The sequence below is a fragment of the Protopterus annectens genome, chromosome 9.part0, assembly GCF_019279795.1.
Source record: "Protopterus annectens isolate FY-2018-M chromosome 9.part0, PAN1.0, whole genome shotgun sequence".
NCBI classification, from domain to species: Eukaryota; Metazoa; Chordata; order Ceratodontiformes; family Protopteridae; genus Protopterus; species Protopterus annectens.
The window spans coordinates 1,969,827,430-1,969,953,867 of NC_056743.1; the positions used below are offsets into that span (position 1 = coordinate 1,969,827,430).

Here is a 126,438-nt window from a genome sequence, read left to right on the forward strand (position 1 = left end):
TTATATTGATTGACACCATGAAACTGGAATCATACTCTTCCTGATAATTTAAATACAATGTATTAAGATCATTATACTCTTCCTGATAATTTGAATACAATGTATTAAAATCATTATACTCTTCCTGATAATTTAAATACAATGTATTAAGATCATTATACTCTTCCTGATAATTTGAATACAATGTATTAAAATCATTATACTCTTCCTGATAATTCAAATACAATGTATTAAGATCATTATACTCTTCCTGATAATTTAAATACAATGTATTAAGATCATTATCTTTACATAGACCCATTGTTATCTTAATCTATTTATCAGGCTAATTGTAAATATCTGATGGTCAATAAAGGCCTCCAAGGACACAATGCTGCACAGAAAACTGGAACAAAAATACCATAAAATCCATGTTTAATTGTTTTATTGATGAGGGGTTGGGAAATGTATAAAATAATGTATTTTATGGTATTTTTGTTTCAGTTTTCTGATAGAGTCTGCTTAGATGAAAGTGGAGAAATTATTTTTTTGTACGCTAACGATTGTGTTGTGCAGTATTGTGTCCTTTGAGGCCTTTATTGACCATCGAATACTGGTGTGTTTTAGTTTATTGGTTTTTTGTACACTAGGTCTACGTATTTTTGCTGTTTTTAATTGTAAATATTGTATATAGTTAAGTATTTTATTTAATGTAAGCAATCATTATGTCATATCTTCAAAATATAAAATTATTTGAGTAAAAAAAAAGAAATATAAGTATTGGCTACTGCTGTACCTACATGTCTATTTTTTCTTCTTTATAATACACATTTAATGGGAATGGCAATAATTTATTTACATGGATAACTTAGTGGTATCTTAAAAAAGCTTGCATAACTTGCATAGCTTATAGCTGTAGTTACTTTGACAATGAACTGGCAGGCAAGCCCTATACAAACATTTTAAAATTGTTTCATTATTGATGCATGTATAATATACACATATTATGTTATGTACATATTATTGGAAGTCATTTAATTTATTAACTACATGTAGATACACGTACAGTTCTGCGAACTAACCTACTAATCAGATAGAATTGGAGCTGTATTAGCATTAAGTCTTACTTAGTAATAAGTATAAATTATTGCTGTTAAAATACTATGTATGTAAGACATTCACTGTTAATTTGTAAAACATGTCTTTTTATGCCTGTAACTGCCTTTCAACTCAGTTTATGACTTAAAACAGTCCAAGGAACAGTCCACCTACCTGTATAACAAATTAAATAGGTAAATAAACATATATTGCATTCTGCAGTACGATCTGCATCTTCTTGTTCCATTTATTAGAATTTAGTTACATTATAGTTAATACTCAACAATAACACTTTGACTCTCTGATGATGTTCATTTGGATGTGTATATGTAATCTGTATGAAGTTTATTTATTTATTTATTTGTCTTTGTTTATCAGGAAAGTCCAACTGGGCAATACCCATTTTCAGACTAAGTCCGGGGACTCCACTCAACAAAGTATGTAAATAAGTATATAACATTACAAATAAAACAAATATACTGAAGATCAAAGATTTCACAAGGACACTTGATATGCTGCTTAGGCACATTTTATTATCTGAATGCTGCACTCTTGTGCAGATGTGTTTTATGCTCCAGCACATTTTTATGGATTCTCATTACTGCCACGTTACTAAATAGCAAAGTTCAGTATATACCCCTTCACCTTTCATTTTCAAAGATATAATTTACACTTCAATTCATGGTAAAATGTCATTTTGAGTCAATTGCTTTGAGCATTCAAATGTCCATTTACTAAAATAGAATTGCCCAGTGAGACTATGGACTCTTGTGATGTCTCCAGTTCTCATTAGATAGTTTTCAAAGGTGTAGCATTCTAGTCCAATTAATCCATGCTTCCTGTACCTGGACTTATTTCTTCAGGATTATGAGCATTCCCAGTCACTCTGGTTCACAGCTGATTACTATGCCTTCTTTAAGTGATACCTGCGTCTGTTGCTTTAACCAGAGCCAACTTGTATACTTCATGACACAAGGAACAATTGTACAAGTACAGACACTTCTCTGGGCTCAAATAAACACGCACATCCTCTAAGAGTCTCTAATGCTGTTAGCTCACATTGCAAGCCAGTCATTAGTACAGACACAGGCACAGCTCACAGCATGATTCCTGATGTGATTCCAGATGCAGCATGAAATACATTAAGAAAACCATGCTGTACTTCAGCTGATGACGTTCCAAGTAAGTGCCTTGAAATATCTGCCAATAGCGGTGCCTATCTTGTCTTAATCAGTATAAACAGGTCAATCCAAGAATCCCACATTCCTTCTCTCTGGAAAAAGTTCATTATCCCTCTGCACAAAGGAGGAAATTCAACAGATATCACTAACTTTAGACCTATAGCAACCCCACCTTACAAAATGCTTGAAAAATGTGTTCAAAAACCATTGCTAAACTATCTCCTGCAGGAAGAACTTCTATCCCCTACACAACATGGCATCTGTCCTTCCCATAGTACAAACCATGCACTTCTAACCTATATAGATACTGTCAATAAAGCTAGAAATAATGACAGACTAGTCTCCTCCTTATTTCTGGACTTGTCTAAAGCCTTTGACACAGTCTGTCACAGCAAACTTCTACTTCAAATGTCCTCATTAGGTCACTCTCAGCCCACCATTCTGTGGTGCAAAGCTACCTGTCTAATAGGTATCAGTCAGTAAAATGGCACTCCACCATCTCTCCATACCTCCCAGTTACCACTGGTGTACTACATGGCTCTATCCTTGGTTCCCTCATCTTTAACATTCCAACACCCTCCACACATCCACACAACAGACCTCCCTAATACAGTATGCAGATGACTCCACACTAATTTGCATATCTGACAACATGGTACATCCTTAAAAAATACTCAGAATGTCACTGAAATGTGACCTTGTGACTCATAACTCATGCTCAACCCTAAAAAAAACAAGCTACTACTTTCTTTCCCCAAATCCATCTCTCATGAAAAACAAAATTTAAAGTCCTCTCTCTTGATAATACAATGATTGAAGCCATTTCTCATAGGAAATTATTATGGATATTAGTGGATGATAATCCTGAATTTGACCTGCATGTACAAAATTGTATAAGAAAAACTCATCAAAAACTAGGTATGCTTTATAGAGCTAAAAGCTTTTCCACTGATGTAACTAAAGCTACATTACTTATCTTTTCCATACATTTCTGTATGGTGCCACCATCCTTACTAACCTTCAGGCATCACAAAAATCAAAACTTGAACAATGTTACAACAAAGTTGCTATATTTGCAACAAGTGTCCCTTTCAGAACACGTTACTGTATAGCACTAAAAAGCCTAAATTGGTTAGAACTTCCCCATCAACTTGAACAATGTTACAACAAAGTTGTTATATTTGCAACAAGTGTCCCTTTCAGAACACGTTACTGTATAGCACTAAAACGCCTAAATTGGTTAGAACTACCCCATCAACTTGAACAATGTTACAACAAAGTTGCTATATTTGCAACAAGTGTCCCTTTCAGAACACGTTACTGTATAGCACTAAAAAGCCTAAATTGGTTAGAACTACCCCATCAACTAACATATGCACAGCTTATTACCACATATACAATTATCCAGAATCTATCTGGTTTTCCAACACTAAATAACATTCTGTAGAAATATATACCCAGTAGGGCATTACAGTCCAATGATCAAAACCTCCTGTCTGTCCACAAACCTATCAAATCTGCTGGGCATTGCCCATACTTGTACCATTTTGCTAAGGCCTGGAACTCCTTATCTCTCTCCATCAGGTCAATACCCTCCTCCCTATCCTTTAAATCCATTCTGAAAGACTTTCCAGTCAAAAGCTGGCTCTGTTCTTGTTCAACACAAGGATAAACTATATCCTTAAGTGTGAACAAATACCTATTCATTCCTTATAGGTTCATATGTGTTTACTGGGCTGATGAATACAAGGGACTTTTTAAGCCTAGCCATGTATCCCAAATCGCTGACAAGTTTTGATACCCTTGATAAGTGCAAGCATGGGCCTGGAAGATGAATCATTTACAGGTCACCTGTTTGCATCAGAGACATAGGTGCCAAACCAGGAATGAATTTCTGTTTTCCCATGCAGTTGTCCAAGTTCAGGGAGGAACTCTGCTTCACATGGATGGGGAGCCTGTTCCATAGACGGGGTAGTCTCTGGGATACATACCTATTTCTCCAGCAGGTCCTATTTATATCACAGGCAAGGTTTAAGACTTTAGAGTGGGTAATTCTGGTACTGTTTGCTTTGTGGATATGCAGGAAGTCTGTCAGAGTGGGGTCTGACAATGCCCTGTATGCCAGGCATAGATAGCTTAGCGAGTGTAAAGTATTGACTTGCTCACTCTCACTTTCACTGACATGCGCCCATACACTCACACAAAGGCATAAATACACACACACACACACACACACACACACACACACACACACACACACACACACACACACACACACACACACACACACACTTTTTTGTTGTTGTCTTCTTTTTTTATATTTTACACTTGCTAAACATCAAAAATGCTGCTTAGCGAGCATAAAATAATGGTGGCCATTCCATTTTCTCAGTCTGAGCTCCACAGCGGCTTGTTATGCTGCCGTGAAGCAGCGGACATATTTTTCATTGGACATTACTTGTACATTAATACCCGGCTGGAGAATGTTGTCTAAACAATGATAAACAAAAGTATTACATGCAATTAGCTTTTCTATGAAAATTTTATTTTTACACTCTGGTGATATGGCTTCTCAGGGTTTTTTCCTAGAGGATTATGATCAGTTCTCTGATGACAACCAGATTGTTATGTGTTTGACAAGTGGATATCAAGAAATTTGCTCAACAAGTGACTTTCTTGGCATCCACTTGAAGAGCACAAAAAGTAGTTGTGATTGGAAACCAAGTCAAAATGTTTTGTAATTCTTGTGCAGTTCTTGGAGTTTAAGCTGATTTTTATGCAGCAGCATGACAAAGGAATACAGGAACATACTAGGCAAGCACCCATGGGAACTATAAAATGAATAGTTATATACACCTTTAAGTAGATAAAGTTAAAAGTTCTTGATGCGTTACACCTTCAAAAGACTGTGTGTAATGCTGCAATCCTACAGGAACATGAGCCACTCCAAATACCTTGACTCTTTGACACAATCCCCCACTCGGGCATCATCGAAAAGCTAACACAACTTTGCATAAATCCCTCTCATCATGTGGGTGTCCAACTGGCTCACCGACATGATCCTCAAGGTCAAAATAGGCACCTCCACCACCGATAGCAGACCTGTCATTAGTGGAGTTCCCCAAGGATCTGTCTTGGGACCCCTACTGTTTGACATGCTACTTCTCAGAGGTCTAGACAAAGACAAAAGGCCTGTGGCTGACCAAGTTTGTGGATGACTGTAAGTTGGGTGCTGTCATTGGCTCCCCAAATAATGTTAGCAGACTGCAAGAGGGTCTCACTGCAACTAATGACTGGTGCCAAAGTCATGGCCTCAAGCTAAATGAAAAAAAAAATATCATCATACCATTCAGCAGAGACATGGCCCCTGATGATTACCACATCAGTGCAACCCCCCAAACACACAACCTGTAGTGAGAGACCTGGGTACACAGATTAATAACAATCTCACATTCAACCATCATGTAGTGGCAGTGGTCAGAAAAGCCTTTTACTAGGTTCATCTCATAAGTAAAGAGATTGCATCTAGAAAAAAGGAGGTTATTGCCACTTTATATTCCTCCTTCATTAGACCAGTAATTGAGTATAATGCCCCATTTGGCATGTACCTCTCCAAACATCTGCACCAACTGGAAAGGCCACAAAAATACCTCACAAAGAAAATCCATGGCCTCCAACACCTGTCCTATGCAGACAGGTTCAAATCACTATCAGTCCACTTTGTTTTATACAGATTGCTCAGAGGTGATCTGATCTGTGTCTAACCTACAAGGCAATCTTGGACCATGCCCTACTATAAATGGTCCATAGCCATAAGTCTAACTCCTCGGGCATTACCTGCTTGAAAGGTCTGAATCTAATATGCAACATCAACAAAACGTGCTGGAGAGACACGTTTGTCTCCCAGAAGCTGCCCTGTCTCTGGAATAGACTTCCCAGAGCTAAGGATGTTATAACTCCCCTGTACTCATCCCTCATCAGACAACTAATAGAGTACAACTGTCCCTTCTGTATGTACCTCACTAGATACTTGCAGCAGCTCGAGAGACTTCAGAAAATTCAGGGCCTTCAACACTTGACCTACATGGACAGATTGAAGGCCCTGTTACTGTACTCTGTATATTATTGGCTGCTGAGACGTGACTTGTGCCAGGCCTACAGAGCAGTCTCGGCCCCTACCCTAATGGAAATGCTGCAACACATCCGCAAGTCAAATGGGACAAGATTCGCTCGCTCTACGGATCTTAACCTAGCCTGCAACATTAACAGGAAATACTGGAGAGACAGATATTTCTCCCAGAGATTGCCACTCCTCTCGAACAAATTCCCAATTCACATAAAACAGAGCTTCTCAATGACCCTATTTAAGTGCAACTTAGACAACTAGATGGGAGACCGTAAATTTACCCCAGGGGTATTGTCTGTATCCATCTTGAATAAGGCAGTTTATAGACTCGCACTGCAAAAATAGACCATACAACTTGGTCAATAAGGGAAAAAGAGTATAACATGGCTAAGCTTATAAAGGCCCTAGGGCCAATAGCCTAGTAACCTTCTATGAACCTATGAATTGATGTAAGTCTTTTTTATACTTGCTTATGTTTAATCAGAGCAGCAGAGCAATCTGTCTATCTCAAAAACGATTAAAGCCATACTGTAAATACATACCCCATAGTTAACAAGTCAGTCAATAAAACTGTTTCTTTACCTCAAAAAGTGTTTTTAGTTTAATTCTTTATTTATTCTTTCCAGGTATAATACACCAAATTTCACTGTACAAAATCATTTCAGCCTTTCCAATTTTTTTTCAATTATTTTTTCAATTATTGAGTAATATATATATATATACTTTTTTCCCACATTAATGCACATACAAATCATTTTTACTGGCTCCCATGTTCAGTTTTTAAATACAGTACTGGTACATTTTTAATATCTTAAATGCTTCTAAATTTGGAGTCTTACTTCTCTCTTGGTTTCCCCCACATAGCATTTAATATCAAATCTTTGGCTTTAAGGGATACAGCCTATAACCCAGGCAACTAGAGTTTGGTTGGTGGTCCCAACAATGGAAAAGCAAACTGGTTTGGGAGATTAATGAAGGTATGAACCCAATCGCCTCTCATATGGGAGGACAGTGTGAGGTGTACAAATTTGGGGATGCATTTGCAGGCATGACTACCTCAGTGTAGACCAAAGAAACTGTCTCTGGTCCAGAGTAGGGGTTGTGGTTGGTCTGCTGGCTTATGTCTCTAGCTAAAGTGTGAACAACACAGCACTGGCATGCCCATTGAATGCCCAAACCATGGGATACATACTGAGCATGTGCAGGGGACCTAGGACTTACAGAGAAATATACTGAGCATGTGCAGGGGACATAGAGCTTACAGAGCAATAAATAACAGATCCTAAGACTGGCTCTCAACAATTAGTTTGCAAGGGACAATCTGAGAAGAGAACTTTCCAGCAGGCAGCAGGTAAAAAAAAAACAATATAACACTTATTATGCTTATCCTTCTTCCTATATATTACGTTGTTACTTCTATTAGAAAATACATTTCTACTGTATAGCATTGTTAGTGTAAATTTAGTCCCTACATAGTTGTAATGTTCACAAACCAGCTTTCCTGTCTTTCATCTTTCTACAGAAGCTTTTGATCCTCCTTCATCATATTCCCTAGGATAGGGTGGCTGGACTTTGACTCCTTCATCATACTTCCTAGGATAGGGTAGCTGGCCATCGAATCCTTCATCCTATGACCTAGGGAAGAGTAACTGGTCTTTGACTACTCCATCATATTCCCTAGTATAGCATAGCTGGCCATCGACCCCTCATCATATTACCTAGGATAGGGTAGCCGGCCATCAACCCCTTTTATCATATTCCCTAAGATAGGGTAGCTGGCCATTGACCCCTTCATCATATTCTCTAGGATGGGGTAGCTGGCCATCAACCCCTTCATCATATTCCCTAGGATAGGGTAGCTGGCCATTGACCCCTTCATCGTATTCTCTAGGATGGGGTAGCTGGCCATCAACCCCTTCATCATACTCCAAAGGATAAAGTAGCTGGCCATCACCCACTTCATCATATTCCCTATGATAAGGGAGGTGGCTATCGACCACTTCATCCTATTCTCTAGGATATGATAGCTGGCCATCAAACCCTTCATCGTATTCCCTAGGGCAGGGTTGCTGGTCATTGACCACTTCACTGTATAGCCTAGGATAGGGTACTTGGCCATCAACTCCTTCATCGTATTCCTCAGATAGGGTAGCTGGCCATTGACCACTTCATCCTATTTACTAGGATAGGGTAGCTGGCCATCAATCCCTTAATCATATTCCCTAGGATAGGGTAGCTGGTTGTCAACCACTTCATGATATTCCCTAGGATAGGTTAGCTGGCCATCAACCCCTTCATCATATTCCCTAGGATAGGGTAGCTCACTATTGACCCCTTCATTATATTCCCTAGGATAGGGTAGCTGGCCATCAAGTCCTTCATCATATTACCTATGCTAGGATAGCTGGGCATCGACCCCTTCATCATATTCCCTAGGATAAGGTAGCTGGTTGTCAACCACTTCATCATATTCCCTAGGATAGGGTAGCTGGCTATTGACCCCTTCATCATATTCCCTAGGATAGGGTAGCTGGCCATTGACCACTTCATCATATTCCCTAGTACAGAGTAGCTGGCCATCGACCCATCATATTATCTAGGATAGGGTAGCTGGCCATCAACCCTGGCGTCATATCCCTAGGATAAGGTAGCTGGCCATCGACCCCTTCATCATATTCCCTAGCCTAGGGTAGATGGCCAATGACCCCTTCATCATATACCCTAGGGTAGAGTAGCTGGCCATTGACCATGTGACGCCCGTGCCCTGGCCCAGCAATCAAAGAGATTCAATCCTCACCATTAACACCAGAGAGGGCATCACATATACGAAGAAAGGATAACAAATGCACACAGTAAAGTGAAATTTCCCTTAAGAGCATGCAGAAATCATGGTCAGTTTGGGGTTGGTCGCTCCCTTGCTCTCCAGGTCCCCAATAAGACTCCCCACTGCACAACTATAGGGTCCAGATCTCAGCCTAGCTGGGCAAGCTAAAACCTCCAGCTCCCTCTCTGTCCAACCAGTGCTTTGTGTCCCTGGCCAAGTAGCTGACACACACACTTTGAGATAAGAGTTTATACAACCACACAGACACTCCTGGGAAAGGCTGCCACAGGTTCTCCAGCTGTGCCCCTGTTACCCAGACTGTACGGTAGTATCACCTGCCACCACTCAGCTAATATTTATCAGCTACTCAAAGGCCCTTAAAAGGGTGTCGAATTATTACTGTGTAATATTATTATCCAATTGGTAGTATAACTAAACAGTCAAGGCTTATTAGAGTGACTTGGTACAGCAATCAGTATAAATATGCAATGTACTCTAGAGCTTTAATTATCTCTACACAAAACAGCCAGAGTTGAAAGGTTTTAAAATATTTAATAATAAATAATAAAAACACAAGACAATACTTCTTACTGCACAGTGCTAGTCAAGAGTTAAGAGATCACAGAGAAATACTTAAAATAATTCAGTAGTACAGTTCTGACATCACAGAAAAACACTTAGTCTAATATTTCTAGTTCCTAGCTATTTCTAAAAGGAAACACAAGTCTAAGTTAACTTGCATATAGAAAACAGGCAGAGTGCTGATGATTTGGATGGTCAAGACAAAAATGCTTAATCCTGTCCGGTTCTCTCTGTTTAAATTGAAATTGCAGTTCTGATTCACATTACATCATTCTTCACATTTTTCTGGAGTTTCCAGGCTACACATTGCATTATTCTTTACACTTCCCTGGGTTCCCAGACTATAGAAACTGCATTTACATTCTTAACATCTCCTTGTGTTATCTTGCAGCTGGTCATGAGGAAGAGCAATAAAAATACATTTGTATGTTTAAATCTAGCAATTTAACTCTTGGATAAAACAATAGAAAGAATGTCTTCATCTAGATGGGCTGGAGCCGACTTTAGTTCAAAGGGTCACAGCATGCTTTTACTGGGTCAGTAGAGAGCACTGTTACCACATTTTTGTAACAGCATTTTTTCCATTTAAGACAACAAGCCTGTGATTCACATTAATATTTACAGATGACAGAATTATCTATAAAATTCTATCTGGCTACACTGGCAGCCTTCACCTATCTTCTCCCAATCTTCACATATCCCCCCCCCCTCCCCGGAGAACTCAAGCTAGTTTTTCAAGTGACCCTTGGGAAATGCAGCTTGAGAGAGTTAGGTCTATCTGAGTATACCTTACCCCATTTCCTGTCTTGAAAACCCATCTGCAATGGCATTGCTAATCCCACTGCAGTGCTGCACTGACATATCATATGCTTGCAACCCCAGGCTCCATCTTAGCAACTTGGCATTTTGCTGGCTGGCTCTGTTTAACCATGTTAGGGGGTTGTGACCTGTCATAACACTGATTTTTCTTACAGATAAGGCTGAAGTTTCTGCAGTGCCCACACTATGGCTAGACATTCCTTTTCTACAGCTGCATAGCATTCCTCCCCAGGTTGGAGCCTACAACTGAGATAAACCACTGGGTGCTTTTCTCCCTCTGAAGAAATCTGGCTAAGTACAGCCCCCATACCATGGTTTGAAGCAGCCACCTGCACAACAAATTCTTTGCTGTAATCTGGACTGGCTAACACGGGGGTCCCCCCAAAGCTTCTTTAAGTCTTTGGAATACCTGCACACATGCTGGGATCCACACTACCTTATATGGCCTGTTTTTCCTTGTCGGGTCTGTGAGGGGAGCAGCTATGGTACTATAACTGGGGATGAACTTTCTGTAGTACCCTGCTCTCCCTAGGAATGCCCTCACCTGCTTTTTAGTAACAGGTGCAGGTCATGCCTGAATAGCTTCCACTTTGGCAGGTTCTGGCCTTATCTTACCACTCCCCACTCAATGTCCTAGGAGACCTCTGCCATACCTACCTGACATTTGCTGGGTTTAATGGTCAACCCAGCCCTCTGTAGTCTGCCCAGCACCTCCCTGACATGCTAAAGGTGCTCTGGCCAGGAATGGCTGTAGATGGCAATATCATCTAGGTAAGCAAGGGCAAACTGTCCTGCTTCTGCTAGGATATGATCTACCAGCCTCTGGAAAGTTCATGGGACATTCTTCATCCCAAAGGGGATCTTTGTGAACTCATACAAGCCAAAAGGAGTCACAAAGGATGACTTCTCTCTAGCACTGGGGAGTCAAGGGCACCTGCTAGTAACCCTTGTTAAGATCGATAGTTGTAAGATACTTAGCCCCACCCAGCTGCTCTAGGGGCTCATCTGCCCTAGGCATGGGGTGAGCATCTGACTCTGTGTGACTATTTAATTTCCTGTAGTCTACATAGAACCTGGTGCTGCCATCCTTCTTTGGTACCAGCACCACTGGGGAAGCCCAGGGACTGTTGGACTCTTGAATCACCCCTAGTTCCAACATCTCCTGTACCTCCTCCCTCAGAGTCTGTTTGACTCTCTCAGGCACTCTATAAGGGGCCTGCCTAATAGGCCTTTGGGGTCCTGTATCCATCTGGTGCTGCCCCAGGTGGGTGCACCCTGGTTTCCCAGTGAACATGTCCCCAGATTCCTGCAAAACTGTTCAGATTTTTTGAACCTGGGTAGGAGATAGCTGCTGAAACATTGCTACCCCTTCCACTGAGGTGTCAGTTAGTCCAAGCCTCACTGAAGAGATCAGTCCCCAGATCTCCCTCAGCCTCCTCCTGCAATTCACTGCAAATGCTCAGCACAAGGGCCTCCCTATCATGGTAAGGTTTAATCATGTTAACATGGTACAATTTGTGCTCCTGACTTCTGCCTAGCAGTTCCACCATGTAGTTAACATCACTTACCTTTCTTACCACCTTGTAGGGTCCCTCCAAAGCTGCTTGCAGTTTATTGTGTCTGACAGGAATGAGAACCATTGCCTGCTGCCCCACAGCATACTCTCTAGCTCGAGCATTCCTGTCATACCACTCCTTTTTCTGTTGTTGAGCTTCTGACATGTTCTCCTGGGCCAAGCCCATGAGTTCCCTAAGCCTTTTCCTGAGGTTTAGGATGTATGCCACAACAGACTCCTTGTGAGACTCACACTCACCTTCCCACTCAGCTCAAATTAAATCGAAAGGTCCCCATCACCCTATGCCCATACAGCAACTCAAAGGGTGAAAAACCTGTGGACTACTGGGGAACTCCTCTGTAAGCAAACAATAGATGGGGCAAATATTTGTTCCACTCCCTCTTAAACTGATCTGCAAATGGACTTGATTGTAGAGTTTAACCTCTCAACAAGACCATTAGTCTGGGGATGGTAAGGGATGGTCTTCATGTGCTTCACCCCACAGGACTTCCACAGACAAGTCAGCAAGTCTGACATGAATTCTGCACCTCTGTCAGTCAGTATTTCTTTTGGGAAACCTACCCTGCTGAAAATCTCTAGCAAAGTATTTGCCACCTTCTCTGCCACAATGGAGGACAAAGCCACCGCCTCAGGGTATTGTGTAGCGTAATTCACTGCCACTAGGATATACTTTTTCCCTGTGGAACATGGGGTACTCAGAAGACCCACAATATCCATTGCTACTCTCTGAAATGGCTCCTCAGTCACAGGCAAAGACATCAAGAGCTCTCAGCTTGTCTCCTGTCTTGCCTAGCTTTTGGCACTGCTCACAGGTCCTGCAATACCCTGTTACATCTCTGGAAATTCCAGGCCAATACAAGTTCCGCATAATATGCCTCATTGTACGTTTTACACCCATATGACCTGCAAAGGGAATATCATGGGCTGTGTCTGGAAGCGTCACATGGTAGGCTCTAGGCACTACCAACTGCTGTACTCTCTCACCTTCTAGCCTTCCCTCAGGGGTCCACTCTCTGTATTGTAACACTTTATCCCAGTATACAGATTCCCCCTTTCCTTTAGAATCAGGTGCCTCACTAGCTACCTGCCTCAGGCCTTGCATTATAGGGTCTGAGAGCTGAGCCTGTCTCAACTCTCTCCTTGTAACCCTTCCCAGCTCCCCTTCCACAGGAAGTCTGGCATCCTCTGACAGTGGTGCCTCACTGTCAGCCTGGGTACTACTACTCACCTCTACCTTTGCAGTTACTCTGTCCAAGAGACCATCAGTACCCCCAAGCAGCTGTGGCTCACGTTCAGTCTCACTGCTACAGAGTAGCTCCCTCCCTGAAGTAACCACCTCACCAGTCCTGGCTACAAGCATGCAGTCTGTCTGGGACTCCCCCAGGCTACCAAACCTACATGCTTGTCTCCTGGCCTGACTGTGTGTAACTGCATAAGCACATGGTTCTGCCTCATCCAAATCCTTCCCTCTCAGGACAAATGCAGGATGGTAGTTTAGTACCCCTGTTGTCTCAAGACAACCTACTATTGGCATTTTGTCTTCCCCACTTACTGGCTCTCACCTTTTGTTCCCCACCTTGCCTCTGTGGACACCTGTATGCCACATGGCCCCACTGGTTGCATTCAAAACATTTAACCCTAGCTCCTGGACGTGTACCTGGACTAGTGGCTTCCCCTGCTACTGGCAGATTCTGTTGGGGCAGTCTGTGCTGTCCATCATGGGTTCTGTTAGTCCCATGAGCAGTACTGGGGGTCCTCTTCCTGTGCAGGGCTGCCCTGCTTGCCAGGTATAGCTCTCCCTTTTTCCCCAAGTCACCTGAAGTAGCACATTGTCTATCAGCTAACCAGATCCTCATGTCCTCAGGAAAAGTGCTAAGGGTTTGTTCCCTCACCAAAAGGTCTGCCAGCCCTTCAAAAGTGATGACCTGACATCCACTCACCCACCTATGGAAATAAGTGCTCAGTTCAGCAACATATTCACACACACTTTCATCTGCCTTGCGTCTATGCTCACAAAACTTTTTCCTATACATTTCAGGTGTTAACTTAAAAAACTCTGATAGACAATTTTTACAGCAGTATAATCAAAACATGCAACATCAGACATTTTAGACAATATGGTTGCAGCTTTACCATGGAGTAAGGGGGTCAGGAACCGTACCCAGAGACTTTGGTCAACACTATACTGTTTGCATAACCTCTCAAACATATGAATGAAACTATCAAAATTATCCCCCTCTTTAAACTGCGGAAGAAATTTACTGACCTGTTGGGCTTCTGGGGTCCAGTTACTCCCTTCCCCATTACCTCCATGACTCTGGTGAAGAGTCAGCATTTCTCTCTCATGCTTCCTCTGCCTCTCCTTTTCCTTGGCTTCTATCTCCAAACGCCTGGCCTCCAGCTCAAGTCTCTTTAGCTCCAGATGGATTTTTAAGTCCTCAGAAGAATGGTTGAGCTGTCCATTCTCTGAGGCTATTATATCTCCACTGCCAGTCCAATTGTCCTCCTGGTTGCTGTTTTCTGATGCAGCTGTAACCAAGGCTGCAATCAGGTCTGCCTTAGTCAGGTTTCCATGCACCAGTCCCCTAGCCTGGCACATCTCCGCCAGCTGGCTCCTTGTCAGCTTTCCATACTCCTTTGCTGACATGCTACTTGCTCACTCTGACTAACTAAGCTAACAAAAGAAAAAAAACAGTTGTGATCTGAACTCTTTAGTATTCACTGCGTGGCTGATTTAGAATACAGAACACCTTTAAAGCTCACTGTACCCAAGCTACAGGAATTCAATCTACCCACACCACTGCAAGCCAATTAGTATTTGCCAACAAATTAATATGTGGTGTGAATATCCCACTGCTGCCAAACAATTAATATTTTTCTTTATTTTATTTATTTTATTTTACATTTTTTAACCAGGCTAGTCTAACTGGATATATGTCCATTTTCAGTAGAGGCCCGGGGAAAAAGCTCCACTAAACAGATAGTAACAACTTCAGAAACAGTACACCTTTCAGACTAATACAGCTGTTTACATAGCAACTTAGTAATCATGTGAGATCAAATATTTTAAAAAAGACAAAACAATAAAAGAAGAAAACATTATTTGAAGGCAGTGGCACATTCATGAAGTCCAAGCTGGGTATACATTGACATATTCTATAATAGTTCATAAGAAGGGTGGCATTTACACAGCCTTAAATTAGCTTAACTGAACAGATTCTAAGAGGTATAAGAAGAAGGTGGACTTAATGTAGCAGTAGAGAAATTAGTATATAGAGCACAGAACATAACATAACAGGAAGGGGGTTCTTAGTCTGGGCTAGTACATGGGCATAGCCAGTGAGTTATAAGGTATACTTTGAGTTTCTTTTTGAGTAGTAGTGTTGAAGAAAGAGATGTGAGTTCACAGGGAATTAGGTTCCATGTTTTTCCCACAGTGTTAGAGAACAGTCAATCCCTTGCTTTATTGTTGGGTTTATGTGTGGATACCAGTAGTTTATTTGCTGAGTGTAGTGTTGTAAGATTTTTATACGGGGTGATTAGACTCATGAGTATTGGTGTATTACTAGTATGATAAAGGGTCTTATGGGCAATAATAAGTTGGTGAAATTGAAGCTGATTATGCAGCTCAAGCCAACCTAGATGTTCTTCGTATTTCACTGTTGCAGTCATTACTTTTGGGTAATCCTGCTGCCAGGTTGCCATCAGCCGGCCTGAATTCCAAAGTCTTGGGTCCTGCGTCGGCTGCTGTCACCCCTTCTCTGACGTCAGGTCATCAGGAGTATAAAAGAAGCAGCCAACATCATTTTCTTCAGTCTTTCTTGCCGCGCGGTGCCCGAAGCAGAAGCAGTTCGCAAGTGCCGGTTGGCCGACTTCTGAGATTTTTGTGTTTGAGTTTTAGATCCGAAGTCTTCAATAAAGCTAGGTACCCCATTGGGGAAACTTTTTTCTTGCTCCAGACCAATGTCAGAAAAAGTTAATAATTGCATCTCTTGTGGAAAGCAAATACCTCATAAGGATTTTCATTCTTACTGCATTCCTTGCCTAGGCCCATCACAACATTTCTGTTTGTCGGTTTTGTGCTAGATTTAACCAATGCACTATTAAGCGCCTGTATAATTTTGCTTTAAAGTTTTTTGGTAGCCGGTTTAATTATCCAGAAATGTCATCGGATAGCCATCCGACTACCGGAGTTTACAAAAAAACGCAAAGAAAAGGATAGAGAAAAACAACCGAGGTCCAAAACTGGCGACGAAGCTTCTCCTAAGCATCACCGGTTCTCAGTGAGGCACCTTCACAGCCCCAACACCCGCTACTTTAGAGTCGCAGGCTGCTACCGACTCCCACATGGAGTCGGCCATGCCGCTGGATGCTCAAGGTTTTGGAGCCTCGGACGCTAACCCCTCAGATGGGTCCAGAGCCGCTGAGCAGGTACCGGCTTCTGAGGGTGTATTCAGACCTAAACATCTTTACATTAAAACGACTTCAGCTTCAAAGGCAAAGACTAAAGCATCTTCTAAAGCAAAGAAACAAACTCAAGATCCACGTGTGCAGGCCATTATGCCCAAAAAACAGATGATCAAAATGGCTGAAGACTTGATTACCTTGATCAGGGGTTCCCATCCCCCTCCTGATAAGAGGCCTAGGCAAGACACTGACTATGAATCTTCAGATCAGGTTTCTATTTCTTCTGATTCCTCTTCTGATCAGGGATATGCTTTACCCCCCTATGAGGATTCTGATGCTGAAGAATCTATACCTTCAGCATCTCCTCCTGAGGACTATTCCTTTGGGGAAACCTTGCATACCACGAGGGAGCATTTTCACTGGGAAAGCCAAGATTTTTCAGAATCTAAAAAGAGGCTCAGGGATTTCCTTTTAATACCACAGCACAGGCCTCTAGCCATTCCACCTGTATTAGACATTGTGGATGATGTGTTTTCCGAGTCTAGTCTGACCCCTGACTCCTGTCCTGTTAAGTCTGACAGATATTACAGGGTTCCTGACTCACACAAATTTATTTTTAAAACCCTGCTGCTGACCCAGAAACTATTTCACAGGGTCCAAAGGGAGTTAAGGCTTCCACTGCAAAAAACCCATCCCCCTCTGACAGAGATTCAAGGGCACTGGATAGATGGGGAAAAAAGGCTTACACATCTGCAACTTTGGCTATAAGGGCCTTAAACTGTCAGTTTCATATGCTCAAATATCAACAACATGTCATGGGATTGCTTAAACAGAAAAGGTTGTTAAACTCTGAATGTGCAGAAAACAAGGAAATGCAGGATTTATTGCATGCAGTTGAACAAGTTGGAAAGCATACTTTGCTATGTGATTTTGATTCCTTGGAGGCCTCTTACAGGGCCTCAGTTATGGGTTCTGTAATTAGGAGGCATGCTTGCTTAAAGGAACAAAATCTGCCTGATCATGTTAGAGTTAAATTACTAGATGCACCTTTACAGCATGATACTTTGTTTGGTGTTAAGGCAGAAGAGGTGTTAAAGAAAGTGGAGGACAAAGCAAAATCTATGCAAACTGTGAAAGATTTTTTACAAGTACAGCCACCTAGGTTTAGTAGACACTGGCCTACAAAAAATTGGTCCTTTCCTGTGTCAGACAGACCTCAAAGGGGCAGATCCAGATGCCCTAGGTGCAAATCCCAGGCGCACGATTCATACAGGACAAAGCAATGGGGTGATTCTACCTCCAAAGTTGGAGAAGATAAATCACAAACATACAGGAAACAGTCCCAATGACTTCCCCCTGCCTGCACCAAGCACTTATTTACTGGCAGCACCCTTAGGGGGAAAATTAGCACTTTTTGCTCAAAATTGGCACATTATAACCCAGGACAAGTGGGTTCAAAATATAGTGTCACAAGGCTACAAGTTCCATTTCCATACTCTGCCAAAGGCAGACGGCTGGCCAGATCTGCCAAAAAATCAATGGGCAGAGGCACAAAAACAAGTCTCATCCCTCATGGACATGGGGGCTAGTCAACAAGTACCACAGCAAGAGCAGGGACAAGGATTTTACTCAAGACTGTTCTTGGTACCCAGAAAGGACAAGGCCTGGAGGCCGATACTGGACCTATCTATTCTGAACACATTCCTGGAAATTTCAAAATTCAAAATGTTGACTTTGCAGCAGCTTCTGCCCATGCTGGGCAAGAATGCTTGGCTTGTGACTTTAGACCTAAAAGAGGCATACCTGCATGTTCCAATCAGACAGTCATGCAGAAGATACCTCAGATTCAAGGCTGGTTCAACATATTACCAATTCTCTGTACTGCCCTTTGGCTTATCTACTGCACCCAGGGTCTTTACAAAGTGCCTGGCACCAGTAATTGCATTCTGCAGACAAAGAGGAATACAACTATATCCTTAATTGGACGACTGCCTAATTCAAGCAGAGAACAAGGACATTCTTCTTCAACATCTGGCATTTGTGAAAAGACTTCTAACATGCCTAGGGTACACAGTCAACAAAAAGAAATCAAAACTAGTACCCTCTCAAGCGATAATATTCCTGGGTGCAAGCTTGAATACAACTGCCCAGATGGCTTATCTCACGCCAGATAAACAAAGGCAACTGACTACCTATTTCAAAATGTTGGCAACAAAGGCCCAGTTATCTGCAAGAAAAATTCTGCAGGCTCTGGGCTTCATGGCATCCTGCATCCTAATTCCATATGCAAGACTGCATATGAGGAAACTTCAATGGTACCTAAAAAGTGTTTGGACTCAACATTGCCACAGCCTGGAAACAGTCATTACTCTCATTCCCTGCCTGCAACAGGAGTTTCAATGGTGGGCAAAGGCTTGTCACCAGAACGAGGGACAGCCATTAACATTACCCCCAGCCAGGCAGACACTAACAACTGATGCATCAGACTATGCCTGGGGAGCCTACATGGCAGGAAGATGCATTCAGGGAACATGGTCCTCAAATCAAATGCATCTACATATCAATCAAAAAGAGATGCTAGCTGTTCAAAATGCCCTGACAGCCTTCAAGGACCTACTTCATCCAGGACAACTACTGATAAAGACAGACAATACCACGGTCATGTGGTATATAAACAAGCAGGAGGGTACACATTCTTACCCCCTTTGCAGACTAGCCGGACCTTGTGGGACACAGCATTGACTTACCAAGTACATCTGCATGCACAATTCCTGCCAAGAAAGGAAAATACTCTGGCAGACGAACTAAGCAGAAACCTCATGGATCCCCACGAGTGGAAGCTGGATCCGCAAGTCTTCAGCATGATAACAAGGAAATGGGGATGTCCGGACATAGATCTTTTTGCCTCCCCTCACAATTACCAACTAAAAAGATTCTGCACAAGGACGTATAACAGACAAGCATAGAAAGTGGACGCCCTTTCTTTCAGCTGGGAAAACCTATCAATATATGCCTTTCCCCCACTGCCTCTCCTCCCCAAGGTACTCCTAAAGGTCAGACAGGAGAAGCCAAGGATGATACTGATTGCCCCAGACTGGCCACGCCAGTACTGGTATCCAATCCTAAGGAACTTGTCTCTATACCCAGCTTGGACTTTACCTCAAATACCTCGTCTACTGTCCCAGCAAAACAATCAGATCCTGCACAGCCAACTCAGGACATTAAACTTGGCAGCATGGCGGATAATGTAGTCATACAAAAAAACACCCCTCAGTAAAGCTGTGATGGATGTCATTCTGGAAGCCAGAAGGCCTAGTACTAGAAAGTCATATGCTGGAAAATGGAAGAGATTCTGTGTTTGGAACCAGGCACAAGGAAGTGATACAACTGTTACAAATATTCCTCAGATTTTGCAATACTTAACTGAGATGCTGGACAAAGGCCTATCTTTTTCATCAATTAAATTCATGCCTCTGCCATTTTGGCTCATTACAATACAGAGCCGCCACTTTTTTCTCATCCTTTATTAAAGCAGTACCTCAGAGGAGCCAAAAATTTAAGGCATTCAAGGAGATTACCAATACCTGCATGGGACCTCAACTATGTCTTGGAAAAGCTCACCCTGCCTCCTTTTGAGCCAGCTGCTACTGCTGATATAAAGTTTTTATCTCGGAAAACAGCTCTGCTCCTAGCAATTACTTCTGTGAGACGAGTTTCAGAGCTACAGGCGCTCATGGCTGTGGAACCTTTTATCATTTTTCATCCATACAGGGTCTCCCTGAGGGCAAACCCAACATTTATGCCTAAAGTGGTGTCCAGTGTGGCTCTTAAACAAACTATTCATCTGCCAACTTTTTACCCAAAACCACAGAACAAGGGTTAGGGAATTCTGCATTCTTTGGATGTACACAGACAGCTTAGATTCTACTTGGACAGAACCAAAGCTTTCAGGAAGACAGAGCAATTACTAGTGGCATATGCTGCAGGATCACAAGGAAAGGCTATCTCAAAGCAAACTATTTCTAAGTGGTTGGGCCACTGCATTTGTTTCTGCTATTTACACCATGGCAAGCCAGTGTCTAAGGGCATTAGGCCACATTCCACCAGAGCTGCAGCCACTTCAGCAGCCATTCTCAGGGGAGTACCAACCAGGGACATTTTGGAGGCAGCTACTTGGAGTTCAGTGCACACCTTTACAAAGCATTATCATCTGCCACTCAACTCTAAATCCAGGGCAGGCTTTGCCACTGCAGTTCTGCAGGGCCTCATAGCTGCTCCTACTGCTTTCTAGCTCCAGCCTCCCAACCATAGCTTTGGGACTCTGCCCAAATGTAATGACTGCAACAGTGAAACACGAAGAACATAGTACAGTTGTGTACACTTACCATAAAGGTAGATGTTCGAGTGTATTCACTGTTGCAGTCCAGGTTACCCACCCGCCTTCCCCCTTTTTTCTTTGAATGTTATCTTTCCTTCTCTGATCGATACAACCTATGTGGTGTATTTGCTTATAGATGAAGGTAAAATTTTTATATATATATATATATATATATATATATATATATATATATATATATATATATATATATATATAAAGTTTGGCTACCCTTTTTGGGGGTACCTGACATCTGGGGCAAGAAAAACTGAAGAAAATGGCATCAGCTGCTTCTTTTATACCCCTGACGACCTGACATCAGGGAAGGGGCAACAGCAGCCAATGCAGGACCCAAGATTTTGGAATTCAGGCCGGCTGAGGGCAACCTGCCAGCAGGATTACCCAAATGTAATGACTGCAACAGTGAATACACTCGAACATCTACATTTATGGTAAGTGTACACAACTGTACTTTGTTTTGGATTATGACAGTGGTGGGTTCTAAATGGGGAGCCAGTGGCAAATCTGGAAATGTTATTGTAGGAGGTTGGCAGGTTGTTGAGGTTGTTTTTAGATAGATTAGTGTAAATAGGTGAGGCATAGAGGAGAGGAGAGGAGAGGAGAGAGAGGAGAGATGAGGTGGGTGTGGGCAATAGTAGTTATAGCTATAGGACTAAGGAAGGGTTTAATCTTATAAAGGGAGCCTAGTTTTCTGTTAACTGATTTTATTGTTGTGTTGATGTGAGTGTCAAAGTTAAGGTTGTGGTCTATTATTACTCCTAAGAGTTTAGTGGTTGTGTCAGGAGGTATGACAGTGTAGTTATTAGATCTGATAGTGAAGTCAGTTGATGTGGACTTTTGTGTGGGAGAGAAGAGCAATAATTTTGCCTTTTTGGGGTTAAGGAGGAGGCAGTGCTGTGAGAAACATTTTTCTACTATTTCAAAGACATTTTGGGTAAGGGTTTGCAGTTCAGATGAAACCGTAGTGGAGCATATTAATGTGGAATCGTCTGCATATTGTATGCAGGTAGCTTGAGGGATATTTACATTTAAATTGTTGATAACAATTGAGAATAGAAGAGGGCCCAATATAGAGCCTTGAGGTGCACCAAGGGTAACAAGAAGGTGGGTAGATAGATTATTATCCCAAAGCACTGCCTGTTGCCTATTATCTAAGTAGGATTTGAACCACTGTAATGCTTGTGTATCAAGTGAGAGGGACTTAAGTATATTCAAAAGTAGGTGGTGGTTGACCATGTCAAAGGCTTTTGAGAGATCAATAAAGAGTGCAGAGGAAAGAATGTTACTGTTACGATTTTTGTTTATGCGTTCAGAAAAGGATAAGAGGACAGTGGTGGTGCTGTGGAAAGGCCTGAAACCATGCTGACAGTTAGCTAATAGGCTATTTTGGAGAAGATGGTCTAACAGTTGACGGTGGGTGCATTTTTCCATAATTTTAGATAAAGGAGAGAGTAAGGCAATTGGATGAAAGTTTGAGAGTTCTGTTGAGTTACCGCCTTTGTGTAGGGGATTATATGGGAGATTTTCCAAATAGATGGGATGGTTCCTTATGTTATGGTTCTATTTATTAGCATAGAAATAGGATAGACTATAACTTGTTGCTATTTGCAGGTATTTAGCTGGTAATAGGTCAGCTGAGGGGGTGGTTGGTTTGAGTTTTTGAAGAAGGGTTCAGATGAGGGATGTTGGAACTGGTTGTAAATGAAATGAAGGCAGTAAGCTAGTTGAGGAGAAAGGCAGGCTATAGGATACTGGAGGTAATAAGTTAGCAAGTGATTAGATGGCTTCAGTAAAGAAGGTATTAAAGGCATCAGCAATTTGCTTGGGATTCTCATGGGCTATCTCTGATGGGGTTGGTGTCTTGGAGTGACCTGGATGTAGGAGTCTATTGATACCTGTCCAGAATATTTGTGGTTTATGTTGGTTAGTTTGTTGAAGTTGAAAGTAGAAGTTTCTCTTATCTGAAAGTATTGATGTTTTAGTAGTATTTCTGACCTGCTTAAATTTGATATGATCAGCTGGGTTTTTTTAGTACGCCATTTGGCCCAGATTTTAAGTAGAATTTTCTGCCTAGTTTCTTTTGTTAGCCATGGAGGAGTTTTAGTCCTGTTTCTGATAGTACAAGTAGGGGCATGGTAGTCCAAGATTTCTAAGAATTTGGTGTTGAAGTATGTCACTGCATCCTCTAGCCAGAAGTGTTTTAGGGGTGACCAATCACATGCACTAAGTTCAATTTGGAAGCTTTCAGGGTTAAAATGTTTATTGGTTTGAGTGGTTCTATATGTGGTTGGGTAGAGAATATTAGTTTTTTTGTCTAATTATATATGTTATGAGTGATCACTAATGTCATCTGGAAGGGTGCCTGCTTTATATGTTAGGGGATGAGTATTTGTTAGAATCCAATCTAAGGTGCTTTCTTTATGGGTGCGTTTGTGGATTCTGGTAGGAGAGGTGACTGGGAGAAACTATGTAGGTTTATGTGGGTAGTTTGATTAACAGTAGTACAGCTATTCCATTCTATATTAATGTCACCTAGCACTATGGTTTATTGTGGCTAGTTTGTGGAAAGCCAACTAAGGATATTTTCAAGGGTGGTGATGTTATTTCCCAGAGGAAGATAGGAGCATATAATGTAGATGTACTTACAGGCGTTAATCTGAAGTTTAGTGATAAGAATTTCAGTATTAGTATCTGAAGGTGGTTCGACATCTAATGAAGTAACTTGAAGTCCTGCTTTGTATAGTATGGCTACACCCCCACCCTTTTTGTTTAGGTGATCTAATCTCAAAATATTGTATCCTGGAGGGGTGATTTCATAGTCTTGGGTTGCAGGTTTTAACCATGTTTTAGACATAGGATGTCAAATGCATGTACCTCTAGGAGAGCATGAAGGTGGGTAACTTTATTGTTTATACTTCGTATGATTAGGTGAGCTATGACGAGGGAGTTAGGAGGCCTTGTAGGGGTGTGAAATGTAGAGGGATTAGGTCTATGTGGGTTAGTGGGGCGGTTGTTGTTGGGGCCTGGGTTGGGATAAATGTCACCATCCAGTAGGAGGTGTTGGTGAAGTCTATGTGTGTGAATTAAGGGTTTATAAAATATGTTTTGGGTTTTCTTGGATTGGAGATATTTATAAGTAATATGGGCAACTCTATGATACTTTGAGAGGAGATAGCTGACTGTTGATGTTATGTTAATGTGTTTGTGGGTGACTGACGTAGTTGGTAGGGATGTTTGTTTAGAGGGATGGTGGAAACTGGAATAGTTGAGATGTTCATAGGCTGCTAGGACATAGAGTAAAATAAGGAAAGGTAGAAGTGAATATAAGAGTAAGAGTTTAATGTGTCTTGACATAGGTTTTGTAGGCATTGTGATGGAAAAGTTGTAGGTCAGTGAATGGGAGGTAGTGTATGTAATGATGAGGAAGGAGTGATGTGTTACCTAGTGTATACTACTTAACGAGAAGCAGTATGGGATTGGATGTTGGGAATGGGGGTGTGGTTAGAGAGGTATAAGCATAGGAGCAGTAGGGGTGGGTGGGAATTGGTGGTAGGGTAGGGAGTGGATTAAGCCAGCAGGGCGAACGGAGCAGGTTCAGACAAGTAAGTATGGAAGTTCTGAGAGAACAATCTGTGAATTGCTAATTCCTATGAAGGTACTACCAAGTAGGTAAAGGTAGGTAGAAATCCAGTGAAAGTGATAGTAGGGGGGATACCTGGGTGCACTAGTGAGGAATGTGGTGGATAGAAAGAGAAATGTAAAAGCAATCTAATACAGCAATGATGCATTTTAAGTTATACTAGGAGATAGATGGGATAGAATGGGTGAGAAATGCACCTAGTGAAGGTTGTCATTTGCTGGGCAAAAAGTATAATGCAGCAGAAGCTACTGATAAGAAATAGTGAATATTAAAGTTGGGAAGGCTCTGATTAATAGCTACTGGAAGCTACACAAGGAGAAGAAAGGTTTGCTTGCTAGGGGTAGAGAGGGGCATGGCTGCCAGGCATCCTGGCTAGGTAGCATATTAAATACAGATATAATGTATTTTAATAAGGTCAGCTTTACTTCTACGTTTGTTAAACACGTACCTCCTTGCTCCCTTCAGTACTAGGACTCTGAAGTGGGACGACAAGTTTCCTTAGATTAAGGTTGAGTTGGCTGGTTTTATTTGAAAAGGGCCCTTATTCTCTGCACAGGAAATCTCTGAAAGTCTCAGTACAAGATAGTAGGTTGGAAAGCTAGGTATGTTAGAGAGAGAGAGAGAGGAAAAAAAAAAACAATATGACATGGTAAGAAGAAACAACTTTACAATAATTTGGGGTAAGACACAGGCATTTCAGTCAGGTGCAAAACATGCTTATCAACTTGCACTTAGTCACATTAGCAAAAACAAAGTAGAATAGGGATACTAAGGTTGATAGGGCTTAAAGCAAAGCAGTTTGGATCACATAATCAGGCACTGCTCAGAAAAAAGGTCTACAAATGGTGAGATAACAGTATCATTAGCCTACTACAAGCTGGCTAGGAGAGCATTACAATGTTAACAGCTATGTTCTGTGAAATTTATGCTGTAAGCTCTTCACAGTTCTAAAGAAGCACCCTGGTATAAAATATTTGAAGGGAGGCTGTGTGCTGATTACAGCACTGCACAGCCTTTTAATTACCAGTATTTCTCAGCCCCTGTCAGCTATACACTGCTGCTAAAGCATAGATAGTAAAACGCTACAGTTCCTTGAGATTCCATCAGGCTAAAGCAATGATTGACTGTTTCCAAGGGGCTGATGTAGTATTGGAATGCTCAGAATTACAGAGAATAACACAAATATATTAAAATTGCAGGCTAGTTCTGTACAACAATAACTCTGAAGGCTCTAACCACAGTCTATTTCATGTTAACCATTACAGTGATATTAAACGCTTAGGACTATCACAGTGCTCTGTCAAGGAAGTGGGGTAACCTACAACAGCTCCACCTGGAAAGTGCAGTTAGAAGTAGTCATTACTTGTACAATTTAAAAGACACAGATAAGATGAACCAACCTGGATGGTTTTGCTTTTAAATGGTGTTACTAAACACACCCTAAGCAATTATGACATTTAAGATACCATTCATTAATACAATAAAGAAGAGTAAGCAGGATAACAGCACTCACTCAAGGAAGCAGGTTAGCTTACAACAGCTCCACGTGGGAAGCACAAATACAAAAATCCATTACTAGTTCAATTAAGGCAAACACTAAAGTTGTAAAAACTTGGACAGTTTTTGTTGTTGAATGCAGTTTCTGAACACACCCTAAGCATCTATAACATTTGAGCAGCATTCATTAATACAGTAAAGAAAAGCAAATACATGTCACTTACAGACACTAAGACGCTAGGGCCAGGAGCACACAGCAGCCAGGGGCAATAATCCAGGTAATAAAGATGGCGCCTCACAGGGCTACACTGATTTATAGATTTGGAAAGGATGTGAAGTGTGAGGGGGAGGTGTGGGCAGGTAAGTCCAAGGAGGGGCTAAAGCTTTGGATTGGAGAGAGAAGAGAGAGTGTATGGAGGGGTATCGCACAGAGTGAAGTTAGGAGGGAGAGAGGGAGGAAAACATATATGGTGTGGATATCCCACCACTGCCAAACAATTAATATGTGATGCCCGTGCCCTGGCCCAGCAATCAAGGAGCCTCAATCCTCACCACTAACACCAGAGTGGGCATCTCATATATGAAGGAAAGGATGACAAATACACACACAGTAAAGTGCAATTTCCCTTAAGAGCACACAGAGATCACAGTCAGTCTGGGGCTGGTCGCTCCCTTGCTCTCCAGGTCACTAATAAGACTCCCCACTGGCACAGCTATAGGGTCCAGATCCCAGCCTAGCTGGGCAAGATAAAACCTCCAGCACCCTCTCTGTCCAACCAGTGCTTTGTGTCCCTGCCCAAGTAGCTGACACACACACACTTTGAGATAAGAGTTTATACAACAACACAGACACTCCTAGGAAAGGCTGGCACAGGTTCTCCAGCTGTGCCCCTATTACCCAGACTATACGGTAGCACTGCCTGCCACCACCCACCTAATATTTATCAGCTACGCAAAGGCCCTTAAAAGGGTGTCCAATTATTACTGTGCAATATTATTATCCATTGGTAGTATAACTGAACAGTCAAGGCTTATTAGAGTGACTTGGTACAACACTCACTATAAACATGTAATGTACTCTAGAGCTTAAATTATCTCTACCCAATCAGCCACAGTTAAAAGGTTTTAAAATATTTAATAATAAATAATAAAAACACAAGACAATACTTCTTACTACACAGTGCTAGTCAAGAGTTCAGAGATCACAGAGAAATACTTAAAATAATTCAATAGTACAGTTCTGACATCATATAAAATACTTAGTCTAATATTTCTAGTTCCTAGCTATTTCTAAAAGAAAACACAAGTCTAAGATAACTTACATATAGAAAACAGGCAGAGTGCAGATGAGTTGGATGGTCAAGACAAAAATGCTTAATCGTCTCTGGTTCTCTCCCTAGGATAGGGTAGCTAGCCTTGACCACTTCATCATATTATTACCCCCCACCTCCACACAGCCTAGGTGTCTTCCTAAATTCAGAGTTACTCCATTACTTCTGCTGCTTTCATTAGTAGTTCCTTATCTCTTTATTTAGCATACTTCAGCTGCTGTAGTACTTCCTACCTGCCTCTGGTTATACCTTCAAAAGGTATTAAAATGGCTTGTTATATCACTTACCTTTGTAGTGTCAGTGTTATCTCTATTATATCTGTACTTGATACAACATTACTGTCCTTCATGATAAAATATAATTTTTTACTCTAAAGAGGTACACTAGATTCTGTGACCTCATGAAATATACTGGATTGTTACTATCTGCATAAACAATTCTTGTGCTATTTGTTAACTATAGAATTTTGAAAATATGCATGTTTATTTATCTGCCAGTATGAAAACAGTTAAAAATTGATGGCTCTGCCTCAGAAGTTTCATTTTTAATATTTAGCCCATACATAATTTACTTCATGAAGTCACAAAATGACTCTACTTTTTCTTCTGTTGCATATAAAAAGTAGTCAATCAATAAATTTAATGTGCTTTCTTTGCACTTAACTGAAGACCAGTTACTTAGGTTGTCTCAGAGTAAACACAGCACACATTTTTTGGTGCTAAATATTTTCTTAGTGGGGGAAAAAATGCCAAAAAACATTTTTAAAGTTTTTTTTTTGCAGAGGTAAGTCCTTGCACCTCATGATGTGAGAGGCAATACATCAACTTCATGTTCGCACTGACTTGAAGAAGGACAAAATTACCCCCAAAAGTGCATCACTGCCAGCAGAAGTCACCAACAATGACTTTCTGTGGAGAAACTCCACTCATCGATGATTTGTACCTTGGGCAACTGAAGTTTGAGCATTCAGTCTTCATCCACCAGTAGGTTACCTGTTATCAACCCACCAGCCTTTATATGGCTACAGCTGAGATTTTGTTATGTAATTTCTAAATCTGATTTTTATGTCCTAAAAAGGGGAGGCTTCACCATCACAATTTTGATGCCTAAATGAACTGTTATTGTCATGTATCATACCATCTTAAAGAAAAGGAAAATGAAATCAATCCGTTTTCCTTGAGCTGACTCAACCTTGGAGGCATGTTTTGTTGTTGAGGTGTGGGAGCAGAGCTCTATATCAGGGATGCAAAAAGGGAACAAAATTTTAATTGCAAAGTTTCTTAATGAATTTATTAAATAGGGTTTATCATTAGTCACATTCCCAACAGTACTGTGGTCAAGTAACCTGTTGAGAGTCACACAGCTGAAATGGAGACTGAGGGAATCAAACCCGGGACTACATAAAGTAGCTTATTAACAGTTCAGTCTTCTACATAACTGCCAGATTAGATGGGCTGATATGAACATTGACATTAATGCTTTCACTTCTATGTCTTTTTTCCTTTCATGAACGGTATTATTTGCCAGTGATTACCTCAGTCTTTGGTTCTGCCACACTTAGATTATCCCACTATGATAATATTCTGTATCAAATGGTATTTTTTTGTTTCTGTTTCCTGGCAACTACACACACTAACATTCTTTGATTTGTTTCTTCCTTTAATCTCTTTCATCCTCACAGTACACTTTTCATGGAAATGTAGACTATATATTGTATAAGAAACTCCACCGTTCACTGTCACCAAGGGCATGGGTATAGCCAAGTGTAGGTTTGTAGGTTCATAGGTAAGTACTAGGCCAGCTGTCTTTACCGACCATTTGAAGCCTAGCCAGTTTCAAAATATCCTATCCCATTAGGTAATAAATTGGCCTTATCCATCCCATGATCGATAATTAAATATTACCCCAGGAGAATAACTGAGATCATACCATAGATAATTTGAGGGGGCCCATGGAAGAGATTAAGCATTTAGGAGCTACCCCTGTCCATTAGTAGTACAGAGAGCCATCTTTTTCATTAAATCTGGATACCACATCACACAGTTACCAAACAAAAAAAGAACTAATGTATTTATTTGTGCAATGGGTTACACGGCATTTTTTTTTTAAATTGTTGATGTTGTCAGTATTTTGTGAATTGCTCATTATACATGTCAGTCATTTGTGTTATTGCTCTACTTGTGTCTGTTATTTGTGTGTCAGTCATTTGTGTTTTCAACCAATAATGATGTAAATATGTATACTCTTTATATATATATATATATATATACACACACACACACACACACATATATATATATATATATATATATATATATATATATATACATACATATATATATATATATATATATATATATATATATATATATATATATATATATATATATATATATTCTTTTGCAGACTACGTATTTATCTGGTTCGCTGTTTTTTTTTAAGCTTATACTTCTTGGGGTTGGAAGGCTACAATTTAGAACCTGGCATACAGTTACAAATATCCTGCCTATGTCCCTGACTAGAGATTACATTATCTGATCCCTTTACCACCAGAAGAGAAATGAAGGTAATCAGATTTGAGTCATGCAGCAGTTTGCATTATCACCTCACAGCAAAAGGCTCTCCAGTTCAATTCTTGGTTGGGGTGCCTTCTGTGCGGAGTCTGCATGTCCTCCCTGCATTCGTGTGGGTTTCCTCCCAAGTTGCATCAATGGTTCTGCCCCAGATGTGCAGCATAATGTCATCATTTCACTAACCTGTAAACACAAATGCTTAAACATTGTGATACTTTGTGCCAAGTGAGATTTCATCCAGACTTACTTTTATGGCCATCCATCCATCCATCCATCCATCCATCCATCCATTCATCCATCCATCCTTCCTTCCATCCATCCCTCCCTCCATCCATCGGTTCATAGGTTCATAGGTTGGTACTAGGCTATTGGCCCTAGGGCCTATGCAAGCCTAGCCATAACAATTCCCTGGATATTTCTTCCCACAATATTTACTTTTCTGGGCCCTTGTCTAGCAGGGCGACTGACATGATCCCTGGGGTGAATTTCCTATCTCCCATCAAATCATCAAGGTTCCTTTTGAAGAGGGCCAATGAGGCGCTCTGCTTGACATGTATGGGCAGTCTATTCCAGAGTATGGGGAGTCTCTGGGTCAGGAACCTATCCCTCCAGCATGTTTTGTTCATTGTAATGACAAGGTTTAGATCCCTGGAGCGTATGGCTCTGAGGGATTGGGATTTCTTTAAGTGGAGCATGTCCAGCAGCTCGGGGTTTGACATGGGCTTGTATGTTAAGCAGAGATCACCTCTGAGTAGACAATATGCCACAGAGTATAGCTGGAGTTTTTTAGACGGTCAGCATATGGCATCTGCTTTAGGCCTGTGATTCTTTTAGTGAGGTATTTCTGCGGCCTTTCCAGCTGTTGCAGATATCTTGTGAGGTACATACCAAACGGGGCATTATACTCTATAATGGGTCTAATGAGGGATGAGTACAGTGGGACAATGACCTCCTTTTTTCTGGATGAAAAGCCCTTAGTGATGATGTGTGCCACATAGAAGGATTTCCTGACTGTTGTGGTGATGTGGTTATCGAAAGTGAGACCACTATCCACCTGCGTCCCTAAGTCTCTCATCACACTTTTGATGTTTACCGTCCTGCCACCTATGTGGTAATTCATGGGTACATGTTTTTTTCCAAAGGGGATAAGTATACATTTCTTGGCATTAAGCTTGAGCCCATGGCTCTGGCACCAGGCATCTGTTTCTGTAAGGCCCTTTTGTAGAATATCCACATCATTTGGGGATTCAATAATGGCTCCCAGTTTGCAGTCATCTGCAAACTTTGTTAGCCATAGTCCTTTAGTGTTGGCCTGTACTTCAGAGAAGTAGATGCCAAACAAGAGTGGCCCCAGGACTGAACCCTGAGGTACTCCACTTGTCACTTGTCTGGAGCTGGATTTGGAGTTGGCTACTTTTACAGTCTGGGTTCTGTCAGTAAGCCAGTTGGCAACCCATCGAGTGACGGAGGGATTTATGCCCAGCTTAGTAAGTCTATTTATAATTCCAGAGTGGGGGATGGTGTCGAAGGCCTGGACGAGGTCCAGATAGGCTGTGTGGACCACCTTACCCTTATCCACAGCTCTGGAGACTGATTCAAAGAAGTAAATCAGATTCAGGAGACAAGATCGGCCCTTCACAAACCCAAACTGGGTGGGGTCCAGTGTTTGAAGGTTGCCAATTTCTTTGTTTATAAGTTCCATGATAATGCATTCCATGCCCTTGTAGATCAGACTTGTCAGACTGATGGGACAGTAGTTCCTGGGATCCAAGGCGGATCCTCCCTTGTGGAGCAGGATAACTGTAGCTGTGCACCACTCAGTGGGCATGAAGCCTGAGGTGAGGCTATGATTAAACATGACACTTATGTGAGGTGCCAGTTCATTTTGTAGTTCATGTAGTACACAGCCTGGGATGTCATCTGGTCCCATGGATGCTGTATTTTTAGCTTTGGAGAGTGCAGTTTTTACCTGTTTGGCCGTGATTATCGGAATTTGGCAATCTTTTGATATTGAGATGGGCCCTTTAGGGGGTGAGAGGGGGGGGTGGAGTTGGCACTAAATCGATCTGCCAGGATATTGGCAATATCCTTGGGATCAGTATATTTAATGCCATTCTGTTGTAGCTCAGAGCAGATCTGAGCATTGCCATTTAGATTCTTGACATAACTGTAGAATGCCTTGTGGTTCTCTTTGGAATCTTTGGCAATTTTACTTTCGTAACTAGCTTTTGGGGATTTTATGAGGGATCTCAGCTTCTTACTGAGGCTGGTGAGGGAGTTTTTTGCATCCTGGGAATTTTCTCTTTTCTGCAACAGTTTCTTCCTTCTGTTGTATAGTTTGTTTATAACAGGGGGCCACCATCCATCTATCCGTCCATCCATCCATCCATCCATCCATCCATCCATCCATCCATCCATCCATCATGTCTGCCTTAGGCAAGTGAGGAAGACAGAGAGTTGAAATCTACACCAGCAAGAAGTGGTGTAAGAAAACAAAAACATCCTGTTTCAAGTGGCAGTGCGACACATACAAACTGCACATGTGCCAAGAGTCAGTCTTACGCAATGACATTTCATCTACCAGCTTGTCATTTGGACAGAAATGGAACAGGAGTAATTAGCAAATGTCTACATGAGCACAGGAAGTTGAAAAATGACAAGTACACATTTCTGACGGCCTCTGCTACTAAGAAACAACTAAAAAAGAAAAAACTATGCTTGAAGTCTGGGCTCAAACTATTGAAAACTGTAAAAGTTTTTAATATTTAATTTTTAAATAAACCTGTGTTTATAACTTCAGTAGTGATAAATATCTTGCAGCAGATTTTCAGGATAGTCCACTTAGATGCCACCTTTAATGGTGTTGCAGATTTATCCCAAAGAGTAATTCAACAGTTGTCACATCCAAATCACATTAATAAAACTGTGTAATAGCAATAGCTTTGTTCACAAAATTTTATTTACTTAATTATTTATTTACATTCTGTTTACCCTCTATGAACATGGAGGGGAAAAGGAATACAAATATATGCAAAAGACAAAAACCTCACAATATGATAACTGATAATTAAAAAAATTAAATACTGCATAGTAACCATATAATAAAAAGACAGATAATAATTAGAAAGCATAAACCTCACACCATATAGGAATACATTCAAAGTGGATATTTTGGCCACATTAAAAATTTCATCTCAAAAATGATTGTTAATAGTTATTTCTTGAAAGTCCTGTAAAATACTTCAAGGCACTAGGATGTCTCATTGGTTAAATATGCTACCTCCCAGGGTCTGTGGTTCAGTTCTGACCTCTGGATTACAGTGTGAGGTGTTCTCATGTTCTTCCTATGTCAGTCAGAGTTTCTCTACTTTCAGCCCACTTTCCAGAATATGCTGGTCAACTAATTGAAACTGTCTAAGTATTGCATTTGGTTTTACAGTTATAGTCAGGTTCATGCCTGAAAACTGCCAGTGGAAAAATAGCTTATTTACCCTATTAATAAGTCAGTGAGCTAGTATATGCCTATATTAAAAAAAAAAAATTTGGTTATGAAGTTTCACTTTTAAAAGAGTTCTGATGTGAGGGGGTCAGACAGAGTGCACAAAACTGATATATGGATTTTGTAGAGAGGAAAATATGCTGAGGGGTGCATTTCAAGAACGGACTACTTTTAGGACTATGGTCACTTCTTAAGATTAGGACAATGATACTAAGAGCTGTCTATCTCCAGTGTCATTGATGGAGTGATGGACTACAGAAATAATAATAATGGACTTTTAACTAATTCAGGGATTTAAAAAAGGACATTTTTTTTTATCTCGGTATATAACACTGGCACACCCACCAGGGTCCCCAAGATGAAGAACGACATGAGGCCATTAGGCATATTAATATCGGAGGTAAGTCAACCACGATGGAAGGACAGGGAGGGAACAAAATATTAAGGAATATACACTAGTGGATGTCATTATTACACAATGTTATTTTTTATGCTGCCTACCAGATAACAACTAGTTGTGTGCCCACCCATGCCCTGGACTCAGAATGCTGAAATTGGAAGGATAGCATACGTACAATATATGGCTTTAGTATTACTATCTATACTTTTGTGTGGAAAACAGATACAATAATTCTAACTAATAGAAAAGGTCTTTTATTCTTTCAATTTTTTGTTTTGTTTTTTTCATAAACTAAGTCATTTGTTAATTGATTAGATAGTAAAGCACTTAAAACAATTTCTCAACAGCATGTTTTCATCTTTTTTAAGTTGCTAAACAACCAAGAGCATCAAGGTCTGACACTTATATATTGGGCTTTCTGCCATGTAGTTACTGTACAAGGTTCCACACTATCATGGACTGGCATGTCTATAGGTCTGTACTACAAAAATAACAAATGTTGGTCACTGAGGCAAATTAAAATTAAAACTTTCAGTAGAGACATTTGCTGCTTGCATAAAAAGTGTATTTGTTTTGTTGACTTTGTTAAACAAATGTATCAGTGGTTTCCTGTAACAAACTTATTTGTGCTGCATACCATCATGTATTGATATTTTCGAGATGAAATGGCATTTAGAAACATCAGCGTTCTGGGGCAGCTTTAGAGAAAACACGATATTCGGACACCAACTAATGCGCAAGAAATCCGCTAGACTGCTGAGTTCTGTACAAAAAGATTTTATTCAGATAAAACGCTTGTTTACAAACGCTTTTCGTCCGACAGGCAGAAAACCAAGTGACATGACGGAGGTTATTTAAATGTGATTTGAATGGTATCAAACGTTTTTCTTTTGTCTGAAGAAGTCCAACGATTCTGTAGGACGAAAAGCGTTTTTAAACAAGCGTTTTATCTGAATAAAATCTTTTTGTACAGAGGATATCAGCGGTCTAGTGGATTTCTTGTGGATTAGCTTTAGAGAAAAGCCCTGTGATGCTTATGCGACACAGTAACATGTCATTGGTTCAGTATTCTTCTATTATTTATCATTCTACAAATTATGTTCTGTGTTTTGAGCATGTGTCACTGGCTGTCATAAAGTCTGGCCAGACTTGTTGAAGCTCATCTATTGGAAATCTGTGAACAAAGATTAGCTTCTGGAAAAGACACTTGTCATAGTTGATTTTCTCTATTCGAAACAAGTAGTGTGGCGTATTTGAAATGTTGATTCCTAATGTCTTTAGACAAAGCCCCACAAATGCATCCTCCATGTTGAATGCTCTGATAGTTTGAGCAATATTATAAATCTTCTTTGCAAGGTCTCCTGAGAATGCATACGCTTGCCCTAAGCAATATGGAGGATAATAGTCTAGTTCATAAAGCTCTAAAGGAACATAAAATTTGCGCTTCTTAATTCGAACTGGCTTTGCATTTAATACTTTGTAACCAGCAAAATAGTTAGTTTTCAGTGGCATTTCAGGATGAAGGAACTTGACTAAGTGTTTGGTATTTAGGAAAACATCACTATCGACTTTCATGACATAAGACACATTTGGGCAAAACATGCTCACCCACTGCATTGCCATCATTGTTTTGATGGTCAGATTGACATAAGTATCCACAAAGTCTTGTTGAATGATGTCATGAAATGTTGCACTTTCCTCTTCCAATTGATGTTGGTAAGAATCTGTAAGCTGTGGAGGAACCCCAACTAAAAACAACCTCGTAATGGAAACTCCTGGTACCAAGCTTTCATTTCCCCAAGTCTTTCGAATTATATATCGATTTATAACTTCACTGGGCCGCGATAAGATCAGAAGCAGTAAAAATGGAAGTTTATGTCTGCAGTTTTCTGGTTCATTGAGAATAAAAGAATAATTATAGGGGTAAACCAAACCAAGAGGGTACCTTGTAGCTGGAAATGATGAACTTAACAGGGTAGAGGTGCTTTCCACTTTATAACCATCAGGAAAGAGTAATATAACAAAGTATTCGTGTTGTCGACTTACCACGAAGATTAATGACATGAAAATACATGCGAATATGATCGCTCTTTTTCTGAATATCTCACTCTTTAATATGCCTTGAAGTTTAAAGGAGCACAGTTCCTTGTTCCACCTTTTAAGGTATTGCATATCTTTTTCTGTACCTAAAAAAGCCAGCAAGAAAATAAATAACTATGTAAACTGCATTTTGTTTCTAATTAAATTATGCAATATTCTTAACATTTTTTATGAGAAACAGCATATTTATTAATGAATATCCACTATTCTATATCCACAAGCATTACAGTACATTACACAGCATGTTCCCAGCAGATGTACCCCTCCAGACAGGATCTCATAAAGAGTATCCCTGAAGAGTGAAGCCATCAGCTGGATGGTTCATGATGCTGCCAGCTAAAGTGCAACCAACAGCAGACAGACAAGGTTACAACCCTTCAAAATTTGGATGTGCAATGGTTTCTTTCAAAGAAAGGGAGTGAAAACAGTGCTTTATAGAGGTGCCGTTCACCCTAACTGTGCAAAGGAGGAGTCCCTCAAGCAGAATACTACTTAGAATTATTTTACCCAGCGGCCAATAGTCCAGAATTCTATTTAGATAGCATTACAGAGCATTCATGGCTGGAGGGCATATCCTCTTTCATAATGCAAGTCAGTCCAAACCAAGCAGCCAATTGGTTTGTATAGCTTTAAGGTACTTCTTTAAATTAATCCATTCCCATAAGCTTATCAATAACATTAAGGGCAATATTGTGCTCAAAGAAACTTTTCTGAGTCACTAATTAGGGTCAGAGAATTCATACTGGTCGTATACATAAAAAACACACATTCCCAGCTTTCAAAAATCATAGCTGCTCAAGCTGGCCAGACTTAAGTCATGGTAATGAAAGTACAGCTTTTTTTGTTCACAGATTGTTTCTGATTAAAGCAGGATACTCCATAGTTGGTACTACCTACTCTACTCTGCCTCACTCCGCTTAAGCCTTGACTGAAAAAGGTTCGAGGACCAGTACTTCTAATCAGTTAACTTGCTCAACTTGAGTCAGTCACCAGAGCTGTGGATGAAAGCAAGGTGGTTCATACAGCCTACCCTGATCTGGCCAAGGCATTTGATACCATTCCCCATTCAGGAATCATAGAAAAACTCACTAAGCTAGGCAACAGCCCCTATACAAGCTACTACATGATAGGGCAAAATCCCAAAAAGGGAAGGCATCTCTGATCAGTACTAGCAAGAAACTACGATCCCTCATAAAATCATCAAAGGCCAGCTTCGAAAGAAAACTTGCCCAAGACGCTAAAGATAATCACAAGGCCTTCTTTAGTTATGTCAGGAATCTGGGAGGCAACTCCCAGATATGCTCTGAGTTAGTGCACAATGGCAAAAAATACACTGAACCCACAGACATTGCCAACATCATGGCAGACAGGTTTAGTGCAAACTCCCCCCTCTTCCCCCCCAAAAGAGCAAATGTCTATCCCAACAGAATGTAGCCTCCCAGACATCACAGATGCACAGGTGAAAGCTGCCCTGTCCAAAGCAAAAAACACAGCATCAATGGGACCGGACGGTGTCCCGGGCTGCGTCTTACACGAGCTCCAAGAAGAACTGAACCCTCACATAAAGTCACTGTTCATACTCAGCCTTACTACAGGATATGTACCCAAAGAATGGCGTACAGCAACAGTGGTCCTGCTCCACAAAGGTGGTGCCACAACGGACCCCGGGAACTATCGTCCTATAAGCCTGACTAGTCTGGTCTGCAAAGCTATGGAGCGTATCATTATGGAACTCATAAACAAAGACATTGGGAACCTCCAGACACTGGACCCTACCCAATTCGGCTTTGTTAAGGGCAGATCTTGCCTCTTAAACTTAGTTGACTTCTTTGAAACAGTTACCAAAGCCATAGATGAGGGGAAGGTAGTCCACACAGCCTACCTGGACCTCGAAAAGGCCTTCGACACAATACCCCACTCGGGCATCATAAGTAAGCTTACCAGCTTAAATATCAACCCCTATGTCACAAGATGGGTTGCAAACTGGCTCAGGGATAGAACCCACATGGTCAGATTTGAAGGTGCCATGTCAGACTCAAAACCAGTTACAAGTGACATCCCACAAGGCTCAGTCCTGGGACCTCTCTTGTTCGGTATATACTTCTCTGAGGTACAGACTAACACAGGAGGACTATGGCTGACCAAGTTCGCAGATGACTACAAACTGGGAGCCATAATCCACTCTCCGGCTGACACAAGCATCCTCCAAAAGGGTCTCACAGAGACAGATACCTGGTGCCAGAGCCATGGCCTCAAGCTAAATGCCAAAAAGTGCATAGTCATCCCCTTTGGGAAAAATAAAGTGCCCACAAATTACCACATAGGTGGCAATCCATTAAGTATGGAAGAAGTAATTAGGGATTTGGGGACCCAAGTAGATAGTAATCTTTCCTTTGACAATCACGTTGCCAAAGTGGTTAGAAAAACCTTCTATATAGCCCACCTTATCAGAAAAGGGTTCACATCTAGATCAAGAGAGGTCATTGTGCCCCTCTACTCATCACTCATCAGGCCCATAATTGAATACAATGCCCCATTTGGGATGTACCTTACCTGACACCTGCAGCACCTCACCAAGAGGATCACGGGCCTCAAACAGATGCCCTATGCAGTTCAACTAAAGAAACTCCAGCTCTACTCAGTTGCTTACCGCCTACTCAGAGGCGATCTATACTTGACGTACAAAGCCATGTGTAACCCAGAATAAATGGACATGCTCCACCTCAGGAAATCCAAATCCCTTAGAGCTATACACTCCAAGGACTTAAACCTCAGCATAACAATAAATAGGACGTGCTGGAGGGACAGATTCATATCCCAGAGGCTCCCCTCACTCTGGAGCAGAATCCCAATTCACGTTAGGCAGAGCCCCTCACTGACCCTCTTCAAGAGAAATCTTGACGTGTGGATGGGAGATCGTAAGTTTACCCCTGGGATCTCCTCTGTGTCCCTGCTAGACAGAGGCACAGTAAACTAACCTTAAAAGGGCTATCTTCTGTGACCTACTATACAGAGGCACAGTTAACTAATCGTAAGTTTACCCCTGGGATCTCTTCTGTGTCCCTGTTAGAGAGAGGCACAGTAAACAAACCTTAAAAGGCGACAAAGCAGCTGGACAAAAAATAAATCAAAAGAAACTGCTCAAGGCTGGAAAATACGAAACCACAGACTAGCGTAACTTCCTCTTTATTCAACGCTTTCGTAAAAAACTTCTGAAGAAGTGCTATTCTTACTTCTAGGTTGGGATCCTCATCTTCTTTCATAGCAGACTGTGTGTGGGGACGTACAGCTTCTGTATTTTTTTTTTTTTTTTGTCATTCAGAAGTGCTGGAACTATTCTTTCCGTCTATCACTGATGTAATGTGGGCTGTTGAGCAAGTTGTTGCTATAGCATCTTTTTTGAAAAACTTCATAACTATCTTTTTTTTCTTTCTGTCTTTGCCTTACATCCCAATACAGCTGCTTTGTGCAATCTATTAAATCACTTTCCAGAAGCTGGTAGAGTGCCTTTGATGCCTTGCTCTTTACTATTGCAACTGCTCATTTAGCCCTTTTGCAAGCTAACCAGTACTCCTTTTTAGTCTGGTCTGTCTTTTCTATTTCCCACTTTTCCTGCACTCCTTCTTCTTTCATTTGGTAATCCGCCTTCCTCTTTCCTTATTTACTTTATTTCCATGCGTGGCTTGGACTCATATCTGTTCTATAGTCCCCACACATGCTTTTTTGAGATGCTACCATTCATCTTCATCTTTTAGGTCTTCACTCAGATCTGCTGGAGTTTGACCATATGTACTGCCATCGAAAAACCCTAGCATTTCAGCAAGTGATGAAATCTGTGCAACTGATTAATCATGCACCACCCCATATATCTATACATGTATATATATATATATATATATATATATATATATATATATATATATATATATATATATATATATATATAGGAGCGCTACAAAATCCTGTACTTGTGCTGGAATATAGTGGTCTTAGGATTTTGGGTTTCATGGTTTTGGGCTTTCAGGATTTTGTAGCGCTCTCGTGTGTGTGTGTGTGTGTGTGTGTGTGTGTGTGTGTGTGTGTGTGTGTGTGTGTGTGTGTGAGAGAGAGAGAGAGAGACAACTGATCTAGAAAATGAATAAAAGTAAATAAAAATAACACAAACACCACACCACACGTGATCCCTGTCTTGCAGTTGGTGACATTACGGCACTTCAGAGTTGTGTCCAGTGTCCTCCTCCTATCACCATCATGCTGTTAACATCTAAAACTGTAAAAACGGTGCACTCAGAGGCACCAGATGAAAGGAGGCACAACTTCCAAAGTTATAAAGCTGTAAAAACAATCCATTATTAACACTTATGAAATCACCACGTTTTTATCCTCTAAACATCAGGACTTCATCAGATATAAAGCCATTACAAATACTGTTCTTAAATACCCTAATCGCATCACCAAAACAATTAACAAATAAAGCAATTCATTTTAAAATTCATTCTCAAGCTACCGAGGTTCTCACTATGGAGATAAAGGATGCAAATAGTCATACAAAAAATATTAATAAATTATAAAACATCTCTAATTGATGTAATAAAATCTATAAAAACAATAAATAACTCATTTGAAAAACCTGTACAAATATGTATAAATCTCATTAAATAGGTAATATGTCCTAAAAGCTAATGTTTTTATGAACTGTGGTATATTTCTACAGAAAATTTGTTCAGCACTTTTGCGCTGATTGTAAGACTTTATATAATTTATGTTTACTTCAGACCACAAGATGGTAGTGGAGTAATAGAATTTGGTTAATTGTTTTGGTGATGGGATTAGGGCATTTAAAAACATTATTTGTAATGGCTTTATATTTGAAGAAGTCCTGGTGTTTAGAGGATGAAAATTCCATGATTTCCTTAAGCATTAATAAAGGATTGCTTTTACAACTTTATAACTTCAGAAGTGGTGTCTCCTTTCATTTGGTGCCACGTTGTGCCCTTTCTCACAGTTTCAGTCATTGCCGTCTTTGGGCACTTTGTTCCTTTTGTTTTATCATGCTGTTACATGCCATGCACTGTTCCCTGATGTCCAGTGTATCTCCTCATCATCATAGTAATGTTGGTGAAGGTATGGTAGAGTGTATCCCATCACCACCCCAGTCCCTGTATTAACTGTAGTCCTGGGACAGTACTTTTCCCTGTTATTCTCCTTGGCTCCTAGGTATCAGGTGGTTCCCCCTACCTCCCATCCAGATTTTGATGATGGTGTTATTTCAGCACTTTGACAGTATGCCCCAAGGTCTAGTGATTTCCCCATCCACACCCATGTTCTCTGTTGAACATGTTTTTTGGCCATATTCACTACCGTAATATGGTGGAGATTAGCATGCTGATCTACATAGCCAAGTACTTTCTTGACTGACTTGTCTGTGTAGAAGGCTTCCTGGAGGTGGTTCTGGTGAAAGACCACATTGTAAATTAGCTTATGCCTCTCCCCTGGTTTACCTCATTAGCATTCCTCACGTTCACAGGTCCAGCCCTTTGGGGTGTTGCAGGTCTTCATGTTGGAGGACTATGCAACACCATGTAAGAGTACCTTATGAACAAATCCTACCACAATGCATACACAGTCAAGTACAAGTCACTGTGGGATATGAATCCAGCCCATTGGTCATTAGGGACAGAATCCAGGATCATCCACATTCTGTGGATATGCCCTATCAGTGGACCACCATGGAGTTTTCTGGACAGTTAGGTACCTATCTTCCCCAAGAACAGTTTCTCCTTTTAGCTAGAAAATGGCCATAATGATGATTCTTACCACACAGGCAACCAGTTCACTACAAAACATGAACCTAATATTGCATTAGTAACCAAACAGGTAACGGAAACACAAACCCAACCTCCTGTATATTCTGTATGGTTATTACCACACAGTAGACCAACTAGTGCCTAACATTTCAAACACCTTGCTTGACAGGTCTGAGTATTAATATGGAAATAGTTGGTATATTTTGTTTTGTAACTAGTTAGTATACTTTGGTTTCTAACTAGTTGGTATATTTTGGTTTGTAACCAGTTGGTATATTTTGTTTTCTAACTAGTTGGTATATTTTGGTTTGTAGCTAGTTGGTATACTTTGTTTTCTAACTAGTTAGTATATTTTGTTTTGTAACTAGTTAGTATACTTTTTCTAACTAGTTGGTATATTTTGTTTTGTAACTAGTTGGTATACTTTGTTTTCTAACTAGTTGGTATATTTTGTTTTGTAACTAGTTGGTATATTTTGGTTTGTAACTAGTTGGTATACTTTGTTGGTATATTTTGTTTTTTAACTAGTTGGTATATTTTGTTTTGTAACTAGTTGGTATACTTTGTTTTCTAACTAGTTGGCATATTTTGTTTTGTAACTAGTTGGTATATTTTGGTTTGTAAGTAATTGGTATATTTTGTTTTGTAACTAGTTGGTATACTTTGTACCTATCTTCCCCAAGAACAGTTTCTCCTTTTAGCTAGAAAATGGCCATAATGATGATTCTTACCACACAGGCAACCAGTTCACTACAAAACATGAACCTAATATTGCATTAGTAACCAAACAGGTAACGGAAACACAAACCCAACCTCCTGTATATTCTGTATGGTTATTACCACACAGTAGACCAACTAGTGCCTAACATTTCAAACACCTTGCTTGACAGGTCTGAGTATTAATATGGAAATAGTTGGTATATTTTGTTTTGTAACTAGTTAGTATACTTTGGTTTCTAACTAGTTGGTATATTTTGGTTTGTAACCAGTTGGTATATTTTGTTTTCTAACTAGTTGGTATATTTTGGTTTGTAGCTAGTTGGTACACTTTGTTTTCTAACTAGTTAGTATATTTTGTTTTGTAACTAGTTGGTATACTTTGTTTTCTAACTAGTTGGTATATTTTGTTTTGTAACTAGTTGGTATATTTTGGTTTGTAACTAGTTGGTATACTTTGTTGGTATATTTTGTTTTTTAACTAGTTGGTATATTTTGTTTTGTAACTAGTTGGTATACTTTGTTTTCTAACTAGTTGGCATATTTTGTTTTGTAACTAGTTGGTATATTTTGGTTTGTAAGTAATTGGTATATTTTGTTTTGTAACTAGTTGGTATACTTTGTTTTCTAACTAGTTGGTATATTTTGTTTTCTAACTAGTTGGTATATTTTGGTTTGTAACTAGTTGGTATACTTTGTTTTGTAACTAGTTGGTATATTTTGTTTTGTAACTAGTTGGTATACTTTGTTTTGTAACTAGTTGGTATACTTTGTTTTCTGCTTTATGCTTCATTCACTTTACTCATCAGCTTTTACTTGCAGGTATTAAGATGCACTGCAAATGTCTTTGTGTTTTCTGTCCTCATTGCTTGTCTCCATGCTTGTACCAAAACATGTTGTAAATGAATACAATAAAATAAATGTCACGCAACTAAATAAAACATAAACTGGAGTGTTACCTGTTAATAAAAAGAAATAAATGTCACACAACTAAATAAAACATAAACTGATGTGTTACCTGTTAATAAAAAGAAATAAATGTCACGCAACTAAATAAAACATAAACTGGAGCGGTACCTGTTAATAAAAAGTGCCAGCAGCTGCGGTGACCCTCCCACACACACAGACAGAAATGCAGATCATGGATTTACTTAGCAATTCTTTTTATATGTGGCACCACAGCTTACAGCTTTCTTTAAAGCATGGGAGAGTGGAATGCAGTTTGTTGTACAATTAAGTGAAAAAAAAAATATTTTATCAGATAGTAATAGAGTAGAACGCATTCTTGTGCAATAAATACACAACTACAAAGTGCACTCCTGCTACTGCTGTAGTTCACAACATCATTTTCAGTTGCAGAGCCTAAATAAAATATCATAAAATTATAAAAGACGTGCAATGACTTGTACTGTACAGTTCATAGGTTCATAGGTTGGTACTAGGCTAATCAGCCCTATGGCCTATACAAGCCTAGCCATAACAATTCCCTGGCTATTTCTTCCAACACTATTTAGGAAATTAATTGTAATAATTAATAGGGCACATTAAGAGGTGATATTTTTGTTGTCAATTTTGAAATATACAGGATTATGACTGGACTGATGCTCATAACCTAATTATTATGTGTTTGAGACATGGATGCAAATGAAATTCAGCACAAATGTGAAGCTTGAGGGCGTGAATCATGGCAGTCATATCAAGAACACATAATAAAAGGCTATAATTGGAGATCTGGTCATAAGTCATTGTAGTTGATGGAGCTTTGTGTTCCATGTACTAATACTTACAGAAAAACAAAGTGCAAAGCGTTTTTCTGGCTTTCAAAGCTGCAAAGAACTTAGTGAGCACTGTCAGAAAAACAGTGTAAAAACTGTCTCTTATGTTTGCACTCATCTTGCCATGCCTTTCAACTGCTCAGATTTTCACAGAATGTCCAGATTTTTGCCTCATATATTTGGTTTGTTCTTCCTAAAACCTGTGGTTTTCTGACAAGTCACTGAGGATTGAAGTCACTGACTAATGACACGCATTTGAGTTTCAGATTGCATGTCCTCCAGAAAATGCAGGCTAACACAAATCTTATTATTCTATCAACTGTTTAAGTTAATAAGCCAGGGACACATTACTAGCAAAGACAGCAGGCAGAAACAAATTTATTCTTATTCTACTGTTATCCTTTGCTGGTCAGTAATGGCAAATTTGAGTGCCTAGTATGAGACCTGAACTTAGCAATTAAGTAGGTGATGATTACGATTTGTTAAGGGTCTTGTGCTATAGTAGAGCTTAAATGATTTGCTTTTTTTCCAGGTAACAGAGTGTAATCATGTGATGTGTGTGTGTGTGTGTGTGTGTGTGTGTGTGTGTGTGTGTGTGTGTGTGTGTGTGTGTGTGTGTGTGTATACACGTGCGTGTGTTTATGTGTGTGTACTATGTGTATGTGTGCATGAGAGTATGTGTGTGTGTGTGTGTGTGTGTGTGTGTGTGTGTGTGTGTGTGTGTGTGTGTATGTGTGTGTGTACACGTGCGTGTGTTTATGTGTGTGTACTATGTGTATGTGTGCATGAGAGTATGTGTGTGTGTGTGTGTGTGTGTGTGTGTGTGTGTGTGTGTGTGTGTACACGTGCGTGTGTTTATGTGTGTACTATGTGTATGTGTGTGTTTGTGTGTGTGTGTGTGTGTGTGTGTGTGTATATATATATATATCTATATATATATATATATATATATATATATATATATATATATATAGATATACGCGTGCGTGTGTTTATGTATGTGTGCTATGTGCATGAGAGAGTGAGTGTGTGTGTGAGAGTGCGTGTGTGTGTGTGTGTGTGTGTGTGTGTGTGTGTGTGTGTATATATACGGATCACCTTCAGTTGACCGACACGCCGATTTGCTGGCACGCGGAAGAGGAACGCGAACGGACCGACAACGCAGTTGACCGACACGCTGGAATCCCGACAGCCGGAAGACCGACAAGGGGAATGTGTAAGCGCGACTTGGTAAGTATGCGATAGTGAGGGATTTAGGATTAGGGAGCGGACAGGTAAGTGTGCAATAGTGAGGGATGTAGGGTTAGGGTGTGTGAAAGGTGAGTGTGCGGTAGTGTCGGAGTTAGGGTTTGGGTAATGTAAGTGTGTGTTAGTGACGGGTTTATGTTTTAGAGTGGGTTAAGTGAGTTAGGGTTAGGGTGCAGGTAGGGTGAGTGTGCGGTAGTGTCGGACCTTGGGGTTAGGGGTGGGTAAGTGAGTTACGGTTAGGGTGCAGGTAGGGTAAGTGTGCGGTAGTGTCGGACCTTGGGGTTAGGGGTGGGTATGTGAGTTAGGGTTAGGGTGCAGGTAGGGTAAGTGTGCAGTAGTGTCGGACCTTAGGGTTAGGGTTTGGGTTAGGGCTAGTGGATATGTCATGTAGTGTACTGTGTTGTTTACGTGTAGTGTGTCGGTGTAATGGTGTTCAGTGTTTTGCGTTGTTGGTATTTTTGTTGTCGGTCTTTTGGTGTCGATGATTTGTGTTTCGGCGGTTTGGCGTTTCGGTAAATTGAAGGTGATCCATATATATGCGTGCGTGTGTTTATGTGTGTGTACTATGTGTATGTGTGCATGAGAGTATGTGTGTGTGTGTGTGTGTATGTGTGTGTGTGTGTGTGTGTGTGAGAGTGCGTGTATGTGTGTGTGTTCTGTCGTGTGCTTGTGCGCTAATGCCTGCACTACATTCCTGTAAAAACGTCATGCAGCCTGGAAGTGCTTCATTTGAAGGAAATGGAAATAAAGCAATACTGGAATAATTTCACTAAAAATGAGGTGCTAGAGAGTGCAATAACTTTTCATCCTTTCGTAATTACAGGCATAACACCGTACAGCAGCTGACGAAAAGGGTAACACATACAACTTTCATTTAGAAAGTTTCTTATGGCACTAGAAGGCAAAGTCTTCAATTTCTGAGACTTCCTACTAATTCTGCAGTCGATTGATTGAGGTGCCTTCTGTCAGTCTGGATAAACTTAGAGGAGAAACCCTTCCTCTGTGAAAAAATTCTTCTGTTGCTTCAGCAAACCATCACTTTCAATTTCAGGAGAGGCAAACAATATCAGTTAGAAAGATATAATGAGATCGATAAAGGCTAAATTAAAATAATCTCCACTATCTCTCTGGGCATCTCAAAAAGAATACCTTGTTTGGGTACTTCACTGGTATCTATTGCCTTCCTTTTTGGCTCCAAACAAGTAACAAGGTAGTAACCGTAACAACAAATAACACCCAGGATTGTGCACAGCTAAAGGAACTTTGGATTATGCTCAGAATCATGGCAAGGCCGTTGATTTATAGTGACAGAAAAAGTGCTAATTCTATTTTACAGTTTCTGAAATTCAGTTGTTACAGTTTTGAATAAGATGTGTCCCTTTCATTTATTTATTTTTTTATTGGTATTTAATTAAACAGTATTTATACCTATTTGTCAACTCTTGATTGTTTCTCTTTATCTAAATTGGTGTACACCTGATTTGTCATTAGAAGTTTTAAATTCCTGTCGGCAGTACTCACATATGACAATTTACCCTGTGGATACATGTACACTTGCAATATATTAAGTTAATAGAAATGAACACGCATGCAAGATACGTGGACTGAAAGAAGATGAGTCTGCTATATAACTTAAAGTTTGCGATTACATTTAATCATGTTTTTAATAATTAAACCAGCAAACACACTCATAAAATTAAGTTAATGTTTATGAAGTACAAGGTCATGTTAGAATTGTGCACAAAATATTTTCAGGAAGGACAAACACAGTAGGACTATTAGTGTTCAGTCATTTTCTTTTGACAACACAAGGTGTCAAACATCCAGGGGCGGCCCATGCTATTGGACTGCTGGACTGCAGCCTCCCCAGCTGTAAAAAAGAAAGAAAGTAAAATAAAATACAAAAGAAAGAAAATAAAAAAATGATCACAAGTAGCGGACATTTGTGCATGCGCACTAGCAGCATTTCCGATATCCAGACTGCTGCTGAGACAGTCTGGAGCATGCGCAGACTGTCTCTGGAAAGGGATAGGACTGCAATGTTGGGGAAGGACATCTCACGGGCTTTGTAGTGCTCCAACGAATGAAGCTGTGGAAGGATGTGTGTGTGTGTGTGTGTGTGTGTGTGTGTGTGTGTGTGTGTGTGTGTGTGTGTGTGTGTGTGTGTGTGTGTGTGTGTGTGTGTGTGTGTAAAATGCCCCAGGTGCTACATAGAGAATAAAGCTTGAACCCTGTACCTTGGGCCCAGGTGGCAAGAGCCTGAATTCCCTACTCACCACCATTTGTAAAAATGTTGCAGATTTTTCTCTCATACTTGTTCTGTTCCTCATAAAATCTGTGGTTTCTGTATTTTTGTGTCCTTGCAAAGCCAGTAGTGCATTTCTGCAGTGGTAGCATTGTTGCCTGACAGCTCCATGTTCTCTGGTTTGATTCTTGGCTGGGGTGCCTTACCTTCTGTGTGGAGTCTGTATGCCCTCCCTGTTTTTGTTTCCTCTAGTGTCCTCCCATCTTACAAAGACATGTGTTTGTCTGGAGTGTTTCTTCCTGGGCCTCTGCTAAAAATTAGCTATTGTTCCAAGTCAGACTTTCCTGGTTAACAAATGTTTAAAATGACACGCATTTGAATATCAGACTTCATATTCTTCAGAAAGTGCATGGTAACACAAAAGCTTTTATTCTAGCAATTTTCTAAGTGTATATTATTGTTGGCTTCATCCAGGTTTTGTGCTAAGGTTGAGATCTATGGTAAGAACTGAATTCACTGAATATGTTTGGGGGCTATATTCCCCCATTACTGGCTTTGTCCGGGTGTTTTTGCTAAGAGATTGAGAGCTATGGTGAGAACTGAATTCACTGAATGTTTGGGGGCTGTATTCACCCATTATTGGCTTTGTTCAGGTGTTTTGTGCTAAGAAGTTGACAGCTGTGCTATGGTGAGAACAGAATTCACTAAATGGTAGCCATTTAAGTTTCCGTCTTCCTCTTTTACAAAACAGCTGATTTGGCATAGTGGTATGTTGCTCTGACTGTTTTGCGCGGGGTCCTGGGTTTAAGGCTTGGCAGTGAAATGTATGGTGGTAACACAGCATTTTATTCTAGCAACTTTCCAACATTATACAAGCAATGTTTAAAATGTGTCCCTGGTTTTTGGGCTTTTGTCCCGTCCCCCCCCCACAATAAACTTTGGCTTTTTCCAGATTTCTTTGTGCTGCAAAGTTCAGAGATACAACTGAGTGAGTAGATTTTACAAGGAGCTGAGAGCTGCAGGGGAGCAAAAGTTTAGTGCTGCTTATACTGAGCCGGCTTGCATTGTTAATAGCACAACAGGTAGTATACTTGCTTTTGATGCAGAAGGCTGAGGGTTCTACTCCCACAGTAGATAGATGCATTGCTGATAGTGTACTGTGTTGAAAAGGGGTGGATGCAAAGATGCCTAGTAACTATGAACCTGTTATCAGTTTGCCATCCATTCCCTATTGCAATATTGCTAGCTTATCTTTTGTTTTAGTGTAAGATAGGCAATTTATTCCTCAAGGGTAACGGGCACTTTATTTGTAGATGAAACAATGAAATACAAAGTTGCTTGCTAGCAGTAACCTCTTCATTAGTTACAGATCTCTTTAATGTGGAATTATTTAGATGACTTTTACTTCTTTCATAGTTTCATAGATTCATAGATTTGTACTAAGCTAACTGCCCTTGCGAGCCATTTTAAGCTTAGCCAGTTATCCCTTGTGAGACTCAAACCCTGCATCTTGTGTTTGTAAGGCAAATGCCTTAACCATTAGGACACCCTCCCATCCCCTTCTTCAGAAATTGTGCATATGTACTGATACTGGTGGACTGTAGAAGTTTGAGTAGACTTCTATGATGGAAATGTTCTGAATTGGGCAGTTTTGTCATTACTGGTGCATGCATTTTGTTTCATTGTTTACTGGAAAATTTTCAAAACGATAAATTTAAAACACTCTCTAAAAATGTACTGTATTGTACAAAGAATATAATTTAATACAATCAGGAAGGTGCATGAAAGAGCATGTGTATGTTTCGTGTGCAAGGGGCCTGTGATTTGAAAACAGCCCAAACCCAAAGTTAATCTGCCACTGGCAAAATGTATTTTCTTTGAATGTGGGTTTCAATGCTGTTTCAGTGATTGTGAGTTTTCAAGGGCAGAGAAGTTTTAATGCTAAGTCTGTTCTCATTGTGAGACTGCATTGCTTTGTTTAGCAGATATGATATATATTAGTGTTTGCGCTGTAAAATGCAAAATAAAACTTTTAAATGAAGTCTAAATCATTGCAGATGTAAAGCAGTATGCACAATAGTGTTTATGGTAAATGGGGTGAAATAGCCAAGTAATGGTTCATTGGAATGGCTGTAGGGGGGGGGAAGCTCCATTCGACCATGATTATGTGAGGGGGGGAAGGGCAGCAAACACACAGACAGCCCCGGCTGAACTATACCTCTCAACTGTCCAGATTTTTGCAGAATGAATACATTTTTGCTTCTTATTTTTTGTTTGTTCCTCATAAAATTTGTGGTTTTCTGTCAAATCATTTAGGAATGAAGTCACTAAATAATGACAGACACTGAGTTTCAGACTTCATAACCTTCAGAAAAATGCATGCTAAAGCAAGACCTGTTATTCAGTAAACTGTCTCAGTTTGTACAAGAGCAATTTTTAGTACTGTTTATATGTTCCCCCCATATATTTGGCCTTGTCCAGATCTCCTGCATTAACAGGTTGAGAGGTACATGCAAATAAATTGCTTTATAGAATTAGGCATAGCCAAACCTCTCAACTGTCCCCGATTGTGGCTCAAAATGTTGCTCTTCACCTAATAATCCCTCCGCAAAATGGCAATTTTGGAAGAAAACATGGAGGATTTACAATTAATAAATAACTGTAATAATCAGTTATAGATTACTTTTATTTCAGAAATGCATGTAGATTTTTATTTTGTCAGCTGCTCAATTTAGCAGTACTAATATTAAAAAGTGTCCCTTCTTTGACAGGTTCCCAGCTGTATTGTGTGGCTATTTTATATTTTTGAATCACATTTTTGCTCCATTTTTCATTAAGTTGTGTTTTTTTTTTTTGGAAAATTAGTGGCAAATCATTAAAGACTGAAGTGAGAAAATAATGACAGACATTTCAGTTTCAGATTTCATACCCTTCAGAAAATTCATACTACTGCAAGACCTACTACTGTATTATCTTTCTAAGTTTATAAGAGCAATATTTAAAAATTGTCCTTATTTTTGGGCCTTTGTCCCACTTCTATGTATGGCTTTGTCCAGATTTCTTGCTCTGAGGTTGAGAGGTATGACAAATGTGTCAGGGCCATCGCAGTCAGCCAGAGACATTTCAAATTGTGACATACTTGTTACACCCCACTCCCCCATGTAGTGACTCTGGATGTGTCCAAGCAAGGCAAGGAGCAGTTATGCAGTGTAACATGTGTAGAGTGTCCCTCCCATCCAGGGTAGACACAAGTACTACAATGGCTTTTCATCTGTCCTTGATTTTGCAGAATGTTCTGGTTTCTGTCATATTTTTATACTGTTGATTTATGCTTATTATTATTCAGAAAGTGCCTGTTGCTCTGTATTTAAGTAGCAGTGCTTTAATGACCATCTCGTAAACTTGTCTGAGATTATAAGATGCAAGTAAGTTTTAATAAGCATACTGTTAAAGAACTGCCAACATTGAAAGCCTTTCTGTTGTTGCCATGCAGAAAATACTTACATAACTAGATAACATATAAGCCTTGTGTATTGAAATGCATATGACAGTATTTGTAATAAAGGACAGGATTACATTATTTTAACCAGCTCATTACATTTGTTGGAGACTTGCAGTCATCTTTGTAGGCTTTACCTGTAAACCAAACAGAATGTCAATCTATCATGTGTGGTCCATATCCTGTGCAGTAATCCTTTAAGCAATGTATCTTGAGCTTGTTTCTTGTTTCCTTTTCATTTTTTACTTTGATCATGTTTTCCCCATGAAACAAGTAGATAGCTGTTGTCAGGCAGCAGGTCTTTTTTGGATAAGAAACATTTTTACAAGTGGGGGTATCACAGAGATTGCTACTTTCAGTGTGTTACTTGGTACTTTAATAAAGCTGAATATAAATTATAATTAGAACTGCAGTGCAAGGAGAAGTGGTTGAGTTGAATGCTGCTTGTTTTTCTTATACTTGATTTTGACTGGCATTCCACTAATGTATTTATAAAGTAATTTATTTTTTCATGCCTCACAACTTTTTTGTTTCCATCTAGATATTAAGTAAGCTGTCATGCAGCCAATGGATTGAAATATGTTTTTTCTTCTACACTTCATTTTGTCTTGATTGGACTCTCATAATGATGGTTTGGCACCCAGAGCAGTGTATTTAATTAAAGTTACAGTTTTTGTGGTTTTGGGCATAGCTACTCCCCTTTCTAGTTGGCCACCCCACCCCCATTGACCCCACCCATTCAGCTGTCTCCTGCAGCCCCCCTTTGATTTGTAGTCACCAGCCCCCACTGCAAACATCCATTAAAAATACAGACAAAATAACAAAACAAAACTGCAAATTTACTGCACAGTCATCTGTGGATGACAAAAAAAAATGGCTTATCACCAGACTTGCTGCCAGTAAATCAAAACTAAGGTTCCATGACTACAAGAGATGCAACATTGTTTTTAATAATGCTTATTTAAAAAAATGTTCAGCAGTTATGTAAAATAAAACATGAACTGAGAACTACAAACTCTAATGCAGTGCATGGGGCATGAGCCGGATTCCTTCCTCGGCTGCTGCTGACAAAAGTGGCTTGAGTCTGGGAGCCACATACCTTATTCTGAAGATCCAGAGTGCAACAAACTAATGTTGCAACTTTGTGCTAATTTTCAACTTAGTAGTCTGTCACTATGGAAGTCTTAACTTAGAGTGTTACATGTACTAGGATCACAGAAAGCACAAATGGTTCTGTGGATTTGTAAACTAACACATAGAGCACTCTTGACCTTTTGATAATGTTATGTGGATAATAACTCTCTCTCACTGGTTCAAATCCCAGGTGAGAAATATAGATATTTTTCTATCAAACTTTGGTTCTAACAACATCTGAAACACAGTATTGATAGCACTTTGTAGGTCTGAAGGACTGCAGTGTATTTTGGGTCTCATCTGAACTGAGTCCCAGTTGAATTTAGTCAACAGTTCATTAGTGATTTACTAAACAGCAAATAAAAAAGGCTTGAGGGGTAATGTGGTATGTGTGTTGTGTAAGTGTAACACGTGTGTGTATATATGTGCGTGTGCTATATGTATGTGTGTGTGTGTGCACGCATGTGTGTGTGTGTGTGTGTGTGTATATACGCGTGTGTTTATGTGTGTGTACTATGTGTATGTGTGTGTGTGTGTGTGTGTGTGTGTGTGTGTGTGTGTGTGTGTGTGAGAGTGCATGTGTGTGTATGTTCTCTTGTGTGCACGTGTGCTAATGCCTGCACTACATTCCTGTAAAAACGTCATGCAGCCTGGAAGTGCTTCATTTGAAGGAAATGGAAATAAAGCAATACTGGAATAATTTCACTAAAAGTGAGGTGCTAGAGAGTGCAATAACTTTTCATCCTTTCGTAATTACAGGCATAACACCGTACAGCAGCTGACGAAAAGGGTAACACATACAACTTTCATTTAGAAAGTTTCTTATGGCACTAGAAGGCAAAGTCTTCAATTTCTGAGACTTCCTACTAATTCTACAGTTGATTGACTGAGGTGCCTTCTGTCAGCCTGGATAAACTTAGAGGAGAAACCCTTCCTCTGTGAAAAAATTCTTCTGGTGCTTCAGCAAACCATTACTTTCAATTTCAGGAGAGGCAAACAATATCAGTTAGAAAGATATAATGAGATCGATAAAGGCTAAATTAAAATAATCTCCACTATCTCTCTGGGAATCTCAAAAAGAATACCTTGTTTGGGTACTTCACTGGTATCTATTGCCTTCCTTTTTGGCTCCAAACAAGTAACAAGGTAGTAACCGTAACAACAAATAACACCCAGGAATGTGCACAGCTAAAGGAACTTTGGATTATGCTCGGAATATTGGCAAGGCCATTGATTTATAGTGACAGAAAAAGTGCTAATTCTATTTTGCAGTTTCTGAAATTCAGTTGTTACAGTTTTGAATAAGATGTGTCCCTTTCATTTATTTATTTTTTTATTGGTATTTAATTAAACAGTATTTATACCTATTTGTCAACTCTTGATTGTTTCTCTTTATCTAAATTGGTGTACACCTGATTTGTCATTAGAAGTTTTAAATTCCTGTCGGCAGTACTCACATATGACAATTTACCCTGTGGATACATGTACACTTGCAATATATTAAGTTAATAGAAATGAACATGCATGCAAGATACATGGACTGAAAAAAGATGCATCTGCTATATATCTTAACATTTGCTATTACAACTAATAATTTTTTAATAATTAAACCAGCACACACACTCATTAAAAATAAGTTGATGCATGAAGTACAAGGTCATGTTAGAATTGTGCACAAAATATTTTCAGGAAGGACAAACACAGTAGGACTACTAGTGTTCAGTCATTTTCTTTTGACAACACAAGGTGTCAAACATCCATTAAAAAGACAGACAAAATAACAAAACAAAACTGCAAATTTACTGCAAAGTCATCTTTGGATGACAAAAAAATTGTTTATCACTGGACTTGCAGCCAGTAAATCAAAACTAAGGTTCCATGACTATAAGAGATGCAGCATTGTTTTTAATAATGCTTATTAAAAAAAATGTGCAGCAGTTATGTAAAATAAAACATGAACTGAGAACTACAAACTCTAATGTAGTGCATAGGGGAAGCATGAGCCGGATTCCTTCCAGGGCTGTGCTGCTGGCAAAAGTGGCTTATGTCTGGGAGCCACATATCTTATTCTGAAGATCCAGAGTGCAACAAACTAATGTTGCAACTTTGTGCTAATTTTAAACTTTGTAGTAGTCACTATGGAAGTCACAGAAAGTACAAATGGTTCTGTGGATTTGTAAACTAACACATAGAGTACTCTCGACCTTTTGATAATGTTATGTGGATAATAACTGTCTCTCACTGGTTCAAATCCCAGGTGAGAAATATAGATATTTTTCTATCAAACTTCTGATTCTAACAACATCTGAAACTCAGTATTGATAGCACTTTGCAGGTCAGAAGGACTGCAGTGTATTTTGGGTCTCATCTGAACTGAGTGACTCTTGACTATAGTGAACACTTCATTGCTAAACAGCAAATAAAAAAGGCCTGAGGTGTAATGTGGTATGTATGTTATATAAGTGTAAGACGTGTGTGTATTTATATATGTGTGTGTGTGTCTATATGCGAGCGCATGTCTGTGTGTGCATGTGTGTCTCTGCGTGAGTGTGCACGCATGTATGTGTGTGTTCGTGTATATATGCATGTGTGTGTTTATGTGTGTGCTATGTGTATGTGTGCGTGAGAGTGTGTGTGTGTGTGTGTGCGTGCATGTGTGTATAATTGTGCATGTGTGTGTGTGTGCGCGCTATGTGTATGTATATGTGTGTATGTGCTATGTGTATGTGTGCATGAGTGTGTGTGTTTGTATGTGTGTGTGTGTGTGTGTGTGTGTGTGTGTGTGTGTGAGTGCATGTGTGTGTATGTTCTCTTGTGTGCACGTGTGCTAATGCCTGCACTACATTCCTGTAAAAACGTCATGCAGCCTGGAAGTGCTTCATTTGAAGGAAATGGAAATAAAGCAATACTGGAATAATTTCACTAAAAGTGAGGTGCTAGAGAGTGTGTGTGTGTGTGTGTGTGTGTGTGTGTGTGTGTGTGTGCGTGCACGTGTGTATAATTGTGCATGTGTGTGTGTGTGTGCGTGCTATGTGTATGTATATGTGTGTATGTGCTATGTGTATGTGTGCATGAGTGTGTGTGTTTGTATGTGTGTGTGTGTGTGTGTGTGTGTGTGTGTGTGTGTGTGTGCATGTGTGTGTATGTGCGCACGTGTGTATGTGTGTTTGCACTCATATGTGCATGTGCGCTTATGTAATTACTGTACAAATCAGTAACCAGATAATGAAATGTAGGAGAAACCCTTCAAAATCAAGGATAGCCAATTAGCATAACTTTGCACATCTGCCAGCTCACGGCTCCTCAGAGTTCATTATTATCCTTCTACAAGTCATTGTTTGTAATTTCTGGTGGAATAAGCATTGATTCTAGGTGATGGTCACTGCTGATGTGACATGCTGACCTCATGCACAAAAATGGAAACAAAACTATTATGATGGATGGGTTATAACAAACATATTCCACTAATATAATACACTTTTCTGTTGTTGTCTAATCTCTAACCCTCCTGGCTAGCAAGCAGGTGTTAATCCACTTTCCACCAGATTAGATTTTTGCTTTAATGGTTTATTACTAATTTTAGTTTATATAAAATTGCTATAGTAAACATTACCTTGACTACCTGAAAAAATGCTTTATTTAGACCTGAAATGAAACTGTGGACCATCTGTCCAGTCCTGCCAAGCTGGCTGCACCGAGAACCTCAGCAGATGCCTAGGAAATTACCAGTATTAAAGGGGGAAATAAATCTAGGTGATGCTGACACTGATTGGACCATTTATATTAGTCATCAATCCCATTCTTCTGTTAGCCTCTGTGCTACTGGTCTGCCTAATGATGCAACCATGAGGCAAGGTAACAGTAAAAATAACATCCTCCACTGGATTCTGTCGTTTAGGCCTGATAATATAACATATGTAATGGTGATGTCTAAAGCAACTGAACCTATACATTATATGAAAATGCAGTTTGTTATACACAAATGAAAATAAATAAATAAATAAATGCTTTGGACACAGAGTCCATTTCCACAGCGAACAAATACTCTCTGATTGAACATCTTTTAGCCCTCCTTTTTATATTACATTCCCTATCTCATAAAACAAACTGTCTCTCTCTAATACAGTTAGGTATCTTCTGGTTCTTAAAGAAAGAAATAAAACCTAACAAAAATGCTTCTCATTTATACAAACAACTCTCAGTTTACAATGAACTGTTTATGAGATGGCAACAGAGATGATTTTTACAACTTTTTATTCTTTCAAATGGTGACTACAGAAGGCATAATGTCAGACTGTACTAGTGATCTCCCATCTTATGTTTGCCATTTGGAAACATTGAAATATAAAAAAGGTTCAGTTTTATAAGTGATTTATAAACATGAATTTCAGGAGTCAAGCCTTCGCATCATGCTCCTGAAATGAGCTAAATGGTTTTCACTTAATTAATAAAATTTAGGTGATGCTGTTAAATAAGTAAAATAAAAATAAAATAATAATACATATGATGTGCTTAATGATTTCTTATAATATGTAAATATGATATAGTTAGTCTTTCGGTAAAGTGGCAATGTTATTTATGCACTCATAAAATATAACCATACTATCCTTGCATCTTCCTAGGATGTCCTGAGCACACCTGTTAGTACCAGTTTGAAAACCAACTGTTTATACCAACTGAGTTTCTATTGTGCAAAAGAATGGCCCTGAATCATTGCTAAAAACTTGTCATTTGACCTGTCCACCCACCAGGTAAACACACAAATAAAATGTTTCAGAAAAATTTTACTTAACATTCATAATTACTTAACCACAGCAAAACATAAAAAGGTTAAGGCTAAAGCTGAACCAAGGCCCTTAGCAGTCATAAATTCAGCAATGCATTACACAGATCTATGGAGAAAAAAACTACTATCAACACAAACTGATTTACTCTCTTGTCGTGTATTAAGAATTGACAAATAAGATAAAACAATCAGTCCTTTCTACTAATCAACAATAAAAGTAGGAAAACACCACAATACTTTTGTGGAGTAACAGGGCATCTATATCTTAAATTTTCTAAAGTCATTGATAAGGTTCCTCATATCACACAGATTTCATATTGGTATCAGCCAAAAAGACAATAAATTATTTTCTTGATATCTGTGCGACCATACAAAGTGTGTTTACTGGGTTGATCCACTCTATAAGTCTGAACCCATCAGCACTGATGTTCCCCACAAAGCACTGCTAAACCTTCTGCTGTTTGATATTTTTACAACAAGCACCACATGGCGTCCTACACTATGCATCCTGTCCAATGCATAGATGACTCTGCTCTTCTGCTTTCTGCTAAAACTCTAAAACAAGTTCATGCCCATTTCCCGTTATCATTCACAAGCACCTAGACGTGTTTATCAAAGTGTCTTCTAAATGCCCACAGGGCAGAAGTGATGTCATTTTTTATGTCTGTAGCCAGATCAACCTTACAAGTGATCTTCAGATTACATCAATCACAGGGACTGTGTAGCCGGCAGCTGTAAAGCTATTGATCATCATGATAAAAATGTTGTGAAAGAAAATTAAGCAGAAGTGTGGTCTGCTCTGCAGAATTAAACAGTTCTCTTATTAACCAAGGATGTGTTATTAGAAAATGCTATTTTTACTAGATAACCTTATTTATGCCTCTGATATCAACTAACTCACAAGAAACACAGATCTTCAAGTTTCAGCAGTGTTATAGCAATGTTGAAACTTCACTGCTAGTCTGAAAGACATATGATTGACCTCTAAACTTCGGCAAAGTTATCACAATGTTGAAAATGCACTGCCAATCCTTAGAAAAGTAGGCTGGCTGGATTGATTTCATCAGCTTACCTTCTCCCTAGGAAAGAATAACCCAGAACATACCATATTTACCTTTTTAAATGTCCTGCCTTTCAGCTCCTCATTTGGTAGTACATTCATTCCAATCAGAAACCAGAGGTGATAACCCCATTAGTCAACACTTTTAAATCTATGAACCACTGTGGTGATACACACTTCTCAATACACATGGCTAAATTTTGGAATAATCACCTTCTTGAAATCAGTTTGGCCCAAACAAAATCAACTTAAAAATGTACTAAAATAACATCTCTGTCCCAGCTGGAACTGTAGTTGTACTGATAGATTCAGGTAATCACAACAATTCAGCATTTCTGCATGCAGATGGGGCATAACGTTATTTCCTAGTGCTTGCACTGGTTGTGTTAAGACATCTTCCAAACTAACTTTCTTTTCTCATTTCACCTAAACATATAACCTCTTTATCCCTTCCTTGCTTATTCATCCACTCTTTGCCCACTGTCCCTGTGATGAAGGAAGATACTGCCAACACAGCTAGCTGGAATTTTATAAATAATTATATGTCATTTGTGAATATCAACATGGTTTATATAAGATGCTTGTGCTACAACTGTATTAGAACTGTATGCCATGTGTCTATCAAACTACTGTATGTTGAAAAGGGTATTTTCAAAAGGCTTGTGTTTAAACTGAATCTACAGTGTGCCCTACTGGAAAATAACAGAAATGTACATGCACTATTCTAACTGTTTAAGTGCATATATTTTAACAGTGGAAACTGGAATACAGGAGGTTAACTTCAGAAAAATAGCTGAAATTAAATTACTTTATAGCTGTACAATAAAAGATGTTATCTTTCAGTTTTAAATGAGCTACAGATACAGAGTCAGAATCTGCCATGGTGGTGCAGAGGTTAGCGTTGCCATCTCACAGCAAGAGGTTCTCCGGTTCAATCCTCGGCTGGGGTGCCTTCTGTGCGGAGTCTGCATGTCCTCCCTGTGGTCATGTGGGTTTTCTCCAGCTGCCCTGGTTTCCTCCCACATCCAAAAGACACGCTGCAGGTGGATTGGACACTAAATTGGCCCTAGGCATGAGTGCGTGCATATGTGTGCCTTCTGTGGAAAGATGGGTGCTGGGCTGGCAACACAACACCGTAAAACTCCACTGCCAATCATGAGCAGACAGTGATTCTGTGCTGAGAAGGTTTTTGTATTATCCTTACGGTGAAATAATTACTAGTCTTGAAATGTGAATGAATGTAATTGTTTTATGACTTCTAGCATCTGCCAAAGATCTGAGGTCTATGTATTTTCACAGGTAGATGCTAAATACTGCCAGATTCCAGCAGTGGGGGTTTCAACTGGGATAGAGTCAGATGACAAGAAATTATATCATTCTGCAAGCTATCCCAGCAGTAATATTTGAGATATTAATTTGAGAACTCTGTGAGAGAGACAGGGCATTCTACATTTTGTCTTGGGTTTGATAAGAACCATTCATCACACATCTCCCTTGCTCTGTAGGTAAGTTCCTAGGGTGTAGTAATGCTCTTAGATATAGTCAGGAATATAGTAAAGCTTAGTTTAGATATTTTTCTTTATTTGAGACTGTCCTGCAATGTTGATTTAAATATTTCCTGTGGTTTTGAACTCTGATGTCACTGTGAATATATACTGAGTATTTTCTTGTTGTTATTATACAATATATTATTATTTATTATACAATATATTTAAACCTTTCTTTGTGGCTGATCTGTGTACAGATATTTACGTTCTGAGAGTACTTACATATTTATTTGGCAACACTGTGTGGGCCACTGCTAATAGCCTTGCTCTTGGTCAAACCACCAGTTGTAGTAATATTAATATCACACAGTAAGATTGGACACCCTTTGTTAAGGGCCTTAAAGTAGCTGATAAGGAGTTGGTTGGTGGCAGTGATAACTACTGTATAGTCTGGGCAAAAGGGGGCATAGCTAGTAAAACTATGCCAGCCCTTCCCAGGTGTGTGTGTGTGTGTGTGTGTGTGTGTGTGTGTGTGTGTGTGTGTGTGTGTGTGTGTGTGTAAATCAAACCTCAAGGAAAGAGTGTGTTTGTCAGCTAATTGGACAGGGACATGAAGCACTGGAAGTACAGAGAGGGTGCTGGGGGCTTGGCTTGGCTACTCAGCTGAGATTTCAACTCTATAGTAGTGCTAATGGGGACTCTTATTGGGGATCTGGAGAAAGAGCGAGAAACCAGCCTCAGACTGACTATGGTCTCTGAGTGCTCTGAAGGGAAATTGCACTTGATGCAGACAGCTGCATCTGGAAATACTCTGTGTGTGTGTGTGTGTGTGTGTGTGTGTGTGTGTGTGTGTGTGTGTGTGTGTGTGTGTGTGTGTGTGTGTGTGTGTGTAGCTGTTATCCTCTCAGTGAACATCCCCCACTGTTGCCAGTGGTGAGGACTGAGGCTTCTTGATTACTGGTCCAGTGGAAGGTCATCACATCTGCTTGGCAGTAGTGGGAGATCCACATATTGAAATTCAGTGATGTGGGTAGCTCCCTCCATGAAGTAGCTACCTCACTAGTCCTGGATTCAAGTGTGCAGTCTTGCAGCCCCCCCACCCCCAGGCTACCAGACCAGCATGTTTGTCTCTAAACCTGACTGCATGTAACTGCATGCAGACAGGGTACTGCATTATCAAAATAATTCTTTATCAGGATATCTGCAGGGATATCCTCAAACACACCTATTTGCTTGCTTCCTTTTCCACCCTCCCAATCAAGGTGAACCCTAACCAAAGGTATTTGGAATGGGGTCCTTCCTAAAGCTCTGACTGGAGTAGACTGCCCAAGCAAGTAGTGGTCCTCTTTAACCACTGCAGGCTTGACAATGGTTGTGTCAGAGGCTGTGTCTCAATTAGTAGTGGTCTGTTTCCCATCTACTGAGATAGGATATAACCTCTTGTGGTAGTTTGGTACCCTTGTTGTCTCCAGACAACTTACTGCTGGCATTCTGTCATTCCCACTTACTGGCTTTCCCACCTTTTGTTACTCACCTGCCTCCATGGACATCTATATGCTACATGGCCCCACTGGTTACATTTAAAACATTTAACCCTTGATCCTGACTGTGTATCTGAAATAGTGGCTTCCTCTGTTACTGGAGGATTCTGCTGGGGCAGTTTAGGCTGCTCACCATGGGTTCCCTTAGACCCATGTGCAGCACTGGGTATCCCTTTCCTGTGCAGTGATGCCCTGCTTGCTAGGTATCAGTCTCCCTTTTTCCCCAGCTCATCTGCAGTATTGCATTCTTTATCTGCCAACCATATCTTCATGTCCTCAGGCAAAGTGCTAGGGGCTTGTTCCCTCACCAAAAGGTGTGCCATCCCTTCAAAAGTGGTAACCTGACACCCACTCACCCACCTATGAAAATAAGTGCTTAGTTCAGCAATATATTCTTGCACACTTTCATCAGCCTTGCGCCTGTGCTCACAAAACTTTTGCTATAAGATTCAGGTGTTAACTTAAACAGTCTAATAAACAATTTTTAACTGTATTATAATTTAAACAATCAATATCATACAATTTAGAAACAGCAGTTACAGCTTTATGATGGATTAAGGGGGTCAAGACATATCCAGAGCCCTTGGTCAACATTATACTGTTTACATACCCTTTCAAACATATTACTAAAACTATCAAAATTATCACCCTCTGTGAATTGTGGAAGAAATTTACTGACCTTTATTGCTTCTGGGGTTCAGTTACTCCTTTTCCCATTGCCTCCAAGACCCTGGCAAAGAGTCAGCATTTCATTTTCATGTTGCCTTTCCCCTCTCATTTTCTTCAGCTTCTGAACATCTCAGTCTCTCATTTTCTTTGACCTCCAGATGTCTCAGCCTCTCTGCTAATTCAAATGCCATATGTTTTTCCTTTACTTCAGCCTCCAAATGCCAGTTTCTCTGCGATTGTACTTCCAACCATTTGGCCTCTAGTTTTAGTCTCTGTAAATCCAGATGGATTTTTAAGTCCTCTGAGGCAAAGTTGAGCTGTCCATTTTCTGAGAGTTGTACATCAATAGTTTTCGGATTCCACCATAGCCTCTGTTTGAATATATGTCCTGTAGGGATTGAAGGTTGGAACCAATGATTTTTGTGGGATGTTTAATGATCTTATCCAGTGCCTTCTGAACAGACTGCCTCCCTTGCTTGGATTACTTTTGAATACTTAGTAATGCTCTACAATTATATATTTTCTATTATTATTTTTTGTTTTGTTTTGTTTTGACTTAAGACGAATTTAAGTTCACTACTTCTGCTACTACTGCCTGACCTGATTAATATACAGTGATTAACTAGAAATATATGGACTGAAAATCTTCCACACCGAGCAGTTTCTTACACTGTCTTGAGAGTAATTTCCATACTAGACAATGATGTTGTTTGTCAGTATGGTCTTGGTCGTGGCTCTGCAGAAGGTAAGTAGGACCTGTGGGGAGAGGTTAGCTCTACGAAGTCTCCTAAGGAAGTGGAGACATCATTGGGATTTCTTTATAAGGTAAGAAATGTTTGTGGCCCAACTTAGGTCTTGAGAGATACGTAACCCTACGATTTTGGAGCTATTTTCTCTCTCCACTGCAGCACTGTTGATGGTAATAGAGGTGTGTGGCTTATTTTCCATCCTAAAATCAGTGATGATTTCCTTGGTTTTCCCAACATTTAGTGCTAAGTTGTTGTCAGGGCACCAATGAATGAGTTGGTTCACCTCCTCCCTGTAGGCCCCATCATCTTCCTTCTTGATAAGGCCGATTACTGTGGTGTCATCTGCAAATCTGATGATTCAGTTTGAGTGATGCATAACTGTGCAGTCATGTGTTAGAACTGTTAAAAGAAGTGGACTGAGTATGCAACCTTGTGGTACCCCGGTGTTTAGGGTGATGCTGTTTGAGTGATGTTTTCCAGCTTGAGCTATTTGTGGCCTTTTAGTCAGGAAGTCGATGATCCAGTTGCATATTTTGTTTTCTATGCCTAGATTACTCAGCTTAGACAGCAGTTGCTGTGGAATTACCATATTGAAGGCAGAGCTGAAGTCTATGAGCAGCATCCATATGTAACAGTCCTTATTTTCCAGGTGGTCCAAGGTGTGATGAAGTGTTAAGGCTATGAAAAGAGACATGATGGAGTTCTCTGAATATGTGTGCCAGGAGGGTATGAATCTAGCCTTGAGTAGCATCCTACCTTCCTAATGCCACAGTACCATCAAAAAATGATTAACTTCAACAATTGGCTTAGTTTCTGGTGTCACAACAAGGAGGTGCGATATCTGTCAGCCTGGGGAGACATGATCAACAATCCACATTGCTTTGCCAGTCATGGTTTGCATTTGCCACCACTTTTATTTATTTTTATTTATTTTAAATTTGTTAACCGGGGGTGTCTGACTGAGCTGAAAAGGCCCTTTTTCAGCAGAGGCCCCGGGAGAAAAGCTCCACATAGAAAAATTACTGATACATTTAGACATGATCAGTATACACACAAATTACAAAAGACATGTTTGGTTTCTGGATACTGCAAAAACTTTATCTATCCCCATTGTGCTTTTTTAGGCCATGCCATGTTGTTAAGCCCTCCAACATAAAAAAAAAATCACTAACTACCTAAAGGTACTGCTGCTTGCTGCTAGGAGTTTAAATAAAAAAACTGCACTCACTGGAAGCACTCCTTACCATGGAGAATGCAGAGATGTGTGCAGTCACAGAAACATGGTTCAGAACCATATAAAGCACTCCAGCTATTAAAGGCTACAATGCTTTTGACACATTTCGATCCCCCCTCAACTCAGGATAAAACAAAGGGAGGCAATGTCTCAGTGTTCATAAAGGACAAGTACACTGCGAGACTGGTCTAACAACATGATTCACATGAGCTACTCCATGCCCAACTAACCATAGGTGCGAGTCCCCCTATAATATTCTTGCTTTCTACAGATCCCTTAACATTTGTCTGAAAAATCACACCTCCTACCTAAACCTGCTGGAATCTCTTAACATTCAGCCTAACACCATACTTATGGGTGACTTCAACTATCCCTCCATAAACTGGGAGGCTGATACAACTCATAATTCACTTGCTGAGAGGTTTTTGGACTTCATCAATACAAACGCCCTGGAACAACTACCTGTCTCCACAACCAGATGTACAAATATCTTAGACCTAGCACTCATGGACATGGGGGGATGCTGCTCTCCCCCATGCATTAACTCTCTTGTAGGATCTGACCACAAAATGATCTCCTTTAGGATTAAAACTAACCTAGAACCCCAATCAAACTGCAGGCCTTTTAAGAACTTTCATAAGGCCAATTACCTCAAATTAAGTGACAGATTATTAAACTTCTAAGCCCCTCTGAACCTGGATGACACTGAGGCCTACTCTGAGCTGTATACAAAAGCATTGTACATCCACATTCATAGCTGCATAGAGGAGGCAGTACTTGTTCGAGTCAAACCTATGATTACTGGCAAAAGTAAACCACTGTGGTAGACCCCTAGCATAAATAGGCTATTCAACAAAAGGAAAAATCCTCTCCAAAGCTAAGAAGGAGCAAACAAATCATTGCAAAAAGATACTCACCAGTCTAAACAAACAAATTAGAGACAGTCAAATCTGCCAAAGCAAACTATGAGACAAAGTTAGCCTCCCAGGTGAAAGATAACCATAAGGCTTTTTTAAATTATGTTTGTAACCTCAGGGGAAACACTCATCAATGTGCCAAGTTAATCATGAATGGCAACAGTTATACCCCACCTGAAACAATAACAAATCTTCAGGCCATCAAGTTCAGTTCAAACTTCTCACCCCATCACCTCCAACCACACCCAAATAAATACCAGCAACCACCCCCTAGCATCATTACAAGGGAACAAGTCCTTAATGCACTCATTAAAGCCAAAAACACAGCCTCCATGGGTCCCAACAACATTCCTGGATGCTTCTTAAATATTTTAAAACAGAATCTACCAGGGACACTAGAAACCCTCTTTAACTGCAACCTCTGAATGGGCTTTGTCCCAGAAGAATGGAGGACTGCAACAGTCATCTCTGTGCACAAGGTGAGCGCATCAAGTGACCCAGGGAACTACAGAATCATAAACTTGACCGGTCTTATCTGCAAGGACATGGAGAGAATTATCATAGACCTGATCAATAACAACATAGGAACCCTCCAAAAACTGGACCAGACCCAATTTGGCTTTGTCAAAGGGAGGTCTTGCCTGATCAATCTGGTGATCTTCTTCAAGAAAGTCACCAGGGCCATGGATGAGGGTAACATGTGACACACCACTTATCTAGACCTGGCCAAAGATTTTAACACAACCCCCACTCTGGGACCATAGATAAACGTACTGAGTTAGACATAAATGCCTACATCATCAGATGGATAGCCAACTGGTTCACTGACAGGACACATGTCCGGATAGGTTAATCCACATCTGATGAGAAATCTGTTACTAGTGGTGTCTCACAACACTCATTGTTGGGCCCATTCCTGTTTGGTATATACTTCTCCGAAGTGAAGACAGATATTGGGGGTCTCTGGCTCACCGAGTTCACTGAAGACTGTAAGCTGGGAGCAATCACTGAATCCGCAACTGATGCTGACATCCTACAAACAAGCCTAAAAATGATAAATGACTGGTGCCCAATCCATGGTCTGAGACTAAATGCTAAAAAATGCATAATCGTACCCTTTGGTAAATCATAAATCCCTGCAAATTATCATCTCAGATAGATAGTAACCTACAATGTTATGTAGTCCAATCTCGCCTACATTCTTACTCATGGGTTCGGAGCCGAATATCGGTTCCGACTCGGCCAATTTTTTTACTAGCTCTAAGTCTCTCATTGGCTGGGCCAAGCAGGTATCCCATGCTGCCCTGCCCCATAACCCCAGATCTGGCTTGCTGCTCATGTAGCTAGGATGTGGTCTCGCTTGGCTGTGGCTAAGTACCTTTAGTTTTTCACTTTCTCTCGAGAAATTTGCTGTTTTCAACACAAAAGCTATTTTAATAGCTATTTTGCTTATTGTGGATTATTTTTGTGTGTTTTCTTGTCTGTAGTTGGTGTCCCTAATTTCTGGTGGGCTAGGCCCATTTGAGTTAGAGGACCTAGTCCTTCTTTCTGTCTGTTGTAATTACTAAAGTTTGTATGTTGCCTAACTAAGCTCTTGTTGTGGATTGTGTGTGTGTCTTAGCGAACCGTTCTACTTAGAGGTTCTTGGTTGTGGTAGAGTGTTTACTGTTTTCCCACCTTCCGGTTTCAAAAAATGTGCCAAGTGTGGTTACAAGATGTCTATCATGGATTGACATTCTGTATGTGTTTATTGCTTAGATGCAATTCACTTACAAGAGTCTTGCAGCTTCTGTCACACCTTCAGTCCGAGGGTGGTTCAGGAGAGGAAAAATAAATTAATATTGAAGGGTCTCTTGAAACCTTCATTTGAGGAGTCTTTGGACTCGGCCTCTGGTTCTCAGGCCAAGCCTAAGGCTTCCAAGTCAAAGAAAAGATCTCCGGCTCTGTCTGCTTCTTCAGAGCTGCCGGAGAAACTTTCAAAACTTGACTCTGCCTCCTGGGCTCCTATGTCCTCGGGGCCACAGGAGGTATCTGTGGTACTGGAATCGGCTTCGGCTCCTATTTTACTGGAACCAATTCGGAGCCGATCTCCCAGTGTTAGGCATAGTTCTCCTGACAGGAGATCCCATTCTCCATCCCTGTCCTCCAAATCCTCCACGATTTCTGATTTGGATGTTGATAGGGTGGTGCAGAGGCTTCTGCAGTCGCCGGTGTTGGCTAAATTATTTTCGGCTCCTTCCCAGTCAGCTCCGGAGCCTGTCCCGTTGGTTGTGTCGATGGTTCCTCCTCCGAGTGCTTCCTTGTCTGTGGAGCCAGAGTGCTCCGCTCCGAATGATGTTTTTGCACCGGCTCCGATACCCCTTAAAGGTTTATCAGTGTCGGCTCCTTCCACAGGTTTCGGCACTCGGGTTTCCTCGGTTGGGCCCGAGGGGGATGTTTCAGGACACCCATTGGTTCCGAGCCTCCCTCTCGGCACATCGGCTCGGGGGACCCCGACTCCGATCATGGCCTCGGAGGCCCGTCGGTCCTCAGATTTGGGGGGACCAGCCTTTGAGGCCATGCGGAGCGCACTGGCCAAATCGTCAGTTACATCACCTGGATCAGTCATTCCATCCCTTTCCACCCTGGCTAGAGCCTCTAACGCCTCCCTATCCATAGATGGCAGAGCTCAAAGGTCTGGGGATACCCCTATGAGTGGTCCCCAACTTTCTGAGGGTCCCTCAGAGTCTGTGGCCCCCAGAAAGATGATGTGCAAGAGGAAGCACATAGACTCCCAGGATGAGTCTCTCACTTCTGATATCGACCTCAAGGAGTCGGAGGGGTCCCCAAGTTGTCCTCTGATGATGTCTCTTTCTCCGACATCCTGGAGATTTTGAGACAGAGGGGCGACTGGCCCTCCAAAATCCCCTCCGAGGAGGAGTTGGTATTCCTCAAGGCCTTTGGAGCTCAACCTTCTGCCTGCTGGGTGTCTCCACCATTCGATGAACTGTTGGATTTAATTCGTCGGAGGGTGTGGGAGAATCCTGATACGGTGGAACCTGTACCCAGAAGGCCCAATAAGCTCCTTTCTGCTCCCCGGGGGAAAGAATTTTTGTCCAGAAGGGTTTCTGTAGATGCCATGGTGGTGGTGGCGACCACACAGAAGGAAGTAGCCGAGACTTCTTCCTCCGTCCATCCTCCTAACAAGGAGTCTAGGACTATGGACAGGTATGGGAAGCATACCCTTTTGTCAGCGACCTTCACCTTACGGTCACTGAACTACCTTTGCCATTTCACTCAGCTCCAGAGAGATCTCCTCAAGGAGTTAGGAGATACTCTAGCGGGTAACGTTCCTGAGGTGTTGGCGCCCACAGTTAATGCCCAGGTGTCTACCCTAAATTCTATTGTCAACTCGTCCATGAGGCTCATATCGTATGCAGCTGAGGGGGCGGGTTGGGCAGCCAGTTCAGGAGTAGCCCTCAGGAGGCAAGCCTGGTTGTGCCTGCGTCATTTCGCGGAGGCCTTCAAGTCTTCCTTCACTGACGCTCCTTTTGATGGGTCCTCGCTCTTTGGGACCAAAGTGAAAGACACCCTCACCACATGCGAGCAAGAGGGAAAGACCCTGTCTGCCATAGGGGTCCAGTTTTCCCTTCCCTCTAGGCCTTACCCCAAGGCTCAGAGAGGTGGGAAGATGTGGCTCAAGAAGTCACAGAAGTTTTTCCCTGCCACACAAGGTGATTCCCCCTTCAGAGGCAGAGGTGAGGGAGGTTATTCAGGAAGATGCCGCCCTAGAGGCAGAAGAGGCCCCCGCAACTCGGGAGACCGTGATTCCTTTCGTGGTTCTTCCTACCATCGTTCCTGATGTGTTGCCCAGCTGTGCTTTTCCAGAGCCAGTCGGGGCCGCATATCGTTATACCCGGAAGCCTGGGAAAGCATCACCCAGGATTGATTGGTGTTACGTATAGTTTCCGGAGGTTATGCCATACTCCTTTCATCAGACCCTCCCCCAGTCAGAAAAATCCCGGACGTTCCACACAGTCAAAGGGATCACGCAGCCTTAGAGGTTTCAAAGCTGCTAAAGAAAGGAGTCATCCAACCTGTCCCCTCAGACCAGATCGGATAAGGGTGCTTACTCAAGACTCTTTTTGGTGCCGAAAAAAACGGGACCTGAGACCCATTCTAGATCTCAGCCGATTAAACCACTACATTCAAAAGTCCAAGTTCCGAATGGTCACCTTTCAGTCCATTTTTCTGTTGCTGGAAAAAGAAGTATGGATGTGCTCCATCGACCTCAAGGATGCTTACTATCATATCAAAATGGACAGAGCATCCAGGAGTAACCTACGCTTCTGGCTGGGAACCAGCCAGTTTCAGTTTCATGCCCTGCCCTTTGGTCTCACCACAGCCCCCTGGGTGTTCACCAAGTGTCTGGCAGTGATGACAGCTCACCTGAGACATCAAGGATTCCAGGTGTTTCCTTATCTGGATGACTGGCTCCTCACCACTCCCACCAGGCATCTACTCTTCCAAGCCAGGGACACCACCATTACCCTCTGTCAGTGACTTGGAATAATGTTGAACTGGGAAAAGTCTGCCTTGCTGCCCTCACAGAGTGTCACGTTTATGGGCACAGAGCTGGACACCATCCAAATGTGGGCCTTCTTGCCGCATCAAAGGATCACAATATTACAGTATCAGGTTCGTGCACTATTACCCCTCAGGAAAGTACAAGCGAGATGGGTTCTTCAGCTTTTGGGCACCATGGCAGCCACCATTATGCTAGTACCTCTAGCCAGATTACATATGAGGCTTCTTCAATGGCTTCTTTTTGCCCAATGATCCTTTCAGAAACTCCCCCTTTCTCACCTGATCCTGCTCACAGACCGATGCAAACAGGATCTCAGTTGGTGGCTATGTTCCACCAATCTGGACGAGGGGAAACAGTTTGTTCCTCCGTCACCTGTCACCACCATGACCACTGATGCCTCCCAGATGGGGTGGGGGGGCATTATCTTGGCAGGACAGTCCAAGTCACGTGGCGAGATCACGAGGTACATCTGAACATCAGTGTCCTAGAGATGAGAGCAGTGCTTTTGGCGTTGCGGGCACTTCAGAGCTTTCTCCCTCTTGGGACGATCGCGATACATTTGGACAACATGTCCGTGGTATGGTACCTAAACAGTCAGGATCTTACCCCCTGTGCAGAGAGGCCATGTGAGTGTGGCAGTGGGCAGTATCTTCCCAACGGTTCCTAGTGGCAACGCACATTCCGGGGAAGGCCAGTGTGATAGCAGACAGGCTGAGCAGAGCTATTCTCATGCCTTACAAGTGGTCCCTGAACCTTCGGGTTGCAGAAAAGATATTCAACAGGTGGGGTCAGCCTTGTTGCAACCTTTTTGCCAATCCCCTCAATGCCAAATGCAGCAATTACTTCACCCTGATCCCCCACAGGGGGAATCACCCATGGACTCTCTAGTCCATGATTGGCCCTCTGGTCTGCTCTATGCTTTCCCTCCGTTTCCTGTTACCAAGAGCGATTCAGAAAGCCCTATCCTTGGGAAGCAAGATGATTCTAATTGCCCCAAACTGGCCTCGCCAAGTCTGGTTCTCCTTTCTCCATCCATTCGCGGTGGACACTCCTTGGATTCTGGACCCAGTACCAGACCTACTGACACACATGTCGGGACAGTTCCACCCCTCTCTGCGGACCCTCAGGTTGACAGCCTGGCTACTTCACTTCCGTTGCTAGTCAGGCTTTATCATTTTTCACCTGAGGTAATACACATTTTATCGTCCTCTCATAAGTCTTCGACTAGGAAAATTTATTCCAGCAAATGGAAGAGATTTTCTATTTGGGCTCATGCTCAAGGAATTGACCCCTACACAGCCCCAATTCCTGCAGTTTTGGAGTTCTTGTCCATGCTCTTTCAGCAGGGTTCTGCTCCTGCCACTATTAAAGTCCAGTTGGCAGCTATTTCTAGCTTTCATACCTCCTATGCGCCTTCCCTTATGTCTCACAAACTCTGTAAGGCCTTTTAAAGGGCACCTTATTACTCCGGCCTCCTATTTCTGAACCTATTATGCCTTGGGATTTAAACCTGGTTTTGCAAGCCCTTACCTCCCCACCTTTTGAACCAGCTGCCAGCTGTGAGTTAAAGTTTTTGTTTTGGAAAATGGCTTTCCTGATAGCCATTACGTCAGCCAGATGAGTGTCGGAGATTCAAGCCCTCTCCATTAAACCCCTGTATTTAATTTTTCATAAGGACAGAGTCTCTCTTTGACCTAACCCGTCCTTTCTCCTTAAAGTTACATCCACTATTAATCTCAATCAGTCTGTTGAGCTCCCAGTGTTCTTCCCTCAATTTTCGGACAAGGCAGAGTTTAGATTTCATCAACTGGATATGCACAGGCAATTGCGATTCTATCTACACAGGACCAAACATCTGCGAAAGTCTGACCAATTGTTTGTTTCCTTTTCAGAAAATAGAGCAGGATCCTCTATTTCCAAGGTTACCATTTCCAGATGGATTGCTAATTGTATTTCCTTTATTTATTTTTCAGCAGGAAAAACTCTACCGTTCCCCGGCAAGGCTCACTCTACTAGGGCTGTTTTGGCGTTTATAGCATACCATGCCAGACTATCCTTGGATGATATTTGTGCTGCAGCCATGTGGGCTTCCCCCCATACCTTTGTTACTCATTACAGACTGGATGTGGCCTCTAGGAGTCGGACTTCCTTTGGTTCCACAGTCCTCAGGAGTATCTTCCTTTGAGCCTCCCAGGATAGAGGTGCTGGGGACGCTGTCCTGTGAGTAAGAATGTAGGCGAGATTGGAGTACATAACATCAAGAAGTTATGTACTCACCATAACGTTTGATGTATGTAGTCCATCTCGCCTCACATTCTTACGTACCCTCCCACCTGCCCCCTTCCTGGAGGATCTGGAGGTTAGGATTGGTACTAGAGTACCCTTCAATAATAGTTGTTTTTTCTTACCTCCTTGGTAGTTCTACATTGTATGTTTTGTTGTTGTGCATGGGGTGTGTTTGTGGTTTCGCAGCAAACTAGATCTGGGGTTATGGAGAAGGGCAGCATGGGATACCTGCTTGGCTCAGCCAATGAGAGACTTTGAGCTAGTAAAAAAATTGGCTGAGTCGGAGCCGATATTTGGCTCGAACCCGTGAGTAAGAATGTGAGGCGAGATGGACTACATACATCGAACATTATGGTGAGTACATAACTTCTTGTTTTGACCACCAGTTAGCTACGGTAGTGAGGAAATTCTTCTGTGTTGCTCAGCTTATAGGTAAAGGCATGGCATCAAGATCAAAGGAAGTCATAGTGGCATTGTACTTGGCCTTCATCAGGTCCGTAATCGATTACAATGTTCCCTTCTGCATGTACCTAAACAGGCACTTACACCAAGTGGAGCAGTCCTAGAGGTTTCTCACTAAAAATACAAAGTTTAAGACACCTGTCTTATGCTGCCTGACTAAAGGCCCTTTCCCTTTACTCAGTGTTATATAATTTACTGAGATGGGACTTATGCTCGACCAACAAGGTACTCTTTGATCCAACCTCGATGAAAATGTTACATATTTGCAGGAAAAAGTATACAAGGGTAACATATTCCATGGACTTGAACCTTTTTTCTGATTCTAAAAGAACTTCCTGGAGAGACAGATTCATATCCCAAAGGCTGCCTCATCTATGGAATACATTTCCCATCTACTTAAAACAATGAGCGTCCCTCACTCTATTCAAAAAGAATTTGGATAAATGGATGGGGAACTGTAAGTTCACTCCTGGGATACCGCCCATGTCCCTTATGGAAAGAGACAGTCTGTAAAATGACTCAGGACTCCAACACCCAAACACCCACTACCCTGATATTACCCCATCCCATATCTGGGGAATTAAGATATAATATTGTCATATCCTGGGTATAATTGGCTAGGCTTGTAAAGGCTCTTGTGCCATTAGCCTAGTAATCACCTATGAACTTGCTATTTACAACTTATTCTCATTAACTAATAGTTCTATGATGGCATGGTAATCTTTAGATCCAAACAAAACCCCTCAACATTTGAAACACAACTTCAAAAAGATTTAACTCACTATCACTACCTTTGTGGCACACCAATAGAATCAACCAGTCCCTTCAAATACATCAGTTTGTGATTAGTATAGTCACTAACATTCCATAGTCATACTGGGAAATCAAGGGTGAAAGCTGACCCTACCTATATATCTAGCCCAGCAAGGGCAGTTATAGAAAAAAGTGTCCTTTTGGCCCAATTCAAATGTGGACTACTTATAACAGCCATAGCTTGTAAGAAAAAAAAAAACTCTACATTACAGACTATTGAAAACAAAATATGTCATGTCCTCACTAACTAACCCACAAAAAATAAATAAATAAATAAATAAATATATTGCCCAGTGCAGCACACAATAGACCTGTTACTAGGCCCTCTTATCTTCAAACTTCTCCAGCCTAACTCATTTGCACCACTAGCTGCCAAACCTTATACAAAACATGGACACTACAACTTCAGATCCTTCTCCGAAACAACCCCCAACTCCAACCCCCACAGACCAGGCTACACTGCACTGACCACTCTTTGCCCATCTTTGTTCTTAAAATATAGGAATCCCTCCCCAGCCAAATAAAGGCATTACAATCCCTCTTCCCCAACAGCTGCACTTAAAAAAAAAATCCTGCACACCAAATCAAACTGCACTTATCACAAAGCAGGCCACATCACATAAGTGCCTGTCAACTCCTCTCTCTCAGTTATTAACGCCTATTAACTTTACCCACCACCCTCCCCAGTCCTGACTCTCAATGCCCCACATTATTTCCACCATAATGTAAATGTGAAGTATAATCATGTGAAATGTGCATATCTCTCATAATTGTTATATCTATTACCTGGTACTGTACAGTTTGTTCTATAGTGTTCCTTTCTATTCTGTTTTTAATATGTACACCTTATTGCCTATCTGTTCCAAGTTTTTCCCCAGATTGTTTCACCTGTGCATTATGTACAAATGGTCAGTTGTGAACAGTGTTCTGCCCTTGTTGAAAATGTAAAATAAGCATGCAGTAATGCCTCCGTGTGTGTTATTGTATAAATATCACATGCTCAGTGGTATTCTGAGGCCTGATGCCTACACCCCATGAAGGCTGCTATTTATACAATAACATACACCCTGGAGGACATTATTTACACAATAACACACATCTTGTTGGGCATTATTGCACGTAAAGAATGGGCTAATGGGCTAGTTGTTAAATTATTTCCATCATTTTTTTATTACTAATTTTTTTCTTATATTTTTTCTGCCTAATGTTTCAGGCTTGCTGAAGTATATGCAGTTGTAATTGGAAGAAATATTACTCATCCAAAATATACATTATGTAAGTATTACTGTTTACATATGTACATACCCTCGTGAGCGCGCGCACACACACACACACACACACACACACACACACACACACACACACACACACACACACAAACACACACACACGAAAATACATTCAGAAGCACAAACAGACTGACATACTCACAAATATAAATAAACATACATATTCACAAATACAGACAGAGTTGCACAAATATACTTATATAAACACACACGCACGTGATCAATAAAGTGGCTAGAATGAGTTGTGAACATATTCTCAAATGTATCCTGTAAAAAAATGATAGAATGGAAGACATTTACCCCCCCCCCACTTACTGTCCCTGACTTTGCAGCATATTACTGCTGTAAGTAAGGATTTCCTGGAAATCACTGAAATTTAAAGTCAGTCGGCAATGCTAGATAGTATAATTTTAAGAACTGTTGCAATCAGCGTTGTCTCTGTCACTCTCTCTCTGTCTTTCTCTGTCCCGCATTCAAGTGCACACATGCACAGACACTGTCTATTACACTATCATTCTCTCTCTGTCTCTCACATGGACACAGGCAAAGACACACACACACACACACACACACACACACACACACACACACACACACACACACACACACACACACACACATTTTACTTTTTAAGTTACTTTTTATTTTAATTTTGCACTCACTAAACTGCAAAGCACTATTTAGCGAGGGTAAAAAATGGTGGCCATTTATATTTTTACTGTTTGAGCTTCTCAGTTGCTTAATATGCTGCTGTGAAACACTGGACCTATTTTAATCAGGCAGTACCTGCACATTGACATAGAAAGTTCATTCTCTAATTAGGATGGTGATGTACAGGTAGCCCTATATCTGAAAAAAAATAAAAAATCTACATTTTCTATATGTAAAATAAAATTTGTGGATGGTGCAGTGGTAGCGTTGTTACCTCACAGCAAGAGGTTCTCTGGTTAGTTTCTTGGCTGGGGTGCCTTCTGTGCAGAGTCTTAATGTCCTTCCTGAATTCATGTGGGTTTCCTCCGGGTGCTCTGGTTTCCTCCCACGTTATAAAGATGTGTCTGGAGTGTTTGTCTCCAGGCCTCCAATGAAATTTGGCTTAGTTCCAAGTCGGACGTTCCCAGTTAACAAATGTTAAATAAATACATTCATTTATGCTTATTTTAATTATCAATGCATTCTGATACTTAATGTTTATTCATATATCTATAGTTTTTTAATCACAATCCGTAATATTATATTTATCCATTCATGGGAGTTTTATTTTGCCTTTTTGGCTGTCCATATGAATGGTTTGTTGTAGGTTCTGGATAAATGTGCAAATAATTATAACTGCTACTTCTTTTCTATCTTTTCCCTTCCTTTTCTTTTCTTAAGGTAGCAGCTAATTTAATCAGCTAATTGATTTGACAATTTGACTAAATATGCAGATGTTTCCTTTTATATGACTGCTATTTCACTTGAAATTTTTTATGCATCAAGACAGACAGTGCGATGGTGCAGTGGTTTGATTTGTCACCTCACAATAAGAAGGTCTCCATTTCAATTCTTGGCTAGGGATCCTTCTGTGTGGATAATGTTTGTCCTTCCTGTGTTTGTGTAGGTTTCCTCCCCCATTACAAAGACATTCATCTGGAGTTTTACTCCCTAGGCCTCTGCTGAAAATTGGATCGTTCCAAGTCAGACTTTCCCATAAACAAATGTTAAATAAAGACAGTAGCTGATGTACCAGTTTTAGTGAAAATGTATAATGCTATTTTATCTATATGTCTTTATTATTTGTTCATCAGCATTTGTGCTTATACAAAAAACATACATTTGTGTGAGATAAGGTACGTCATGATACTTGGCACACTGCACTACAGAGTTACATGTAGTGGAAAACTTCATATGTACGGTTCATTGCAAAGATAAAGTGATAATAGTGCACCGATTATAGTGGAAATAATCAAAGAAAGACTACTGCTAACTAATGGCAAATAAAAATTGACATATTTACAAACTGAAGTGATTAAATCTCCATCTCTTAGGCCTTTTGGTAGCAATGCTCAAAATAAAATTGCTGCTTTAAATGTACTCAAGTAACTTTTGTGGTTACCAAGAAATACTTCCAACTTTTTTACTAAAGAATTCTGGATAAAACTAAAAACAATGGGGTAAGTATTCTCAACAGCAAGAAAATTTTAAAATATTAATCTAATTCACTTAAAAGGTTAGTAGAAAAACATGTTTTGCATCAACATCCATTTTCTGAACAATAACAAGAAGGAACCTCTAATGCAAAGCATTGGCGACTGATTGTTATCCTTAGTAATTTACCAGAAAATCAAAACTTTCTGGAAGGATAATGCTAAACTATGAAGCCAAATCAGGGCTAATTCAGAGGTATGCCAAGAACAGATCCTGTCACAATCTGTTACTTGTCAACGAGATACTCAAAACACTAAACAATATGTACTGTGCTAGAAACAACTTTAATTTATACTTCTGAGACAGACTCCATAGAGCAGTATTAAAAAAGGATAAAAATGAGGGATATATAGTGTTTTTATGTGCAATGAACAAGGCCCAACAGGGGCTTGAGAAAGGCAACTCATAGGTTAATTGCACAATGTATCAAGAAGGGAATAGAAGATTGAAACCTGCCTTTCAACTGTCCAGATTTTCGCAGAATGTCCATATTTTTGCCTCATATTTTCAGTCTATTCTGCATAAGATTTGTAGTTTTCTGAAAAATCACTTGGGTGGCCTGAGGACTGAAGGCACTATATAATGACATGCATTTCAGTTTCATACTTCAAATCCTTTAACAAATGTATGTTAACACAGATCCTGTTACTCTAGCAACTTTCTAAGTTTCTAGAAGCAATATTTAAAATCTGTCCCTATTTTTGGGCATGTCTGTCTCCATTTTGTCAGGCTTTGTCCAGATTTCTTACACTAACAAGTTGAGAGGTATGAACTGAAACAGCATCTACTTTGATTTAATGAGTTGTGGCAAGGGAGTGGGAGAAAACTACAATAATGCAGGTTTAGAGACATTTAATCATTCATCTAGCAAAAACAAGAAACTTGTACTATCAGCCACTCAACACCCCCAGCTGTAGTCCCAAATGCAATCTCATAATTATTTACTGAGTTAGAGAGAGAACGAGACTGCTGCTGTTATACTAAGAAGGTTCATGCCTAAATGAAAACAAAGGGCATTTTCATTCTGTGACAGTAGGTTATCTGTACAATGGAAGAAGCATAACTCAAAACTGTCCAGATTGTCACAGAATGTCCAATTTTTGGACTAATATTTTTGGTCTGTTCCTCATAAAATCCGTGGTTTTCTGGCAAACCATTGAGAACTGAAGTCACTAAATAGTGACATACAGTTGCGTTTCAGACTTCATATCCTTCTGAAAATGCATGTTAACACAAAACCTGTTATTTTAGCAACATTTCAAGTTTATAACAACAATATTTAAAATTTGTCCCTATTTTTGGGCCTTTGCCCCCCAATTATTTTTGGCTTTGTCCAGATTTCTTGTGCCAAGAGGCTGAGAGGTATAGGAAGAGGTAAAAAAAAATCAGCTACTGCCATTTCTTGGTAAGTCATGTGATTCTGTTGTTATAGTCCAATTAGCTGGCTTTGTTGAGGGATGAGGTTTTACTGTGTTGGGAGTAGGGGTTATGATCATTGAAGGAAATATTGACAGGTTCTACATATACTCAAGTATATTTATATTCCATTCCCTAATGTAGAGGGAAATGTCATCCCTTTACTATGAAGTTTTGTGAATTAGTAGTTTGCTAGCGTACTGTATTTTAATTTGTACCTAAGCAGTTCATTTTTAACTTTGCAGACTGCTGTGACTATGTATTTTGCATATTTATTTCTTTTTATCTTACATTTGTTTACCGGGATGGTCCAACTGGGACAGTGCCCATTTTCATCTGAGACCTGGGGAGAAAAGCTCCAGCTTAATTTTACATACAAAGTCATCATATCAAGTAACAGAAATTATAGACAACAAAAAAGAGTGTTAACACATTTACAGGATAAAAACTTAAAAATAAAAATATATACATAGTATCAAATAGTACAAAACTTTAAGCACTTGAATATAGACAAATATATGGTTGAATTTATATATGTGGAAGAACATAACATTAGTTAGGAAATTAAGCAGGGAGAATCACTTAGGCAAAGTAGTGCATAGTTAGTAATACTTCCGTGGTGAGAGTTGCAGCTAGGAATGTAACTGCTTATAGAGAAGTAGTGTTGTTAGAAGGGATATGTTAACAGAGTTAGTATGTACAGCCAAATTGTATAAGTAGTGCTAAGTTAATAATTAACTTGAAGTGTTACATGTGCAAAGCCAGGATTCAAATGTGTCTTTTGAGAGATATTTTGAAATGATTAAGATTACTTATGGATCTAATACTATGTGGAAGTGTATAACAATATTTGAAAATAAAGTTAGAGTAAAGAGACTTGCCTGCTGTATTGGATACTTTGGTTACTTGGAGTAAACCTTTGTTAGATGATTGAAGAGTACGAATGTTAGAATAGGGTTGTAGAAGATTTTTTTAGGGAAAATACATTGTCAGGATTGTGCATTATTTTGTGAGACATCATTAATTGGTTGTAGTTCATAATATGAGGTAGTTCCAACCAAGAAAGATTTTTTAGGAATTGACAGTGATGGGTTGAATGTGTGGAATCTGTTGCAGATTTGGCAGTCTTATTGTAACATGATTCTAATTTACTTTATTCTGACTTTTTGAGGTTGGTAAGCATGGGGGATGCATATAAGAGTGAGGAGAGAAGGTGCGTTCTAGCTATGACTATTCTTGCAGCATCTGTTAAGAATTTTTTGTTTCTATACATTGTTCCCATTTTCTTGTGAACCTTTTTGATTGTGTTAAAAATGTGTATGTCAAATTTTAGTCTGTCAATTATGATGCCCAATAGTTTTGTTTGGGAAGCTGGGAAAATCCTAGTATTATTACTGGCAGTGATATAAAAGTTAGCTGGGAGGTTAGTAGGTATAGATGGATGAAAGATCATAAGTTTAGTTTTATTAGGGTTGAGAATGAGTTGTGAGTCTGCTAGCCACGTTTCAATATTAGAGAAGGCTGTTTGTGTGACTGTAAGAAGTTGAGTTATTGTGGATGCGGCACATATGAGGGTTGAATCATGTGTGTATTGTATGATAGATGCTTGACAGCAGGCAGTATTAAGATCATTTATGAATATGCTGAAGAGGAGGGGCCCTAGGATTCAACCCTGAGGGACTCCAAGTGTAACAGGAGGAGTGGGGATATATCTTGTTTCCATTTCACTTGCTGGCAGCTCGATGAATAACTTTGAAACCAGTTAACAGCATCAGGGTTGATATTAAGATTATTCAGAGTGGCCAGTAATTTAGGATGGGAAATCATATTGAATGCTTTAGACATGTCCAAAAAGACTGAAGACACTATTTTGCCATGATCTCTGAATTTTTTTATAGTATTAGTGAAACTTAGAAGACACAACTAAAAACCAAAGCGTGCTGCCAAAGATAAAAACAAACTGCAACAACAAAATCCACAAGTGGTGTGACCAATAAGGCTCAAAGTCCCAAAGATAAAAACCGGTTAATTCAACACAAAAATAAAAAAATGGTTAATCGTTTTCGTCAGATATGACTTCATTAGAACCATGAGTTTAAAATGAATGAACATTTAAATATCCAACAAACAATGATCACATGATGACATGAGAGTAATTTTAAAGGGGGTATTACCCCATTTTATACACACATAGCTTTTCTCTTGAGGACTGGTGTAATAGATGTACTATCATTTATCCCTGACTCAGATATTGCATTTAATCTCAATTGCCATCTAAGCTCACTCTCCTCAATTTTATTTTCCCAAAAACATCCCTTTACTTCTTTTGTGATCCTTTCCAAAATACCAAATTTAAAATTAAAATTATTTCCTTAACAGGTTCCATTGTTGCATCTGAACAATGCATTATTGTTGTCACTATTCTTCACTGAATAAAGATGTCCATAGTTACGTTTCCTTAGGTTTCGAGTAGTTTTCCCAACATAAAAAAGTTACATGTTTCACACACAGCAATATATACAATATCAAGTGTGCCACAATTCCCGGAACTCAGAAACATTTTTCTTCGGGGATCTGCTATAACAATACCACTGTTCAAATTAATATATTTACAGCAGTTACACATACCACACTTTTTTGTTCCTCCCATGGAATTATTGATGTTAACATACCTATTTATCAGGTGTTCTAATTGTTGTTTGTCTTTCGGCTTTTTCCCGGTAAGGGGTCACCACAGCAGAAATCCGGTCCGCTAATGATTGGCAGTAGATTTTTATGAAATGCCGAGGTGCCAGCTCGATGCCCAACCTTCAACGAAGGCATGCCCATTTACACACGCACGTCTTTCGAATGCTACTCATCCGCGGGGAGGACATGCAGACTCCACACAGAAGGCACTCCCAAGCCACGCCGAGAATCAAACGGGAGAACCTCTTGCTGTGAGGTAACGCTACCTCCATACCACCATGGCATATCAGGTGTTCTAATAAAGTTTTCAAATTATTACCAGTTTTGAAGACAAATCTCAGTCTTTTCCCTAATAATTCAAACATTTCTGTATTACCTCTGAAAATAGTTCAGATTTCTGTTAGGATTTCCTTTAAAATTTCATTTTACTGTCAAATTTAATAAACATAGCATGGGAAAAGTTATCATGAGCATTATTTGTGTGCACCACTATCCCTTCACTCAAACTCAATAGGGGAACATATTTTAAACCCCATTCCTGTAAGATATTCTCTCCCAATTCAAAAATAAATTTCTCCGGGTATCCCCTCTCTGAAAACATACTAATTAAATTCCCAAGTTCAACTTGGAATGTGCTTAAATTAGAGCACATTCTGGCAGCTCTTACCATTTGGCCTTTTACAATATTTCTTTTAATATGAGGGGGGTGTTGACTACTATAATCAAGATAACTATTTGAGAAGGTTAGTTTCTTATACACTGTAGAACCAAATATACCCTCTGCCTTAATTTTAAAGATGGTTTATAAATAATCAACCAAGTCTTCTCAATGTGTGTGTGTAAACTTCAAAAATGAATTTGCATTATTAATATAATGGACAAAATCATCTCCTTTGCTATCTTTCTTTTTCCATAAAATAAAGATATCATCCAAAAATCTAAGCTAGACATGCCAACAATTCTCAAAACCTTTTGAGAAAACATATCTCTTCTCCCATGCAAGCATGACAAGGCAGAAAGTATGGAGATTATTTTGAAGAATAACTACATAGTTTTTGTGGATTAATTTTTTAAATAAGTGAAAGGGGTGGCAACGGGTACTAATTGAACCTACCTCTGCAAACTTCGTGATGTCTCCACATTCAAGGTACAATTAGCAGCCATTTCTAACTCCCACAATGGCTTCAAGGACCATTCATTAATTTCCCACTGCTTATGCAAAGTGTTCCTTAATAGGTTCATAGGTTCATAGGTTCATACTAGGCTATCTGCCCTAGGGCATTTATAAGCCTAGCCAGAGTGTGTTTGGCTTTCACCACCCGCTTTAAATTAATTTTGCTATGCCCTTTTTCGAGGTTAGTATACTGTGCCTCTGTCTAACAGTGACACAGAAGTGATACCCGGGGTAAACCTACGATCTCCCATCCACTCAAGATTCCTCGTGAAGAGAGTCAATGAGGGACTCTGCCTAACCTGGACTGGGATTTTATTCCAGAGTGAAGGGAGCCTCTGGGTTATGAATCTGTCCCTCCAGCATGTCCTATTTATTTCAGTGCTGAGGTTCAAGTCTCTCGAGCGCATAGCTCGATGGGATTTGGATTTCCTGAGGTGCAGCATGTCCATTAATTCCGGGTTGGACATGGCTTTATACGTCAGGCACAGATCGCCTCTGAGCAGGCGGTATGCCACTGAGTAGAGCTGGAGTTTCTTTAACCGGGCAGCATATGGCATCTGTTTGAGCCCTATGATCCTCTTGGTGAGGTACTTTTGGGGTCTTTCCAGTTGCTGCAGATGTCTGGTAAGGTACATCCCGAAAGGGGCATTGTACTCAATTATGGGCCTGATGAGGGATGAGTAAAGAGGCACGATGACCTCCCCTGATCTAGATGTGAATCCCTTCATGATTAGGTGGGCTATATAAAATGTTTTTCTAACCACTTTGGCCACGTGGTTGTCAAATGAGAGATTGCTATCAACTTGGGTCCCCAGGTCCCTAATTACTTCTTCTGTTCTTAATGGATTACCACCTATGTGGTAATTTGTGGGCACTTTGTTTTTTCCAAAGGGGATGACTATACACTTTTTGGCGTTTAGCTTGAGGCCATGGCTCTGGCACCAGTTGTCTGTTTCTATGAGGCCCTTTTGGAGGATGCTTGTGTCGGCTGGAGAGTCGATTATGGCACCCAGTTTGCACTCATCTGCGAACATAATCAGCCACAGTCCTTCTGTGTTGGCCTGTACCTCCGAGAAATATATACCGAACAAGAGAGGTCCCAGGACTGAGCCTTGTGGGTTGCCACTTGTAACTGGTTTGGAGTCTGACATGGCTCCAGCAATTCTAACCATGTGGGTTCTATCCTTGAGCCAGTTTGCAACCCATCTAGTGACATAGGGGTTTATATTTAAGCTGGTGAGCTTATTTATAATGCCCGAGTGGGGTATTGTATCGAAGGCTTTTGCGAGGTCCAGGTAGGCTGTGTGGACCACCTTCCCCTCGTCAATGGCCTTGGTGACTGTTTCAAAGAAATCAACCAGGTTTAAGAGGCAGGATCTGCCCTTAACAAAGCCGAACTGGGTAGGATCCAGTGTCTGTAGGTCCCCAATATCTTTATTTATGAGGTCCATGATGATCCTTTCCATAGCTTTGCAGACCAAGCTAGTCAGGCTTATGGGGCGATAGTTTCCAGGATCCGTTGAGGCACCACCTTTGTGGAGAGGGACCACTGATGCTGTACGCCACTCTTTGGGTACATATCCTGTAGTAAGGCTGAGATTGAACAGTAGTTTTATGTTTTGGTTTAGCTCTTCTTGGAGTTCATGTAGGATGCAGCCCGGGACACCGTCTGGTCCCATTGATGCTGTGTTTTTTGCTTTGGAGAGGGCAGCTCTTACCTGAGCATCTGAGATGTCAGGGGGGCAGCACTCTGCTGGGATAAATATTTGCCCTTTTGGTGGGGGGGGGGGAGTTTGCGCTGAACCTGTCAGCTAGGATGTTGGCAATGTCTGTGGGTTCGGTGTATTTGTTGTCATTTTGGACTAATTCTGAGCATATCTGGGAATTCCCACCCAGTTTCCTAACATAACTAAAGAAAGCCTTGTGATTATCCTTAGTGTCCTGTGCAATTTTTCTCTCGAAGCTGGCCTTAGACGATTTTATGAGTGCCCGTAGTTTTTTGCTAATACTGATCAGAGATGCCTTCCCTTTTTGGGATTTTGGTGTATCATGTAGTAGCTTCCTCCTTCTATTGTATAGTTTGTTTATGGCTGGGGTCCACCAGACAGGACGTCTGCCTTTGGAAGATTGGTTCTTGGTTTTATTTGGGATTGCATGATCCATGCATTCCTGAAGGTGTTCATAGAATGCGTTTATAAAGGATTCTGCGGTCTGGGCCATATTTTCCACAGGCCCGGGGGCTTTGAAGGATTCCACCTCGGTTTTGAGGAGTGTGAAATTTGCTTTAGAGAAGTTTTTCACTGTGGTTTTCAGGGCAGGGGGTGGAGTCGGTATGTGAATATCCAGTGAGATTAGTTTATGGTCTGATCTTACCAGTGAGGGTTACACTTCTGGTCTGGAGCATAGAGTCCCCATGTTGGTGGTGATCAGGTCCAGTATGTTTTCCCCTCTTGTGGGAGCGGTAACAAGTTGTTCCATAGCATTTGAGTTTATAAATTCTAGTAACCTTTGGGATAGGGTGTTGGAGCTAGAGTAATGCTCCCAGTCTATGTTTGGGTAGTTGAAGTCGCCCAATATAATGGTGTTTGGAGAGACCTTCCTATTTTCTAGTGTTCTCAGGAAGGCCGAGTGGGGCTCCTGGGTTTGGGAGGGTGGTCTTTAGCAGGCTATAAACTGGAAGGCAGTTTTACCCACTGTTAGTTGCACATGGATAGTCTCTGATGCTTCGTGCTGTGCCACCAACCTGGAGGTGTGGGTATCTTTGACGAATATTGATACTCCCCCTCCTTTTGTGGTACGGTCCAAGTTTTGGGGCCGAAAAGCATGGTATGAGGTATAACCTGGTAGTGCTGGGGTGCTCTCGGGAGCCTTGAACCAGGTTTCTGTTACTGCACAGATATCGATGTTCTCCATGCTAAGGAGAGTTTCGAGTGCATGCATCTTGAGGTTTAGACTTCTGGCATTGAGTAGCATTACTCTTAGTTTCTTATCCGTTGTGATACCTATGGAGGTGGGTTTGTCTTTTGAGCCTTGCCTAAAAAAGGCACTATGGGGTAGCAAGAGCCTTTGCCAATATCTGAAAGCCCAGGGGTGACAGGTGCAAGCCATCCCTAGCGAAGCATCGTGGCTTGTCGAGCATGTCATCCCAGGCTGACAGACATTGAATCCTCTTTGAATGACACCAATACTTAAGCCAATTGTTGAAATTGATCATCTTGTCTTCATATTGTGGCATCATTCTTGGTGAGGGTAAGCTGCTACTCAAGGTCAGGGACATACCGGCCTGGGCTACATGCTCAGAGATCTCCTCTATGTCTCTTTTCATGTAGTCCAGGGAGGTACGTCTCAGGTCATTCACACCAGCATGGACAATGACTGAGTCATATTTGTACTTGCCTTATGGAAGGATATTCCTGAGAACCATACAGACGAAGGATGCTCTTCCCCTGGAAACCATATCCAATTTGTAATGAGTGATAAAGATTCATGGAGTAGCCCATGTTGTGGCTCCGCATATCTCATCCATGGAAGCCTTGATGTGGAAAACAGCTGACGTGGCTATTGATCTGGTAGAATGCACTCTCACGGGTGCAAGTAACTTGAGGTTGTTGTCATTGTAAATAAAGGGGTCTTACAATTAAAACCTCTGCTTAAAGATCCTATAGCTCCATGGGATCTGACTTTGGTCTTAAATTCTTTGGTCCTCCCCCTCTTTGAACAGCAACTTGCCACCTAAAATTTCTCTCATGGAAAACTCTTTTTCTAATAGCAATTACTTCTGCCAAAAGAGTTTCTGAAATGCAAGCATTACGTTCAAAACCCCCATATCTGTTTTTTCATAAAGATAGAGTTTCGCTAAGAACCAACCCTTCCTTTCTCCATAAGGTGGTCTTAGAATCCAATATTAATCAAACTATTGACTTGCTCATTTTCTTTCCCAATTTTTCCAACAAAGGTGTATATTGTTTACATTTGCTGGATGTACACAGACAATTATGATTTTACCAGAGCAGGACTAAAGAATCTAAAAAATCAGACCAGTTATTTGTATTCTTTTCTGGTCCAACTCTGGGAAAATCTCTCTCAAAAGCTACTTTGTCTAAATGGCTAAGAGATTGTGTTACCTTCATTTACAATGACAACAACCTCAAGTTACCTGCACCTGTGAGAGTGCATTCTACCAAATCAATAGCCACGTCAGCTGTTTTCCACATCAAGGCTTCCATGGATGAGATATGCGGAGCCACAACATGGGCTACTCCATGAATCTTTATCACTCATTACAAATTGGATATGGTTTCCAGGGGAAGAGCATCCTTCGTCTGTATGGTTCTCAGGAATATCCTTCCATAAGGCCACTCAGGGCCTAAAGTAGCTGAGGACTCTGTCCCAAAGGTCAAGGATGAATGAAGATTGACGACATTTTATTTATTTATTTTATTTTACATCTGTTGACCGGGATAGTCCAAGTGGATACATGTCCATTTTCAGTGGAGGCCCTGGAAGAAAAGCTCCAAGGTAGTTACACAAGCAAACTTAACATAGTTCAAATCAAACACAATTTGCAGAGTCTGTTGAGGAGTATAAGTTATACAATCTCACAAACTTATAATATGGCTTAACAATTAAAACACAAATGAGTTCCATTTAAAAACTACTATTGGTACACAAGTAAAACTAAATATTTAGTCAGGTTTGGAGCAAGGACATAACCACTGAGACTTGAAATACTGCTTGAGAGTTTTCTTGAATTGAGATAAGGTAGTGTCTAGGGTAATGTTAGCAGGTAGTGAGTTCCAAGTTTTGCCAACAGAGTTGGCGAACAGGGAGTCACCGGCTGGGTTGTTGGATTTGACAGTTTGTACTACCAATCTATTAGATGAGCGAAGTGGTCTGAGGTTGGAGTGGGGATAGATTATGTTTTTTTAGTGCAGGTGTATTTTCAGGTTAGTTAAGTACTTTATGAGCCACAATAAGTTGGTTATACTGAATCAGCCTGGGTAGTTCTAGCCATCTGAGATTATTTAGGTTTTTACAGTGATGTGTTCTATAGGGCAGGCCAATAGCAAATCTAGCTATGTGATTATAGCAGCTAGAGAGTTTGTTAAGTTAAGTTTAATTTAAATTGGCAAGTAAAGGGGAGGCATAGAAGTGGGTAAAGAGTAGATGGAAGCGGGCAATGGCAGTCCTAGCAGGTGGGGTTAGGAATGGCTTTATCCTATATAGTGAGCCAAGGGTTTTATTAATGGTTTTGATAGTTTTGTTGACATGCATATCAAATTTAAGATTGTTGTCTGCAATAACTCCTAGGAGGTTTGTGTGGGCATCTGGGGAGATTATGGTACCATTATTAGACTTAATGGAGAGAGAGAACACTGGGGATCTTTGGGTTGGGGAGAAAAGTAAGAGCTTTGTTTTGTTGGGATTTAAAATCAGACAGCAATCAGCAAGCCAGTTTTCAACTAAGTTAAAAGTACTCTGAGTAATTGTCTGTAGCTCTGTTTGGGAGGTGGCAGCACAGATCAATGTGGAGTCGTCTGCATATTGAATGCAATTAGCCTTTGGGATGACAGTGTGAAGGTCATTAATAAAAATGGAAAACAGAAGAGGTCCTAGAATAGACCCCTGGGGGACACCTAAGGTTTTGGGTAAGAGGTTAGATAGTTTGTTCTGCCATAGTACGGCTTGTTGTCTATTGTGCAGATAGGATAGAAACCATTAGAGAGAGAGTGATTGCCTAGAGACATTGTTGCCAGGTTGTGGATGACAAGATGTTGGTTAACCATATCAAAAGCCTTAGATAGATCCAAAAAAGGGCTGAGGATAACTTGTTGTTGTTCTTGTTATAGTTTATAGCATTTGAGAAGGTGAGGAGGGCTGTGGTAGTACTATGATGTGGCCTGAAGCCATGCTGAGAATTAGCCAGTAGGTTGTTCTGGAATAGATAGTACAAAAGTTGTTTATGGATGCACTTTTCCATAATTTTTGCCAGAGGTGACAAGATGGCTATGGCTTAATAATTAGATAATTCAGTAGAGCTACCACCTTTATGGAGGGGTATGGCATGAGATATTTTCCAGATAGAGGGGACTGAGGCTTCTGATATGGACTGATTAATTAGAATGGAAATGGGGTATGCTATGGTATCTGCAGCTTTTTGCAGATATTCAGCAGGGAGAAGGTGAGCAGCTAGGGCAGTAGGTTTTAATTTTTTGATTAGTGTACAAATGAAAGATGTAGAGACTGGTTGGAAGTTGAGGAGGGCTGGGTACTGGGAATGGTATCCTGTATGTTAGAGGAGTTCAGGGGTAATTGGCTAGCTAGGGTTTGGATAGTCTCAGTAAAGAAACTATTGAAGGTGTTAGTGACATCCTATGGTAGTTTGTCAGTAGAGGCTGAGGGAGATGGAGTGGTGCCTTGACCTGGGTGCAGTAATTTATTTATACCTGCCCAGAACTTTTGATGGTTATTTTGGTTTCCCTGCTGGAAATGGAAGTAATAGTTTTTTGTATCCAGTAAAATGGATCAGATAAACTCACCATAATGTTCTATCTGTGATGCCAATCTTCATTCATCCTTGACACCCCCACCCTCATTCCCCCTCCTGCAGACTTCCTGGAGGATATAACGCTTGTCCTGGAAACTTGTTAGGTTTGAACTTGGACATGGCTTCTTCCTCTTGTTACAGATTCCACAGTCTTGCTATGTGGCTGCAAACTCGATCTGAGGTAATGGGAGAGGGGTATTATGGGTAAAGTCTTAGCTCAAGAGTTTTGGTTGGTGGAAGCTGTATAATGGCAGAGCCAGTTCCAAGGATCGGAACCGTGTACCCAAAGGTCAAGGATAAATGAAGATTGACAACACAGATGGAACATTATGGTGAGGGCATAACTTCTTTTATTCCTAACACCCTGATAGTTTCACTGGGTTTAATCTCTCCAAGGCAATGGACCCCATTCCTAAGTCAAGGTATGATTAAAGGTCATGAAATTCATATTGTTTCAGTCTTTGAAGTTAGCCAAAAGTGCTCTTTGCAGCACCTGCAATATGCCCAGAAGTTCATATGGAGTTACATGTATCGTTAACATATCTAAATATGGCTGTACATTTTTTTATAGGACAGATTACTCCTACTACTATTGGAACTCTCTGGGTATTTGTCTTCCATATTACCCTCATTTCTGCCTGAAAATCCTGGTATTTTTTAACTTTGTGTCTCTCTGACTGTAAGACACTGTAATCACTGGGTGTAGCAATTTCAGTGATCAATGGTACTTTTGTCTTCTTTTCATGGACTAGAATTTCCGGTTTTCTCGCATCTATTTTTTGAACTGTTGATAATGGGTGATCCCATGTGAATGAAATGTCATAATTTTCTGTAATGCTTTGTATCTCATGTTTCCAGTGCTTCTTGGCTACTTTAATGTTGTAATATTTACACAATCCCCAATTCAACAGTTGCCTCATTATGCCTTTCAGTATACAAGATTTCTGCTATTAGTGCATCACACACAGCAACAAGATATGAAACTGTTTCCAGTTCTGTTTTACAGAATCTGCATTTGCCTGTTTCTCCCACATATTCAATAGACTTTGTAAACCAGTGTGTGTATATAGTCCACTATCCCGGGCCGTTAATATTAACTTTTTATCTTTTGGTTTAAAGTCACTTTCCCATAACCATTCATATGTCAGCTCCTGATTGACAAGAGGTTGTTCACGGAGTCCTGTGTCCTTACAGCTATATTTATACATTTTCCCTCATTTCTTGCCTTTTCATCTGATCCTTCTCCTTATAGTCTTTCTTTTGTTTACTTGGCACATTCAGTTGATGCCTGATTTTTGTCTATTTCTGGTTTTATTTCCATTCTTACTTGACACCAATATGCTTCTGCTAAATTAAGCAAAGAAGTCATCTCAGACTTGTTCTTCTCAGGCTTTAAAACTTTCAATATGTTTAGATCTGCTGAGGTCAACAGATATGTATGCAGTCCTCCTTCAGAATATAGAATATATAATATTGGTATACACTTATTTTTATATATCATTTGATAAGTGTGAAGCATTTTTCTTGTTTTCAAGTCCAATTGATCAATATCTTTTGGGGCCAGTCAATCACCCCAAAACTGTAAGAAGAGAAAAATATGGAAATCTTAAATTACAAAGTTGCAATCAGTTTGATAAGCTTCAGTCCTACTCACTGAATCCCACTAGTTTACATAGATTAACTAACAGGACAAAAAAGATGAGTAAACCTAACTATATACAAGAAATTGCTATACAGGAAGGTAATAGACAAAAGGCATTTTTTGACATAGATGGCATACTTAACTGTTTTAAAAATTATTTTAAGAATTTTAATTCTACTAACAATGATGGAATAAATGTTAAGACTTTATCTAAATTCTTAAAAGAAAACATAAGTAACAAATTAATGAGTGAACATATTAAAAGACTGAATAAACCAATATCAATTACTGAAATAAAAGACCAAATTAAAAAAAAAAAATCAAAATCTAACAAAGCTCCAGATAATGATAGCTTTATTCCTGAACTTTATAAATTAATGCCTGATTACATTGTTAATATATTATTAAAAGTATTTTGCTGCAGTGGTGGTGCTGCGGTAGCATTATTGCCTCACAGTAAGACATCCTGTTCGATTCTCAGATAAAGCGTCTTCTGTGTGGAGATATGCGCGAATGGGCGTACCTTCATTGAAGGTTGTGCGTCAGGGCTGGCAACTCGGTACGTAAAAATCTACTGCCAATCATTAGCAGACTGGAGTTCCGCTGTGGCGACCCCTAACCGGGAAAAGCCGAAAGATACAACATACAACAACTGAGATAAAAATAATTTTATCATGCCCTCTTCGTGGAAATGCACTTTAATTTCTCCTGTATTAAAACAAGATAAAAATCTGACACATTGTCTCTCTTATTGGACAATATCTCTTTTAAATGTGGATTATAAAGTATTTATGTCTATTATTGCAAATAGGCTAAAATTATTTTTAGTAACTCTCTTTATTGAAGATCGAACAGGATTTATTAGTTTAGATATAAGTAAAGCTTTTGACACAGTAGATTGGCACTGTTTGTCTGAAATATTTAAAGAATGTAATTTCTCCAAATATTTTATAGATTTGATTATAAATTTGCACCATAACTCTTATGCTTACATTAAGTTGGGTTCCTTTCTGTCCAATTAATTTAAACTCGGTAAGGGAACTAAACAAGGATGGCCTTTATCTCCATTATTATTTGCCCCTGTTATGGAACCCTTGGCAATTATATTAGATTAAATAGTAAAATCATTTGTTTTAATATGTTAGACAAGTTCAGGACTAAGCTCCAAATATTTGCTGATGATATTTTATTGAATTTAAGAAATATAGATATTTCATTACCTTATGTTCTTGAGGCTTTAAAAACATTTGAAAAGATCTCTGGATTGAGTATTAATCAAATTAAGTCTGATGTGCTTTTAATTAACAAAAATATAAATAAATTAAGAAATAACAGTGAATTTAATTGGAATAATATGCAATTGAAATACTTGTCTGGATTTTTAAGATGAATTTTCAAGGAAACAATTTGAATTAATTATAATATATTGCTAAAAAATATTTCTAACGTAATTGATAAATGGAAAATATACTTTTTCAAAATGGAAGAGAGACTTAGACTGATTAAAATGATAACTTTTCCAAAAATTCTTTACATTAATCAATCTCTTTCTACAATGCCTTCTAAAATATAATCAGAAAATTAAAGTCCTTACTTCTGAGTTTTTATTTTTTTTCCTAGATAATTCTAAAACGGATCTGTATTATAACACCAAAGAGGCATTTAAGCAAATGCCTCTTTGTCAACACATAAAGACTGAATGCACTAAAGCGTGGAACAGTCAAAACAGTAAATTTTTTCCTTGGGAATGAATTCACTTGCACAAACACACACACACACTATAGGTTCATAGGTTCATACTAAGCTAACTGCCCTTGCGAGCCATTTTAAGCCTAGCCAATTATCACTTGTGAGACTCAAACCCTGCACCGTGTGTTTGTAAGGCAAACACCTTAACCATTAGGCCACCCTCCCAACACTTACAAACATAACTATGTGGGGGCTTTGGCTCTGCCCCCCACACCCCACTAACTAAATATACCAACTCCAAGATCTCACTACAGTGGAGAAAAGGGCAACACTGTGTAGTTGACCAACTACATCTTTGCCCTGTAAAGTATTCATCAAATCGCTTAAATATGTTTCAATGAATATGTATCACTCATTTGGTGTTCAGTATTATGTTTCAACGTTGTAATATAGATCCCATAAAACAAATTGGAATGAAGGAGGTTTAACCTTTCCAGATATTGAATCTTACACAAGATTGGCAGTTATTAGAATAATTATATTATGGATAACTTCATCATAGTCTGATAAATGGAAATTAATTCATGACAGTATTATTTAGCTCACCATAAACATACTTCTCCCTCATGTACCTGTATTGTAAATAATAATTTCATTTGTTTTTTTAAAAAGGTTGTCTTGATAACATAACATTTTTTAAATAAAATTACTAATTCTGACTTTATTAATAGCATTTTAGATACATTTAAAATGTTACTTATGCCCATTTTTATCTCAAAGTCTGGCTATTTGCTATTTTTCCAATTTCCTTTGCTAACAATTGTATTGAGACACACAGCATTGATACAAATCTGTTTTTAAAAGAATATAATTTAATTTATTGGAATCAGTTTATAAATGGAAATAAGATATATTTTGCATAATGTTTAATGTTAAAATATAACATTGACCTAGACAACTGGCTTTATATTAAATATTTCAATTTATTGTCTCCAATATTGGAGTTTACTTAGACATTCATGACAAAATGTTACTTAATCTCATTGACTTCTTAAACAAAATCAGTTCCAGCAGTAATATTACAAAGTACTTCCATCAAAAATATATAAAAATACTAGATGTTTTAATGTTAATATTAAAGCATAATATTTGGATAATTCAATACAAATAAATAATATGGTATTCTTGGAAGATAATAAGTGACTAATGCTGATGGCAATTGCAAAAACAATCTCCTCTTCATATTTGTAAAATGTTTACATGGAAAATTTTGCATAGATCCTCTATAACCCCTTATACAATTGCAATTATGTATAACAAAGCAGATATTAGATTCTGGAGATGTAATACATCAAAGAAGGCAGATTGTCTGATATGCGTGTAGATTGTGGTATAATTGCTTTTTTTTTGGAAAAATTAATGAATTTATGCAAGCTCTGTGGTCTTCTATTTTTTCTTTATCTAATTTATTAATTTTATTTAATGCTTCAATTCCTGACTCCATACCAAGATCACAAGTTCCTTTAATGTGATCTGTTTTAGCTTTTGCTAGAAAAGTTATAACAAAAAATTGGAAAAATAAGAATTCTCTTTTGTTTTATGAATTTATAAATATAGCATATGTGGTTTCTAAAAGAAAAATTTCTATTATTGAGATGAGAACCACCAATGTTTCTTCTTATAATTCTTGGATAAAATTAAGTGATTGGACAGCACAGTGGTGCAGCACTAGCAATGTTGCTTCACAGCAAGAGGTTCTCCAGTTCAATTCTTGGCTGGAGTGCCTTCTGGGTGGAGTCTGCATGTCCTCCCTGCATTCATGTGGGTACTCCAGGTACTCCGGTTTCCACCCACTTTACAAAGACATGCATCTGGGGGATTTCTCCCTGGGCCTCTGCTGAAAATTGGCTTTGTTCCAAGACGGGCTTTCCCAGTAAACAAATGTTAAATAAATAAAATAAATTTATTAGATAAATATTATAAATGTACATAGATAAATCAATATAAGTTATTTACAATTTTAATAATTTTTCTGGACTTTGTAACTATATTGATGTTCATTCTTTATATGTTCACATGTACTTTTTTTTTATTTATGTGCAGATACATGCACTGCCATAACCAACCGAAGTAGATGCGGTACTCATTCCCCTCTTCTTGCCTGCATTCCCATCATGACAACTGGGCATGAAACTGTATGTATATATGTGTGTACACATATGTGAGTGTGTGTGTGTGTGTGTGTGTGTGTGTGTGTGCATGCGTGTGCACGTGTGTGCAATCTCGCATGTGCGTTTGCACAGGCATGTGTGTGTTTGTGCACACGTGTGCGTTCGCATGTTTGTATATGTGCGCATGCACAAGCACGTGTGTGTGTATGTGTGTGTGTGTGCGTGTGTGTCTGTGTGTGCAGACGCTCATGTGTGCATGTGTGTGTGTGTATGTGTGTGTGTGTGTGTGTGTGTGTGTGTGTGTGTGTCTGTGTGTGTGCGTGCTCATTTGTGTGTGTGTGTTTGAGCTTGCACGTGCATGTTCACAAGCGTGTGTGTGCGTGTGCATGCACGCAAGTGCCTGTGTGTGTGTTTGTGTGTGTATGTGCACAAGTGCGTGTGTGTGTGTGTGTGTGTGTGTGTGCATGCGTGTGTGCATGCATGCAAGCACCTGTGTGTGTGCATGTGTATGTGTTTGTGCATACAACCGCCTGTGTATCTCTGTACATGTGTGTGTGTGTGTATTGCGTGAGTGTCTGTGTGTGTGTGTGTGTGTGTGTGTGTGTGTGTGTGTGTGCGCGCATATGTGTGTGTGTGCATGTGTGTCTATGTGTGTGAGTGTACAACCACCTGTGTGTGTGTTTGTGTGTGTGAGTGAGTGTGTGTGTGTGTGTGTGTGTGTGTGTGTGTGTGTGTGTGTGTGTGTGTGTGTGTGTGTGAGAGTGCACGCATGTGTGTGTGTGTGTGTGTGTGTGTGTGTGTGTGTGTGTGTGTGTGTGTGTGTGTGTGTGTGTGCATGTGCACGTGTGTGGGCATGTGAGTTTGCATTTGTAGGTAGCATACCTCTCAAAACCTGAGCATTCAGAATCATAGCATTATGCATCCCCTTTACTAGCACTCCACTTATGGGTTAGAAGTGTGGTTTCCACAATACTGGTGGTAATATTTTAAGACTGGAAAGCCTGCCCAGTAGACTAGATGATACAATTCAAAGCCATGAGCTACAAACTAAGACTATGACTTAACAGTCATTTAGGCATGAAACTGTGGTCTGATTCATTGTATATTTTGCTTTATGTTATTTGGAAAGAAAGAAGTGACCTGAAATAATAACAAGCAGATAATAAGCATAATGTAAAAACAGAGGAAATGTGTCAATGCTCATTTAACTCTTCTAGATGTGTATGCATACACAAAATTATTTTTGTTTCTTTTCTTTTCTCATAATGAGCATTTTTCAGTGATGCTGTGTGAATAAGTTCAAATGTAATGTTACCGATGGTTTAATAAAATCATACCTCTGGTCTTTAGAAATCCGATCAGAGGGTCAAAAAGAGGAGCACTTTCTTATTTTCACAACAGAAGGTCTTTATGTACTAGACCCTATATAATTAGCGATAGGGAATCTTTGTATGTTATTTAATTAATTAGGTATTAATCCAGAAACAGGTCTGACTTTATAAGGAACATCAGTAATACAGGAGGAGCAAGGATAAATCGGAGGGCCAAAATTATAGTGCTATGCCTAAATCCCAGCTGTTGAGAGGTTTGGTAAGGGAAATACAGATGCTACCCGTGAGCACAGGGGGGTGACTCTATACATGAACCAAGTCATCGAGATGCAAGTCATGAAGCTGCATGTCAGAAGCATGACTCAGCTTCATGACCCTCACTTGTGTCATGGCAGTTGGCCGCAGGTTTACTCAAGACTTTTCATGTGACTATGCACTTCATCTATAAAACCCCAGCCCATCACAGAATGAGGAGAAGATGCAGACATACAACAAGCTCAAAGAGAAAGGGAAGAGCCTTACCAATGATCTTGGCTAAGTTGGGCTGAGGTTCAAACCTGACCTCTGCTCACTGTTTATGGGATGTATTGCATGTTCTCCCTGTGACATCATCAGCTGTCCTTGGGTACTCCAGTCACCTTCCACTTCCTGCAAACATGTTGGTTGGCTGGTTACTCTATACTATCTATATATGTTGTAGTTACCGTTCAGTTTGCAACCCATCTTGTGGTTGAAAAGGTTATATGGACCCAGCCCACTTAACTAGTTGAAATTGAACATTCAACATTCAAATGAAGCTCCCAGGATCATGCACAATTCAGAAACACTACAGTAACTGCATAGATGGTGGTCCCAACTACACAATTTGTGGGGCTAGAACCATGTGACCACAGTTGGTATACTGCATCTGACTCCCCTGAACCTCCTTTAATGCAACAGCAGTACAATGCATACATGCATATAGAACTAAATAAAAAAAGGAAAGACAGACACAAAAATTAAAACACTCTTTGTCGCTTTAGGAAATATTCACCAGTAATAAAGTCCCCTGTAATGAATTCAGAACTGCTACTGACACATATGCACCTACCCCTGTCCCAACAGAGCAATGCACCTGAGCTCCTGCCAATGGAAGGTGTGACCCAGCATCAGAGTCCCTCATTACCATATCATGTCAATGACAGAAGCTCCACTGCCATGTCTATGAAGGAAGAACGTTTATAAATCACCGTGTTGAATGATGGTAGCATACTGCGCAGCAAGGCACAGCAATTTACCAAAGTATGTCGCCCACATTGTGCCTTACTAGGTCTAGTCTTCCTTTCTGCCTTCCCACTTCTGCATTATTTCCTTGTTTTTTGACCTTCACTTGTTTTTTCACAGCTCTCATTCCACCTAAATAAATTGTCTTGGGAACCTTCTTACTCTGTCCTTGCCCTAACGTTGTGCTATATGTTGATGTAGACACTACTGCCTTTACTTCACCTCTCCTCCATTTTGACTGGCTCAGTACCAAACCAAGTTCTTTCCCTTTCATGGTACATTCTTCTGCCCCAGTTTCCTCTCTTTTATGGTACGTTCCTCTGCCCCAGTTTCCTTTCTTCCTTGGTACGTTCCTCTGCCTCCGTTTTCCCTCTTCCATGTTAAATTCCTCTGCCTGGTGAATTAAGCCATCCTCATGATCTAGTACTTTCACTAAGTACATTTTTCATCCCTGCAATTAATGCTAAAATGTTTGCTCCATTTAAAGGAAAATCACAAACATCCTTCTCTCAGTTTCGTTATTCTATTCTTAAATGTAACATTCTTCTATTTTGTCTTAGCTAACAAGATTCTGGGTTACAAGTAGCTTACCAATCTATGAGTAACTGTTAGGCCATGCCCAAAATAAGTATCAAGGTCTGTTGCTCTTTCAAGAAAAACATTGCTGAGGGGGTGTAAAGGAATACCACAAGGATGGTGAGAGGGTCTGATGAAAAGGTGTATACAAATAAGCTAATGGAACTGGATTTGTTCACCCATTAGTTGAGGAGGAGAGGAGAGAGTACAATTACCCAGCTGAGGGCATCAGCTTCAATCTAGTCTTACAACCAAACCTAAAAAAATAAAATAAAGGTGTGGTTGAGGGATGCTACCTAGATGGTCTGTGTACTGCTACACCACAGAAACTTTACCAAATGCTCATCATAAGTGGTAGAAAAAGAAGAGAAAAGAGGGATGAGAGAAGAGAGTTAAGCCACAGCAGATGGTTAATTTTATTTTGTATTTTGCCAACACATATTTGCAATATTATACAAGTAAAGATAGAGAAAATGGAAAACCAAGATCAAATGCAAAGCAGAGCTGTGTCACAGTTCACATGTTCATAAGTAAGTACTAGGCAATCGGTCTGTAGACCATTTCAAGCTTAACTAAAAGAAAAACTTTTCAAAAATTCCTTGTAGACAAGGAGGGTAAGACAACATACATGGATAGAGAATTTGAGGCTGCCCATCCAGTTATACATTCATATCCCTACACTGGGATATGAATCTATCATGCCATGGAGGAGTCTGTAACAGACTGAGTACAGAGAAAGGGCTGCCACTCTCTCCGGAAAACTAAGATTTTTCAGGCCACTTATCTTTTTAGTTATGCATCTCTGAGGTCTCTCAGGTTGTGTGATATGTTTAGATAAGTACATGCTGAAAGGTGCATTATATTCATTAATGGGTCTGAGAGGATATTTATAAAGGGGAATTAAGATTTCTTTAGATGTAGTGGAAATGCCTTTGGAAATTAGATGGGCAAGATAAAAGGCTTTCCAAACTACTGTGGAGATATGATTGTCAAATGATAAGGATTTATCAGCAAGACTACTGAGATCTGTTACAACTCTAATTGGAGGGGACCAGGGGTTCATCTCCTTTATGTTAAGTGAAAGTACTTCGTTTACCAAAATGAGCTGTGCTACATTTTTCAGTTAATTTGAGACCATTGTCCTTGAGCCAATTGTTAACATTGTCTATTGAGACCATTGTCCTTGAGCCAATTGTTAACATTGTCTATTGAGACCATTGTCCTTGAGCCAATTGTTAACATTGTCTATTGAGACCATTGTCCTTGAGCCAATTGTTAACATTGTCTAAACCCTTTTGGAGCAATTTTGAGTCAATTGAAGATCAAATAACAACCCCCCAATTTACAGTTAACAACAAAGCATCTCTTGAGCAAAGTCTAGTAGCAGGTCTACATTAGAATGCCATATCCGAGCATACGTCAATTTCTTAGTATTAGAGATGCTACCATTTTATTACACACACATATCCATTGACACTTCTGATTAAAATCAAAAAAGAAGTGTATAAGAAAAGGAGAAGTAAATATGTCCCGATTTTGAAAACAAGGGGTATGTGTTCAGCCACTATCAAGCCCAGTAGTGAAGAAAACAATTTTGGTATGAACAGGACTGGTCCCAAGTTTGTATTGAAATATAATGATTGTTCTTTGGAAATTTGTGCAAATTTAAAGAGTTTATGGGACTACTTCTTGAGTGAAGGTTTAAAAGCAATTTTGGGCGATTCCCCTGTGATCGTATTTAGTAGGGGAAACAATCTGAAGGATATTTTGGAGAGGAAAAATGATGTATCTATGAGATCACAAATGAGTAGATGTGGCTGTTGTAAATGGTGTAGATACATAGCAGAAGGTTCTAATCTTACAGTGGTAGGGTATGGGCGTACAATTGCATGTCCTGGACGTTGTAATTGTGTTACAAACAATTGTGTATATGTAGCTTCCTGCATGACATGCGACGCATTTTATGTAGGTAAGACTACGAGAAGTTTAAAGGAGAGAATTAGGGAACACTGTGGTTCTATTAGAAGAAAGGATGACCACAATGCCCTTTTTTTACACACCAGGACTTGTTGCCAATTCAAGAAGTTTTTGTTTTTTGTAGTGGACAGGATAAAACCTGATAGTTATGGTGATGTCAATAACCTTGTAGCCCTTCGGGAGATGGAATGGCAGATTAGGTTAAATGCTACAAAATTTCCAGGAATTAACGAAAGTATATCTTTAAAACCTCTGTTAAAGTACAGATCTAATTATATTTAGGTTTGAATCATGGTAGAGATTTATATGATGGCTGCATTTTATTAATGATGAATTTGTTATATAGTGTCTATTCATACCAATTATACATTAATTGTAAATGTATAATTCATTACACTATTGAATTCATTCATTTATATATAATTATTTTTTATGTAGGTTACTATAGTAGAAGTTTAAATTGTATATTTGTAAGTTGCATTTATACACAATAGTAGTTTTCATTTTATATTCTAAGAAAAAAATTTTTATGTATACACAAATTAATAAGGGTAGGTTAGAAGTCTTGGTTGATTTTTGTGATATTTACTTTATATATGTATATAATTTTTTACATTTATATATATATTTTTTATATTAAGTGTGACTTTGCTAGTTTAAATGTATCTTTTTAAGAGATGTAATCAATTTCAGGAATCAGTAATTGTATAATTGGTTTCAATGATTATATAAATGAATATGCTGGGTGTAATCATCTTGTAAGACTCTGATGATACCAGTTTATCTGGTGAAAGCGCTCAGTCAGTGTGTTGTGTGGATTAAATAGCTTCCTTTATAACTGTTCGTGGTCTTAGCCTTATTGTCATCCTCATCCTGTGGTGGACCTGCTTGTATTTTAATTGTTGTGGATTTCTATTTTTGGAGTCCGTTTTTGTTTTTCGTATTACACACACACACACACACACACACACACACACACACACACACACACACACACACACACACACACAGAAAAAAAATTAATACAGGTTAGTATTTTGGACACTGGATGGTTCTTGATGGGTCTTTATTGTCCTAAGGAATACCTTGTGGCTTGTTCAGCATTGCTATCATTTATGTGTTGGAAGTTGTACTTTAGAACAAATGTTTGAAGGAATATTGCTCACCAGCACAACTTTATACTGCCATCAGCTTGCTTACTTTAACCATTGCAAAGGTGCACAGCAGACTGGAGCCTGTTCTACCCGTAGGGATTAGCTGCATCTCAATCCTGATTTGCATTGCAGTGGACTGCCTTTGTCAGTAAACAGAATTTACTGTTACCCTGTCTGGCAAAATATTATACTCACAGCACAATAAAAACATATTTTGGATACTAACTGTATTATACTACCAAGAACAGAAGTTACATACTCACACCTAATGAATAACAAACTCTAATACAGCTTAGCAGTCTGGCACATTCTAATGGCCATGTAAGTCAACAGGTGGAAGCTATCAATTCAGGGGTAAATCTCTGAAACAGTGTGATAATTTCTAACATAATATTTGGATATCAAAACTGGATATTAAATTATGAATGATAGATCTGTTGCATTTGTAACTGCATGGGCAGTAATACAATTGCAAATAGAATTTCAGAATGCAAAGTTAGAATTTCTGGAAATGTTTTCACTTTTTGTCTGTAATAGAATTTCTAATGCTGGAAAACAACTCTTATGGACAAATATATACTTGTTTTCATTATGATATTATGAAGGCAACATTTATTTATGATTTTACATATTACATGTTTCAACCCTGTAAAAAAAGTAAAGATGCACACTTTTGTTGTGAAATTAGCTACTTAAAAGTCAAACAATGAGTTATGTCATTATCATGTTTCTAAAAATGCAACATTTAGTTTTACCTTCTTACATACGCATACTCCATTCCAGTGGAATGTTCCCTTCTGAGAGGAAGTCATATAAATATAATGGCCACATTGGTCTCAGAGATATATAATGTACCTAACAAGACATGGCAATGATTAAATAACTGATCATGCAGCTACCTGTGACTTTCACACACAGCCTGCCTCAAACAAAAGGAAGCAACCTTCTGTTTACTTCTTATGTCACACTGAAAAGAAAATGAAAGATAATGAACACAGTAATGGATTTCAACTTACTGCTTTCAGAAACATACACTGACCCAATAAACAACAATGACAATTTCACAGTGATTGTGTAAATACCTTGTGAGCTCACACACATTATACCTTTCCTTCAGGACTATGCAGTAAATTTCTGTATACACCTCTATTGCCTGATTGTGAGGAAAGTAAAATTAATAATGATGACAGAGCTAGTTTAAAACAAACATTAGCCACAGCCTATACCTTCCAAATTGGACCCCATGGAAGATCATGAGAGACACAGCCCATCCAGTTGCTCAGTGGTACAAGACTAGAGATACTCCACAACCATATTAATTCACATCAAACTTCACACTTCTGAAAAAAATATGACTCTCCCCTTTTGGAATTATTCTTGAAGGGAGTAGGTGAACAATTTTCTACTTACTGCAATACGTAGTAATATGAGGTAAGATGCTTTAACTATACTCTCTTAACTGTTTATATATAAGGGATATAAAGGTGTTTGTAGACTATAGTAGTCTGACTTTACATTCTGTTTACCTATAGCCTACATTTTATGAACTACTACAAGCAGCTGAGTCCCAGCAGTTTCATGACCATAGTCTCATAGTCAAGGACTCAAGTGTGCAGTTGGTCAAATTAGCTAGAACTTGAATAATGCATTTGGACAAGGTGCCGAAGCTGTGCAATGAGAGTGGAACTGCTGCCTTTGACTGAACACATTATTTTAATTTTAATCAGGTAAATGAGGCAGTCATGGGGAGGATATGCAGATTAGTTTTTTTAGGCAGTGAATGAGAGGAGACTTTAGGTTTATGGTTTGGGAGGAGTGTTTTAGGTTTAGAGAATGGGAAGGAAGTTTAGGGTTATGGAAAATATAGCACTTTAGATTTAGGGAGCAGAAGTGGAATTTTATGATTAGGGAGTTATCTAGGACTTTAGATTTAAGAGAGGGGAGGGGAGTTTTATGTTTAGGGATCAACCAAGGAATTTAGGTTTAGGGAAAGGAGGGAAATTTTAGGGTTAGGAAATGATCAGGGACTTTATGTTTTGGGATGGGAGTTCTAGGGTTAAGTAGTGGGCAGGGAATTTAGGTTTACAGAGGGGAGGAATGTTTAGAATTAGAGTGCAGTTCAGGACTATTGATTTATGGAGCAGGAAGGGAGTTTTAGGGTTAGGGTTGGAGTGTGAGGACTTAGGTTTGGACAGCTGTGGGGAGGGAATTGGGGGATATTAAGGTGAGGGTTCAGGAGGGGAATTTTAGCATTAGGAGTGCAAAGAGATTTTTAAGGTTAGAGAGCAGGGGGGTTTATATTTAGTGAGTGGGAGAATAGTTTTAGGGTTAGACAGAGAGGTGGAGTTTTATGTTTAAAGAATGGTCAGTAACTTTAGCATTAGGATGGGATAGTAGAGTTTTAGGGTAATGGAGTATCGATTTGGATTTGAAACTGTTTTATGAGGTTTAGGTCAGATTTTACAGGGCTGGATGTTGGAAAGGCTAAGTAGAGACAAGAGATTGAGCTAGTGTGAGTTTGAGCGCTTGTTTTTTTGAGCAAGTGTGTTGAAAGCTAATATCACATGTCCACCTGTAGTAGACTTACTTTTTATTATTGATTCAAGTTACAGAAATTAGAAGACTAATTTTTATGTCATCTGCTATAACAAAATCCTTATAAAATGTTTATGGAATAACTTTGGCAACTGTTGTAGCATGTTGTAGTACTATACCCAACTGGTACGATGTTGTATGTAATGCTTCGTCTTTTTTTTTTTTTTTTTGCATTCTTTGTCTCAGATTCATAAGTCAGGATGGATCTTGTTAACTAGCAAGGTTGAGGTTTCCATTTTTCTGGGGTAATGTGATTGTGAGAATGGATGGAAAATAGGACTCTCTCCATTGTTGTTTGGAATTCAGCCAAACTGATCTCAATTACAGCAGCAATATGACAATCATTCTGTTTAAGAGCAGAAGACACTATCCATTGTTCCTTCGTAGCTGCCTATCTTACCAGGCCACGTATTTTTGCAGTGCCTCTTTCTTGTTATTATGCTGAGTAGGAAAGTATTAAATGCTGACACTAAGGAATCATAATGTGCTCTTCCTGCAGTTTTTCTGAGGTTTGCTTTATAAATTAAGACTGTGTGACATAATAGCAAGTAATACAATAATGAGTGTCCCCAAGAGGATGGGACCTTTGGTAGTTGCCCATTTTGCCCCTTCTAATTCTTTTCCTGACATGGAGTTTGAAAGAGTGGCTAAGGACATCAAGAGTAAACTGCAACAAAGATGATAACTTGTGGAGTTACTAGAAAAGTCTTATAGAAAGTCCAGTCCTGGCCATTTTTAACACACAAATGCATGTATATTATGAGAAAAGAACTAATGCTGTTAGAGACATTCATTTATTTTTACTGTGAATTCATTTAACTAAACTAGGGGTATTTAAAGATAAAAGGAAAACAGCCTTTTTTATCTTTGCATGCTCAGCTATAGAAGCACAGTAAATACGAGGGTGCAGTTTTTAGCGGTAACGCCAGTTGCATTTGACACAGGCTAGGTCTCACGCAGCTCTTCCAGCAAACAGGTCAAAAGAAGCAGCTCATAGCTGAAGTTGTCAGCTTAGCCCTAAGTCCAGCTCTAAGTGATATCTTTGTCTGATCTTCCTTCAAGGCACATTTAATATATGGCCCAAATAAGACATCTGTGTCTAGGAGTCATGAATCTTCAGGCAAAGCCCCTGCTCTAAGTCAAGATGACCATCCTTTTTATTTGTTTATCCTTTGCTGACTCTCACTAGGCTAGTATCCTCTTTTTAAGGGATACCTGAGGTCATATTTATACTACTCAGGGAAATTTGCCCAGGACATAGAGGAACATCCACTACTCTTTTCAATAGGTGTCATTTGCATTCACTAACTCAGGCAGATGGCACTTTGGTTTAACATCTCACCTGAAGGGCAACACACGCAGGAGTACAGTGCCTCCCTTATGCTGCACTGCAGTCTCAGAAATTGATCAACCTGGTTTGAGAATAGAACCCACAGCCTTCTGCACCAAAGGCAACTGTGCTACCTGTTGCACCACTGACACTGGCTTACATGAGGAGCTCATTTGCTGGTTAACTATTTCCAGACATCTTAATATACATACACTGTTAATAGGCAATTAGAATTTCATTATTCTGTCTACTACAACAAATTTTAGAGAAAGAATTATATCTTACACATAGTTAAAAGGGATCTATGTCACATGATCAAACAGCAAAAGTTCGAAACTTAAAACATTGATTTTTATTTTTTGCCAGTAAAAGAAAAAAATACTTTTGTTTTCCAGGGAAGGCAAGTCCCCCTGCACACCCCACCACTGCCTGTGTGTTATATATACTAATTCCAAGATTGCACTACATTGAAGAAAGGGCAAAGTCCCAATCCCCAGAAATAGTGGCAACAGGCAAAAAAGCCATTTCAATGTTTTTAAGTTCAAACTTTTGTAGTTTGATATTGCGGTCTGTTGATCATCTGACATAGACCCATTTATAGACTTATCTTACAGCCCTCACAATAAATAAAATCACATATATAGAAAATGATGGATGTCTGCATGATGGATTGTTCCATGGCATTTTCATCATCTGAATGTCACGTACAACAGGAGTCATACCAAGAAGAATATTCTGGCTGCTCTATCTGTGATTTCAGATCTATCTGCAGTATTTCCACTGTTAAAAATGGTCACAGACTGAAAAACAGAACTGCTTGCATTGTCACATTGTCATACTAATCAGGCAATGTGTTGGCAATACTGTCTGTGTTGCAAGTTTTATTTTAGTCAAATCATAGGGAAAGTAATGTTCAGGACTTTTGAATAGCTGAAAAATACAAAATTCTGATTAAGTGTTCAGTAGTTTTTATTTACTTACTTGTATTTAGTTACTGGGAACTGGGACACTTAATATCAACAGTTATAGCAGTGCACATAAGAGTAAACATCACCTGGATATAAAATACATCCGTTCTGAACAGATTAACAATGCAAGAGCATATTTGAGGTAATCTGAAGCACAATGGTATTATCAGTTGCAGCAATATTTAACTAAGAAACATATATCCAATTTAAATAGGCTGGCATATGTGGTGACATAAGAGGAGATTAGATAAACGAACTTCAGCATGCATATTTGTTGGGATGGGATGAAAAGGTACATCAACTGCAATGAAAAATCCACTGTTATGAGGGTTTGTTTTTTGTTTATGTTTATGTTAAAACAGACACTTGTCATTAGAATATACCCATGATCCTTGGCATACTGCCACACTACTCATCAGAGTTATATGTAGTTCACCTCACATGTAAGGTTCATTGCAAGGATAATTTGATAATACTCAGTCATTAGTAGTATAAACAGCTGTTTGTCTGCATGTCTGAAGAAGTTACTTTACTTAAAGTGACGAAAACGTGAGAAAAAAAAATTATTAAATTGACTTTACGTTAAAATAAAGTGTTTTTTTGGGATTAACATCTTTTTCTGCTGGCTACTGTTGGGCTCCTGTTCTGTTTTGGATTGTAAATTAAGAAAGGTCATGGCCACAAATTCAATCAGTAAGACTTGACTGAAATCCCTGTTTGTTATATTTTGTGGTATCAATATTTGAGATATAGTACTGTCTTGCACTGCATTTAAAGCTACTAACATGAAGGCTGCAGATGCTTACAGTATATCCTGGCAAAATTTGCCATTTATAATTACAATGCTCTAAATAGTAATAAGTGTATGCAGTGCAAAAAACAATTATAATCAGTGCTCCCACGATGCAATCCACTTTTTAGATGTAACTGTTACAAGAACGAATGGTGAGATACAAACCAGTATAGACAGGAAAGATTATCAACCCTCATTCTTACAGAGGAATAGTATGCATCCACCACACATGTTCCCCAACGTTGTTGAGGGACAAGCTCACATGGTTTCTAGGCTATCATCATTACAGCAGGATTTTGAACTTGGAATGGAATATTTAGAAACGGACTTCATTAATAGAGGCTATTCTAGTAATGAAGTCAAGCGTGCTTGTGCACGGGTGAAAAGAGAAAGAGGAGGGAGAGGTAGACCCTACATATTAGGAGGAGGGAATAAGAGTGATAGGACAGCAGCTGGTGATAGCACTGTTCCAGTTATACTACCCTACGCACAGGGTTTACAAGCTGTGAAGCAAGTGATTGATAAGAACTGGCATACTCTGCTAACTGATGATGAAACTGCCAAGATAGTTGGTACAAAACCTAGATATATGTTTAGGAATGGTCTAAATTTGAAGCAGCAGTTATGTTACCCGAGGGTGCCTGTACCAGGGGGAAATGATTATTTTGGAACTCTTGCATGTGGGAAGTGCAGTTACTGTCCATTTATAGATGAGTCTAGATATTTCAGACACCCTGACACTGGATATATATGACATCTAAGGTGTAATGCTGATTGTAATACAAAAAATCTGGTATATATATATTGCTTATTGCACCACTTGCGTTAAATTCTATATAGGTAAAACAAATCGCAGTCTAAGGGAAAGAACTAGGGACCATGATTATTGTACAAGGATGAAACGTGAGTATAGTGCCATAGCTAAACACATATTGACTGAAGATAGGAGTCATCAATTTAAGTTTCAGGTTTTGCAAGTTATACAGGATAGTCCTAGAATAGGGGACATAACCAATAAAACTGAAACCCAAGAGCTAAAATGGATTCTACATATGGGAGCCTACAGGGGCTCTGGACTGAATGATATGGTCCCTTTGAAACCTGTGTTAAAGGGAAGAAAAATCAAAAGATGAGTTATTATGTCTGAACAGGATGAATCATATGGGTTATATATACATATAAACAAATACATGCTTATTATGACCTTCATAATGCTCTGTCATATAATTTGACACAATAGTTTATTAATGTATTTTAATGTATGGAGTTTTTATATGTATATTTGATGCTTTAGTTGTTGTTCCTTTAAATTTTAATTGGTTTATTTGTTTTTAAAAAATGGCTGGAAATATGTGAGATATGATTGGTTTCTTTATACGTCTTTGATGTATTTATATGCGATGTTAATACATTGGTTTTTATGCATCTGAGGAAGTAACTGATGTTATGAAAGTGATTACGCTACACTATTAAACATTTTTTACATTCAAATTGGAGTTGTCTGGCTATTACTACTTGCTACAGCTGCCTTCTACTTGGTTTGGAGGGATATTTTGGAATTTAACTATTCACCTAACCTGTTGGGACTTGCTTTTGGGACTGTTATTACATAAGTATAATTAGTACTTGAGTTATGGTCAGTCTCCAAAGATCAACACAAGAGCAGGAATGAATCAGACAATATGGAAATACTGTACTTGTATGTATAAAGAACAGTGACACAGCAGGGGGTAAAAGGAAACAGCTTCTGAGTTTTTACACTGTGTAACTAGAAGGGACTGTGAGACAAGAGACAGAAACAGTGGGGAGAACAGCATCACCTGAGAATGATTTCACGTGCTGTGAGACTGGTGAATCTAGGTAGGAAATATTTAATCAGCTAGTCAAAGTGGCAAAAAGCAAGACATTAAATCATTAGCCACAGGACCCACTCATTGTGTGCATAGCAAAGTAATGCATCTGATGTTGCATCAGTCAGTGAGTTTGTTACTGAACTGTAACTCCTGAGAGAGTTCAAACTTAAATCAAAACAAATAAGAGATGCATGTATAATGGAAGAAATGTCTAATGCAGATAGCTTTCAACAGTTTATACAGTGCAAGAAATAAGAAAAAATGAAAAAAGGAAACAAAATATTTATATGTATAATGAACAAAGACATCGCACAGGTAGTGAAAAGTAGCTCATGAGTTCAAGTGAGGTGGATATTAGACACGTAAAGTATTTCAAACAAAGAAAGCAGAGCATCGTCCACTGAGCCTTCTGAATGTGAATATTGCAAATACAACCAGTTAATTCTATCCTCAGTCAGAGTCAGACTGTAAATGTTGCGCTGTGCTGGTAAGAGAGTTGAAACCTAAGTGTAAACAAAGAGGCGCTTCACTATGGAGAAATAAGCAACCTGAACAATGGAAGAAATGCTTAATGCAGGTAGAGTTTTTTCCGGGAGAAAATATGCTTTCTTGTGGTTTTGAACAGGAAGTGAGTAGCTTTCAGGATGTGTAATTCTCTTGCAGATCCTGGGCTCACGAATGAGCTTGGTAACTTGTGTGATGCCCGTGTACTGACCCAGTAATCAAGGAGCCTCAATCTTCACCACTAGCACCAGTGAGGGATGTCCACATTGGGAGGATGACAAGTACACACAGCAAAGTGCAATTTCCCTTAAGAGCACACAGAGATCACAGTCAGTCTGGGGCTGGTTTCTCCCTTTCTTGCGAGATCCCCAATAAGACTCCCCACTGGCACAGCTATATGGTACAGATCTCAGCTGAGTGGTCAAGCCAAAATCTCCAGCACCCTCTCTGTCCAACCAGTGCTGCATGTCCCTGCCCAAGTAGTTGACACACACACACACACACACACACACACACACACACACACACACACACACACACACACACACACACTTTGAGATTTGATTTATGTACAAACACACATACACTTCTGGGAAAAGCTGGCACAGGTTCTCTAGCTATGGTCCCTTCTGCCCAGACTATACGGTAGTACCACAAGCCACCAACGACCCTTATCAGCTACTATAAAGGCCCTTACCAAAGGGTGTCCAATTCTATTGTGCAATGTTGCTATTATCCAAATGCTAAGTATGACTAACACTTGATGGCTCTTTAGGAGTCGCTTGTACAGTATCACTAACTATATATGCAAGTATACTAAGAGCTTATACATCTCTACACAAAGCCAGCCACAGTTAAAAGGTTTAACTATATTTAATAATAAATAATAAAAACACAAGACAATACTTATTAATTCAACACAGTGACAGCAGAGTTCACAATTCACAGGAAATACTTTAAAATAACATAGCAGGACAGTCTCACATAAATACAGAAAACATCTAGACTACTCTTGCTATATTCCTATCTATCTCTAAGAGAAACTAATTTCTAAATAACTTACTTGCAGAGCAAGGCAAGAAGTGCTGGTGAGTTGATAACAGGTCCAGAACAAGATACAAAATGCGTTCTCTTTCTCTCTGAGATAGTTCTTAAATTGATAATAACATTACTGCTGAATCATCTCAGATTACATCGTTCTTGTCAGCTCTAATTTAGTTTCCCAGCCTAGCAGGGACTTAAATTTTTAACATGTCTCTGTTAAAAATACTTATCTCTCAGAAGCTGACAATTCTCTCTTAGAAGTTTGCCTGAAACTGAGAAGTTGTAAAACAATTACCTTGGAAACCTGTAATTACCTCTGTTTCCAGATAATAGAATGAAACTCCAGCTGTAGACATTCTGACTGTTTAGCTGAGATAAACTAGCTTTATACACATTGTAAAACTCTTTACTTATCAGCTTATTTTCTTAGAGTTTTGCAAATTAACTCTGTATATTCCAACCTTTACTATGAAACCATACATTTGCATTGGCATATTGCTTATACACTTCTGCTCTTTTTCAGCAGGGAGCACTGTGGTTATATTTTTGAAGCTTAGCACATAACACGGTTTTCTTACATTTGTAAAACAAGCCTTTGAAACATATTAATATTTACAAATGACACAGGATTACTTACAAAATTCTATCTAGCTGGACTGGCAGCCTTCACAATCCCCCCCACGAGAAATCAAGCTAGTTTTTCAAGTGACCCTTGAGAAAGATTGTTTGACATACATCTCAACTGTACAGATTTACACAGAATGTCCAAATTTTTGTCGTATATTTTTGGTCTATTCCTCATAAAATTTGTGGCTTCCTGCAAATTGGAGGGATGATCCAAGGATTGAAGTCACTAAATAATGACATACATTTGAGTTTCAGACTTCAAATCCTTCAGAATATATAAGTTAAAACAAACCATGTTACTCTAGTAACTTTCTAAGTTTATAAAAGCAATATTTAAAATCTGTCCCTATTGTTGGGCCTTTGTACCCCCATTTTTTCAGTCTTTGTCCAGATTTCTTTCATTAAGAGGTTGAGAGGTATGTTGCTTGAGAGGGTTGAGTCTACCTGGGTATACCTTACCCCATTCCCCTGTCTTGAGAGCCCATCTACTTTGGAATTGCTAACCGCACTGTGGTACTGCACTGTCATATCATATGCTTGCAACCCTAGACTCCATCTTAGCAACTTGGCATTTTGCTGGTTGGCTCAATGTAACCATGTTAGGGTATTGTGATCTGTAACTGCAGTGAATTTCTTTCCATACAGATAAGGCTGAAGTTTTTGCAGTGCCCACACTGTGGCTAGACATTCTTTTTCTACAGCTGCATAGCATTCCTCCCTGGGTTGGGACTTACGACTGAGATAAACCACTGGGTGCTCTTCTCCCTCTGAAGAAATCTGGCTAAGAACAGCCACCACCTCATGGTTTGAAGCATCCACCTGCACAACAAATTCTTGCTGTAATCTGGACTGGCTACCACAGAGGGTCCTATCAAAGCTTCTTTAAGCTTCTGGAATGCCTGCTCACATGCTGTGGTCCACACTACCTTATCTGGCCTATTTATCCTTGTTGGGTCTGTGAGGGGAGCAGCTATGGTACTATAACTGGGGCCAAACTTTCTGTAGTACCATACTATCCCTAAAAATGCCCTTACCTGCTTTTTGGTAACAGGTGCAGGCCATGCCTGAATGGCTTCCACTTTGGCAGGTTCTGGGCTGATCTTACCACTCCCCACTCTATGTGCCAGGTAGGAGACCTCTGCCATACCCACCTGACATTTGCTGGGATTAATGGTCAACCCTGCCTTCTGCAGTCTGCCCAGCACCACCCTGACACATTGAAGGTGCTCTTGCCAGGAATGTCTGTAGATGGCATTATCATCTAGGTAATTAAGGGCAAAATCTCTTGATCTTTCTAAGATATGATCTACCAGCCTCTGGAAAGTCACTGGGGCATTTTTCATCACAAACAACATCTTTCTGAACTCATACAAGTCAAAAGAAGTCACAAAGGCTGACCTCTCTCTAGCAATGAGAGTCAAGGGCACCTGCCAGTAACCCTTGGCAAGATCAACGGTGGTAAGTTACTTAGCCACACCCAACTTCTCTAGGGCTTCATCTGTCCTAGGCATGGGATAAGCATCTGACTCTGTGTGACTATTTAATTTCCTGTAGTCTACACAGAACCTGGTGCTGCCATCCTTATTTGGCACCAGCACCACTGGGGAGGCCCAGGGAGTGTTGGACTCCTGAAATACCCCTAGCTCCAACATTTCCTGTATTCCCCCCCCCCCCAGAGCCTGCTTGACTCTCTCAGGCATCCTATAAAGGGCCTGCTTAATAGGCCTTTGGGGTCCTGTATCCACCTGGTGCTACACCAGGTGGGTGCACCCTGGTTTTCCAGTGAACATGTCCCCAAACTCCTGTAACACTGCTTGGATTTCTTGAACCTGGGTAAGAGATAGCTGCTGGGACATTGCTACCCCTTCCACTGAGGTGTCAGTCTGAGCCTCGCTGAGGTGACCAGTGACCAGATGTCCCTCAGACTCCTCCTGCAATCCACTCAAATACTCAGCACAAGGGCCTCCCTATCATGGTAAGGTTTCATCATGTTAACATGGTACAGTTTGTGCCCCTGCCTAGCAGTTCTACTATGTAGTTAACATCACTGACATTCCTTCCCACCTTGTAGGGTCCCTCTCAAGCTGCTTTCAGCTTGTTGTGTCTGACAGGAATGAAAACCATTACCTGCTGCCCTACAACATTCTCTCTAGCTCAAGCATTCCTGTCATACCAGACCATCTTCTGCTGTTGGGCTTCTGCGAGGTTCTCCTGGGCCAAGCCCATGAGTTCCCTGAGCCTTGTCCTGAGGTTTAGGACATATGCCACAACAGACTCCTTTTGGGATTCCCCCTCCCCCTTCCACTCATCTTGAATTGAGGCCCCCTCAACCTATGCCTATAAACTGGTCTGCAAATGCCCATAGCATGGACTTGAGTTTAGAGTTTAACCTCTTAACAAGACCATAAGTCTGTGAATGATGGGGGTGGTCTTCAGGTGCTTCACCCCACAGTGCTTCCACAGACAAGCCAGCAGGTCTGACATGAAATTGGTACTTCTGTCAGTCCGTACTTCTTTTGGGAAACCTACCCTGCTGAAAATGTATAACAAAGCATTTGCCACCTTTTCCACCTCAATGGAGGAAAGCCATTGCCTCAGGGTATCTTGTAACATACTCTATTACCACTAAAATATACTTTTTCCCTGTGGAACCTGGGGTACTCAGAGGCCCCACAATATCCATAGCTACCCTCTGAAATGGCTCCACAATCACAGGCAAAGGCATCAAAGGAGCTTTCACCTTGTTTTCTGTCTTGCTTACCTTTTCGCACTGCTCACAGGTCCTGCAGTACCCTGTTACATCTCTGGAAATTCCAGGCCAATAGAAGTTCTGCATAATACATCTCTTTGTATGTTTTATGCCCATATGCCCTGCAAAGGGAATATCATGGGCTATGGCTAGAAGTGCCAGATGGTAGGCTCTAGGTACTCCCAAAAACACTGCTGTATTCTCTCACCCTCTAGCCCTCTTTCAGGGGTCCACTCTTTATACAGTAACCCTTTGTTCCAGTATATAGATTCCCCCTTCCCTTGAGAAGGTGCCTCACTAGCTTCCTCTCTCAGGCCTTGTAATGTAGTGTCTGATAGCTGAGCCTGTCTGAATTCTCTCTTAGTAACCCTTCCGAGCTCACCTTCCACAGGAAGTTTTGTATCCACTGACAGCGGTGCCTCACTGTCAGTCTGGGTACGACTACTCACCACTGCCCTTGCAGTCACTCTGTCCAAGGGACCATCAGTACCCACAAGCAGCTGTGGCGCACCTTCATTCTCACTGCTACAGAGTAGTTTCCTCCCTGAAGTAACCACCTCACTAGTCCTGGTGGCAAGTGTGCAGTCTGTCTGGGTCTCCCCCAGGCTACCAGACCCACATGCTTGTCTCCAAACCTGACTGCATGTAACTGCATGAACACACAGTACTGCATTATCAAAATCATTTCCTATCAGGACATCTGCAGGGATATCCTGAAACACACCTACATGCTGGCTTCCTTTTCCATCCTTCCCGTCAAGGTGAACCCTAAGCCAAAGGTATTTGGAATGGGGTCCCTCCTAAAGCTCTGACTGAAGTTGTCTCAAAACAACCTACTGTTTGCATTTTGTCTTTCCCCCTTACTGGCTCCCCCACCTTTTGTTCCCCACCTTGCCTCCATGGACATCTATATGCTACATGGCCCCACTGATTGCATTCAAAACATTTAACCCTAGGTCTTGGACATGTACCTGGTCTAGTGGCTCCCCCTTCCACTGGCAGATTCTGTTGGGGCAGTGTGGGCTGCCCACCATGGTTTGCTTTAGACCTAGCAGCACTGGGTATCCCTTTCCTGTCCAGGGATGCCCTGCTTACTAGGTATAGGTCTCCCTTCTTCCCCAATTCATCTACAGTAAGGCAAAAGTGGTGACCTGACATCGACTCACACATCTATGAAAATAAGTGCTTAGTTCAGCAACATATTCACACACACTTTTATCTGCTTGTGTCTGTGCTCACAAAACTTTTTCCTATAAGCTTCAGGTGTTAGCTTAAAAAATTCTAGCAAACAATTCTTTACAACATTATAATTTAAAAAGTCATTATCAGACAGTTTGGATAGAACATTTGCAGTTTTACTATGGAGTAAGGGGTTCAGGAACCATACCCAGAGCCCTTGGTCAACATTGTATTGTTTACAGTTTACATAGCCTGTGAAACATATGAATAAAACTATCAAAATTATCCCCCTCTGTAAACAGTGGAAGAAATTTACTGACCTTTTTGTGCTTCTAGGTCTGGTTACTCCCTCCCCCATTACCTCCATGACTCTGGCGAAGAGTCAGCATCTCCTTTTTATGTTGCCTCTGCCTCTCTATCTCCTCAGCTTCCAGGCATAGCAGTTTCTTATTCTCCTCAGTCATCACAGTTTCTGATTTTCCTTAGTCTCTAGATGCCTCAGTCTCTTTGTTGCTTCTATTTTCAAGTACTTGGCCTCCAATTCAAGTATTTTTAACTCCAGATGGATTTTTAAGTCCTCTGTAGAAAGGTTGAACTGTACATTCTCTGAGTGTTGTACATTTCATCAGCCAGTCTGATTGTTCTCCCTATTGCTATTCTCTGATACAGCTCTGACCATAGCTGCAGTCATGCGTACTTTAGTCAGGTTTCCATGCACCAGTCCTTTAGCCTGGCACATCTCAGCCAACTAGCTCCTTGTCAGTGTGCTATACTCCTCTGCTGACATGCTTGCCTGCTCTCCCTGACTAACTAAGCTAACAATTGTGATATGAACTCTGAATGTTCACTGTGTGGCTGATTTAGAGTACAAAAACCCTTGCAGTGATCACTGTACACAAGCTACAGAAATCAAATGTCCATACCACTACAAACCAATTAATATGTGATGTGACTATATTACCACAATCAAACAATTAATATTTGATGCAGAAATCCCACCACTGCCAAACAATTAATATGTGACACCCATGCACTGGCCAAGTAATCAAGGAGCCTAAATCCTCTGCACTAGCATCAGCGAGGGACATCCACATTAGGAGGATGATAAGTACACACACACAGTAAAGTACAATTTCCCTTAAGAGCACACAGAGATCACATTCAGTCTGGCGCTGGTTTCTCCCTTTCTCTCCAGATCCCCAGTAAGACTCCCCACTGGCACAGCTATAGTGCTTAGATCTCAGCTGAGTGGTCAAGCCAAAATCTCCAGCACCCTCTCTGTCCAACCAGTGCTTCGTGTCCCTGCCCAAGTAGCTGACACACACACACTTTGAGATTTGATTTATGTACAAACACACAGACACTCCTGGGGAAGGCTGGCACAGGTTCTGTAGCTATACCCCCTTCTGCCCAGAATATATGGTAGTACCACCTGCCACCAATCACTCTTATAGGTTCATAGGTTGGTACTAGGCTATTGGATCTAGGGCCTGTACAAGCCTAGCCATAACAATTCCCTGGATATTTCTTCCCAGAATATTTGCTTCCCTGGTCCCTTGTCTAGCAGGGCGACTGACGTGATCCCTGGGGTAAATTTCCTATCTCCCATCCAATCGTCAAGGTTCCTTTTGAAGAGGGCTAAAGAGCTGCTCAACTTGACATGTATGTCAGTCTATTCCAGAGTATGGGGAGTCTCTGGGTCAGGAACCTATCCCTCCAGCATGTTTTGTTTATTGTGATGACCAGGTTTAGATCCCTGGAGCATGTGGCTCTGAGGCACTGGGATTTCTTTAAGTGTAGCATGTCCAGCAATACTGGGTTTGACATGGCCTTGTATGTTAAACAGAGATTGCCTCTGAGTAGACAATATGTGACAGAGTATAGCTGGAGTTTTTTAGACGGTCAGCATAGGGCATCTGCTTTAGGCCTGTGATTCTTTTAGTGAGGTATTTCTGCGGCCTTTCCAGTTGTTGCAGATGTATTATCAGCTACTATAAATGCCCTTAACAAAGGGTGTCCAATTCTACTGTACAATGTTACTATTATCCAAATGCTAATTGTGACTAAGACTTAAAGGCTATTTAGGAGTGGCTTGTACAGTATCACCATATATATATATATATATATATATATATATATATATATATATATATATATATGTATATATATATATATATATATATATACACACACACACACACACACACACACACACACACACACACACACACACACACACATACATGCATGCAAGTACACTAAGAGCTTATATATCTCTACACAAAACCAGCCACATTTAAAAGGTTTAATATATTTAATAATAAATAATAAAAACTTGACAATACCTATTAACTCAACACAGTGACAGCAGAGTTCACAATTCACAGGAAATACTTTAAAATATAGCAGGACAGTCTCACATAAATACAGAAAACATCTAGACTACTCTTGTTATATTCCTATCTATCTCTAAGAGAAACTAAGTTCTAAATAACTTACAGAGCAAGGCAAGAAGTGCTAGTGAGTTGTTAACAGGTCCAGAACAAGATACAAAATGCACTCTTTTTCTCTCTGAGATAGTTCTTAAACTGATAATACACATTACTGCCGAATCATCTCAGATTACATCATTCTTGTCACATCATAGCAGGGACTTTTTTAGCATGTCTCTGTTAAAAATACTTCTCTCTCAGAAGCTGGCAATTGCTTCTTAAAAGCTTGCCTGAAACTAAAAAGTCATAAAACAATTACCTTGGAAACCTGTTATTACCTATGTTTCCAGACAATAGAATGAAACTCCAGCTGTAGAGATTCTGTCTCTTTAGCCGAGATAAACTAACTTTATACACATTGTAAAATTCTTTACTTATCAGTGTATTTTCTTAGAGTTTTGCAAGTTAACTCTGTATATTCCGACAATACCTATGAAACCATACATTTGCACTGGCATATTGGTTATACACATCTGCTATTTTCCAGCAGAGTGCATAACACAGTTTTCTTACATTTGTAAAACAAGCCTTTGGATAATATTATTTACATATGACATAAGATTATTTACAAAATTCCATCTAGCTGGGCTGGCAGCCTTCATAACTTGTTTAATTTTTTTTGGGGGGGTGGCATCTCACTACAGTGGCTATCTTGTAAGAGTGGATATCTGCTACTTTATTTGTATACATTTCCAGAGAACATGCATGTAGTTTGCATAGCAAGTACAGTTTGGGGGTGACTTGTACGAGTTAAATTTTAAACCTTTTTACAGCAACAGTTCATTTTTTATGTACTTTAATACTGTAGTGAGAGTTACATTAGCATTTGTAGATTTATATCTTAATTAAGTTTTCTTGTTAGTCTTTATTTAGCTTAGAAATAACTTGGTCTGTTTTGATTTTGAGTTTCAGGCTTAGCAGCCAACAGAAAAATCATGGTAATGAAAGGTCTGTTTTCCTAGCACCTTTCTAACTATATAAAGTCTATATGTAATCATTATTTTGGTTATTTGTCCCCCATTATTTTATCTTCCTGCTTTATCCTTGAGCTAAGAGATTAAGGTGTGAGTAGTGGTGGAAGGGAAAACACTGAGCTGAGCAATCACAGCCTTGTGCAATTGGTGGGCAAGTGTGTGTGTTTGTGTGTGCATGTGTGTATGTATGTTTGTGCATGCTAAGGTGGTCTAAAATAAATTATCATACTCATGTGTGACATATTGTATTGCAATCTCATACCTGAGGTGCTCACACGTGTATGTCTGTGAGTGTAATACCTCTCAAGCTCTTAGAGCAAGAAATCTGGACAAAGTCATAAGTAATGTGGGGGGGGGGGGACAAAGCTCCAAAAATAGGGACAGTTTTTAAATACTGCTCTTACATACTTCAAAAGTTGATAGAATACCAGGTTTTGCATTAGCATGAATTTTATAAAGGATATGAAGTCACATCACAAAATAATGACAGAAATTTGAGTTTTAGATAGGGTTGCCACCTTTCATTGTGGCTAAAACTGGAGTAAGGCCACACCCCTCACATCACATGTAACCCCATCCCTCCCCACCCATGCCCCTCCTGTTTTGTGAAGTCACTATGACTTCAGTGACAGGAACATGCACTTTCTCCATTCCTAATACCTGCTTTCAGCTGATTTACTATGCTTTTCTGTTAAATTTCTGCCATTATTTTCTACGTTCAGTCCTCAATGATTTGCTAATGATTTGCCAGAAAATCACAGTTTTTGGTGAAGGAGACCAAAAACATGAGGCAAAATCTGGACATTCTGTTGATAATGTGTAGAGTTGAGAAGTGTGATGTGTGTACACACGCGCACATGTGTGTGTGTGTGTGTGTGTGTGTGTGTGTGTGTGTGTGTGTGTGTGTGTGTGTGTGTGTGTGTGTGCATGTGTGTGAAGGTGGGCTAAAATAAATTCTTTTTTTTTTTTTTTTTTTTTTAAGAGTTAGGCAAGCAGACATGTTCACCATATTAGGATTTATTTACTTTATCTGGAAAGTAAAAGTAAGACTTAATTATTTTCTTTCCTCATGATTTTTGCTCAGACCATCATTAAATCAAAAAGTTGTAAAAACAATTATAAGATGCACCTCAAGGAATCTAAAACCATATGACTTCTGGGCATCTAGCAGCCCCAGTATCCCAAAAAATTGACTGATGTTTGAAACACTAATTGCAGTGGAGTCATGGCCATTTAAAGGATGTTAGAAGGATGAAAGAAAGTGCTGAAAAGTAAAACAATGTGTGAAAAAAGTAAGACACAAAAGTGTAGTCTGTCTGGATAATGTGGAGCAGGTGATGGGCATTAACGATGCTCTGGTGGAATCACCGTGTAAAGGAGGGACATGAAGTGCTTTGTCTAGGGTTTCATTTTACTTAACGCTGGCCTTTTTGATTACATTCAGACATCTGAGATCTATATAGTCCATAAAGTGGCTATAATGATCTATGGCCGAATATGACTGACACCATCTGTTGTAATGGTCATTGACTTGTTGTAATAAAGCCCCACCCCATTCCAGTTAACCCCAGTCATTCATTTGTTCCTGTAATCCCCTTCTCCGCTTTGAAGTCATCACCACCATTCCCAGTACTTCAGTTCTTATTTACAAAAGCATAAGAACCTGCTGGTCTGCATTCTTTGATGCATAGTAAATGTGATAGTCATTTCATCACTTGTTTTACTCATTGGAGGAGTATTTTAAAATAATTCTGCTAAAAAAAATGAAATATTCCAAAAAATACACTGTCTTCCTTTTTTCATTGCTAAGTCATCTCATAGCATCTTTCAAACCTCCTGCCGCCTAGGTCTGGTTGTACATAGGTAGTTAATGCATTTTGTTTCCTTTTCATTGTATATTCAGACTTGATAACTTCTGCAGTCTGCGGCAATGTGCATAATAACTGATGTTTAGGTCTCCGTGTCTAACACTGGAACATTCTGCTTCATAGCTCATGCTCTACATATGTAAACAAATCTACAGACTTTGGTGCTATCCTAATGTAGATTCACATTGTGCTTACTGTGGGATGCAAGTCACTTAAAAAGTGCTACTAAGTTACCCCTGAAAACGGACACTTGGATTTTGTTGGCTTACCTGGAAAAAAGACACAACAACAACAACCTGGAAAAAAGCAGAAAAGCTGCAGTCAGTATTTGCACAAATGTATATTTGTGTTGTGTCTGTAATTTTGGGCAGTGTCTGAAAATTTGTCCTTCAGAAGAATGCTGTACCTCACTTAACAAAGTAAAACAGATATTACACACCTAAATGAAACCGAATGCAATAGTACTTTTCTATTGAAAATTAACAGCATAAGCAGCCTACACCCAATCATAAATACAGTACCTCAATTTATTTAAATTATTTGTATGCAACATCACAAAATAAAGCATTGTTTGGAGTGTAGGGTACTGTCAGGGTAGAACATTGGCAGTTATACACCTAAAGAAAAAAAGAATTTGACTACACATACACATACACACACACACACACACACACACACACACACACACACACACACACACACACACACACACACACACACACACAAAATACTGCTGCAACTTCTGTATTTGGAACTATAATTTTCAGTCGCTTAGCAAAAGCAAAGAGCACAAAGTTATAAAAGTTATGCAGTAATTATTAAACAGAGTTAAAGGAAAAAAGAATCATCCCCTCAAAAGGTTTGCTAAGAAGCAAGGTTTTTCTTGTCAGATTTATAATACTGGTGTAAAAACAACATACAAATGAGAAGAGATTAATCTGTACAAAGAGAACGGGAATATATACTGTACAGTTTTATTATAAATTGATTAATATAAAATTAACTCTGTATGTTTGAGCTCAAGTGATGTACAAGCCAGAAGTCTCATAGTGCGATATGAAGTCCTTAATGACTTCTTACACTATCACTGAGGAAAAATCACAGCACTGTATCTCAGACACAATACTCACTGACTGCATTGTTAAGAAAATAGCATAAAATGATAAGTTCGCACACAGGTTTGCTAAGAAGCAATGTTTTTATTGTCACATTTATACTGTTTAGATAAGAACAACATACAGCCCAGAAGAAATTATTCTGAAGGAAGAAAAAGTGAAAATATAATGTACTGGTTTTATTAGAATTAATATAATTAATTCATTATTTTACACAAAAATTTGTTTTAAGTCAGTTCAAGTTAAGTTTATTAAAATGAATGAACTCAAGCGGTGTTCAAGCCAGAGGCTGTCTACTTTGATATGAAGTCACAGTGATTAGAGTGCAATAACTTCTTTTCATAACAGAATAAACACATCACATTAGAGCAGATGTTTAAGGTGAATAAAATAATAACGTACTCACTGCTTGCAGATCAGAAAACTCCTTCCAGACACTTCTGTTTCTCCTCCCAATGAAGGTTTGTTATTATCAGAGACCTAACCTCTCTGCTGTGAAAAACACCTCCAGTGACACCACAAACATTCATGCTCAGTTCTACTAATTATATAAAGGCTATGTGAAAATAATTTCCATTATTTCCAACACCGAAAAATCCATAGCACTCATGACTTCTGTGTTACTATATATGGGCATCTCTCCAAGCTCTGCATGAAACAACAAGGAAGTAATCTGACTGCATCTGACACCTGAGGTTTTATTCACAGTGTTGAACAGGGACATGCCCATTTTTTTAAACTGTTTTTTCAATACAAATACATTGAATACAATTCACTATCACCTTTGAACTCCTCTTCTCCAGTAGTCACACATGACAGTTCCTACTGTAACCAAATCACAAGGCAAAAAAATCATGCAAGCAAACCCTACAGGAAAAACTGCAAGAAATACAGTTAAGCCACGATGTAAACACATATGCACCACAATACGTTATACCCACAGAAATAAAAACAATCCTGCAGCATAAATGTGTTGATAAATCTGTACCTGTTTGTTGTACGTCTTAAAATTTGGTATTGCAATTAATCCATCCATCCATCTTCAACCTTAAATCAGGAATCACACTTAAGAAAAATAAATAAGTGATGTAAAGTAGAAGATCATATCTAGAAGCGTGCACAAAATTCTTTCAGCAGAGATTATTGGTATTTAGACATTTGCATTTGACAATATAAGGTCACAAGCTTTCAAAATAAAACAGTTCAATGAAAAAAAAAACTATCTTAAAGGGAAATGCACTGAAGAGAGACCATCTCTTATAGGTTCATGGATAGGTACTAGGCTATCGGCCCAAAGGCCTATGTAAGCCTAGCCAACAAGGTTCCCTGGCTTTCATCACCCAAGAAGGTTATTTTCCTGTGCCCCTGTTGAGCAGAGCCACAGAAGTAATCCCCGGGGTGAATTTCCTATTTCCACATGCACTCATCAAGAATTTTGTTGAAGAGTGCTAATGAGGAACTCTGCTTGACATAGATGGGTAGCTTGTTCAAGAGTATGGGAAGTCTCTGGGACAGGAATCTATCCCTCCAGCACGTTCTGTTTATTGTGGTGAGAAGGTTTAGGTCCCTAGAGCGTGTAGCTTTGAGGGATTGGGATTTCTTTAAGTGGAGCATGTCCAAAAGCTCTGGGTTTGACATAGTTTTGTATGTTAGGCAGAGATCACCTCGGAGTAGGCAATATGCTATGGAGGAAAGCTGGAGTTTTTTCAGGTGGTCAACATAGGCCATCTGTTTGAGTCCAGTAATCCTCTTTGTGAGGTACTTCTGCATCCTTTCCAGCTGCTGCAGATGTCTTGTGAGGTACATTCCAAAAGAGGAGTTGTACTCTATAATGGGTCTGAGTGTCGAGTAGAGGAGAACAATGACCTCTTTTTTCCTGGATGAGAACCCTTTTATGATGAGGTGTGCCATGTAGTAGGACTTCCTGACTACTGTGGCGATGTGACTATCAAAGGACAGACTACTGTCCACCTGTGTCCCAAGGTCTCTTATCAAACATTCAGCATTAAGTAGACTGTCACCTATGTGGTAGTTCATGGATACAGAGGTTTTACCAAAGGGGATGACAGTGCACTTTTTGGTGTTGCGCTTGAGGCCATGGCTCTGACATCAGGCATCTGTCTCAGTGAGGCCCTTCTTTAAGATGTCCATGTCATTTGGGGACTCAATTATGGCACCTAATTTGCAGTCATCTGCAAACTTCATTAGCCAGAGACCTTCTGTGTTAGCCTGCACTTCAGAGAAGTAGATACCAAACAGGAGAGGACCCAGGACTGAACCCTGTGTTACTCCACTTGTTATTGGTTTGAATTCAGATTTGGAGTCTGCAACCTTTACAGTGTGGGTTCTGTCAGTGAGCCAGTTGGCAACCCATCTTGTGATGTAGGGATTTATACCCAGTTTAGTGAGTTTATCTGCAATTCCAGAATGGGGAATGATGTCAAAAACCTTGGCAAGGTCAAGATGGGCTGTGTGAAACACCTTACCCTCGTCTACAGCTTTGGTGACTGTTTCAAAGAAGTCAATCAGGTTCAGGAGGCATGATCTGCCTTTCACAAACCCGAACTGTCTTTGTTTATGAGTTCCATGATGATACCTTCCATGGCCTTGCAGACCAGGCTCGTCAGGATAATAAGTCGATAGTTCCCTGCGTCTGTGGTGGCTCCCCTTTTGTGGAGAGGGATAACTATTGCTGTGCATCATTCAGTAGGTACAAAGCCTGACGTGAGGCTATGATTGAACATGGTGCTTAGGTGGGAAGCCAGTTCATTCTGAAGTTTATGTAAAACACAGCCTGGGATGATGTGCGGTCCCATGGATGCTGTGTTTTTGGCTTTAGAGAGTGCAGTTTTTACCTGCATTGTTGTGATTACAGGGATTCTGCATTCTTCCGGTATAAATATGGGCCCTTTGGGGGGTGAGAGGGGGTAAAGTTAGCAGTGAACCTATCAGCCAGGATGTTGGCAATATCAGTCGATTCTGTAATTTTCATGCCATTGTGCTGTAACTCAGAGCAGATCTGGGTGTTGCCATTGAGATTCTTGACATAGCTACAGAATGCTTTTTGGTTGTCCTTAGAATCAGTGGCAATCTTGTTTTCATAGCTAGCTTTGGAGGATCTTATAAGGGATCTCAGCTTCTTACTGAGGCTGACCAGGGAGCTCCTCCACTCATGGGATTTTACTCTCTTTAGCTGCAGTTTCTTTCTTCTGTTGTAGAGTTTGTTTATAGCAGGGGACCACCAGATTGGCTTCCTTTTTTTGGAGGATGGCATCTTGGTTCTGTTAGAGATAGCATGATTCATGCACTCGTGTAAGTGCTTATAGAGTGCATTTGTGTAGGATTCAGCAGTCATAACTGTATTGTCCATCTGCATGGGTGTCATGAAGTTCACCATTTCTGTCTTGAAAAGCATGAAGTTGGCTTTGGAGAAACTTTTTAGAGTGGTTTCCTTAATGGGGGTGGGGGGGTGGGGGGGGATGTGGATATCTATGGTGATTAGCTTATGGTTGGAGCTGACTAGCGAGGAGTTGACTTCAGGTGTGGAACACCGGTCACTCATACTGGTAATGATTAGGTTTAGTGGGGGTGTGGATAAGTTGATCCAAGGTATTGGAATTTATAAATTCTAGAAAGGGTTGAGCAAAGGAGTTGGAACATAGGTTCATAGGTTCATACTAGGCTATCTGCCCTAGGGCATTTATAAGCCTAGCCAGAGTATGTTTGGCTTTCGCCACCCATTTTAAATTAATTTTGCTATGCCCTTTTTCGAGGTTAGTATACTGTGCCTCTGTCTAACAGTGACACAGAAGTGATACCCGGGGTAAACCTATAATCTCCCATCCACTCATCAAGATTCCTCTTGAAGAGAGTCAATGAGGGACTCTGCCTAACCTGGACTGGGATTTTATTCCATAGTGAAGGGAGCCTCTGGGTTATGAATCTGTCCCTCCAGCATGTCCTATTTATTTCAGTGCTGAGGTTCAAGTCTCTCGAGCGTGTAGCTCAATGGGATTTGGATTTTTTGAGGTGCAGCATGTCCCTTAATTCCGGGTTGGACATGGCCTTATACGTCAGGCACAGGTCACCTCTGAGCAGGCGGTATGCCACTGAGTAGAGCTGGAGTTTCTTTAACCGGGCAGCATATGACATCTGTTTGAGCCCTGTGATCCTCTTGGTGAGGTACTTTTGGGGTCTTTCCAGTTGCTGCATGTGTTTGGTAAGGTACATCCCAAAAGGGGCATTGTACTCAATTATGGGCCTGATGAGGGATGAGTAAAGAGGCACGATGACCTCCCCTAATCTAGATGTGAATCCCTTCATGATTAGGTGGGCTATATAAAATGTTTTTCTAACCACTTTGGCCACGTGGTTGTCAAATGAGAGATTGCTATCAACTTGGGTCCCCAGGTCCCTAATGACTTCTTCTGTACTTAATGGATTACCACCTATGTGGTAATTTGTGGGCACTTTGTTTTTGCCAAAGGGATGACTATACACTTTTTGGCGTTTAGCTTGAGGCCATGGCTCTGGCACCAGTTGTCTGTTTCTATGAGGCCCTTTTGGAGGATGCTTGTGTCGGCTGGAGAGTCGATTATGGCGCCCAGTTTGCAGTCATCTGCGAACTTGGTCAGCCACAGTCCTTCCATGTTGGCCTGTACCTCCGAGAAATATATACCAAACAAGAGAGGTCCCAGGACTGAGCCTTGTGGGACGCCACTTGTAACTGGTTTGGAGTCTGACATGGCTCCAGCAATTCTAACCATGTGGGTTCTGTCCTTGAGCCAGTTTGCAACCCATCTAGTGACATAGGGGTTTATATTTAAGCTGGTGAGCTTATCTATAATGCCCGAGTGGGGTATTGTATCAAAGGCTTTTGCGAGGTCCAGATAGGCTGTGTGGACCACCTTCCCTTCGTCAATGGTCTTGGTGACTGTTTCAAAGAAGTCAACCAGGTTTAAGAGGCAGGATCTGCCCTTAACAAAGCCAAACTGGGTAGGATCCAGTGTCTGTAGGTCCCCAATATCTTTATTTATGAGGTCCATGATGATCCTTTCCATAGCTTTGCAGACCAAGCTAGTCAGGCTTATGGGGCGATAGTTTCCAGGGTCCGTTGAGGCACCACCTTTGTGGAGAGGGACCACTGTTGCTGTACGCCACTCTTTGGGTACATATCCTGTAGTAAGGCTGAGATTGAACAGTAGTTTTATGTTTGGGTTTAGCTCTTCTTGAAGTTCATGTAGGACGCAGCCTGGGACACCGTCTGGTCCCATTGATGCTGTGTTTTTTGCTTTGGAGAGGGCGGCTCCCACCTGAGCATCTGAGATGTCGGGGGGCAGCACTCTGCTGGGATAGATATTTGCCCTTTTGGTGGGGAGGGGGGGGAGTTTGCGCTGAACCTGTCAGCTAGGATGTTGGCAATGTCTGTGGGATCAGTGTATTTTTTGTCATTTTGGACTAATTTTGAGCATATCTGCGAATTCCCACCCAGGTTCCTAACATAACTAAAGAAAGCCTTGTGATTATCTTTAGTGTCCTGTGCAATTTGAGTAGTTTTCCCAGTTAATGGTGGGGTAGTTGAAGTCACCCATTATTAGGGTGTTTGGTTGAACCCTAATATTTTCCAGTACATCAATAAAAGAGGAGTGGGAATCCTGGGGCATGGTGGGGGATCTGTAGCAAGCTACAATTTGGATTGCAGTTTTGCCCAGAGTTAGTTGCACTTGGATAATCTCGGCTGCATTATGTTGGGCAACTTGCCTGGAGGTGTGGATATCTTTAATGAATATGGACACACCTCTGCTTTTGGCATTATGGTCCAGGTTAGATGGCCGAAAGGTGTGGTATGAATTATAGCCTGGTAATGCAGGGGTGCTCTCTGGAGCCTAGAACCAGGTCTCAGTCATTGCACAGATATCGATGTTCTCTATTTTAAGGAGTGCCTCGAGTGAGTGCATTTTGAGGTTTAGACTTCTAGCATTGAGTAGCATTACCCTCAGTTTTTGCTTGCCTGTACCTGTTACAGTGGTGAATTTGCCATTTGAACCTTGCCTAAAAAAGGCAGTATAAGGGTGGCAAGAGCCTTAGGCAGTATCCAGAATCCCAGGGGCGACAGGTGCAGGCCATCTCTGGCAAAACATTGTGGCCTGTCGACCATGTTATCCCAGGCTCATCTCTGGATGAACAAGGTGTTGTTTGTCATGGATTTGCTGCATGTAAGTT

At 40.0% G+C, this 126,438-nt stretch overlaps 1 protein-coding gene across 2 annotated transcripts; it reads right to left on the reverse strand.

Annotated features, from left to right (window-relative positions):
• Positions 1-32,956: 32,956 nt before the first annotated feature.
• LOC122812362 (beta-1,3-galactosyltransferase 2-like) lies at positions 32,957-120,862 on the reverse strand. 2 transcript variants are annotated; one of them, XM_044084794.1, is made up of 2 exons: positions 120,623-120,862; positions 32,957-36,114 (listed from the first exon to the last, which is right to left on the reverse strand). In XM_044084794.1, the coding sequence occupies exon 2, from the start codon at positions 36,098-36,100 to the stop codon at positions 35,024-35,026; it is 1,077 nt and encodes a 358-aa protein (XP_043940729.1). In that variant the 5' UTR covers positions 36,101-36,114; positions 120,623-120,862; the 3' UTR covers positions 32,957-35,023. The 2 variants fall into 2 exon arrangements, with proteins under 2 accessions (XP_043940729.1, XP_043940728.1); XM_044084793.1 differs by having other exon boundaries at positions 120,619-120,862.
• Between the last annotated feature and the right edge of the window lie 5,576 nt (positions 120,863-126,438).

Coding starts and splice junctions, on each gene's coding strand:
- LOC122812362 (XM_044084794.1), bottom strand. CDS start 36,100: ATGCAATACCTTAAAAGGTGGAACAAGGAACTGTGCTCCTTTAAACTT.